Raw genomic sequence first — 144179 nt, forward strand, 5'->3', positions numbered from 1 at the left:
TAGCACTGGGATTGAAATATGTATCACACCACACCTATCTTTTATGTGTGTGCCAGAAATCGAACTTGGGTCCTCAGCTTGCATAACAACACTTTAGTGACTAAGTTATCTCCCTGGTCCAATGAAAATATTGTAAAGTTATGTCTAAACATTGTGGGCCATAGGGTAGTGCAGTACTCGGGATTGAAACCAGGGCCTTGAACATCTTAGTTATGTTCTACCAGCAAGACCATCCAAGCTCATGGGATGAAGTCCTTACATTTCTAAGCACTCTTGCTTAGTCTTGACATCTGGAACACAGAACTGTATAGGGTAGGTCTGTTAACTCATGGTGTTAAATGCAAACTTTAAATGGGTGCCCTACTGCCTGGTACAGTGTTATGAGCCTGTGACAGGAAGATCACTTGAACTCAGTAGTTTGAGGCCATCCCTGGAAATGTAGGAAGACCCAGTCTCAAAGTGAAGCATGCGGAAAGCTCACTCTGTTCTTCAAGAAGCAGGTCTTATTCTCTAGGCTTCACTGCCTTTCTTACTTTGAACCAGTTCAGAATGCAGGTCGAAACAGGGCCTAGTAATTTAAAAGAGAAGCAACTCATATGAAACCATTTTTATTTCCATTTCAATTCTAAAACTTGTTCCAGGGGCATGTTCCAGGGTTTATCACATAGAGGCTGTGACTGTTGCTTGTAGTGGCACTGCTGGCTTGCTCTGCACTCTGGCCCTTCCTGGGAGCTCTGTTTGACCAGCAGCAGAAGGAGCCGAGTCCAAGGTGTCTGCCAGATGGTCAGTGCAGGGCTCTGAAGGGAAAGGAAATGGTAAGAGGAGCCCAGACCTGAGGAAACAAAGGCTTTCTGAAGCAAAGTGTAATTATACCACCTACTGGGGAGTAAAAACTGCTAAAAGGGAGATGGAAAAATGATGATTTAACTTGAAGCCCAGAAAAGCCATCAAGTCTAATGTTTCAACTCCTTTCTCCTCTAAGGTCCACTGTTCATTTTTCCTCCTCCATCTCCAGGGCCCAATAGTGACTATGATGCATAGTAGCAAAGGAAGGTGACTTAGACAGAGCATGCGTAAGTTAGAGTTCAAGATGTTCTCTACATAAGAATTATAAACGCTTTTGAAAGTATACTGTTATGCTTTATTAAGAAAATACTGATTTTTTTAAAAATTGAATTTAGTCTGTTTTCAGTAAAAATAGGGCTATAGCTACCAAAATAAGCAACCCCACACTGGTTTCTATGTATAAGACTTAATAGATATTTAAAATAAAGCCATGAAAAGCACAACTAGTGTCTTGGCATTGGCTAAGTAGAGCTGTTATGTCCAGGACCCAGGAAGCTTGATTTCTCAAAATGAATTTGCATAAGTTATATTTCTTGTTTTGTTATAAAATAATATACATTAAATGTTGTTGACCTCTGACATAATCCTAAGAGATGTCATTTGTAATGATCACAGAAGAATAAACAGAGGTGCGGAGGCAGGTGGGGGAAGTAGGCAAAACCCAAAGTCCTTGATATCTGGCTCTAGTGTGGCAGATCCTTAAAGAGCTTCGGTATACCAGAATTATTAAAGGATTTAAACAGTGAATAAAACACCAAGAAACAAAACCCTACAACCAAATAGTAAGATCAACTATATTTCTAAATGGAATTAATATAGATTGCCTTGGTTCAAATATTTTGAAACAGTTAACAGTAAAAGTTTTGTATAGTTCTGGAGATCAAAAAGAGCAATCTAAGTAGGGAGGACTCTTAAAGACCACGATCCCAGACATGCTTAGTGTAAGTGACTGCACAGGGAAATGCATCGTCTTCAGTGCTATGCCAAGAACTTTCATTGACTTATTTTGGCAATGAGAATCGCACAACTTACCACTAATAACTCAACTTTAACAATATTTGCTCACTGCATTGGATTATGACTGTTTTCAAACACTAATTAATCATTTTAGATAAACTTTTAAAAAATGCATTTATGGCCTCAATGAGTATGACTGTTTATTACATTTTCCTTATAAAAGCTGAACTGTTTTATATACTCTTTATGGAAACAGTGCACCATCATAAATTAGAAGATGCAACTGCTTTAGGTATTTTACGGGGCCTGGGCTTGCCTGCCAGCTGTGCAGCTGTTTCAGGCTTCTCAGCGTAGCATATAAAACGCTGGATGCACACTCAAGTGTGTGTACTGGACTTGCCAAGCCAGACCAAATGCTGTGAATCAATAGTTAGCTGCACATGGATTTTTATTACAGCTGGGAAAGCCAATTCCATTTGTGACAGTTGTTTTCTGACTGTTGACAAACACTGCAGTGCTTGGATTCTACTGGGTCTGAACCAAATGGGACCTTTCTTTTCAGGATCTGGGGAGAGAGTAGTGTGCCATTATTTGGTTTGTGGATAAAAATCAGTTAAAACACAAGTCAAAAATGGGAGGATTTAAATTCCATTACTTACTTGTGTGGTTAGCATTGAGTTTGCGGTGTTAGGAGTAGAGTTAGAGTTTCTGAGGCAGCTCACCATGCGCCTTGTTTGTTGATAGAAATCCTTTTGGGGTTGTTTTGTTTGCCCTTGTTTTGGGGGGGACAGGATTACTTTGTAACTCTGGCTGTCCTAGACACACTCTGTAGACCAGGCTGGCCTCAAACTCAGAGATCTGCTTGCCTCTGCCTCTTGAGTGCTGAGATTAAAGGCGTGCACCACCATACCCTGCCCTAACCAGCGGAATCCTAAACAGTTGGCATTTTATTGTGCTCTGGGAGAGTAATAAGAAAATAACATTGTAGTTATGTGTAGATTCAGTTCATTCCTGTCCAGCTCCTGTGAGACTTAAGGCTCTACCTGGAGCTCATCAGCAACACCTAAGTTTCTGAGGTCGGATGCATCCTTAGAGGCAGGTAGCATGGCATGATTCATGCTTCATTTTATCTTTCCAGGTTTTCATTTCTATACATTTCATATGATCCTGTAGTTGTATATAACTATATGATTATATTACATAGAGTATCCACTACTATAAATATTATAATTTATAAATAAGCTTTGAGGGTAGATGTACAAATAACTTGTATGCTATAAATATACTACCCAAATAGTTTTAAATTTTTGCTCAATAAACATTCATTTCTTTCTCCTTTGACTTTTACCCCTTGGCAGAAAAGCAAAGATTTGAGTTAAGACCATGATTTGTGGCAGTGTGAATAAATTATAGCCAATTCCAGGAGTTTGACCTGTCTCATTTTGACAGCGTCTTCTATTTGATCCCTTAAGTTGCCATACATGTCTTATCATACAAGCTTATTAAAACATGCACAAACAAAAAACTGACTTGTTATTATGGTAGAAATAAGAAGTTGCTCATGCATTAAGATCTTGACACACAGGAAGTTTGAATGAATAAGTAGAAAAGGTTCCAAGCTATTAAAATGTCCTGCTTCCTGATTTATTCATTTATCGTACCTGTAATTCTGAAAGTGGGCGAAGGAGCTTTGTTTCCAGGGCCCGTGTGGCTTCCTGCAGAGGCATTAAAGCAAGGCTGGAATTATTCTTTCCTGCAGTGCAGCTGTCCGGCTGACAAGTCAGTCCTTGGCTGAGATCCTCTGAGTTTTTAGGCCTGTTTTATCTATTTTTATGAAGGCATTAATTTTTCATTGGTAAAAAAGCTGAGATTGAAGAAACATTGTTGTTCTGCCTTTTGAGATGGGTTCAGTGCTTCTGTACTTAGGACTGTATAACTATGACTCTTCATTCAGGTCATTATTCTCAGCTGAGGCTCTGTCCCAGGCTTCTTGGACGCGTAATTTCTAAGGTCCCTCTGCTTGCAAGGACAGAGACAATATGCTCTTGCGATACCGAGGTGATTTTGAACTATTGTGTGCTCTCTTCCTGAGTGTGCTTGTTTTCCATATGTAAGGTTTTGCTTTACAATGCTTTTGTAAAGCTGGGCAGTGGTGGTGTACACCTTTAATCCCAACACTTGGGAGGCAGAGGTAGGCGGATTTCTGAGTTCGAGGCCAGCCTGGTCTACAAAGTGAGTTCCAGGACAGCCAGGGCTACACAGAGAAATCTTGTCTGGAAAAACCGAAACAAAGCAAAACAAAACAAAACAACAAAAAGCTTTCGTAGAAATGTTAGTAGCATAATAGTGTCATGCTGTGTATTTATCAGGAGCGTGCTGGAAAGGACAGTATTCGCTGGATGTCTAAATAGCTTCCAACAAAACGAATCAGTACTGGAAATGGTGAAAGAGTGGATATTTTAACATTTCATCCAAATGTATAGATTATAAGGACTATTAGAATTCATTGTCCTTTGTAACTTAGTAGTAGTTGGGCAATCCATATATATGTGTGTGTGAACCTGAACATTTCAATCTCGGAATTCCTTTCCAAATGTGGAATCAGTTTTACACTTGCTTTGCAGAATGTCACTGGCTTACGGTCTTCACATCAATGGTGTACTTTTTGTTTTCTTTCAGGTATTTAAACCACGTCCGGGCTGCATCTCCACAGGATCTTGCTGGCGGCTATACTTCTTCTCTTGCTTGTCACAGAGCGCTCCAGGATGCGTTCAGTGGGCTCTTCTGGCAGCCCAGATAACCTGTATTTTCTCATGTATAAGATCTGGATCGTGGAGCCAAACCAAGGGGTTTGAAAGTATAGAGGTGTGTAAAGTCCCAGCCCAGCAGCTGCACAGCGCACCAGCTGCACAGCACACTACCACTGCTGCTGTGCTCAGGTGCTTGTTGCATCTGGACCAAGCTGAGAAATGTGTTGCAGATAGATTCATGGAAGAGGTTTATTTTTTACTTCTGTTCTTTAGACAGGGATGAAGAGCATTAAACCTCATCTGACAGAAAAGAAATAAATGATTTGCCTATGTATGGAGTTGACTACACATTTTTTTAAAAAATAAAGCCTGACTTTATGGTACATGTTTGTGGGTTTTTTTTTCTCCTCCTCCTCCTCCTCCTCCTCCTCCTCTTCCTCTTCCTCCTTCTAGTGTTTTTCTGGAACATATTTTCCAAATGCCTTTTTGATTATAACATTCAGTGTTATTATCCAAGCCTATATTTTCCCTATAAAAACTTCTGTTTTTCCCCTAATGTCTTATTAATAGTGGTACAGACAAGTGGATATGTTTCATCCTAGCAGCAGGCCGTGTCAAGAAAGCACAACTGTGATGTGGCCCTTGCTCAGCAGTAAGAGTCTGGGGGACTGTTTTGAGCCATGCAAAGTGAGGCAGACCTAATGTGGTTCCCAGCTGTGAGCTCCAGTCATGATAAACCAGAGCCAGGCATTCACCTGCTTTAATGTCAGAGTCAAAGACGTGAGCTAATAAAACTTAATGCATCAATGGCACCTTTCACTGCCAATGTGAGCTCATTTTATGATGAGATGTTGAGACTGGAAAAGGTACCATGTAAGTGAATTTCTCTGCATAAATTATAGACTGATGTAGTTTTCCACCAAAGCTTCAAGGGATTTTACTGTGCTTGTGGTTTTGTGTAGTTTGGGTGTGCGTTGGACAGAAGCATGAGCATCCCAGCCTGTGTGAGTCTGTTGCATGGGCCCCTGCGTATGGAACATAGGCTTTTCCAGGAAATTAAAGGATATTCTATCAAATTTCTGTCACAACAAATGCTAACTTTATGGACATAAGAGTTAAATGAATCAAGTCTTTGGTTATGTTAGTGTTAATAGTCATATGTAACAATACCATCTTTATTGGGTGGGGATCCATTTCGGTGCATCTTGTGGGACCAAACTTCCTTGCTAGAAGTCATACTTCTCATCTTTGATAAATGAGAAAACCAAGAAGTTGAATATGCCAAGATTATATATGTAAATTAGTAAAAAGCTAGAATTAGGTCAAGTTACTTCTTAATCTAAATCCACTATGGAGTGAGCATGTAGTATTTCTTATGTTAGGTTGTTGCTAATTGGTAGTTCACGCTTCTATATCCAATCTGTAAATCTGATGAAGAAGTGATGAAAATGAGCCCACAGCTAGGGCCTTACTGCACTCGTGGACAGAAATCAATATACCTATAATTCATGAACTAATTAATAAAATTCAAGCTTTGTTTTGCATCTGACTTAGAAATCTTTACCTACTCTGTTGGATTAAATGAAATGGAGAAAGAACATGTCGGTGAAAAATGGCCATATTCTAAACTAAATTCTGTACTTCTTTCTCACCCTCCCAGTGATGTCCTCCTAGAGACAGTGTGCAGGTCTTTCATCTACAAGTATCTCCTCTAGCACTAGTACAGAAATAGCCGTTGTATGGCTTTTGTGCCAGGCACCGGGCTTCATGCTTTTCCAATCCTTACAAACAATTCCATTCCTGTCTCCTGTGTTCTAGCAGATAGAGGTGTCCAGTAACCTGCCAGGAGCAGAGAGAGTTATTGTATTTTAAGTACAATAACTTAAAAGCCTTAGAGCTAGGCGTTAAACTCCAGTGCCAAGGCTCCACAGCCATGCTCCAGCGGCCATGCTACAGAGGTGACTTGGTAATCCCATTTCAAAAAGACCTCAAGGAAGTTTTACAGAGCAAGGGTCTAACCCTGTGGGATATAAATGATGTTCAGTGGATGATCTCATTGATACCCTAAGAGTTCTATAGTTTATTACATAGAAGATGACTTGCTTTAAGCAAATAATAATAGTCTGGAATACACATACATCACAAAATGCACGGGTGGTGGCCTTGGTTCATATGAGTCCGGAAGAGTCTCAGAATATAAACACTGTATATCAATGAGCTCACATTTTCTACTGGATTTATCAAAAATCCATGTTCTAGGAATCTTCAGTTAAGGTTAGGGTGGCCCTACACTTAAGTCATCAGTTCTGTACTCAAACTCTACATGAAAGAGGAGGGAGCCGTGCAGCATTTAGAAAGGCATGTAAGTATTCCCTTATAATCCTACTGTTTATGTATTAAAGGATGACTACATGGAGACAGTTCTTACAGCCTTATTTAGAGTGGATAACTACATCATTTGTGCCTCATAACCAGTATCAGTGCACATTATTTGGGTTGTTTCAGAACAACTTGTATATAAATGCTTTTAGATAGAAAAGCTGGGCTATAGCTCACCACATCCCTGGGCTTGTTGCTGTCCTCCCTGCATTTTCACTCACCACCTCCCTGTGCTTCTCACCACTACCACTGACTGCTTCACTAGTTTACATTTGCCTGCCAAGCCTCTGAAGCTGGCAGTCAGTGTTCTAGATCAGAGGTCACTTAGTAGATAGTTTAGGCCGTTCAGGCCAAGTGACAAACTTAAGAGCTTTATGCGATACTTATATCATGAGATTAAGCAACTTGCTGTAATTTTATTGATAAAAGTCAAGATGTAATAAGCACAATTTTTATGGTAATATCTTTAATTGGAATTCTGATTATTTAATAGTCAAATTCCACCAAATATTGGTCTCAGTCCATAAACATATGATATCAAATATGATGGTTAGTTTTCATTGTCATCAACTTGACAACCTAGAATCATATCACATAGGAAGAATGTCAGTCTGTCTGTTGAGTTGGCCTGTGGGCATGTCTGTGGGGGGAAGTCACCCTTGCTGACTAGGGGTCCTGAGCTAAGTGGCAATCAGGGTGAATGTGAGCAAGTATACATGTGCATTCATTTCTTTCTGCTCTGATACAGGATGTCAGCTAGCTACTTGGAGTTCTTGCCCTGACTTCTTCACAGTGATGGACTATGGTCTCAAAGTGTTAGCTGAAATAAACCCCTTTCTCCCTTAAGCTCCTCTCTGCCATAGCAATGGAAGTGAAACAAGAACATTACCCAAGCATATCCATAACTTGGAAGACACTTAAAAGTGTATTTTAATTCTTTGAGAGATTAATATAATACATTTTGATCATATTTACCTCATTATTCTTCCCAGACCCACTCCTCCCTCCACACCCCTCCCAAGTTTGTATCTTTTGTGATAACCCACCACATCCAGTTTGTGTTAGCCATATATTCCTGGGTGTGGTCCACTGGAGCATGGTTGACATATCAGGGGCTCATCCTTTAAGAGCTACCCCTCCCTTCGTCTTAGGATGTTTCCCAGCTTTATCTTGTACAAGCAGCCACACATGCCATGAGTTTATGAGTGCAGTGGTCCTGTCATTTTCAGAGCACTTTCAGAAACTCTAGTCCCTTCTGATCTCTGGCTCTTAAAAATCTTCTTGCTCCCTCTTCTGGGATGGTTCCTGAGCCTTGTAGGGGGTGGCAGTGGTGGTGATGATACTGATGTCATCTTTATGGTTGAGCAATGGGTGTGAGGTTCTGCCTTAGTCACCATCCATTACACAAAGAAACTTTTGTGCTGATATCTGAGAGCTGTAGGTATAGAGATGGGAATTTTGAGACGTTTGATGTCTGTTTAACAGAATAATAGGTTTACCCTTGATACCTGTGAGTTCCCTAACTGTGGTTCTTAGCCAGATATATAGTGCCAGACAGGCCTTTTCCTCCTGTGGAGCCGGCCTTACTTAACCTCAGTCAGAAAGTTGTTGGTTACGCCCATTAACATTCATGCCACCATCACCCTTTGAGCTTATCTTACCAACCTGCTCATTATTGTTCACTTCTCAGTAAAACTGTTGACACCTTTCCTGCACCGACAGCAGCCTACACCACATCATCTGGTGCTATGAAAGCTAGTCAGCAGGGAGGAAGCTAGATTTCTCCATGTCTTAGGACAAAATTAGGTGGTATTTCTAGCAATAGGGTCTTATCATTAAGTTCTGGTCAGCAGAGGCAAAAGTCTCTATTTTGGGGGGAGTCTATAGCACACTCTGATCAACAACTTGAGGGGAGGTGTCCCACACACCTGGTACTGTGATTTTATTTGGCAATCTTGGCTTCTGGGAGAAGTAGGAAGGCATTTTTGAGAGGATTATTTTCCTCATATTTGTCATTACAGAGCACATGAATTTTATAGGTTGAAGTGCCTTAACTTCACTAAATAGTGTGGTGAGGAAGCATTCCCTTGGCACTTTTTTGTAATTTAAATGCATTTTATATATCAAACATTAATGAGTATTTGGAGAATCAAATAATACTAAAATATTTTGTTCAACTTTTGTATTCATATCCCTTCATACCCTAAAAATATCGTTAATGAACATTTAATAGTATGCATAACTGAGGATCCTATATCTAATGTTGAATACTAAATTGTTTTCAAACATAATAAATATTCTTTGGGAATTAAGCATAAAATATTAAAAATGAATCACTAACAAATATATTCAAAAGCCCTTGTATGATACCACCTGACATACTGAGAAAGTACTTAAAACACATTATATATCTGTGTACATTGTCTAACTATAAGTTTACTTTAAAAAGATTATCAGTGTTTCTAGGAGAGAAATTATTTTATAAGTATATTTTTAAAATTTCAAAATAGTAAAAACTCTTTGGGGGCTGGAGAGATGGCTCAGCGGGTAAGAGCACCCGACTGCTCTTCCGAAGGTCCGGAGTTCAAATCCCAGCAACCACATGGTGGCTCACAACCATCTGTAACGAGATCTGGCGCCCTCTTCTGGAGTGTCTGAGGACAGCTACAGTGTACTTACATATAATCAATAAATAAATCTTTAAAAAAAAAAACTATTTGAAGTTAAACATTAAGAAAATGCTAATTTCAGGCACAGTGAGAAAAATGATCATTAATATTTCCATTATGTTTGTAGAACATGATTTTAATATATATGTTAGACCCATTTGGTTCATAACTTGTTAGTTTCAGTGTATCTCTGTTTAGTTTCTGTTTCCATGATCTGAGCATTGCTGAGAGTGGGGTCTTAAAATCTCCCACTATTATTGTGTGGGGTGTGATGTGTGCTTTAAGCTTTATTAAAGATTCTTTTATGAATGTGGGTGCCCTTGCATTTGGAGGATGAATGTTCAGAATTGACAGTTCATCTTGGTAGATTTTTTTCCCTTGTCCAGTATGAAGTGTCCTTCCTTATCCTTTTTGATAACTTTTGGTTGAAAGTTGATCTTATTCGATATTAGAATGGGTACTCCAGCTTGTTTTTTGGGATCATTTGCTTGGAAATTTTTTTTCCAATCTTTTACTCTGAGGTAGTAGTGTCTGTCTTTGTCGCTGAGGTGTGTTTCCTGTATGCAGCAAAATACTGGGTCCTGTTTACATCGCCAGTCTGTTATTCTCTGTCTTTATTGGGGAATTGAGTCCATTGATGTCGAGATATTAAGGAATAGTGATTGTTACTTCCTGTTATTTTTGTTGTTAGAGGTGGAATTATGTTTGTGTGGCTATCTTCTTTTGGGTTTGTTGAATGACTACTTCCTTGCTTTTTTGATTGCTTTTTTCTAGGTTGTAGTTTCCCTCCTTGTGTTGATGCTTTCCATCTATTATCCTTTGTAGGGCTGGATTTATGGAAAGATACTGTGTAAATTTGGTTGTCATGGAATATCTTGGTTCCTCTATCTATGGTAATTGAGAGTTTTGCTGGGTATAGTAGCCTGGGCTGGCATTTGTGTTCTCTTAGGGTTTCTATGACATCTGCCCAGGATCTTCTAACTTTCAGTCTCTGGTGAGAAGTCCGGTGTAATTCTGATAGGTCTGCCTTTGTTACTTGTTCTTTTCCCCTTACTGCTTTTAATATCCTTTGTTTGGTGCATTTGGTGTTTTGATGATTATGTGATGGAAAGAATTTCTTTTTTGGTCCAGTCTATTTGAAGTTCTGTAGGCGCCTTGTATGTTCATGGGTACCTCTTTCTTTAGGTTAGGGAAGTTTTCTTCTATAATGTTGTTGAAGATATTTACTGGTCCTTTAAGTTGGGAATCTTCACTCTCTTTTATACCTGTTATCCTTAGGTTTGGTCTTTTCATTATGTCCTGGATTTCCTGGATGTTTTGGGTTAGGAGCTTTCTGCATTTTGAATTTTCTTTGATTGTTGTATCAATGTTTTCTATGGTATCTTCTGCACCTGAGATTCTCTCTTCAATCTCTTGTATTCTGTTGATGATGCTTGCATCTATGACTCCTGATCTCTTTCCTAAGTTTTCTATCTCCAGGGTTATCTCCCTTTGTGATTTCTTTATTGTTTCTATTTCCAGTTTTAGATCTTGGATGGTTTTATTAATTTCCTTTGCCTGTTTGTGTTTTCCTGTAATTCTTTAAGGGATTTTTGTGTTTCCTCTTTAAGGGCTTCTAGCTGTTTACCTGTGTTCTGTATTTAAGGGAGTTATTTACGTCCGTCTTAAAGACCTCTATCATCATCATGAGCATCATGAGAATTGATCTAGGTCTGAATTTTGCTTTTCCAGTGTGGTGTATCCAGGACTTGCTATGGTGGGAGAATTGGATTCTGATGATGCCAAGTAACCTTGGTTTCTGTTGCTTATGTTCTCATGCTTGCCTCCTGCCATCTGATTACCTTTAGTGCTACCTGCCCTAGCTATATCTGACTGGAGCCTGTCCTTCTTGGGATCCTGGTTGTGTCAGAATTCCTCAGAATTCAGCTGTCTCTGGGATCCTGAGATCCTGGGTATGTCAGAGCTCCTGGGAGTCAAGCTGCCTCTGGAACCCCGAGATCCCAAGCTCCTGGGATCCTGGGCGTGTTAGAGCACCTGGGAGTTGAGTTTCTTCTGGGTGTTATAGGACTGGCTACAGAGGTCACACCTAAATAAGGTCTGCTCAGGGCACTGGCCCAGACAGGACAGAACCTGTCCCACTGGTCTGGTGGAGTTCCTGGGTACCTGGGTTCTATTGGTCCCAGTTACTTCCGGTGTTGGGGCAGATGTTATGTCCTCTTCACCTCTGATCCTGTGGTCCTGGGCATGTTGGAGTGCCTGGGAGTAGATCTTCCTCTGGGTGTTGTGGGACTGGCTGAGGAGTTCAAGGTCCAAAACGTTTTAATTTTTGATAGTGTGAAGTGTATAAATTAGGATATTTTGATTCAAATGTCAGTTGTATGACACTATGGCTGTGCTTTACATTAAAGGTGCCTTCACACTCTAGACCATTATGTCCAGACTTGGCCTGGAAGCTGTTCTTTTCTTATGCCTCATCTACATGATTTAATTGTGTATTATTTTTACAGAGAAGTTATATAATTACATTCTTCCACTGATAACTACAATGTAGTTAAATGCCTTCCTAGTTGATCAGAATAGAATTACTCTGTCTTCAACAACTATCTTTCCAAAGGATAGACACTATTAAAAGAACATTTATCTAATAAAAATAGAAATACCTTGAATTACAAAATCCTTACATAATTTTCTAACTTTATCAATTTGTTTGCTTATTTTGTGCAAGTGTATACATGAGTACTTTGGTGCATGCATGAGGTCTGAAGAAGACTTTCAGGATTTCTTCCTTTCCACATTGTTCCTAGGTAGGCTCAGGCCATCAGGCTTGGCAGCAAGTGCCTTCACCCACTGAGCCATCTGACTGGCCCATGCCAATTCTGTTTTAAAACTATGCTGAATAACAGCAGTGCACGCTGGAAATGCCAACAGCTGGGAGGCTGAAGCAGGAAGATAGAGTTCCAAGTCCTGGGTTACACAGATCCTGCCACAAAAAATAATAAAAAAGAAAGGAAAAATGGATGGAAACAAAAATCAGTCTATATACTATACAAGTTCATTTTATTTCAGTTTACTTTGGTAATGTTCCATTTATAAGAGCAAATCGTAAGTGTTTAATAACAAATATCTGAGTGGTAAAGTTTACCTCTTACACATTGTACTTCTTTATATAAAGTCTACTGGGGAGATGGAGAAAACATTTCAAACTAAGAATCTGATGCGATCTGTGGTTCTCCTGAGAAGGGGTCACCCATCTTCTGCCGTTTAAGAGGTGGCTCTTGGTCATTCTCTGTAACAAATTCAGAAAACCCACTTTAGAGCATTTTTAACAGTTGCATACACTTTTTTACAAAAGATTTTAAGATTTGTTTTTATTCTTTCAACTCAATAAATACTACTATGGATTTACTGTTTTAACAAAACAAGCCTTCTATTTGACTAAACCACATTCCTCGCTAAAAGTTTAAATATTCTAAACTAAGTGGCAAGGGGGTCACAAACAAAATGGCTGGAACTAGTTTAATTTCCCTACTTACAAATAAATGCACACTCCCAAGAACACACACACACACACACACCACAACTCACAAGCTATGTTAAGGGTAGTACACTCCACACTTCATTGTGAAGAACTCACGTAGACTGAGGCCTTGGTTCCTGTAGAGTGTAGCAGTGGGAATCTGGAAGGTGATGCACAGCATCTCCTTGTTAGGGGCCACATTCCTTACGAGATGAACTGAACTACTGGTCTCCAAGGAAACGCCCAGCACAGCTTCTGCCTGCTGACGAACATCCTTAGCAGGATTGCTATCTTTGGAGAAGCAGTAACAGTGCACTGTGGGGAGGAGCTCCGTGCTGCAAGGCTGCCCATCCAGAAGTGATCTGAAAACACTGAGAAACTCGATGGCCTTAGCTGGCAAGTTCATGACAATGTGGACAGAGGGTTTTGCTTCAGCTGACAGTCCTAGCCGAAGCGTTAACTCTTCTCTGACTGGCCCTTGGATGAAGTCTTTTCCATCCATGTTAAAGACTTTCACTTTCTGGTCAACTTTATTCAGTTTACAATTGTGCAACAGCCATTTATGGGACTCAGGATTGAGATCATTGGCAAACACTGTGCAGTTTTTCCTTGCTGCTGGAATGGCAAAGGGCCCAACCCCAGCAAAAACATCAAACAAGACATCTCCGGGGTTGAGAAGTTCAGTGATCCGGCCATGTTCAGTAGAGAGACGAGGATTCCAGTAGACTTTAGAGAAATCAAACTCATACGTATAGTTGTTTTCTCGAACCTAAAAAAGGTTTCATGTTTTTAGTTCTCGTACTGGATTTAAAGTCTGTCCACTGAAACTGGATAGGTTATGTACACATGAGAGCATACATGTATCATAGGAGCAAATAACTTCAATCAAAAACATTTTGATTAGAATCCTGGTGTTTATAACATTTCTGGGACCAGTAAGTATCTTGTATTTACCCTTTTTCATGAGAAAAGTCAGCTCTCCAAAGTAAAACAGTTGTTCACATTCTAAAGGGTCTTAAAACTGATTCCAATTCACATAAGGAATTTTGCAGAAAGGCCAACTGGCTTTATGTCACCATGTAGAGAAAGCAAACAACAGGAAAATCTGAACCCTTCCTACTATAGGACACTTCCACACATCAAGCAAGTGGCCTTCCACAGCATTCAGGTTGCAAAAGGGAGACATAATCGAAGAATCATTAGAATTTGAGATATTCTATGTTTTGAGACAATTACTAAAATCTTGCCCATTTCATGTCTATAAATTAGACATATCAAGTCCCTCATTTTATGAACAAAGAAACAAAGACCAGAAAGTTCCTAACTTACACAAATCTGATACCTCTTTCTTCTGTTTCCTGGGGCCTTAATTTCACTGAGGTACGCATCTTCCCTCTGACTGAAAATGATGCTCAGGTCAGTGCTGGAAACGTTTCTTAAGTTTCTGCCCCTGAAAATGCCCTAGGCATAGCCTGGCAGGTGAAGTGTTTTATGAACATTTCGCACACTGTTCCATGGCTTATTCTGTCACCTGTCCATGGGCAATTTATTTTAATACATAGCTAAAAACTTTTTAATGAAGGACTGTTCCAATATATCACGTTAGCAGAATTCAACCAAATCCTCTTACAGTCTCTGTGAGCATAAGTTGCTCAGAGTTGCACACTACATTGCAGCCATATTATGAATATGTACTGTCCTGATTCTAAGCATCAGTCCTGCTGTTCTCTTGGAATTGGTAAACAGGGCAGTACCTTGGTCAGCATATTCTCCTCTCCACACAGCACTTCCATTTGGAAATTTCGGTAGGTACTGTCAATGTTGCTGGTTTTATTTACTGCCGAGGTGATTCCTGGGTTTTTGTCAACCATAACTTGGCCTAAAAGGTGAAAATTCATGACTGTTTGTGAAACTGAAACTAAACAACTTAACATAAATGAATGACATTTTCTTTTGGTTTACAAATAAAACTGTACTCGGTATGTGTAATTCTACCCACAATTCTAAAATTAAAGTACATACAGAAAATATGGATATCTTCTTTATGGATGTGTTCTGCTTATCATATCTAAACTCAATTAAAACTTTTTGAAGCTATGAACTTGTTCCCCCAACTCCTCCCAGATGCACTTGACTTCCCTACCCACCCAACTTTGTGTCCCATATATTCATGGATGGGTTGCCTTTCACTTACTTCTAAGACATAAAAGTTAGTTTTAAATAAAATTTTAAAACATTAAAAGCATTTCTATAATTCCATAGGAAAGCCTTAGGGCTTTGGACTTGGTACGGCAGCTGAGCTATGTCCCCAGCCAGAAATGTTTCACTTTTAACCCTTATGCACCACCACCATTTTAGGAGAAACAATAGTTTTAAGTTAGGGTAGGCAGGTATTATATGAAAGCCCACATCTGACCCTGAGCTGAGTCCCCACTGTGCAGTATTAATGTCTTTTGTCAATGAAGAGAGAGGAAGCAGGAAGGGCATGATCAAGTCCAATCGATGCAAAATACTGAATGCTACATTTTAAAGCTGGGAATAATTCTCACATGTTTTGAAAATTACTGTATTAAAAAGAGTAACCTAAAGAATGCATGCATACCAAGTATTTATATAAAATGTGATTTTGGTTATCCTTCTATCCAAATAGTAAAGGCTGTGGGTTTCCCTGGAGCTACAATAGTAGGGTGTACATAGCAATTTCTAAAAGGCTAGGAGCACTTTAAAAAGTTTTAAAGTGTTTAACATAAAGAAGCAGCTTCATTAGCTAAATTACTAGCTAACTCACTAGCATTGTATATTTGACTCTGAAACACCAAATTTCAAAACCTCATACTGACCATTGTCCCAAAGGCCTAATGGCTTTTTGGACCAAAAGGATTTTGTTCAATATAACAAAGGGGTTGGGGTGTGTGTGTGTGTGTGAAGAGGCCCAAAAGTCTCTGCCAACACTGCGACTACAAAGAAGATATTCCAAAATGCTTTTCAAAAAGGAGGAACTTGCTTCTGATTTGGTTTCAAATAAAAACTAAACTACCCTGCTTCTTCTTCTTTTTACCCTGTTTCTTTAAGTTAGCATTTTTAAATAAAAAAAAAATTAAGCACTAAAACTAGAATGTCACTTTTTTTCTAGAGTATGAATCTGACTATAACCCACCTACCAATTAACTGCTTGAACGGCAGCTGGTGATCTCGGAGATTCAGGTGGGCAATATGCCCAACCCTGCTGAATCCAGAGGTCACATCTTGACCTTCAGGAAGCACAGCTTTCAAAATTTCTTCTGACTTAAAATTTTCATATGTTAGTTCCAAGTTGTAGTGGGATAGCTGTGGGCTGACATCAAGTTCTTTTAAAGCTCCAAGTTCTGCTTTGTCAAAGGAATCAGCAGTAAGCATCCTGTAGGGGTCCAACATGATCAGCCTACTGTCTTCATCCTGGGGGTCCTCCATCACTCGCTTTATGCCCGGGCGCTGCAGGGCTACTCTCCTGAGGGCTCGCATCAATCTGTTGACTACTTCTTTCCTCGCTTTAAGCACAGGGATGGACACTGTCTTCTTAAAAGCTGTTCTATCAAGTTCTCTCATTCCTCGAACATCAGAGGGTGGTGAAAATAAGTCACTATCTCTCACACTTGCTTCTATTTCTGGCATGGCTGAGAGTCCTTGTCTTTGACCCAACAAAAAAACGGAGGGTGCTTTCCTAAGTCTCGGTACCAGGGTAAACAACAATATTGATTCACTGGGGTGACACCACTCCACTTGCAAAAGTCTTCTTGAGAATCCAAATAGCTTCCATAAGATTCTGGGGAAAATAACAAAACACCAAACACCATCAAGCTACATGTGAATACATCCACAATGGCTTTTGAGGATGAAAATATAAATTATCTTTCAAGTCACCTGCCAAGTGCTGACAAAAGGTTTGGATGGCAAGGGAGGGCAGTCTCTCTTGCAGGTTAGAATGATCACTGTCCCTGGTAAATAATACATTTGCATCTTCAGTCTATTTGCCCCTATAACAAAAAAATTAGTGGTCTAGCAATCTCCCTATACCCAAAGAACTCCGCTCACAAATTTTAACAGAACACACATAAGAATAGGAAGTATGAAATTTGAGTTAAGGGTCATCTCTAAATGAAACAATCACTATATGTGATGCCACCAACGGCAATACTTACTAGGATATTCTTAGGGAATCTTATTTTATTTATTCTACGGGCTGTTGTAACAGAAGCTGTGTTATGAAGTTTGTAAGCTAAGGGGTAAGTTAATCACCCAAAGTTATGTGGCTGCTAAGTGGCTCGGCAAGGCTTAAACGTTCATTAAGGTCTTAAAATGTAGCTCACTGGTAGAAAGCTTGCCTAGCACGCATGAGGTCCTGGGGTCATCCCCAACATCACATAATATCAGGCATGGTGGTGCCTACCTGTAATCTCACCATGAGGAAATAGGAGGATTAAAAGTTCAAGGCCAGCCTGGGATGCATTTGAGACCAGACCTCAAAAAAAAAAAAACCAAAAGCTTGGTTGAGAATGAAAGCTGAAAGCTGGGGATACAGTTTAGCTAGAAGTGTACCTAGCAAGCACAAGCAAATGCATGGGCTTTCAGCACTACATAACCTGGGCTCGGTGGTGCGGGCACTCAGAAAGCAGATCAGAAGTTAAGGTCATCCTCCAGGCTGGTCTGGATACATGAGATTTGTCCCTTTCCACATGACCTTTGTATAATGTTAGGATGCCTATCAGAGTGTACTGCCATACGCCATGCCTATAACTAAAAGCTTCAGTATTTTCACAAGGCTTTACTGTGTTGTTTGAAGCATAAGACTAATGATTCATTTCATCTTTTAAAATACCAAGTAAATGGTAAAGGGTCCTGTTACAGAACCCTATACTATAAAACAATGAAGTGTAGGTCTACACTAGTACTTAGTGTAAGTACTTAGTGAACTAGTGCTGAGTGCTAGTTTACTCAAACTGCGTAAATGTAGGCGTCCCTTTTCCATCTGTAAAATGTGGTTAAAACTATGAAAAGATTTTTGTGGTACTGGGAACCTAATCCCGGGCACTTATCATGCTATCCAACCCTACCACTGGGTGCATCAGCCCTCACCATGCATTTGACCAGCCCCCTACCCAAGGGCTCCGGCCTCGGCTTAGCGGCCGGTGGACAAGGAGATGAATGACCTGGTGGCCTTTTTGCGCTCATTGGGCAAGAAAGAAGAGCACGAGTCCCGCCGCAGTACCGTCGGGTTTTCTGCATCACCCGGGACACTACTGCCCCCTCACCAGCTGCACCTTTCCAGGGCCAGCGTCATCCGAGGCCCGCTTCAGACCCGAACCCCTCACCTCATGCTCTGGTGCAGCTCGGAAATAGGGCGTCGGAGGCTGGTGACGTCATCACTGCTGGCCGCTAAGGCCCCATAGAATCCGACCCTGTGGACTCGCACCTCTCTTCCGGGCCCGCGATTTGCTACGAGAGCCCGGAAGGGCCAAGCCCGTAGCTCCGCCCCTGAAGCCGCACAGCCTGGGCGCTTGGGGTTAGGGGAAGCGGCTCCGTGATTTACTTAGCAGTCGGTCGCGGAGCACCATGCAGGCGTCCCGGCACAGCATCCAAGCCGAGCCAGGCTGGTACGTCTCTGCCCAGCAGCCAGAGGAGGCAGTGGCTGCAGACGAGTGGAGTCCGTTGCTAAGCAACGTAAGTGGGCTTTACTGGCTGTGCTGGGTTCCTGTGCGCTTTGGTATCCTTCAGGGCTTGCAAGAGGAGCCTTGGACTGGAGGGGACAGACCCTGGGGTGGGGCCCGAACCACTGACCCCAGGCGAGTTTGGAATGTGGCAGCAGCATGGAGCACTCAGTCAATAGTGAGAGTCTTGGAACACCGGTGGGATGAGCCTCGGTTTTGTGACTCACCATTAATTGCTTTGTGTCATTGTCGCCTCTGTCTCCTCTAGCCTTGTGAGGTCTTGCAAGAACATCACATGATGTTTCTTTTCTGGGGAAAGATGAGCTATAGGCACTTTAATACACAAGTCCCTGTAAGTGAAGATGAGGAGAGGTCTCTGGTAATGTGCACATAGCTCGTCCTTAACCTAAAGCCGGTGTAGTGGGCTGTGTGTGCCCGGGGGCCCCGGAGCCTCTTTGGTCTTGAATGTCCAGCATAGGAGGGCCTTGGGCATGCTAGAAAAACTCCCTAACGCAGAGCTGCTTTCCAGTCCTGCCACTCCACTTTTTATGAATCCCTGGACTGTAACAGCTGATGGTTTGGCTTATGTTGTCCCTGTAAGATATTCCTGATCATCCTTCTTGCTGGGAGGACTTAATTCATTAGGCATATAAACAAAAGGTTAGTTTACTGCGGTCCTAGTACTTGAGGAGGAAGAGTTAGGGACAGAAGTTCCATGCTGACATTGGGATTCTTCAGGAAGCACGTGACTGAGGCCTGTTCCTCCTCTGTCTCCACCCTATCTTGATCTCTTGAAGTCACAAGGCCATGGCTCCCACTGAAGCCAGTTGGGCCCTGCACGGGAGGAAGTAATTTTCCTGGAAGACTCCTTTCCTTGAGTTGCACCAATAGGTCAAAATGAAGGGAAAGGAACAAGTATTATGTCCAAATGTGCTTTTCCTTGGTGTAATAACTCCTATGACAGAAAGCAACTTGGGAAGGGAAGGGCTTATTTCATCTTACAGCTACAGTCCGTCTTGAAGGAAAGTCAGGGCAGGAATCTGGAGGCAGAAACTGAAATGGAAGACACGGAGGAAATATTGACTTGCCCCTACTGGCTTACTCAGTTTGCTCTCCTTCATCCCCAGGAAGGCCTGCCTGCTCAGTGATGCCCCCACCTAAAATAGGAAGTGTCTTTTCACATCAATCAGGAATATCCTCACCACCCCCAGGCTCGCCTACAGGCCAGTCTTTTGAGGACATTCTCCCAATTGAGATCCCCTCTTCTCCAAGGAGACTAGCCTGTGTTACATGGGTAAAAGGACTAGCCACATCCTGGTTAATTAGTGTTCACACGATTAGTTCAAACGGCTCAACATACTTTAACTTCCTTCTTCAGGCATTTAATGTGGGTAAATGGTGTGTTTCCAGGAACCTCACAGGCAGGGATCCTCCGGTGCTTCCTTTGGTCTCTCCGTCTTTAATGTGATGAACGCCATCATGGGAAGCGGCATCCTTGGTTTGGCTTATGTGATGGCTAACACAGGTATCCTTGGATTTAGGTGAGGCCTGTTTCCATATTTTATCATCACACGGTTCCATTTTGATAAGGAATTTTTATTCCAGAAGTTACCGGTCTACAATTTCTAGTTGGATTACTTCTGAGGTTTTAATGCTGTTTTGTTCCCCTTGGGCCTATCTAGTCTGTGCTTTGGAGGAATGCTACCTACAGTCATGCATTACTTGAGGGGGTGGGCATCCATGTAGGAACATCAAGAAGGGAACCCCGGGGCTCTAAGATAGTTCGGGCTTTAAAACAGCACCAGCAAAGCGGGGCTCTGGTGTAAGAATCAGAACCCGTGGGCTTATAGGGCACAAAAAAGAAAGAGAAGGCCACTGAACATTGTCCCTTTTGGGCAGGTTGTTGCTAGGGGAAGCTTTGGAGATAAGGTAAGTAAGTGGTTAGGATGTCATGTGATAGATAAGCAGCTTTCCTGGTCAGACATTACTGGGGTCCATAGGGCACAGGGGGTAAGGATCTGGAAAATAAGTTACTTTGCTTTAGGAATTGTTATTGTTTAACTAAAAGGGGGAAAGGGTACCAAATGGAGTAGCCATGGCAATGCTACTAATAGTGGCAATGCTGTTTCGTTCCTGGGTGATCCTTATAGAGTATACTTAAACAAACCTAGATGGTAAAACCTTCCACACATCTCTACAGTATTGCCTGTTGCTCGTAGGCTAAAAATCACCTAATACAGTGCAGTCCACGTGCTAGTCTAGTAAATGCCGCAGCAGTTGTAATATAATCGTATTTGTTTATCAACACATGCAGAAGATCCAGTGAAAGAAGAAACCTGTTCCCGGATTGGACGTGGTGCTGAGAGGAACTGGAGAAGTCGTTTTAAGGGCCTTGTGTTTCGTTTTTCAACTTTTTGATTCTTGTTATAATAGCCTAAAAAACAAATACACCATATACCATATAAAACTTTTCTTTCTATATGTCCTTATTTTATAAGCTTTTTAAATTTAATCTACTCTTATTCTCGTATTTTCCTTTTCTAACTTTTTCTTTAAAACTCAGACATAAGCACACTCACTACCCGAGAGCCAGGATCATTGCATCAGTTTACACACCTTGCTCATGGGGAGGTGTTTCGGGAGCAGGACCCAGCTGCAGCCTCCTTGCCTGTGACAACAAAGCCTTTTCTGAAGCCCCTGAAGGACTGACTGGTCCTGGTAGTTGGGAGGTAGGGACAGGAAGATCGGGGAATTCAGGGTCTTCCTCAGCCATATAAGTTCAAGTGAGACCCTGCTTCAAAAAACAAACAAACCAACAGCAACAACAATTAAAAAAAAAAGTGTACCCTAAAATCATGATTTTTTAAAAGAATATAGTATGGTAGTATAATAAATACAGGAACCAAGGATTGTATTACTTATTCTTAGTGGATATTCAGTACTACATGTAAAAGCACATGTTGCGCTTATGATTATATGGTTGGCAGTGCAGTAGTCTGCTTTCCCAGCTTCACCGTGAGCATGAATAATGTGTTCCCTATGACACGAGGACGGCCATGTTGTCTCTGAGACTTCATTGTTAACCCAGATATCATTGTGCAGTACAGGACTGATGTTGATTTTTATTAATCTAAAAATGTGGCTAATTTTAAAAAAAAAACACTTGATCTACAATTGATTTATAAATTTAAAAAGTCTCTTATTCAAGCTTATTTGTGTCAGGCTGGCCAATGTGAATCAAAACTTATCAGTCATGCAAGTTAAAAGCAACTTTTTTAGGTGCAAATAAAATATCCTTCTTCTGTCTTCGGCTGCTAAATAAGACTTCTTTAACGTCTGGAGCCCGGGCTTATTTTCAAGAGTTAGTCATGGGCCAGTGTCTTAGTACTGTTCTATTGCTGTGACTACACAGCATGACCACGGCAGCTTATAGAAGAAAGCACTTTAACTGGGGGCTTGCTTACAGTGTCAGAGGGTAAGCATTGTCATCATGCTGGTCAGTGTAGCTGGGGACTGTGGTAGGCTGCAGACAGGCAGGCATGGCACCAAGCAGTAGCTGAGAGCATACATTCCTGATCCACCTACAGGAGGCACTGAACAAGACATACCTCCAAACCTTTCCTGATCTGGTCACCGGCTGCTAATCAGGCCTTCAGTGAGCCTGGTGTGAGCCTGTGGGAGCTGTTTTCATGAATCACAGCCAGTATCGGGGCTGCTGTTGTTCACATAGCTTTGTAAGTTCGTTGCTTTACTGCCATCGGTGGTTTCCATGGCTGGTGTCCATCTCGCTGGCCTTAGACATGAAATCCTTCAGACCCAGATCTCTGAGCATCGAGCACCAAATCCTGGTGCCTGTTTAGTCAGTAGAAGCCAACTTAAAGTGCAAAGACTCACTTCACTTTCTTCTCTTTCTTCCAAATGTCTTAATAAGCAAAACCGCTTCTAAGTAGCCCACTCTGCTTTCGTTGGTGTTGTCACAGTGTAATTTTGTGAGGTCTCTGATGTTGGTTTTCTGAATGCTTGCTACTTACCAGTAAGTATTTAGTGCCTCACAGAAAGGATTTCTGTGCCTTTGCTATGGTGCACTGGGGACCTGGGTTTTGCTAGAAGCCTACCTTGCCAGGATCTTTCGGAGAATAAGCAGGAATTATTTATGCCATTTGTTTTCGCAGTGTGTACACGGGTTTTTAGATTGTATCCTTAGACATGTGTTAATTGCCTTGTTCGGGGCTGAGCTGGGAAGAAGTACATGCTCCATAGAGCCTGAAAATCGTCCGCTCAACAGTACAGGCAAAGCCATGGTTAAAGGGCCCACATCACTGGAAGGAGAGGGAGTTGGGGAAATGGGGCAAGAGGAAGTCATTAAGACTTAGAACAGGAAAATTAGTCACTAAAGGGAAATATTTAAATCACTGAGTGCTGAAATGCAGTCAGCAGACAGTGCAAAGTGAGGGATTTGTGTTTTAAGTAGTTTATTTCTTTCTGATTTCTCTTTTCATTTTAAAAGCATTTCATTTTGACTTAAGTACAACTCGGTAAATACAGAACAGTGATTTCTTTGATGTCTGCAGTTCTGATTCTCAGAGACAGTCCCTATGAGCATCTGACTGAAGAAATGACGGATCATGAAAAAGCAAGCTTGGGGGAAGCCTAACGGTGTTGTTTTATGTTTTAGTTTCCTGCTGCTGTTTGTTGCTCTCCTGGCTTCTTACTCAGTCCATCTCCTGCTTGCCATGTGCATCCACACCGGTGAGTAACACCATGCTGTCTCACTTGACCTAGCCTCGTGCATAAGAAATGAATGTCTCCCCTCTGATGTGTGAGAGTCAAGTGAAAGCATACGTATTTAGCAGGCACAAACAGGCCCCAGGCTTGGAACTCCAACACCACACACACCCCAAGTGTCTGGTTTCCAATGAGCATATATCATTAATGGTGTGGTGATTGGTTTTGTTTTCTTGTGCTAAGGACAAAAGCTGCCATTGTTTGTTTGTTGTTGGGTTTTGTTTTGTTTCCCCAAGACAGGGTTTCTGTTTGTAGTCCTAGCTGTAGAACTTGCTCAGTAGACCAGGCTGGCCTCAAGCTCAGACCCATCTGCCTCTGCCTCCTATGTGGTGAAATCAAAGGTGCGCCACCACCTCCCAGAGAAAGCTGGTGTTTTGATCACCTGCTCTCTCTTAGCTTTGAATTAAATTTGTGTTGCAGTCCAACACCAGCTTCACCTCTGCAAGGTGGAACTCTCTTTGTTCTCACTGTTTTTGTGGCTTTCAGAGGCAGCATTCATGCTCCAAATAGATTTTGTTGTTGTTGTTTGTTTGATTGTTGGGTTTTTTGAGACGGGGGTTTCTCTGTGTAGTCCTGGCTGTCCTGGAACTCACTTTGTAGACCAGGCTGGCCTCAAACTACCGCCTACTGCTACCTCCCAAGTGCTGGGATTAAAGGCATGCGCCACCACGGCCCAGCCAAATAGATTTTTTGAAGTGGGATTATTCTAGGGCCCAAACAAATGAGAACCATAAAGGTATTGTTTTGAGATTTTGAGACTCTTGAGAGCAGAGTTCTAAAACAACCATTCCACTTTATTTTCCTTGTCTGTGGGTCAGAAAAGCCTCTTTTGTTGTGTTTGATGGACAGATTTAGTAACAAATCACCTAGGTGATTCTTGATTCTTACACAAAACCAATTTAGGATCCAGAGCTTAGAGCTGCAGCTTCTACCAGTAGCTGGGTGGTGTTGACAGGCAGGCTGACCAATGCTTGCCTCTGCCTTCAGGGCAAATGTACAAACTGATTTAAACAAAACAAAACCCACAGAAGGCAGTGTAAGGTGGCTGTTTTCACAGCTCGTTACTGTGAACTCAGGAATAATAATACCTTTAGATAGCATTTGTAAGTCCTGCCAGGAATATCAGTCACACATGGAAAAGGTTCTTTAAATCAGGATACTTCCTCTAGCATTGTAATAGATTCTTTTGATCCATGCTGTTAAAAGATGAAAACTTGACTCAACTGTGCAGCAGTCAGTTTTAGTGTAATTATTTGGGACTAGTATTTAAATTGGTAGAATTTTAAAAGTAATATTAATTTTATCCTTCAGAGCATTTAACCTTAATATTCTGACACTGTTGTTAACTGTGGGACACATGAAGTGAGAACACCTGTTTCTCTTCCCTTTTCCTCTTTTCTTCTCTGTAGCTTGGTTGGGTCCTGAACTAACCTCTCCAAGGCTCTCCACTCACACTGCTGCCCTGTCTACACCGACTGCTCAGTCCCTGTAAGGTGCTCACTCAGTGGAGGTAGGCTATCTCGTGCGCTCCTGTGACACTGCAGAATGGTGTGTGGTTATCTCCCCCTCTGTTGGGTGACTACCGTAAAGGGGTATTATGTTCATGTTAGAAAAAAAGAGTTAAAATCTTTCTAAAAGATAATATTTTTGTTTTGTTTGGTTGGTTAGTTGGCTTTTGTCTAGAGTTAAAAGGTGAAGAGAAAACTTCATGTGTATAAAAGGAAAGGATCTTTTCACATGAAATTGTTTTACTTGAAATTATAAGCAGCATTGCATTTTGTCTGTGGGGACTTGGGAACGGAGGAGGCACGTCACGGTGCTACATGCCCCCAGCCTTACTTCATTGACTGTGCAATGGTTTTGACAACACTTTCCTCCTAGGACTGTTCTGAGAATGAAGCAAAACCATGAATATAAGATGTAAGAATGGGCTGAATGGTGAGCTCTTTGGGAAAGAATCTCAAAGAACTGCACAGTCTTACACAGGATGTAATCTCAGAAGTGCTGGCTGCTGGTCATTGTGTGAAAACACGGCTTATGCTCTGGGATTAGAACAATTGCCCTCCCTCCTCTGGCCTCCACATCACCATCAGCAGATGGGACCCAGTGTTCTGGGGCAGTGTACTGCTTCTGGCTCCTCCTCCCCACACTGCGCACTACGTCATGGCCATTGTGTGCCTTCCGAGCCACTGGTTTAATGGGAGTGCAGTGTTTATCTCACGTCAGTAACTTCAGGAATCTCGTTTATCTCCATTCCCCAGACTCTGACCCATGGGCTCACTGTCTATTCTATGGCCTCATCTTTTACTGTTTTCCAACTCCCCAAACCCCAGATCATGGTACATAGCACTGGGGCAGTAGATGAGCCCTTACATCCAGATCTGTAGGCAGCAGGAAGGAAGAAAGCTAGAAGGGGCCTGGTGTGGGCTTTGTCTCTTAGTGACATACCTTCTCCAACAAGACCACACCCTCTAATATTTTCCAAAGAATTTCATCAACTGGAAACCAAACATTCAAATAGTGACCCTATGGGGGCATTCTCATTCAAACTAGCATGGTACCTCTGGTTGGCCTAAAAAGAAACTTTCTTTCTTGTTTATTTATGAATTTTATGTATGTAGGTGCTTTGTTGTATGTATGTCTGCATACCACAAGAAGGCATTGGATCATAAGCTGTGATGTGTTTGCTTAGAATTGAACTCAGAACCTCTGGAAGAATAGCCAGTGTTCTTAAGTGCTGAGCCATCTCTCCAGACAAGCCTGGAACTTCCTATGTAGTCCAGACTGGCCTCATATTGACAGTTTCTCCTGCTTCTGCCTCCTAAGTATTGAGATTAAAGGCATGCCCTGACATGCCCTGCTCTCAGGCACTTTCTTATGTGCAGTGAAAACCCAAGCCTCTTTAAGAACAACATTTATTAAGTTGATTGTGTGCCCAGCAGTGTCATAAGAGATCCACATGTGTAACCTAACAACTGCATCAGCTAGGTTTTTGTCATCTGTGTTAGAGGCTAGCAAAAGGAAACAGTAAAAGATGAAGTGGATTCCTGCAGGCTGCATAGTCAGTTGGCTGGTTAGAACTAATCTTGCATGTCAAAGCATGTCGTACCAAGTGGTACATAGTCTGTGCCACTTCCCACCATGCAAACCTTGAAGCTTAATTCCAGGGGAAGTAAAGGGAGCTCTGCATTTGACTCTGGGTCATCCTTCTGGAGGTAGAGCTCAAGTGAGACTGCGCAGGCTGAGGAAGAGGCACATTAGCAGAAGGGTGGCATGGCCATCTCCTCTCACACGGATTGCAGGATGCTTTGTATAGAATTTGTTCTGCCCAAAATAAAATACCTCCAGCTACAAATGACTGGGGGGTGGGGGAGCTTTCGAGAAAGCCACGGCTTCTTCCTGTGACTAAGCCTGTTAGTCAGAAGTCGAGCTTCCATTTACCCTTTGAGTGCCTCACAGTTTGTCAACAGATAGCTCCGTGGTGCGAGACAGTTTAGAGAATGATCTGTGCTAAAACAACCACAAAAGAAATACAGAAACAACAGTGAGGTGCCTTCTTAAGTATACGCAAATGACAGATCTAAATCAGTGTCCCAGCAGATGCTAGGAAGGCTGGGACAAGAGGAACCGACTTCTCAGCCACCCTGGAAGGAGACCAGCAGGCCTTTGTGGTTGTTTATTCTTATAAAACCATACTTGTACCACAGGGTCTGGCAGGCTTACTCCTCTTGGCATCTATCCAAAGACTTAGGTCTACACAAAACTTACATATGCGATGTTTATAGCAGTTGTATTTATAAATTGCCAAATTTAGGGAGTGCCCAAGTACCCTTCAGTAGATGAATGCCCAAGCGAACAGTGACATTGAAACAACAGAAAATTATTTTGTACTAATAAGAAATGAAGCATCAGGCCCTGAAGCGGCATGGAGGACTCATAAAAGCAAATTATCAGGTGAAAGAAACCATATGCTGCAAGAGCCCTGCTTGCAGGTGTGCATACACAGAGTGAAGCCAGCCTCTGTGTGTGTGTGTGTGGGGGGGTAATGTCCGCCCTTTGTTGTGGCAGTATTCGCAATGGTGAAACATAGAAACACCCTGCGTGCCTTTCAGTTGAAGAATATAGGTAAAGAAGCACTGATCTCTGTGTATATTGAAATATTATCCTGCCTTTAAAAACGGGCTAAAAAGGGGGAGGCTTCCCAGTGACAGGAGCACAGAGGAGCCTGGCAGACATCATGACAACGATGAAGTGAGATAAGGCAGACAGGAAGAAAACCGTGTGTTCTCACATGTGGACACTAACAAAGGCAGTTAAGAAGCAGGATGAGACTGTTTGACAGGGATACTGGCCGGGGGTGGGGTGGGGGGAAGATGGGAAGTTCCTGATTGAGGGACACAGGATGCCGAGTCTGGAAATATGATGCACAGCATGTTGGTCGTGGTGAATATCAAGGTTATTGGAAATTTGCCAAGAGAATAAAGAGGGGCAGAAGTGGGGGGGGGGAAGGTTGAGTGGATATGATTATTTCCTTGAATATCATAGTTTCAATGTATATCAAAACATGTTGAACACTTTAGATATACATAATTAAGAGAAAGAAGAGACCAACCAGAGAAGATTGTGTATGATTTGGTCTCAGCTCTATGACCTTATAGGAAGGCAAAACCATGAAGAGTAAAGGAGTCAGCGGTTAGCAGGGGTTAGGAGGGAAGGATGATTGAAAAGGAGATGATTTAGGGCAGAGGGAAGGTGTCATGTGACAGCTCAGTGGTGGATATGCACTCATCAAGATCCGTAGACTGTCTGCCCAGTGCCAAAGGGGAACCTTCATAGCAACTGTGGATTGGTTTTGTATGATGTTGACAGGCCAGAGCTCCTTGATAATAACAGATGTACCATTGTATAGCTGGAAGGTATGTGGGGCAGACAGTGTATCACGGCCTTAAACTTTATTAATTTTGCTGAGACCCTACAAACAACCTAAAAATATAATCTGTTACAGAAAAGCAAATGGTGAGAGAAAATAATACAGGAACAACACGAAGAGTAAAAATGAATAATAAAAGCCCACAAGGCCTCATTCCTACATAAAGAACTATAGGCAAGTAAGGAATTCGGAGAAAGGGAGAAATAGTCTTCCCCAATGAAGAACACACCAATTGATTATCCAATACCAAATGGTCAGCCAGAAACATTCACTAAAGCATCATTATATAAATTGAGAAGATTGAATTTATGTATTTAAAAATATATATGTATATGCATATACCATATGAGTATGTAACAACAATAAATGGGGGAAGGGGCCATGAGTTTGAACAAGAAGGGGTAGATGAGAGGGAGGAAAGGAGGGTGTCTTAGTCAGGGTTTCTACTCCTGCACAAACATGACCAAGAAGCAAGTTGGAGAGGAAAGGGTTTATTCAGCTTACACTTCCATACTGTTGTTCATCACAAAGGAAGTCAGGACTGGAACTCAAGCAGGTCAGGAAGCAAGAGCTTATGCAGAGGCTGTGGAGGGATGTTCTTTACTGGCTTGCTTCCCCTGGCTTGCTCAGCCTGCTCTTTTATAGAACCAAGACTACCAGCCCAGAGATGGTCCCACCCACAAGGGGCCTTTCCCCCTTGATCACTAATTGAGAAAATGCCTTACAGTTGGATCTCATGGAGGCATTTCCTCAACTGAAGCTCCTTTCACTGTGATTACTCCAGCTGTGTCAAGTTGACACAAAACTAGCCAGTACAAAAGGGCTGGGGAAGTGATGTTGCTAACTACAATAGCAAGGAAAAAAAAAGTTCTTAAAAAGAAACAGCAAACAAGGGTCTCTTCTAATCTAGAATAAAAACATGCACTCTAATATGTGAAATAATAAATAATGCATCTGTATAATAACAAGAAAATAATATCGAAAGGAAAGGTATCCAGAAACCACAAGTGCCATAGAAGTTAGAGAAAACAAGAAAAAAGGGAAGAGGAGAGAAGAGAAGGAAGGAAAGAGAAAATAAAATTACTTTTGTAGTCGGACTGGAACACTTAATTTCCAGGGATTCTCACAGAAAGAATAAACAGCTTGAAAATGAGAGAAGAGATTACTACCATACCACCTTGAATGTGCCCAGTTTTCACCTGAAAATGAAAGAAAAAAATTAAAAAGTTAGAGCAGTCCAGGAGACCAGCATGCAAGTGAGAGACCGTGCACAGAAGGGGATAAATGGAAAAGCAGGGAATTATCAACAGAATAACATAGAAGAGCTGGTGTAACTTTAAGAAAACAAGCTTCCACAATAACATATTCCTTCTAGAAGATCATTGTAAAATAATTCACACCAATTGTATTGCAAATGATGGGAAAGCCAGTTTTAAAAGATGGTATCTTAAAAGTTTACACAGAAGAGACAAATAAACAGGAAGTGGCTGTTGGTTAGAAGTGCCTCTTATGAAAGCCTGGACCATAGCACCCTGGTGGCTCTAGCTGCCAGCCTGTCCAAAAAGACCAGGCTCCAGCTTCAGCAGAAAGTGCCTCCAAGGAAAGAGGCAGATGGCGCTAGGGGAGGATCCCCAGCGGCTTCATCTGCCTTCCACATGCAGTGTGTGCATCCATGGCGAAGTGTGTGCACCCACGGAGAGGTGTGAGCGCACGACATACACACACCTCATACACACAAACAAGGAAATAAAAATCAATACATAGTAGCAGTTTTTACAGGAGCTGTAAAGTGGACTGTATATCAGTCTTTTTGCAATTCTTAGAAAAGATGCTTGTAAACTAGAATTCCATACCCAGCCAAACTCATGGGAACATGGTTTCAGTAATGACATTTCATACATGCAATGTCTGAGAAACAGTCCCTCCAGTATACTTACGTAATAAGCAGTTTAAGAGTGAAGGATGCTCGCCAGAATTCAGGAGTAACAGAAATGAGGAATCGGGAGAGAAGGAAAGGAAACTCCCAGGACAGCAGATCCAAGCTCCCGTGCGCTTCTCACAGAAGCATAGCACTGCTGCCAGGCCATTCTGCTCTCAGCATCCTTTGCAGGGTGGCAGCTCTAATTTCCACTCTCTGACCTTGAGTAGAGAGAGGTAGGTAGGTACAGAAGGCTCAGGGATGGAATCAAGGCAGTCAGTGTACAGAGCCAGCACAGGAGTGACGTCCAAGTGGTAGTAAAGACGAAGGAGCTCTGGTTTGGGCCTTGTGGGCCACTGAGCAAGGCCATTAGTGGAACACAGAAGGCAGAGGTGACTCAAGATTAAAAGTTCAGTTTTGAATATATGGACTTTGAAGTACGTGTGGGTGGAATGGTCTGAGCTCTGAAGCATAGGATAGAGGTTCATTGCTTCGGTATTCTTTTATCTGTTAGAGTAAGGGAATAATCAGAGACAAGTGCATGAGCAGATGATTCATGCTGTAGTGTGCCTAACATGGGGACTAGGTGAGAAGTCTGGGGCAAGTGAGGAGGAAAGCGTGGGTACTGTTGGAGGGACGGGACTTAGGGAATATTCCTAGATCACTGGGCTGAAAAAGCTAGCAGACACAAAGCATATCCTGTGCATTATACACAATGTACCCAAAGTAACTTACCACTGCTGTTGAGTAAGGTATAAAGGAGAAAATTGGAGGGAAGATCCTGAAGAATATATAAGGATTTGCCCAGGGAATGAGAACCCACTGGGATGATTGAATAAGTCCAGGTAGAGAACAGAATCTACCACTTGCTCTGTCCAAAGAGAATTTTGGCTCTTTTAGAGTGCATGATATAGCCTGTAACTCCAATAAAGAGTTTTGAGTACATTTCTCTTCCTCTTCCTAAAGAAGGCTACTGGAGGTGCGTGTGCACACATATGTGCGGAGGCCAGAGGTCAACAGTGGGTGTGTTCTTCACTCTCCCTCTAGTTTTTAAGGCGGGGTCTCATGGAACCTGGAGCTCACCAGCTTCACAGCTGGCGGCTGAGCCCAGTGAACAAATTCTGAGAATCCACCTGTCCTGCCAACTGCTGGAACTGCAGGCACTAGACTATGGCAAGCTTTTGTGGGTGCTGGCAATCCAAACTCAGGTCTCACTGCTTGAGGGGCAGGCACTTTAGCTGAACCATCTCCCTAGCCCCAAGGTTATCATTCTCCATGATGGCTTGAAACTCTACTCATGATGAAAAAAAGATGTTTCTATAAGCTCTGGTTTCTTCTTCTTTTTTTAAAAAAAGTAATTTTTATTTATTTATTTATTTATTTATTTACTGTACATTGGTGTCTATGTGAGCGTGTCAGATCTCCTGGAACTGGAATTACAGATAGTTGTGAACTGCTGTGTAGGTGCTGGGAATTGAACCCAGGTCCTTTTTGAAGAGCAACCAGTGCTTTTAGCCTCTGAGCCATCTTCCCAGCCCCTTTTGTTTATTTTAAAGCAGAAGGCTTTTAATCAATGATTGGCAGCCCTCCCATGGAGCTCTGGCCTGGACTTTACTATATAGGTCGGGCTAACTTGCTACTTGAAGTGACCCTCCTGATTGGTGGGGTTTAAGAGTGTACTACCACACCCGAGTAACATCTTCTTTTTTTTTTTTTGGTTTTTTTTTTTTTTTTTTCGAGACAGGGTTTCTCTGTATAGCTCTGGCTGTCCTGGAACTCACTTTGTAGACCAGGCTGGCCTCGAACTCAGAAATCCACCTGCCTCTGCCTCCCAAGTGCTGGGATTAAAGGCATGCGCCACCACGCCCGGCTAGAGTAACATCTTCTTAACCAGGTATTTCCCAGCTGCTGCTTCCTGTCTGCTATGAAATTCCCTCCCTGACAGGCTGCATACTGCCCTTCCAAGGACAGCCACATTTCTGGAACCTGTGAGTGTCATGTCAAAAGAAGAGTCCCTTTACAGACGGGACTAAGGATGTTGAAATGGAGAATTGTCTTGGCAGACTCTAAATTTGGTTACATGTGTCATGAAAGGAAGATCACAGACAAGAGAGAAGTGCAGAATGGCCACACATAGATCACAGGCACTTGACCACAAATCCCGGAGCCACCAGAAGCTGAAAAAGGCTAGTAATAGATTCTCTCCAGAAGTGGGGACTCAAGTTGGCACCCAGATTATGACCCAGCGAATCTAATTTTGAACTTCTCTGTCCTAAACTGTGAAGCAATAATTTTCTGTTTTTTCAAGCCACCAAGTTTGTGATAATTGGTTACATCAGCCATAGTGAACTAAACCTTGCTTACAGTAAGAAAATGCCACAACATTCTGATAACAAAGAACATGCACCAGTGTGATTTTTCCTTTAGAAACAAGTTTTTGGTAAAGTTCCAAATGTAGTGTTGAGAGTGTTTCCTGCACTTGTATGGTAATTGACTTCCTGGGAGCTATGTTTATATCCAAACCACTAGCCATTGTTTTCATAGCGTCTACCATGTCCTTGCCCCAGCAGGACATCCAATGAAAGCTGGAGATAGCTTTGATAGAATTGAGTGGAAGCATTAGAACTGTGGAGAGATCACATTTCCCTGTTAACATTTAACATGCATGGCAAAAGTTCGGCCAGCCGCAGAGGCATGTGCCTATAATCCCACTCTCAGAAGGCTGAGTCAGGAGGATCAAGAGTTCAAAGTCAGCCTGCAGACTGAGATCCTGAATCAAAAGAACTGAATGACAAGCAGTCAAAACAACCTTTAAAATGTCCTTATGTAGACGATGAATCTCTATATGTTTAACATCAACATAGCATTTCCAAGAAAGCTGACACCTGGGGCTTCTTGGATTTCCTTCTGCCCAGCCTTGGTCTGGGTGTCCTGGGAGGGTTTTGAATCACTTTTAGGTCATAATGAATTCCATTTGGGATGTGAGAGACTCAGAACTAGAACTAAAACTAAAAGAGATGACACCAGGGTGTGTGTCATGCAAGTATGACTCTCTGCAGACACCTGCTGGTTAGGAAATGTAGTCAGGCACGGTGCTGTAGTAGCCTCTATTTCCTTTTAGAACTGTGAGCATAACTGTGTGCACTCAGGGTAAATAACCGAGTGAATCGGTTATTTGAGGCAGTTTCAGTGGATTAGTGTTTTTGTGTCTTGCTTTATATTACTGATTCTTGACTGGGTGTGATTTCTCCCCCAGAGCATCTGGCAGTGGCTACAGACATTTCTGGTTCTCATGCCCAGGGATGGGATGGATGGACATGGTGCTATTGGCCTCCAGTGTGTTAAGGCCAGGGATCCTGTTGAACATCCCACAGTACACAGACAGCTCTATCTGACAGAGAGCTACATGGTCATGAGCAGCCCTGGGCTAGATTGTGTGTACGATGTGTGTGTATGATCTGCTCATCATTTTACCTAATGCTAGGGTAGGAACTTTCTTTGCAGAAGCTAAGCTTTCTGCTGTTGGGTAGGGAAGAATGGCTGTGAGCTCCTGAAGCATTCCTTTTTATTGATGGTGAGTATGCATGTGTGTGCATGTTGAGTATGGATGTGTGTAGCATGGTACATGCATACAGGTCTGAGAACAACTTCATGGTTTTCTCCTCTCAGCTTTACATGGGTGCCAGGGAGGGAATACCCTGAACCTTCTCACTCTTCCTCATTGTTGTCTTAATCAGAAACGTACATGCTTGGGTCTGGAGGAAGGGCTCAGGAGTTAAGACCACTGGCTGCTCGTGTAGAGGATCTGGGTTCTATTCCCAGCACAACACACGGTGGGAATTTAGCTCAAGGGAATCTGATGCCCTATTTTGGTCTCTGCAGGCACCAGGCATGATCACAGTGCACTGACAGATGTGCAGGAAAAACATTCATACACATAAAATAAAGGTTTTGTTGTTGTTTTGAGACAGGATCTCTTTATGTAGCCCTGTCTGTCCTGGAACTCACTATATAGACTCCTCTAGCCTCTTAATTCACAGAAATCCATCTGTCTCTTCCTTTCAAGTGCTGTGATTAAAGATGTGCACCCCCATGCCTGGCCTGTAGACCCCAGTATATACTTATAAGTGTGAGGCCATGCAGTCTTATGAGATTCTTCTGTTGGCCTTTTCATGTTTAAATTATAATCTCCTATTTATTAAGGGCTTTTTTCTCCCACTCTTTTTTTTTTTGTTTTTTTTCGAGACAGGGTTTTTCTGTAAAGTCCTGGCTGTCCTGGAACTCACTTTGTAGACCAGGCTGGCCTCGAACTCAGAAATCCGCCTGCCTCTGCCTCCCGAGTGCTGGGATTAAAGGCGTGCGCCACCACGACCGGCTCTCCCACTCTTTATTGTAAGCAGTAAGGACTTAGCTCAGATGGACCAGATTTCCCCTTACCTCTCTTGACTTCCATTTCTACTCAGTAGATCATCACTGATCATTTCAGATATAACTGCAGAATATACAGAACCTTGGTTTAGTTTCCATTGGCTGGAAAGCTCTTTTCAGCTCCTGTCTCTCCTTCCCACAGAGCATGTTCTTCTCTTATGCCAGCGGTCCTCAACCCTCCTAATGCTGAGACCCTTTAATATAGTGTCTTAGTCAGGGTTTCTATTCCTGCACAAACATCATAACCAAGAAGCAAGTTGGGAGGTAAGGGTTTATTCGGCTTGCATTTCCACATTGCTGTTCATCACTTTAAAAAAAGTCAGGACTGGAACTCAAGCAGGTCAGGAAGTGGGAGCTGATGCAGAGGCCATGGAGAGGTGTTATTTACTGGCTTGCTTTCTCTGCCTTACTCAGCTTGCTCTCTTATAGAACCAGGACTACCAGCCCAGAGATGGTCCCACCCACAATGGGCCCTCCCCCCTTGATCACTAATTGAGAAAATGCCTTACGGCTGGATCTCATGGAGGCATTTCCCCAACTGAAGCTCCTTTCTCTGTGATAACTCCAGCTTGAGTCAAGTTGACACACAAAACCAGTCAGTATATACAGTTCCTCATGTCCTGGTGACTCCAACCATAAAATTATGTTCATTGCTACTTCATGACTGTAATTTTGATATTACTATGAACTGTGATGTAAATATTTTTGAAGATAAAAGTTTGTCAAAGGGGTCACAATCCACAGATTGAGAACTTCTGCCTTACACTGTCAAAGATAGCATTTGTTTTGTATTTTGTGATGATTCCTAAAGTATTCATATTATCTGTAGATTGAGTTTAATGGGCGAAAACCAGTGCGTCTGTTAATAGGCTGTGACTGTAAATATTCCTCACTGCACAGCTAACTAGTCCAGAACCTTCCTATGCATGCAGTATTTCAGCCTCTGTTGGCAACTGAAAGAATGCCTTAGTATCCTGTCATTCTGTTTTCTTCTAGTGCATGGAAAGATTGTTAGTCATATCATAACCAGTTGGCACAGTGACACTGAAGTGTATATTAAGAAAGATCAGAAGTAGTCTTAAAACTAGTGAATATCCAAGAACTTTATTGCCCTCTATACACTGTTAGGAAAAAAAAAAAGCAAGAAGAAAATGATGGAAAACAGAAGAAAGAAAAGAATTTCAGAATAATAAGAGTACTTTCCAAATGGCCAACTTTCTGAGAGTTGAACTATGTTTGGATAACTTGTGTCCCTCAATCCAGATCCAAAGATAATATTGCTTCTGCTGAAACTTGGGCTCATACCGTAACCAGAGTTTATTAATTGTCCTATTTCATTGAGGAAAAAATGCAAAGCAGACAGGCTCTGGAGTAACTAGCTGGACGTGTTCCACTGCCTCGTGGGAAGCAGCTTTCCAGGGATGACTGTGGAGGCCGGGAGCCGTGGCCCTGATGGCGTTAAGGATAAAGTCCCCGTGTACTGGAGAAGACTCACAGCCTCTCCATTCCTCCAAAAGACAGCACTGATTACTTTTAATATATATATAAAAAAATGATTTCTAAAAACACACTGCTAGTGATTGCTTCAGCTCATAGGAAGGTTTGCTCCAAGTGCTACTTGTAGAGGCCTGCATTAATTACATAGTTATGATGTCATTCCTATTCTATAGAACTATGCCACTCTCTCATTGGTTATCAACACTTAGTTTTGTGTCTCTGAAACATCTTCTTAATGTTTGTAATGCTGTAAAATGTATGAAGGAACCAAAAACAAACAAGCAAACAAACAAAAAAAAAATTCCTTTGCTTGTAAATCAAGCAGCAAATTACTTGGCACTAGAAAAATAAATAGAATTTCAGTTTAACTGCCAACTCGAAGTGGAACTAGAGGAAGTGGAACTATTTCAGTGTTGTTGGGTTTTTGTTGTGAAGCAGCTTAGGGGGTCTTGCTGTGTTGCTCACCTGCTTTCAAATTCTTATTCTCAAGTGATCCTCCTGCCTCAGCTTCACAAGTAACTGGCATTCCAGGCCTGTGCCAATACGTTTGACATTGCAGTTCTTAAAAACAAAGTTCCGCCTTTGCTGTACAAGTCATTATAACGTATTTGAGCTCCTTTCCTCAAAAATTCGGAAAGCCAAAGAAAAGTGATTAAAGACTTTCTCACTGTTTATGTGTCTACTTCATGGATTGTATTTGAATCCTGGTTTTCTTTTTCCCACTTAAAATAATATGGGCATTTTCTTGTTATTATAAATGGGCTTTCATGGTTGTATTAATCTACTAGTTATCAGTACCATGATTTACTTAAGCACCTTGTTGCACATTTCAGTTAGCCCTGGGTTTCCAGTGTAAATCACAGCATGATTAAATATCTAGTGAGGTCCCTGGTTTTATTCTTAACTCCTAGGACCAAATCTCCCAGGGTCAAATTTAAAGGGTGGCCGTCAGTCTTTCAGACTGCATCCTGACCATCACTCCAGTCTGTGACTCTCACCAGCATGTAGAAACAGACCAAGCCACAGAAGACAGCTTGGAAATTGCTTCCCAGTGCTCTTGGTTCACTGGCTAAGATGTGGAGAAAGCACTTGGCTGGCTGTGTCCGAATTTCATTTTCACAAAGCCTCAAAGCAAAGCCAGAAGCCATTATTCATATTCCTGATGTCTCAGGCAGGGGAAAGTGCTTCTAATTTTTGCAACATAAAAGAGGCCCTGATGACAGTGACAGAGCTGAGCATGACCCAGACCTGCTGACTGGAAAGCTAGATTTAGGGCTGGAGCACTGGACCCGCCCCCAGCTAAAAGCCTTTCCTCTTTCAGTTTGGGACTTTGTGATACTTAGAGATATTTTATGAGGCTGAAGAAATAGTAGAACCAGAGGGCAAGTTTGAGATTGCACAACTTCACAAGCTGCAGCTAAAACTGTCTTCATTAAGCGGTTATATTCGCTGTGTTTTCTGGCACAAGCAATCCGGTTGGATTTTAACTTTTAAAATTTAGAATTAATGTTTAGTGTTTAAATTTAATATTGAAATACCTGCTCCCTTTAGGATTTTTCAGTGTGGTTTTTTTTGTTTTGTTTTGTTTTGTTTGTTTGTTTTTGCTAATTGGTATTTGTTTTCCCTGTTTCCCAGATACACAAACAATTAATTGATACTTTCCACTGCTTAAATATAAAACAAGGCTGGCATGTAGAACATCTATGTAGTATGTAAAAGGCTTGAATCCAGTACCCTACACAAACATGAAGCAAACAGACATTTGCTTACATACTGACAAACAGATACAAAAGAGGTCATTTGAAAAGCAACGACACTGGAAAACTTCATTGCCTTAAGTCCTTAAAAGAAATGTTTTTCTTATTTATTTTCATTTTAAAACATGATCTGGTGTGATTTTTCTGTTGCCATATTAGATCTGTTCAGATTAACAAGCATATATGCTCCTTGACATGATATTATAAGGGAATTAATGAGCTATTTAACTGTTTTATTTATGGGAAGAGAAGAATTTTGGTTTCAAAAGAACTTGACCCTAGGGGAAAGACTGATTATATCCTAGGGAATATGAAAGTGAATTTTAGTAGAAGTCATCTTGAGGAAGAGCATTTGAAACAATGTACTTCAAATGCTTGCATCACGATAGAGGGTTAATATCCAATATATACGAAGAACTCAAGAAGGTAGACTCCAGAGAACCAGATAACCCTATTTAAAAAATAGGGTGCAAGCCGAGCATGGTGGCGCACGCCTTTAATCCCAGCACTCGGGAGGGAGAGACAGGCGGATTTCTGAGTTCGAGGCCAACCTGGTCTACAAAGTGAGTTCCAGGACAGCCGGGACTATACAGAGAAACCCTGTCTCGAAAAACCAAAAAAAAAAAAAAAAAAAAAAATAGGGTGCAGAGCTAAACAAAGAATTCTCAACTGAGGAATACCGAATGGCTGAGATGCACCTAAGAAAATGTTCAACATTCTTAGTCATCAGGGAATTGCAAATCAAAACAACCCTGAGATTCTACCTCATATCAGTCAGAATGGCTAAGATTAAAAACTCAGGTGACAGCAGATGCTGGCAAGGTGGGATTGCAAGCTGGTACAACCACTCTGAAAATCAGTTTGAGGTTCCTCAGAAAATCAGACATAGTACCTGAGGATCCTGCAATACCTCTCCTGGGCATGTACCCAGAAGATACTCCAACGTGTAATAAGGACACATGCCCCACTATGTTCATAGCAGCCTTATTTATAATAGCCAGAAGCTGGAAAGAACCCAGACATCTCTCAACAGAGGAATGGATACAGAAAATATGGTACATTTACACAATGGAGTACTATGCAGCTATTAAAAACAATGAATTTATGAAATTCTTAGGCAAATGGATGGATCTAGAGGATATCATCCTGAGTGAGGTAACACAATCACAAAAGAACACACATGATATGCACTCACTGATATGTGGATATTAGCCCAGAAACCTAGAATACCCAAGATACAATTCGCAAAACACATGAAACTCAAGAAGGAAGACCAAAGTGTGGATACTTCAATCCCTCTTAAAAAGGGGAACAAAATACCCATGGAAGCAGTTACAGAGACAAAGTATGGAGCCGAGACTTGAAGGAATGACCATCCAGAGACTGCCCCACCTGGGGATCCATTCCATATACAATCACCAAACCCAGACACTATTGTGGATGCCAACAAGCATTTGCTGACAGGAGCCTGATATAGCTGTCTCTTGAGAGGTTCTGCCAGTGCCTGACAAATACAGAAGTGGATGCTCACAGTCATCCATTGAACTGAGCACAGGGTCCCCAATGAAGGAACTGGAAAAAGTACCTAAGGATCTGAAGGGGTTTGTAGCCCCATAGGAGGAACATCAATATGAACTAACCAGTACCCCTAGAGTTCCCTGGGACTAAACCACCAACCAAAGAAAACACATGGTGGGACTCGTGGCTCTAGCTGCATATGTAGCAGAGGATGGCCTAGTTGGTCATCAGTGGGAGGAGAGGCCCTTGGTCCTGTGAAGGTTCTGTGCCCCAGCATAGGGGAATGCCAGGGCCAGGAAGCGGGAGTGGATGGGTTGGTGAGCAGGGGAAGAGGATAGGGGGTTTTCAGAGGGGAAACCAGGAAGGAGATAACATTTGAAATGTAAATAAAGAAAATATCTAATTAAAAAAAAAAAGAAGAAGAAGAAGAAGGAAAAAAATGCTCAGATCATCACAAGAATGCTGCAGTCATAAAAACTGGATCTTTACTGCCTTCATCTCCTCGGCCCTCCCTGTAATCTCATTTTGTCTTTCTAAGTTTGTCTCACTATATGCATCACTACAATTATCCTGTTTAATTCTATTTAATTCAGCTTAAGTTTACATAGATGGTAGTATTGCGTATTTGTGGAATGTTGATGAATTAATTGAACATGCAGTTTAAGCTCACAGCTGTATCTAATAAGATGTAAGTGTGGCCATCACTGAGAAAGACAGAAACCATGACCGGCATTGCTGATGAGTCACCATTACGTCTGACTAGACAGTGACTAAAGGGGGAAGGGCTCAGAGAATGGGCGTGTTTATCATTGGAAAACCAGGAATTTGTTTTTCAAGTAGTAAGGCATTTAGGTCAAGTAATTTTTATAAAGTGATTTAAAAAAAAAAAAAAAACGGACAACATAGAAATGTTTTTCTTAAGCAGTAATGGAAGTCTGGAGCCATGGTGCGTGGGTTCCTGTCAACCTGCCAGAAACAGGGGCTGTTAGCCCAGTTTTCTTAACGTTTAAGGGACCACACTTCAGGTTTGGTCTTTGGCCTCTCTACAGAAAAGAATTTCTGTTCAAACCAGTATGAACCAGAGTTGGAGTTTATTAAATGACATTTTTAATATAAACTTTGAGCACAAGTTTGAGAGAAAGAGGCTGCTATGAAACATGACACACCTGAGTGCGAGCGTGGGCTTCCCTAGGCCTGTGTGACCTTCATAACTGTATGACCTTCATACAGGCCTACCCAGATAAAGTATATCTTCAGTACTAAACTGTATATGTGTGCAATGTTTAACAATTCAAATGTAAATGCATTTTAAAAACTAGATATGTCACTCAAAAAAAGATTCCCAGTCCCTTGAACCTTGGTAATAGGTTGTAAAAAATACCCTTTTATTATTCAGTATCCCACTGTCTTCTTCCTGGTTCAGAGTTACTATATGGGATCCACCTATGATTTTTAAAATGTTTGTTTTTATGTATGTGAATATTCTTCATTCTAAACATACAAAAGGATTTTTTGTTGTTGTTCCCAAGTCTCAGTTGGAAAAAGCCCACATATGTCCAAAGAGATGCACTAAAACTGGCTTTAACTAGTCCGTGACTAACAGAAAGTATATATGGCTCTCCCAAGCCTAGTGTCTCCCAGCCTACTTCTCACTGTAAGTGCTATGGGCTTATGCACTTCCTGGACTAGAGAGCCTCGTGAACTGGGTAGAACACAAGGCTGTCTGGGCAGAGTGTAACGTGACTCTCTTACAAGCCTCCTCATTTTCCTCTGTATTTAATAACCACACTTCTTGAACACAATGAAATGAGAATGTAATTTAACACTCTTATGATGAGAAAAGAAAATATGTGCCCCACTCCCCAACTGTAGGTTGAAGGCACTGTTACTATTGTGAACACATTATCTTCAATCTAAGCTCTTGGAAAGGCAGATGTCCCTGAAATTGTGGCACACCTGTCATACCTCATGTCCGATATCTAGAAATTCTTGCTGGTGACAATTTCTGTTTGGATAGTGTATATCCAAGTACATGAGTCCTGTATATGCAAACAAGGTATTCTCAAGGAATCAGGCCACTGAATTCACGTAGGCTGAGAAGTCTGGACTTGCTAACATCTCCCTATTGTAGTAGACTCTGGCTTTAAAGTGCATGCACCTTTAAAGGTTTTCCCCAAAGTTAGTACCGCTGCTCTATCCATGATTGTAAGGTGGTTAGACCCTAGCCGCTAGATCTCAGTTACCACTGGACAGTTTTTCCTGCTTTTGGTATTTCAGAACATTTAAGAGAATCCCAGGTCTCCCCTAGATGGCCTACAAGATGAGAGCTACCAGATGCCTCTTAGTTGGTTACAGTATTAGTGTGCTGACATTGCTTTTCTTACCATAGTTAGAAACTTAGTAAGAATATAAAATAACCATTAATATGGACATTTAAGAAACAGAATCAGTATGTGAGATACACTAGAGAAGTATAATAAAATGAATCCTTAGGAAATTTAAAAACAAAAACAAAACCAAGCCGTGTGTGTCTGAGTGTTTCCCCTGCATGTGCCTCTGTGCCCTCAGAGGCCGGAAGAGGTCACCAGATCCCCTGAACCTGGAGTTACAGAGCTGTGAGCTACTGACCCATCACTATTTGTCAAAGACAAATTCTGCAAAAACACCTAAATCTTAGACACATGGGTGGCATTTAGAGTGGAAATTAACTTTTCAAAAAGAAAACTCTCAAAGGCTTTGCAGGAAGCAGCTAGGCCTTCCTCCTTCCTCTACCTTCATCCAGGAGGTCCAAGTGACCCCTAGTCCCCATTGGCTGAAGCTGGGAGTGGCACTGTGCCTAGCCTAAGAGAAGTAACCTTCCCAAATAGTTTGTGTAAAATAACAATTGTACTTTGTCGTGACAGCCGTGACGTCTTACGAAGATCTGGGACTCTTCGCTTTTGGATTACCTGGAAAGGTAATTTCAGTCTCCCCTCAGTGTGTCTAGAACCTAAGCGGCATTTCTCTTCTGCTTCACATTCAGAAAGACATATATATATATATATATATATATATATATATATATATATATATAAGAAGGACCTTAAGAGATTGAGAGGAAACGAAAGTAGGAAGAGACGGAACGATGGGAACTGGAAATATGGAGACATCTGCGGCCCTTCCGAAGCCCGCCTCTAAGCCAGTTCAGTTCTAAGTCTTGCTGCTCACCTGATGAACTGCAGAGTAGTAATGGGGGCCGCACAGTTTCCTTATTCGTTTTGGTCAGATCCTCTGAGTAAATCCATAAAAGGGAAGGAAACAATATAGAATTAAAATTATAGCATGCCCATTTTCAAAAGCAGTAATTAGGTAGTATTTTTAAAAGCTGAGCAGTGCTGAAAGATTCCCTAGCTGTCCCATTGTTTATATGTGAGAAAAGTAAGGCTTTTAAGACCTGTTACCAATTGTTACCCAATACTGGTTCTATATCTGAGGACCATAGATGCTACATATGCTGGTTCTCCTTGGATAGTAAATTGTATTTGGCACTGGTTTCCAATAGGTTTTCTAACTATAAAGTTGTCGGGAAACACTGTTCCTAGAGGCCACCATAGCTAAGCATTGCTGATAGGGAACACTGTCCCTAGAGACCACCATAGCTAGGCACTGCTGATAGTGTTACTATGCTTGTGTTCTTTTCCCTGTCTCAAGAGCCAGTTTTAAACCCATAGTTATTCTGGTTTTAAACAAGAATTTTTCTGATTGTAAATCTCTTAGTGCTTTCTGTTTGCATTGATTTTTAAGTTAACAAACAAGTCAGCCAGGCATGCACTTGATACTTTGACACCCATATGCATTGCAGAGTGGCCACATTGGAGCTAGTTAGCCTATGAGTTAGTTGTCTCCCACACTTGTTCTCCTGTTTGTAATCTAAATGGATTCCATCTTGTAAATGGCTAAACTGATTTCTGAGAAGTAAGTCTCAGAGGGAGTCACTTCTCCCCAGTGGGAAGGAAGTCCAGTTCTCTTTACTCCTGGGGTGTAGAGGGAGCACATGAGCCTTAGGTAACACCAGGGCTTTCATCTTCATAATCTAAATAGACAGCCTGCTACTCGAGGGGAAAGGCTTTAGTCAGGCGTCCCCAGGAACATTTTCTTCCCAGAGAACAGAATGTTTAACCTATCTCTGGTTCACTTTCTACGCTATGTGTAGGAAAGAACGAAGAAGAAGAAAATGTGCATAAGACAATGCCCCAGGTCAGGACCCGAGTTCAGATCCCCAGCACCCATGGAAAACCTGGACGTAGCCAAATATTCCTGTAACCCCAGTGCTAAGGGAGAGTGCAGAAACAGGTTCTCACCAAAAGCCAGCTCTAAGTCCAGTCAGAGACTGTCTCATGAAACCGGGTAATCACCTGCAGTATACTGCATAACCCGCACAGCATGTGTGCTTCATTAGCAAGCACATGGGTGCATGCGTATGCATACAACAGGGCACACAACAACTGCAGCTGTAACAGCAACAACAAAGACAAGAAGGGGAACACCCTGGTTGATTTAATGACCTGTAGGTGTGTGTCCTTGTGTCTCCGGTGGCACTCTGCCATTAGCTGGAAGTAGTAGTTCCCGCACCCCTGCATCTTGTCAGTGCAGCCTGAGAGTGTAAGCCGTGGAGTCTGTCTCCTGAACGTGAGCCTTCACCTCACTGTTTACATAGGTGTCCATTCTAAGTAGGCAGCTGCACTGGGCAGAGTGTACCCTGAGTGAGAACTTGTTAGATTCTGCTTGTACTTTGTCCCTATTCTATTATTGATCCGAAATTCCCATTTTCTTCCCTCTGGCTATGATGTGTGGTTGGATAATATCATTTTGAGAATCAAAGAAATCTTTTTTGAAAAATTTAAGGAATGTTTTTTTTAATTGTCTTTAAATTTGTGTGTATACTTTTCAGATGAGTTTAAATTGAGTAGTGCTATGCCATATACTGTAGTAAGCACAGAAAAATATAGATAGGCAGACAGTCATTCTGGCTTTCTAAACATTAAATACCTAATTTTAGCCAAGGAATGGAGAAGGGGTTAGTTCTAAGATGCTGTATTTGCAGTATATTCATAGAAAATAGAGGTATTTCCTGTGTGGCCAGTGGGTTTCATTTGCACTGCAAGCGATACACACAAAGTTAGAACTGTCTTCCCCACAAACAACTGGATTTCTAGGAACTCATTTAAGCTGAGGTGCAAGCTGTCTTGTAGAAAAATCAGAGTGGCCATGACCACTCTCTTAGGGTTACTGTCACTGTGATAGAACATCAGAAACAAAAGCAAACTGGGAGGAAAGGGTTTATTTGGCTTATACTTCCAGGAAACAGTCCATCACTGAAGGAAGTCAGGGCAGGAACTCAAACAGGACAGGAACCTGGAGACAGGAGTGATGCAGAGGCCATGGAAGGGTGTTACTTAGTGGTTTGCTCCTCGTGGCTTGCTCAGAATGCTTTCTTATAGAACCCAGAGCCACCAGCCCAGGGATGGCACCACTATAGGTGGGGTAGGCCCACCCACATCAGTCACTAATTAAGAAAATCCCCTGTAGGCCTGCTGTAGCACCGTGTTACAGAGGCATTTTCTGTTTCCCCAGTGACTCTGGCTTGTATCAAGTTGACATAAACCAGCTAGTACAATAGCATCTCTGGATAGCTTACCAGAGTTTTAGACCATTGCCTTCCTCTTCAGACTGCAGGGACTCTAGTTCTCACTAGTTTCCAGGATAGGCAGAGCTTGTCCCAGGAAGAATTCCCTGTAGAGGTGAACCTTACGTGTGACCTGTCCTCGGTCTGTGGAGGCCTGCATGATTCAAGGTAGCTAGTCAGCTCCAAATGTTTGCTGGTGGTCACAGCCCAGGTGTTGAGTGGTCAGGAGGCCCAAGAAAGTATAATATTTAAACACTTCCTCTCGGTTCTCCAGGAGCTCATCCAAGACCAGAGACAAGAGCCAACAACAGGCAGCTTAGTCATGGACATACTTTAACTCAGTATGTATTGTTAGCCCATTACAGACTTTTGTATTCTGTTTGTTTGTTTGTTTGTTTGTTTTTCAAGACAGGGTTTTTTTGTGTATAGCCCTAGTTTTCTTGGAATTAGCTTTGTAGACCAGACAGAGATCCACTTGCCTCTGCCTCCTGAGCACTGGGATTAAAGGTGAGCTACCCCTACCTGGCTCAACTTTTATACTCTTGAAATTGTGAAAATCACTTCCTGTTTTACTAAATACTAGATGATCTGGCAACATTGGATCCCCTTTCTCAAATGCCTGACTGAAGAGGAAGACTGAGTAGGAAGGAGAGGAGCCGGAGTCACTGTCCTCACCACACCTGCTGCTTTAGACTTAGTTTATTTCAGTCTTTAAGTTTGAAATATTTTGCTTCAATTTTCCTGCTCTGATCATTATATCCTAGCGTTTTCTGCTGTGGCTTGTTTAATCTTTGAGACTGGCATGTCCACAGGACAAGCTGTTGTCAGAAGACATACCAGTCCCTTTATGTACTATATATAGTGTTGGCACCACCCACTCCAATCTGTTTATGGAGATATTAAAGGGAGACTTTTTGAATATTCATTAATTTCATGTAGTACAGTGGGTCTCAATCTGTGGACCACAGCCTTTTTGGGAGTTAAACAACCCTTTCACAGGGACCACCTAAGACCATTGGAAAACACAGGTATGTGCATTACGATTCATAACAGTAGCAACATTATGGTATGAAATAACAATGAAAATAACATTATGATTGGGAGCCACCACAACATGAGGAACTGTATTAAAGGGTCTCAGCCTTAGGAAGGCTGAGAACCACTGAGGTAGGACAAACAGCTGATAAAATTAATTCTTTGCAATCTGTCTCTTTGGTCATGAGTTCTGCATCTATCTTTGTTGGATTTGATATTGGACTTTAATAGAAATCTTTCCTTTTCTACTGTTTTTCCTTTTATCTTCTGAATATATTTGTTCTCTTCTAGGTGGTGGTGGCAGGCACCATAATAATTCAGAATATTGGAGGTAAGCATTGGAAGTGTGTCATGTATACATACAGGTAATGGAAATCATTGTTTTCCTGGTTTCTGGCCTTCCTGCAGGTCTAGCTTGGACACTAAATCTCTGTAGACATAGCCATCTTCAGAAGTCTCTTTATTTGCCTCCTGCTCTTTCTTGGATCCTTTTTAGTGTGGGTGGTAAACATGCTAACGTCCAATCTAGCCAGGTCTTGATTATAGTCGCCCTGCATCTACAGTGCACTCATTAGCTTTCAGTGGCTGTGGTGGTGAGAGGGTGCAGTTTGGAAATGCTCCCAAAGTGAGAATCGACTATTTTTCTTCTGCATTCACCCTGTTAACCCACTCACAGGTGCCCTGTTATAGGGACTAGAGCCCAGTGGGCTGTGTGAACAGTCAGGTGTGCACAATGTCCCCTAGAAGCTAAGACATTAGAAATGACCAAGTGGCTTCAAATAAATCTAAGGACAAGAGACATTCTCAATTTTATCTTTCCTCTGGTCTGTACTAAAACTGATCCTACAAATGATCCTAATTATGAGAACTGTGTTAGAAATGAAAATTACTGCTAATTATAGACAGTTGGCCAAATGTATTAAACATTTAACTCCAAAGTACAGAAATCGCGTATACATGTTGTAAGAGATTTCATAGAGCTGAGCAGCGTCTTCACTTCTTTTTACCACTGGTGGAATGCTAAAGAAATACTGTCAGTGTGTGGAAAATCCACAGGGAAAGTGATGTGAACTTTGGGTCTTACACAAGATTGTGTGCTCACAAGTTTTAATAGTCTTATATAATTATATAATTGAACTTAAGATCTGAGCTATTTCACTGTAAGTATTGTTCAACTAAACTGTACCTTTAGTGTTTTAGTTGTGGGGAGGGAGCATCCGATCAATGAATTGTTATGGAATCCTGAATGTCCACATTTTAATGCTTTGAATTTTCATGAAACAGTGACTTCATACTTCACTCCAGAAACCAGGAAAACTAACCTCCGCCTTTGGGAATTTTTGTAGTACAATTGCTTTCAAGATTTCTTGTAGAATAATTTCTAGTTAGCAAATATGTATTGCTTAACGGCTTAGTTATAATTCTTCTGCAGGCCCTCATTAAGATTTTGTGCAGATTGGATTGAGCTATTGTTGAATAATTTATGTTGAAGATTTAGTTCGGGAATTTGAATCCAATCTCAGCGTGATGCCCATTGTCTGTTTCCTGTAGTTTTAACTGCAGTGACATCTGTTTCTCTAACCTGACTTATCTCTGAGGTCATCGGAAGTGGAAACTTAAGGGTTCTTTGGAAAGTCGGTTGGATGATGTTTTGCTGGGGCAAACACGTGAAGGAACATTTAGCTGAAGTGGACACAGGTGGAAAGGCTAAGGCAGACTCGTGAAGGAAGGTTTAGCTGAAGCAGACACAGGAGAGAGGCTGCTCTGCTAAAGAAAGGACACATGATGAAGGATTCTTTGCTAACAACACACATTTAGGTTGCATAGTTGAGTTATATTTGTCGGGACACCATAGAGAGAAATGCATCAAAAAACTTCTAGTGGTATGCTGCAGTTTCTTGCCATTTCAGCTTCTGCTTCCATTTCTGAAGACTCTGGCTGATTGGCAGAGTGATGTCAGCTGAGACAGGAGCATGAGCTGAGGCAAGACACGTGATGTTTGAAGGGTATAAACAGGACTCTACAGAGTGACAGAGATAGAGCTTGGCTTGCCTATACAGCTAGCTGTAGCTCAAATCTTTGCTGATCTTCGCTTTGCTGAGAGAGGCACAGCTGAGAACTTCTCCTGGTGTCCCTCTGGGTCCCTCCTGCTGACTCAAGCCAAGGCTAAGGCCTGGCTGTCTCTGCTAGGTCATGTCACCAATATTGCTGACCCTAGTCTACTGAATTGGACTGCTGGTGTATCCATGAAATGTTTGTAAGTGGATCGAGCTGCCCCTGTTAACCTGTGAATTGAACTGCTGATTTCCAGACAACACAGACAGGAGTTGCTCCAAAAAACTTTAAATAGCTCCACTTCCCCCATATCCTTTCTTTTCTACTACCTCTGGTGGGTGGTGGATTACAAGGGAGGTTAAAACATTTAAAAAGCCATCATTAAAAATAAGGTTTAAAAAAATCATCTCCACATGTACTCATCTTCTGTGCTGTCAGTTCTTCCAGCGGTTATGGCCCATTCATTCCTCTATGTACTTCCAGCACCCAACAGTGTCTGCAGCTTTGCTGGAATGAGAGGCGCTTAGATGATCAGTCCTCTAGATCTAAGCATTTCGAGTTAGAGAGATGGCTCAGTGGTTAAGAGCACTGACTGCTCTTTTAGAGGACCCAGGTTCAATTCCCAGCCCCCACATGGCAACTCAGATCTGTTTGCAACTCCAGTTCCAGAGGGATTTTATGTCCCCTTCTGGCCTCCCAAGTGCTACATGCACATGGTACACAGCCGTGCGCCCCAGCAGAACACCACCCCCCCCCCCAAAAAAAAGTGAAAATAAGAGGGGACTGGAGGGAGGATAGCTTAGTTGGTAAGGTGCTTGCTGGGCAAGCAAGGATCTGAGTGCAGGTTCCCAGCACTCAGGCAGCCCAGTGTGAGGATGGACCTAGCCCAGGGCAGGAGAAGCAGAGAAGGCTCTTGGGACTCTCTGGCCAGCTGACAGCTGAGTCAGTGGCAGCACTTTGAGTGGGGAGCCTGTCTCAGACATGTAAGTTAGAGAGCCCATGTCAACACGCGCACATGCATATACACATGTGCACACATACGTGTGCGCACAAACAACATGCCAGGTCCTTCGCTAGTGTCAAGGCTAAAAGTAAAAGATAAAGAAAAGAAACTAGACTAATCCAGTTTTTTGGAGAGCAAAATTGGTTCTGATACAAACAAGTCCACAGAGAGGCTAATTTAAGTTCCTTGTCTAGGATACTCTTGCTCGTTCGTTCTGTGTTGTGTAACAGAATACCATTGACTGGGTAATTTTTGTAATAAACAGTTATTAGCTCTTGGAGGCTCGGAGTCCAAAATGAAGGAAACCAAGTTGAGTGAGGGCTTTTTTACCAGATCAAATGTGGCGGGAGCCTTCAGGTGCTCACATAGAGCCCTGTTGTCAGACTTTGATTTTTGTTACAGTGGGGCTAAATCCATGTGTGAATGTGGAGTCTTCCCTCTCCCATCCTCGAGTGCCACCTCAAACACTTCTACCTTCTGGGACACTGTCAGACTTATTACACATAGCCCTGTCACTAAGCTGTGTGATTGAAGTGGAGATGACCCACCACCTTTTAAAAAGTGTTCTTTGTCCCTGAAAACATCCAGATGAAACTGTGTGGGCAGCCGTTTGAATGGGGTGGGGGTGGGGGTCTTGGATTCGGGGTTGCGCGAACCATCAGGTCTCTGCGTTCTTAGGGCTGGTGTTTGCTTGCTTGTTTTAGAACTAGAAAAGGGCAACTTAGATGCCACATTTTAAATGTCCCTTAAGTTCAGGAAAGCTAGGAATGCTTATTTTAGAGTGATGGATGCATTATTTTAGTCACATTACTTGAAAGCTGACCTTGAGAGCCTGTGAGGAATAAGTAAGTGATAGCAGATTTCCAGAGACTTTGTGCCCTCAGCCAATGTGCATAAATTATTCCTCCATTACAATAGAATTTGAAGCTTCCTCTTGTCAGTAGTGCACTGGGTCACATGTCAGATGCCTTGTGTTCTGTCACCTCCAGCCTTTGGTCAAGTAGGCACCTGCTTCAAGTATCTCTCCCTTTCCCTCTCCCTCTCCCTCTCCCTCTCCCCCCCTCCCCCTCCCCCTCCCTCTCCCTCTCCCTCTCCTCCCCCCCTTGTTCTCTTGGCTTTAGTTTTGCCTTTGTTATAAATTTTGGTGGGAAGTGCAGAGCTTGGAATCTGTTCCCATCTAGAAGTGTAGATTCTGATGTGGTTCTTGGGGAAGGTGCCATGGCGTGTCAGTTCTTTCAGGCATTAATGGGGCAGAGTCTATATTTTTAGTTAGGTGTCATGTCTTAAAGCTTCTTAACTCTTTCAGTCTCTCCCCCTCCCCTTTTTGTGTTACAGGGTTACTGTGCAGTCTAGGTTAGCCTCTGAGTCTTAGTCTTTCTGCCTTGGTGCCTGGGCACTGGAATTGCAGATGTGCACCACTGGGATTGCATGAGTGCACCACACCTAATATATTAGCTACTTTACCTAATACTGCAACCAAGTACCTGAGCAGGGGCTTTATCTCTGCTTACAGCTCCAGGGGACAAGATCATAGAGGGGAAGGTAGCGCTCCAGTACCCTAAGGCTGCTGACAGATTGCCCCACAGTCAGGAAGTGGAGAGCAGGGATAAGTGGTGCTCCCCCTTCTGTCCCACAGTTGTGGAGTGGCTCTTTCAGCCACAGTTAAACTTGTCTCCCAGCAGTTCTAGATCCTGTCAAGTTGACAAATGTTGTTAGCCATTACACCAGCTTCTCTCTCTTTTTCTTAAAAAAGAAATAGTTAAAGACTTTTCACACAATATATGTCATGCATATCTCCTGTGGCCCCAACTTCTGTTCTGTGCTATGTAATGTTTAAACATCTTCACCTCCTTGTTTTAATCCTAACACTAAAAGGAAAAACAAGAGCAAAATGATCATAAATTCATAAATTACATTTGACTACTTATTCTGTGGGTCTTTGGTGAAGGCCTGGTTTATTCCCTTACCATAGTCATAAACAAACAGGCACTCACGCTGACCACAGGCACCAGTGTGACTTACCAAAGTGACTGTGGTGGGGGCTTCCTTCCAATAACCCGTGATAATGCCGCTTATGACATTTAGGGCTCTTAAGGTTTCAGAGTTATTGGCCTTTAGAACATGGAGAGCCATACAGAAAATGATCTGATCTCTCAGCAGTGATTTAGAGCCTGAATGAGGCCGGACCACCTGTAGCCCTCCGTTTCCCCTGCCTCTGGCAGAGCTAGCATTTGCTGTGAGCAAGTTTCTGCTGGGCCAGAGGGAGAAAGGAGCCATCCTAGAGCGTTAATGTTGAATGTTGTTGCTGGCAAGAGAATGCGAGTGCTGGGTTTGAACTTACTGAAGTGCCTTCTAAGAGGACCGAGGAGTGTGGTGGGAAGGCCAGCTGTTCTCACAGCTCCTGCTGTTTCATTACTCACTCTTCCCACCATCTGAAAAATAGTCAGTTTCACATGAAATTAAATTTCTGTGGTCGACGATTCTGTAGGCGGCACTGTCACTGGAAATCAAACAGCAAACCTCCCCTCAGCCTAGTTAAGCCAAGGAAAGTCCTACTCACTCTTGGAAGTCCACGGTTAAAGCAGAGCCAGTTAATGTTCCTAATTCACACATCTTGCTCAACTCACAACATTTCCATGAGTGGCTCTGAGCAGCGGGCCAACTTCCTCTACTTCTATAATATGTCAGTCTTCATGGCTTAGCTCCTAGGGCCTCACAGAAGATTAACCACTGACTCGCCGCTGTACCTTGTCAGGAGAAACCTAGCCTCACGGGAACCTCCCGAAATGGCTAGGATGGCCCAAGTTTTCCAGTCTGGCACCGAATCCACAGACGTTAGCAGCCTTGATTAATGCCTCAGTTCGGGCTATGAGGTGTGGGAGAACCGCAGCTGCCTATGCACTAAGATAGCTCAGAGTCTGCATCTTACAGACAAGATCCAGCAAACAACCACAGTCCATGATGAAATGTTAGACAGCTTACATTGTGTTCTTCCTCTTCTTATGAGTGTGAAGGAGGAGCCCAGGGCAGTGATACAGGGACAGGACTGGCCTGTCCCTCAGGAGCTGGGCTTGGAAGTGCTGCTACACCACCATCTGCTGGTCAGGCACACTGCAGCTTTGTGGTTGGTTGTTTTGTTTTGTTTTGTTTTAAAGCCTGAACAGTATTATCTCCAAATTCTAGAAAATATTGCAAAAGTCTAGAAGTACAGGAAATTTGAGAGGAGTCCTTTTTCACAAGCATTTGCCTTGACAAAATTTAGTAGTAACATCATTTCAAAAGCAGTACATTAGCAGTTATTTCAGTTGATGTTTGATAACAAGATTTTAAAAATAGATGACTCTGTGTGTGTGTGTGTCGCTGAGGATTGCATGCAGGCTAAGCAGGCTTTTCCCCTAGCCCTCCTTTCCCTTCTGTTAGAGACAAGCAGGCCTTGAACTTCCTGATCCTCTGATATCAGCCCCGAGTCACTGGAATTCTAGGGCCTAGCCACTAGGCCTGCTTCTCTGGTGCTGCTTAGGTTTAGGGTCTTAACAAACTGTAAAATAAGGGCTCTTTTAGGACAGTGAAGTAACATTTTCCACCATGTGAATTTTTTTCCGGTTTTGCACAACTTAGGGAAATTACATTGTTTTATAGAGATTTTGAGGGGAAAAAAGATTCTTCTTAAGAAAGAGATTGATACAGTTTGAGTGGGGCTAAAATGTCCATGCATTTAGAAATCTAGTGGAAACACCAGGTTAATGAGCCATCTTGAATACAGTAGTTATTATCCATGACTAAAGACAGGTTTGCAATAACACTAAGTCTCTCCCATGGAAAGACAAACCATAGTGCCTCTGTTTGTTTAGGCCACTGACTAACCTCTGAGCGTTGCTGGGCTCCCCACCCCCAACCCCACGAGTGCTGAGAACCCAGTGCTATTTTTAAAATAGCTGAATGTCATCCCAGTTTCATGCATGTTCTCCTAAGTGCCTGACAACATGACTGATTGTCTTTTAGACAAATGATTGTTTAGGCCCAAACTCAGTCAAGTCTTTTCTTTCTTAAAGTTATGTGGTTAACTAATGACAAAGGGAGAAATATCTCAGGTTGCTTGGGGAGCGCTAGTTCCTGAAGCTTAGAGATACAGGGGAAGGGGATTGCTTTTTGTCTTTTCTTTCAGGTTTCAGCGATGTGTTCAATCTCTGATACATACAAATAGGAGACTTTCTCTTTGCAGCTCTGCCTCTACTGACATGCAACTAAATAATGACAGCAGATACTATGAAGTCCTGGCATGAAGCTCATGAATTTCGAGCCAATTACTCCAACAAATGGGCTACAGCCCCAAATGGACTCCATTAACAAAGCAGGATGTCTCCAGTGTGGTGTAAAACTTTGATCTTCATTAGAGAGATGGTTATTTTCTTTGAGCCCAGCTGATGAACTCAGCAGCCAAAAGCTGTTTGTTGCTTAAATGCTGATAAAAATAAATAAAGGCTTCATTCTAGAGAGGCCCTTTGACAGAGTTTTCTTATTGTTCTTGGCTTTGGCTGATGGCTTCCCCACCTGCCCAGGGCAAACTAGCATGTAATAGAACGAGCCCCTCAGGTCAGACCAACTGTTTGCACCAGCACCCACGTAGCAAATGTGTGCACAGGACTCCCAATCTCTGTGGGTGAAATCATGGCTTCCTGGCAGGTCAGTATGAAAAAGGTGTGCAAAGAACTTCCTATCACTTAGAATATAGCCAAGCATGGAAGAGCCTTGCTGTGCACAGTGTGAGCAGTGTTCTCATTCTCTAGCCTTGCTCCTCTGTGTCCCAACTCATGACTCCCATGACCTCAGGCAGTAGTGATACTTTTCTACCTGCTGTTGCCTGACCAGACGTCTGTTTCAGTGCTTTCCTGATGGATCCATCACTTTTCCATGTGATTTTCAATTCCTGTGTCTTGACTAGGTTGACCGCATTCTTCATTTTCTTTCCAGTGTAGTTTCATTCAAAACAAAGGGGCAAGAATAACCTATTCGGCTAATGTGGTGAAACTAACTGATTTGTAATGGCTGATAACTGTCGTCCAGGTGGATCTTAGACACGGATCTTGGCTTTGGTGTTAAGGAGGCCAGAGCTGTTTGCCTGTAACCGTGGTCCTTGTGGATGGCGCTGGTCAGCCATTAGTTTGGAGGAAGCATGTTGTATTAGTAGTCTGTACCATGGAGAGATTCCAGCAGAAATCATTTACAAATTTTTGCTTGTGGCCTGTCGCTCCAAGATGTCGTAAGCATTTCCTTATGCCATTAATAGAGGACATGGGACAAAAGACAAGGCAACCAGCTTTCCAACCTAGTGACCTCCTGGTTAAAAACAGTGGGTATATGAGCTTTTCCGCTGATTATGTTTTTCTAACCCTTTCTCGGCTTACTTTATTGACTGGGTCTTTTGATGTGTATTTAAGTGTGATTAGGTGTATTTCCAGTGTATCTAGTCATCTTCTGTCCTCAGGACGGTGTGCTATATGCTAAGGTGTCAGTGCTCACATCCTCTGTCCTCAGGACGGTGTGCTATATGCTAAGGTGTCAGTGCTCACATCCTCTGTCCTCAGGATTGTGTGCTATATGCTAAGGTGTCAGTGCTCACATCCTCTGTCCTCAGGACGGTGTGCTATATGCTAAGGTGTCAGTGCTCACATCCTCTGTCCTCAGGACGGTGTGCTATATGCTAAGGTGTCAGTGCTCACATCCTCTGTCCTCAGGACGGTGTGCTATATGCTAAGGTGTCAGTGCTCACATCCTCTGTCCTCAGGACGGTGTGCTATATGCTAAGGTGTCAGTGCTCACATCCTCTGTCCTCAGGACGGTGTGCTATATGCTAAGGTGTCAGTGCTCACATCCTCTGTCCTCAGGATTGTGTGCTATATGCTAAGGTGTCAGTGCTCACATCCTCTGTCCTCAGGACGGTGTGCTATATGCTAAGGTGTCAGTGCTCACATCCTCTGTCCTCAGGACGGTGTGCTATATGCTAAGGTGTTAGTGCTCACATGAGAATTTATTTGTGGTTAAGAAAAAGAAGCTTTAACAGTGAGATTTCTTTGTTTTCCTTGCTCAACCAGTGGGATTTTCCCCACGGTAGACTCTGTGGTTTTGTAGCTCTTAAAACACACCAGCATTCTCTAAGGGAGAAGCAGGGTTTTACATCTTTTATTATACCCGTGTATACTGAGAGGCCTTTTTTAAAAAACAGAAACATATGTTTAGTGAGTTCGTATTTCTTAAAATACACATGGCTCTTCAGACTGGAATCTATTGAAACAGGACTCCCATTTGAAAAGCAGGGTGAAGGCTTCAGCACAGAAGTGATCGAGTGATTAGCCAGAGGCTAATAGAATCCTGGGAAGAATGACAGATTGTATATGGGAAGAAATACAATCTTACGCTCATTGTAGCTTTTTTACAATTAAAGATCAAAAAAATAGAAAATTACTGGAAGCGATGGATGTCTGAAACTTTAGAGATGCAGATGGTGTTGGATGAGTCCCAGCTCATGATGCTCAGATGATAAAAGTGTTGGGTCGGAGGTCGTTGTGCGGGCCTTGTTCTGTTGCATCCGTTTTCTGAACGCACTTTTGTCTCCTTACCCCTCCTCCTCTCTCAAGATACATTTAAGGAGTTTCTAAGCCAATCTCAAAGCCTCTGCATCACATCATGTACATATAGTTAGTTCTCTGGAAAACAAACTACCGTGATGACTCTGAACCCTTGAACGAGGAGGTAAGCATCAGCCTTCCTCTGTCCCGTGCCCAGCTCGTGGTGTCTCTCCTGAGAAAGTATAACAAGCTAGAAGACATTTCTATATCCATAGACATTTCTTATAGCAGCCATAGCTAAGGGCTTGTACGCATGTCTCGGTGGCTCGTGGGGAAAAGCAGCCATGTTTCTTCTGGAGAAAAAGAGACAGTCATAAATTACAAGATACCGTGCATGTTTTCATTGCAAGTGATGTCACTTACCTGTTCTAAAATTAACTACCATAAGGACCTGCTATTTTACAAAAACAAAAACAAACAAACAAACAAACAAAAACAGTGTTGTCATGTAATTATTTCTTGTCCTGCAAGCTGACATGTGTCATTATTCTTCAGAGTTAAATTATCGCAGCATCATATCTGCAGGGCTCAGCTACTCTCCAACAGCTTGCCTGAAAAATGCACTGTTCTTAAACTGTGCATCCTCTCATCCAACTTCCTCCAGGCCTCCATTGTTCAGACTTGGCATTCACTGGTGTTCTTACTTTTTATAAGGCCAAAGAGAAAGTGGAATGTTTCCTGAAATATAAATAAGTAATAAAAGCAGTGTGCACATAGAATACACTCTTCATTCTTTAAGGGTGGTTTTTTTCATTCGCTCTTTAAAAAAAAATGTGTGTGTGTGTGTGTGTGTGTGTGTGTGTGTGAGAGAGAGAGAGAGAGAGAGAGAGAGAGAGAGAGAGAGAGAGAGAGAGATATCAATCTCTGGGGAAAAGATTGTTAAACTGAAGGTATGACTCCAGATCATCTGGGTTTCCAGAGAGCTGAGTAAGCTTCCCTTCTGTATTTGCCTAAATGAGTTCTATATTCCATGGCCATATTCATGATGGAAGCTTTACAGGTGTGTGTGTGTGTGTGTGTGTGTGTGTGTGTGTGTGTAGGACGGAAGAGGGGATCAGATTCCTGGAGCTGGAGCTACAGCTAGTTAAGAGCTGCCCAGCAGTTCTCGGAACCAACCACTGAGCATCTCTCCAGCACCAGAATGACCGTGTGTTTTAATAACCACGTAAGGAACAGTACCATTGTTAAATGATAGACAAGCCAGCTATTTCTCATACGCTACCAGATAAAATCCAGATACAGTGCTTCCTTTGGTTGCTAACACACACAGGGCATGGATATGAAGCTCTGGAGCCTCAGCAGGCTGTATGGAGCCGTGAATCACAGAACAACCTTATATAATCTAAAGTTCCTGTTTATTCTGCTTACATTTTATAATATGTAGCAGAGAGAGGAAGAGAACGAGGAACTTGGACTTCTGAGCGTGACCTTTCTTCCTAGTTAAAATTAAAAAACAAACAAACAAGTGATCAGTTACTAATTTTACTTGTTTTGTGGTTTTTTTTTTTTTTCCCTTGGTTTTTCAAGACAGGGTTTCTCTATGTAACCCTGGCTGTCCTGGAACTCACTTTGTAGACCAGGCTGGCCTCGAACTCAGCAATCCGCCTGCCTTTCCTCCCGAGTGCTGGGATTAAAGGCGTGCGCCACCACGCCTGGCTTTGTGTTTGTTATTAAATTAACTTTTTGTGCATAGGACAGAGGAGACAATGCAAAAGGGAGTTTTTGCAAAGCTTTATAAATGGCCTATTACAAAGTGCCGGTTCTAACAAAGGTTATATGATAAACTTGCCAATTCTTCTCTACAGAGCCATTTACCTTGCTTTCTGCTGTCTGTGTGTTTGGGATAGTTCATTGTAAGTTATCTTCTGTATGCTGCCCAAGAGCCAACAGACATATGTGTTCCTGAATAGATTACTCTTTTAATCTATTTGAATGGCTTAATTGTAATAGGAATTCTCTTTGTTCTTTTTGCAGCTATGTCATCTTATCTTTTAATTATTAAAACAGAGCTTCCTGCTGCTATTTCAGAATTTTTGCCTAGTGACCACAGTGGGTAAGAAAAAATGTTCCATTGTATCTGTCCATCCACCAGCCTGCCCATTCATAATCTATTTATTCATTCATTTGTCCATTGTGCTTTGACTAAAATCTAGTGGCCAGGGAGGGAGAGCAATATAGTGCTTAGCCTCAGGATGCTTACAGGGTTTGTGGAGTGGAGCAGTGATAGAGGAAACACTGTCCACATGTCTGCACACGTCTGCTGATGACCCACCGTATTGAGCACTGTGCTGCCAACTACAGCAGCCCCGGGCCTTGTGCTCCGTGAAGGTAAAGGCCAAGTCAAGTCTGAATTAGCTCTTAGAGCAAAGTAAAGAAGCCTCTTAGGGTATGAAGGTGGAGGAGATTAGGGGAAGCCTCAGGATCTCAACGTGAGAGTGACATGGAGTGATCTCTGCTGTCACCCTCTCAGCAAGGGATTGTGACAAAGAATATGATGGTTGCAGCCACTGTAGGAGGTTCATATTAGACAGCATAAAGAGCTATGGGTGAAGCCTTGTGTTACTTTGCCTTCCTTAATATTGTGACTAGAGCTGCACCACGCATACTGCCTTTCTCCTTTAAACAGACTCCTACACAGTATCTTCCTCGACTTAGCTCTTTTTATGGGTAAGGAACCCACATTCATTATACTTTTCTTTTTGATATCTAGAAGAAGACTTCCTTTTTTTTTCCTAGAAAAATAAGCTCGGGTTAAGCCTGTTAGTTGTCCAGTTTTCAAACCATAACAAAGGACGGCCCTGTTTCTAGACTGGAGTGTTTGGTTGGTTTTCCCCAGCAATCAAACTGATCTGGAGCGCAGGGACACTTCAGACTTGAGTTCTCAGCTTGGAGAAGTTGGCTGCCCTTGAAGAAGCAGACTAGTGCAGATGTGTGTGTAAGGAAAGTAGTTATTTTCTATCAAAACAGGAACTGTCACGATGGCATTAAAATGGGGATGGTAGCGTCCTCTATCCTCAGAAGGCATCCTTCACACGGCACTTTGTAGCTCATTAGGGTCCCACAACATGCTCCCCATTCCTGGACTTACGGTCAGCTCTACCTGGTTGTGATGAATATGTTCTATTAGATATCTGACTGCTCTAAGAAGTAGCTGTGTGAAATATACGTTTTTTGTATTTGCTGTAAAAATCTTGATGACCACGTTTGTTACTTGAATTCCAAGTTGAGAAGTGTGTGTGTGGCGCTGAGAACTCAAGGCAGTGTGAGGAAGAACAAAACAGTACGGAAATATAGTCCCACTCACTTCACACTGGCTAGCCGCCAGCATCCAACTCCTGACCAGCTAACCGGTCATGAGCCGTGCGTTTCTTTACCTGGTGCTTTGAAGGCACCAGTGAGGGCTGGGAGTGCGACTCTCACACAAGTGTTCCCCAGCATACCCAAGGTCCTGAGTTCAAGTCTCAGTACCAGAAAAAAAAAAAAAGAAAGAAAGAAACAAGCCTTTTGAAAAGGCTGGAGAAGCTCAGCAGTTAAGGGCACCAACTGCTCTTTTAGAGGACCTGGGTTCAATTCCCAGCACCCATGTGGCAGCTCGCAACTGTCTCTAGCTCCAGTTCCTGAGGGGATCCGATGCCCTCACACAGATAGACATCCATGCAGGCAAAAATAACCGTGCACATAAAATTAATTAACTAACTAATTAAGAGAAAAAGAGGTCATCAATGACCTTGTCTTTAATTAGTTGCTTCCTTAACAGAATTATTATAATGATCAGATAAGATAGCACGTGTGCACGTCTTCCAAGTGTGCAGCCCGGTGTCCGTGAGGAGAACAGGGAATCCCAGCGACAGAGATTGTATTAAAGGCAGACTTTCCTATCTTACTCAGTTTGCCAGGAAGCTCAGAGTCAACCGTGGAGAAACTGGTCATCCTAATGGTTGTCATATGTCACCGAGCTTGTTGCTTACCATTTGTCTTAGTTTTAAGTCCTGACTTCTATTAACATGTTTTAGGTAAACTTAGAAACACTTAAAGTGCTATGCAGTAGAACTGCTACTAGAACTGAGGGGTTATATCTGCTAAAACATTTTCACTCTAAATCAGTTGCCATGTCTACTGTTGTTTTCTCGTTGTTTCAAACAGTTGAAAACTCCTGTTTCACTCATACTAGTAAAACCTTTGTATAAATGTTCTCTTTCTGGCACGAGTGGGCTTTTAAAAACTTCATGCTTCAATTACTTGTCACCGATTTTCACCCACCATGTGTGAAAATTGCACACTTTTGATGACTCATATTGTTTTACATGTCCTGTATTCATTTATTTAGAGACTATATTAATTGGATACAGGGCATTAGTCTTTGAAGCCTAATCTTGTAAAGTCGGAGACAAATGTTGCAGTAATGAATATGGCTTGGGGGGCAGTTTATTTCTAGGTGAGTTGTGTGGAAGTATTTCTTCCCTGAGATTACATGATATTGATGTTTTATTTTGACATTTGGTTTACCATAAGTTTAGTTAAGATCTTTTATTTTCTGGGTTGTCTGTGGGTATGAATACCTTCATGAACTATGACCCTTTATAAAGATGCTATCAAATCACTTTGTGTTCATATATCCTAATTTCTAAAAGTTACTATTGGAAGTCTAAATCAGTAATACTTGTATCAAGCTCTTATGATACATCCATGTTTTTCCCAGAATAACTTGTATTTTTTAAATCTTTAGCTGTTAAAAGTCGGGAGCTCTCTGTTAACATTTAATGGTCTTGTCAGGGGACTATGATTGACACAATTAAGTTGTCTTGCATTTGAGTTACATAATTGATATGGGATGTGAGCACGGTCCTAATTGAGAACATACGATACTCTTGTTCCATTCTATTCAAGAATGAAATTAAAGCAACTTATAAATAAATCTGGTTTTCATTGAAAAATGGAAAAAACATCTGCGTGCCAAGCATGTGCAATACAGCTAAGGATTTATACTCTGTGTTTCATAGTTGGAGCATTTTTATCATATAGGATTAAATCCACAGATCAAACAAGTTTTCTAGGAAATATAAAACCTTTGACTCTAATTCTTTTGGCTCATAGAGAATGTATACTAGGTCACAGTAGGAAAACAGGAGTTTGGTTAGATAATTCTTTTTTTCTCTCTCTTAGAAAAAAAATTACGTGCAATAAATTATCCTAAAACCTTGGTTTGTAAAATAAATGTATTTAATATGTACTTTTTAAGACTGCTTATTGCTGATTTGTATTCTCTGGGTTTAGGCTTAATCTTATTTGTTCTTTGGACAATCTCCATTGGCAAATGCAGTGCAATTGTCTGGGGCCTGCAAGTGAAATGTGAACTCACTCCCCATATCTTACTATGTAGCCTTTATTGATAATGGATGAATGATAAAGAAATCATTGTCTTAACGATTGATTTTATTAACATCAATCAACAAGTATAAGAAAGGACTCACAATAACCAGTATCCAGGTCTAGACAAACTGTTTTAAAACAAAATCCTTTTCTTGTTAAGATTTTAAGTTTAGTCCTGAAGAGAAAGTGAAACATGAGCTTAAAATAGATGAAGGATCATCTGGAAAAACAAAAAACAAAAAAACAAAACAAAAAATGCCATGAACTCAGACTTGCAGCTGGGACTGCAAGTTTTCTCATTGCTGCTGTGGAGAACATGGTGACGATGCTGGACAGAGTGACCTCTGAGCCCCCTCCAGCCCAAGCATTCCCTAGCTCTGCAAGTTTGATGCCTCCACACCCTATAGTTAGGGCTGTGTCAGTCTCCTCTCTAACAGATATGCACGGACTGCATTTTCTGCACCCACATTCAGCCACAACTCAGGATATCAAAGTGTTCCTTTAATCCTGTGCAAGGGAAAAGCTGTGGTCCTATAGCTTAACACACACCCTTTACTACAACTCTACTTTCCTGGTAGTTCTCTCTCTCTCTCTCTCTCTCTCTCTCTCTCTCTCTCTCTCTCTCTCTCTCTCTCAAAAAGTCAAGTTGGTTTGTAACCATTTTTTCTTTTTTCTTTCCTTCCTTTCTTCTTTCTTTCTTTCTTTCTTTCTTTTTTTTTTTTTTTTTATTAGAACACTGATCGTGAGCGGCACCCTCTTAACAGATATTCAGTATACAATGCAGTGTTGTTATCCAGCAGGAACAGCAGTGCTAACAGATGGAATCTGCTCCCCTACTCCCTCGGGGCCATTTTCTACTGGCACTGCAACTGTCTGGGTCTGATACTGGGTCCCAGAAGGAAAGATGTTTCAGACAGAGCCCCGGGCTCGCTGCCAGTTTCAGAGTTTAGTTACCAGGTGTTTCTTGGGAAGGGCTATTGTGAAGTTCCTCTTTGGTTTTTTTATTCAAGAGTAACTAGAAGATGAACGTGCTGAGTGTCAGTTTGTGTTTATTCTATGGTTGCTTTCATAGTGCTTCCTGCATCCCAGCCACTGAGGGGCACGTACAGGTGCAGCTAGAAAGCACAGCATCAGCCCTGCAGAGCAGAAATGCATGTGCATCTGGCAGCACATTTGCAAAGGACAGGAGTTGGAGCAAAGGACTCTCGAGGAGGGTGTCACTACCCAGTAGTAGTGAGCAAAGGTCTATCAAAAGGGTGTCATCACAAGCCAGAGTGTAATGATCTGCACTGAACAGTGAAGGCCACGCGTGCTAGAAGCCAGCTCGTAAACCCAGGCAAGGGCAGTGGGACACTGGCTACCTGGTAAGAGTGTAAGAGGATAGTTTATCACAGGGTAGGGTTAAGTTGAAAGCATCTACCAAACACCATAGGAATCCCCATTGATCGTTGATGGTTCCCAGACCTGCTCTAGCCTGGGTTTTCTTTCTTTCATTTTTTTGTTTTCCCAGACAGGGTTTCTCTGTGTTAGTTCTGGCCATCCTGAAACTTACCCTGTAGACCAGGCTGTCCTCAAACTCAGGTATTCCCCTGCCTCTGCCTCCCAAGTAGTTGGATTAAAGGCCAACATCACGACCACCCAGCTGGGTTTTATTGTCTTACATTGTTACAATTGTGCTTATATTTAATATGTTTTGCTGATCTTCTTTGTTAATTACTATACTTTCATTGTGCTGGTTACATATTGCCATCCTTTTTCCAGAGAGTACTGATTGGACAATAACATAGTAATACATGTTGGACCAAGTATACCACATCCTTGATTATTTTACTAACTTAATTTCAGTAATCTCAGGATAGATATATTTAACTAGCAACTGTTATTAGATTTTTCTTCCTATAGATTTGCTAGTTCATGTACTTCTATCATGAATTGTTTGTCTTTCATGTGTGCGTGTATTAAGGTCTTGGGGAATTAACTTTAACTTTAAAATGTTTATATAGCTGTACTAAATTAAAATTATATATGTACCCATATATTACAACCATGTAGTAGTAGCCATTCTAGATATATCCTTCTGACTTCAAATATATATATTTATGTTATTAAAAATAATAAATATATTATATTATATATTTGGCATATACAATATGCTTTGTATTTCTTATATAAATATGTATTTATTATAACATATTAAATAATATTTTGTATATATTATACATATACATAAATATAGATGTATTATATATATCTTTTTATATACATTGCATAAACATAAAATATGTATTGTATAATAAGTAAATTAAATTTAAATATGTTATTATTAAATATATGTTGAGAGTGTTACTTTTTCCTCTCTACTGAAATTTGTCTTTCATTCATTTTGTGTATGAATGTGTGTGTACACAAGAGTGTGAATGTACACATGTTGTATGCACATGTGTGTGGAGAGAGAGGACAGCCTAGGGTGTTGCTTCTTAGGTGCTATTCAGCATTCAGCTCATTTTCTTTTTAAGACAGGGTCTTTCACTGTGTTCACACTTGGTAGTGAGGCTGATCTGGCCGGCAGGCCTGCCTCTAGATCCCCAGAGCATGCTGTGTCTGTGCCAAGTGCCCAGCTTTTTTTTTTTTTTTTTTTTTTTTTTTTTAAGGTGGGTTCTGTGGATGCGATTCCTCAAGCTTGCAATGCAGGCAATCTACTGACAGACCCAGCCCCATGTTCCTGCTCTGTTAGCAAACACATGAGCACGCTACTAACCAACCATTCTTACTCAGTGTTCTCAAAGCTGTTAGAGAAAAGGTTAGCACTTTGGAGAAATGTAGAGCGGTACGACGAGGGAAATGACTCCTTGCTTGGTTTATCACCCAGAAACAATGAAGTTCCTGTCCTATCTTAATAATATCTGTCTTTTTCTCCGAACAGTGTCAGACTACAAACACACTTCATATCCATTCTTTCGGAGTTGTGCTATTAAATAATTTGCTTGCATCCAGTTTTCATAATTTTCTCAAGTTTCCTTATTTTAAATGTTCTCAATAAATACCACTTTATAAAAGTCTCTGTTCCTATTGCTGATGTTTTTGTTGCTCATGGTATTTTATAAGTCTTATAGGGCAAAATTATTTGAAGGCTCTTAGCATCATTGCCAGTTGCTTTCCATGTAAGAATTAGTGTGGTTTTAGCTTTCAGCCATGTTTGGCATACCTCAGTACTCCTCACAATAGGAGTTACCTCATTTTTTAAGTATTTGTTATTTTGGTAATTGAAAAAATGGCATCTCATTGGGCACTTTTGTATGTTTGTTTTGGTTTAGGTGTTGTTTGGAGACAAGGTCTCACTATGTAGTCCAGACCAGCCTCACACTGTTGATCTTGCCTTTGTGCTGAGCTATAGACTTATAACAATACTATTTTAATACACTCCCTAAGTTCATACCTGTTATTAATAGTGTAAGGGTTTCCTAACAACATTTAACAAAAAAGTGGGGTTTTCTTTTTAATGGATGATCCCTCCCTCTTTCCCTTTTTTCTTCTCCCTCTCTCCCTTTTCTTTTTTTTTTAAGCTCTCTCTCCCTTTTCTTTCCCTTTCTCTTTCTCTCCCCACTTCCTCCCCCCCGCCCCCTCCCGCCTTCTCTGTATGTGTGTTAGAACAGACATGAATGAGTCCTGTGTCCTATGCCTAACAGTGTTTTTCCGACAGGTCTTGGTATCTTGATGGACAGATGCTGCTGATCATCATCTGTGTAGGCATCGTGTTTCCTCTCTCACTGCTTCCCAAGATAGGTGAGTCTACAGAGTGAGGGGCTAAAACCTCACACCACCATGTATTTAAAATAGTGCTGTGAGTCCTTTTAAATTTGGCCCATTTTTTGGTTGCTCCATCCTCAGCCCTGCCTAGCTAACTAAATGTGTATGACTTGGCTTACGGCAGCATTCTGTCTGCCCCGCTAAAATGAAGTCCTTACAGCAGACCATTGAGGAGCAAGGCTTCCCATGCATTGCACTGCTCATGGTAAGCCAGTTCCTGTTCTGCTGTGCAGAGCTACATAATGATCTGTGACAGACGGGCCCTAGGCCCAGATACCAAGCTGCAGTAGAAAACATGCCCAAGATGCATGGCTCTGTTTGTAAGTCGGGATCACTTGCCTTATAAATTGCTTTTTATTTTATTGGTATTTTACAGGCTTTCTTGGCTACACAAGCAGTCTATCATTTTTCTTTATGGTGTTCTTTGCTCTTGTGGTAAGTTTAAAATATAAAGCATTGCTCATTTCATCTCAAAACGCAACTGTGTTAGTGACTGACGTTTCTAGCAGCTTTGCACTCAGAACCATAGCCGACTTCATATCATTAGCAGCACTGTTTTTTTTTTTAACATAAAAGTAATTTCAGTCACAGGATTATTCATTTTGTCTATTTTAAAGAAGCTTAAAACAAATTTAGTATCTTGTAGTTGGTCAGAGAAGGACATACAGAACTTGCTAGGACTCTAGGTAGAATAGAGACAGCTGTAGCAGCACTCTGTGGAGCAGTGGGCTCTGCTCTGTCAATCAGCTAACAGAGCGTCCTGATACCTTATTTCACTGATGAAATTATAGTTTTATAGTTTGAGACTTGGTTGGAAAGCTCTAAGGAGAACTGGGATATGAACGCAATCCTATCCACCCTGCTTATTCAGTGTAAAATGTTCCCATAAAGATAATATTGGAAATTAATATTTTTCTTCATATGCAGAAAATATATTTTAATTATCAGATTTTTATTATATATCAGATGGCAGTTTTACTTCTTTTATATTTATAAAATAATTTAATATAGGCTTTTTAATTCTTCTAAGACAGATCCTTGCATATAAGATTTTAATAAACTTTTTCCTTTGCACTGTATTTTATTCCATATTAAGTATATAAATGTCAAACCTTACATAGAATAAAATATTTTTAATTTTCCAGGAATATGTATATCCCAAGTAACCTTTTTCTGAGCACACAACTTGCAGCCACCTACTACTACGTTTATGTGCACACAGAGTCACACACACACACAGCCATACAGACATGCAACCACTTACCCACTCTGTATGAAGACATCAGGCATATTTGCATCACATCCGTCTTTGGTTAAATCATCTTCTGAGACACAGAATAAAGCAACTTAAAATAAGTGCAAGTAGCCCTGATTTCACTCTTCATAAACATTTATATTGTAAGGAATTTGTTAAGGCTGAAATATTTAACAGCGCTTGGTCATTTTTTAATTTATCTACATTAAAATTATCCCTCTACCCACCCCAATTGTCATTCAAGTAATGACAAGTTAGCATATAATTTTTAGGTTCTATACTATAAAGAGAAACAGTAGGTATTTTCATCACAAGGTAGTAGATGAAAAGCATCCATGTGGTTAGATATACATAGAATGTATGAGTCTTAATTGCCTGTAGATAACATACTGAATTTTGCCCTGGCGCTTAATCGACAAGGCAAGCATTTCATAGGTAGAAGTAATTCCGTTTTCACAGTCAATAGCTTAACACAGGTGGAGTGCATTGATGCAATATGTCTATTGCAGTGTTTTGTTTCTGCTGCAGCAGATACTCTTTAATTCAATGCAGGTTTCTGCTGCAGGGGTCACATGGAAATAATTCTCCCATATTAATCCTGATGCTCCACAAATCATCTACTTGAATTTCTACCTGTGAGAAGAGTTGAAATTTAGACTCTAGCAAGACCATGAAGTTTATACTTTTTTAATGCTGTTTTTTATTGCCATGTTTATTAGAGATTCTATTTCTATTTTTGTTTTTGTCTTTTTTTTGTTTTCTGAGACAGGGTTTTACTGTGTAACCCTGGCTGCCCATGAGCTTACTGTGTAGACCAGACAGGCCTGGAATTCACAGAAATGTATCTGCCCATGCCTCTGTCCCCTTAGGGCTGGCATTCAAGCTGTTTTCTACCATGCCCAGCTAACTGACTCTTTAAAAAACACATACCAGTTTTTAAAACGTGAGACTCCGGCAATTCTCTCCCGTCCTGTGGTTGGGTCCTAGCCCATTCCTTACCTGTCTCAGCATCTCTGCCCATTGTTTACTTTGAGACTGTGTATGCATAAGTCTATTATATTTATATTATAGTTTTATAGAATCGATCCAGAAAACGTTGTCTTAATTGTTCTCATGAAGCATTGCAGACCAGAGTGTCTCTACTAGCTGTTCTTCCAGGTCCTGATTGTCATTAAAAATTTAGCATAAATTTTCCTTTGAGAGTATCTACATTTAAACATGTTTCAATTTGCCAGTGGCTCAAAGTGACAGTAAGAGATGCCTTCATCCCGTATTTTTCTAACCTACCTTCTTGTCACTGGCATTGAGAGAGTTGGGGTGAGTTGCTGAGATCTCTATAAAGGAACATGGGAGGAAGTAAGCTGGGAGCTGCCCTGCAGAAGTGGAAGGGCCTTTTGTGCAAGGGCATTAAGTATTTTTAGTGCCTACGGTGATTTCTCTCCTTCTCTCTCCATCCCCCAGAGTGCCTTTCTTACCCAGTCTGTCTTTAGCGCCAAGCAAGGACTCCCTGTGACTCTCCTCTCTCTTGTGCTTGGGTCTCTGCCCACTCCTCACCTGTCTGCATCTCTCTCCACCCCAATCCACCATGCAGGTTTGAAGTTGGGATGACCCACAGGAATTAGCTGTAATAATGGAATTTATGTTAGTGTAAAACTAAGTTGCCAATAATTTTTTCCTAATCAATGAACTAGGCTATATTGTATCTTGAAGGATTTTGACTTGGCATTCAAGGCCTGGTACTCAGGAGTCTCAGGAAGCCAGGAGGCTCTGTTGCTGTCAGAGGCTGCTCCCTGCCACCCCACTCCACCCACCCAATAAGAGGGAAACAGGAGACATTGAATTTGCAGTGGCATCAGTAGGGCTGAACCCTGCTTTTCCAGCTACCTTCATCCTCACCCTACACTCCATCTCTCTTTTAAGACAAAACAAAACCTAAATAAAACCAAACCAAACAAACAAAAAAACCAACTTTTCAGGAAAAGAAAAGATAATGAGATTCTTGGTTCTTGTTTTGTTCTTGTCTCTTGATAAATTGATGGTTGGAGTTGGTTTTATTTTGAAAACTTACCTGGAAATGCCCAGTTTGTCCCCTAGACACCCCACCCCCTTTGAGGTTAGATTTTAAATTAAAAGTGACTCTTGGGTTCTCTCATTAACTTAATCCTAAAAGGGTGTGTTTTCTTTAGATTTATCACTGTATAAAATTTTGATTGAATTTGTTAAAATCCCAAACTAGGTAAGTTCCAAATAGGAATAGTATTTACTTACTGGTCTCCGCAAAGACAAATGCTTCCTTTCTTCTCTCTGCCCCTTTGTATGCTGGGATTTAGCCTGGAGCAAACATTTGCAGAGTAATTATGTGCCTGCAACAGGGCTACAATGGCAGTGTTGACACAGCCACAACTGGGGCTGCAGGAACAGGACGGCCACAGTTAAGAGAGTCAAATCCTGAAGCATGCCCATTGATGGTTCTGGGAAACAGCATCCCTCTGGATTGCTTTATTTCTGCCAGCTGGAGTTCCCTAGCTCTGCACCCGAGTTCTGGCCAGCTTTCTCCACACTCACCAATAGCACAAATGTGAAAAACTGAAGAGGTGAAAGTATGTGTTCATCAGGAATGCCAGCAAACACACTGAGAATTAAAGTCTCCCCCCACTTCTGCCTCTCTTCTGCTCTGTCTGCCACTGATGCTAATAGATAATCTTTGCAGTTATTATTGAAAGCGTGCTTCCTCTTTGAGTTGCACTTTAAAAACAGAACCAGTGTACTGTTGGAGTTTTGAAAATTGACACAAGAGTCTTTAATGAGCAGGATTCCCCACTGATCAGATGTAAAGCACTCCTGTCATGCTGGGCCCTCCCCTCCGCCCAGTGACCATGTTAAAGGGTGACCCCATTCTAGCTGGGAAAATCGGAGCATCAAGGAAACTTCTGTTTGGCTTTATTGAAAGCATCAACTTGTGATGAATTTTACTACAGATCATCTAAGTGCTGGTTGCATTTACTTTTACAGGTAGTAATTAAAAAATGGGCCGTTCCTTGTCCTGTGACCTTAAATTGCATCAATGAAGTCTTTCAGGTAATAATTTTTAGCTGTTTTTATTTTTAATTTTTCAACTAAAAAAAAAGAAATTGAAGGTAAATGAGTATTTTACTGATTGGTGAAAGGTAACAGTTACGTAACACTTTAGACCTTTTCTTTGAAGTAATTTGATTTGAAATTCTAGTAGTAATAAATTCATCATATTTGTTGATGTATTCTGACTTTTAATACCTATTGGTTTTTCTTTTCCCCTCAATACTCTTAAACAGATTTCAAACGCAACAGATGACTGTAAACCAAAGCTCTTTCATTTCTCCAAAGAGGTGTGTAAGTTATTAACAGATACTTTTGGTTGATTTTTCACATTTCAAGTTTTAAGAGATTTGTGTTACAGGGTCTCTTAGGTCTTTGTACCTGTAACTAATTAATTTTCATGAAAGTGCTAAGTATAGGATTGCCTACCAGAAGAATAATATTATTTAACACAGGGTGGCCCATTATGAAACAGCCACCTTTTTCTTTTCTTTCTTTTGGCATGCTTTTAAATGGAGCCTGTTTTAAATGGGCCTTTGCCTAAAAGAACAGATTTACCAAATGTCTGGTCTGGCCAGTAAGGTCCTCTGTGGATATGGCTTTCCTGTTGCGCTCTGGACTTGTAAAGCTAAATCGCCAATTACATCAAAAACTCCTCCCTGGTGAGTAGGACTTTGGTCTCTAGCTAAACAGCCTCATCAATGGGCCAGCATTTGAGTACTGCCAGTATACCTTCTGAGCAGAACTCCAGGGGAATTTATGATGTTCACAGCAGAGACCAGAAACCCAAGTCGCATGCCCACTCTTAAGAGAGCTGTAGGATCTAGAAAGTGCCTGGAAGAATCCCTGAACACAAGCAGGCAAACAGGGGCTCCCTGCTTTGCTCTCATGGAAAAGGCGGAGCCTTCCTGTTTCTGGGAGTCTCTTCCTCTCGACTTTGTTTTTCTACTGAAATGTTGTTTTGTAGGTCCCAGACGCCAGACTCTCCTCTCCTCGCTGCACAGCTTTGTTAGTATAGAATGTTAATGTGGTTTGTTCTCTGTACAAAACTTTCCCTTTTATCTCCAGTTTATACTAAGAAATGTCTTCCCAAGCCTTGCGAGGGAGGTCACCACATCTTTCACACGGCGAAGACCTCCATGGGCCTTAAAGATCAGGGCAGGGTAGTTGACAGGCCAGGAAACTGAGCAGTTTATGATTCAGAGAACGTATCTTAAGCTCTCATTCCCCTAATACAGCTTCAAGAAACACAGCGTCCTAGGCACTGTATTCCAAAGTAGGCCTGCCTTCATCTGGAGCTTCTTTTGGTGAAGAGCCCAACACTAGCTCAGGAGAAATATTTTTAGACCAGAAAAGAGAAAATAAATCATTACCATCCATTTGTTAAAGACAGTTCTTTAATTTAGAGGGTAATAGCGTTTGGCTTGCTAGTTTTCTCTGGCTCTTGTTAAGTATTCTAATAATAATTTTTAAAGAAACCTTAGGCTTATATATTACATGAGATCCTAAGGAGTTTTTCGGGTCTAGAATTAATGATCTTTGTGCTCATTAAGAAAGATCTTGGTCATGGATTCTGGCAGTACAAAGATGTGGCTTCTATTTGGAGTACTTACTTGCATCGAGTAAGTAAAGGCAGATTTGAAAGCATTAGCACTATTGCTGCTTGGTTAATGAGATGTATTAAATCGTGCATACCTTAAGAACAACTGGAATTATAATAAAAATTATTTTAAATGTAGCTCTTTATATATTACCTAAATTAGTTTTATCTTATCCAAATAATGTAGAAAGTGGTCATTGTAATAAAGCAACCTGATTTGAGAGGCCAGCCAGAAAATGTGGTTAGAATCGGCAAGCCACCTATAAGCTATAGTAGTTGCTGGTGACTGCAGATCCTCTTCTCTCCTCTCTCTCTCTCTCTCTCTCTCTCTCTCTCTCTCTTTTTCTCTTTCTGTCTGTCGTATGAAGAGATCATTTACAAAAGATGGCACAGATTTGACTAAGTTGTTTTTTAAAAAGAGCTTTATTGTTGTGCTGGCAATGGCTCAGCTGTATGAGTGTCTGCGGCAAGCCTGACTCCTTAGTCACCCTCTGACCTCTGCAAGGGCTAACTAAATAACAATGTAATTAAAACAAGAAGAACTGAGGTTATTATCAAATACAAATGATGTAACAGATAATAGTGTTTTGTTCTAATTTTTTTTTCAGAGCGTTTACGCCATACCAACCATGGCTTTTTCCTTTCTCTGCCATACCTCAGTATTGCCCATATACTGTGAGCTTCAAAGGTACTGTGGAACGCTGTGGCCTTCAGATCCAGTCACATTCTCACTTATGAACCCTTCCCCATTGCCCTGAATTCCAAGTGTTAGCTTACCAAAAAAAAAAAAAAAAACAAAAAACAAAAAACAAAAAAAACCAGACAAACAAGGTAATTGTTTTAGTCGGGGTTTTATTACTGTGAAGAGACTCCATGACCACAGCAACTCTTTTTTTTTTTAAAGATTTATTTATTTATTATGTAAGTACACTGTAGCTGTCTTCAGACACTCCAGAAAAGGGTGTCAGATCTTGTTACGGATGGTTGTGAGCCACCATGTGGTTGCTGGGATTTGAACTCAGGAACTTCGGAAGAGCAGTCAGTGCTCTTAACCACTGAGCCATCTCACCAGCCCCCCACAGCAACTTTTTTTTTGGTTTTTTCGAGACAGGGTTTCTCTGTGTAGCCCTGGCTGTCCTGGAACTCACTCTGTTGACCAGTCTGACCTAGAACTCAGAAACCCGCCTGCCTCTGCCTCCCGAGTGCTAGGATTAAAGGTGTGTGCCACCACGCCCGGCAACAGCAACTCTTATAAAGGAAAACATTTAGTTGGGGCTGGCTTATGGTTTAGAGGTTCAGTCCATTGTCATCATGGTGGGCAGGCAGGCAGACATGGTGCTGGAGGAGCCAAGAGTTCTACATCTGAATCCATAAGCATCAGGAGGAGACTGTGTACCTCAAAGCCCACCCCACCCCCCAGTGACACACTTCCTCCAATAAGGCCACACCCACTTCAACAAGGCCACACCTCCTAGTAGTGCCACTCCCTCTAAGTCAAGCATTCAAACACATGAGTCTATGGAGCTGATCCCTATTCATAGCACCACAGCAACCAAGAGCTAAGTCTGTCCTCACTGGGAAGGTTGCCAGTGACACCATCTCTGTCTGTGAGTGTCCACCTGTGAATTCCAGTGTGTAGTCATCTATGAACTCATGACGGGCCCTGACTGGCCTTGCAATGCTCATTTCTTCAGATATGATTCATATCACTGGCTTTGTCAACCTTCACTGGGTATTTGTTTGTTTGTTGTTTCAGCCCTTCAAAGAAAAGGATGCAGAATGTGACCAACACAGCGATTGCGTTGAGCTTTCTGGTTTACTTTGTGTCTGCACTCTTTGGCTACCTCACTTTTTATGGTGAATATATTTTTAATTTTAATTATGCAACGAAAGAAGGACAGATGCCCTCACCCCACCTGTGGCTTTGCTTTCTGCCACTTGCTTGTAAGGCCATCTATCCAGGCCATTTTAGCACTGTGGCAAATCTGACAAATCACCCTTAAGGCCTGTGCTCAGGCACATTGGTGCCTTTCTCTTCAGATGCCTGAAAGACACTCGTAAAAGTATAAGTATATATTTTGGAGACGTTTCCTGCAAAGTTTGTGGAGGTTTTTCCTTTTTCATTAAGAATATCGAAAACAAAAACAAAATGTAGAACAAGAAAGAAAAGATAAGCAAAACTCACAAACAATCACAGCACAGCACAGCACCCAGCCCTCAGCTCACCCAGTGTTGCACACACTCATCAGTTCACAGTGACTGCGAGGACTTGGCTGTTTTCTTAGGGGACGTGTATCTGCCGGTGGGTGACCTGCTTGAGGGCTCTGTGCACCTTTCCGGTTTTAGACATCTGTGGTCACCAGCGTTGACCTTGAGTGACACTTCCCTTCCCATTTCCCAGCGTCAGACAGGGTTTTCTTCTACCACTGCACGTCCTAGGCCCAGTGGGAAGAGAATTGGTTTTGAAATCCAATAAACCTGGGTCACGTAACTAATGTCATACCCTAACTAGTAACTAATGTCATACCCTAACTAGTAACTAATGTCATACCCTAACTAGTAACTAATGTCATACCCTAACTAGCTCTGGGACCTAAAGGGGAGCCCACGCCTTGAATTATCCTCACTTCTAATCTGTAATGTGAGCATAACTGAATAAGGTTGTAGAGAGACAGAAGTGAGGTCTACATACAGTCCTGCTGCAGTATTTGGCACATAATAGTCCTTTCCAAGTGAGAGCTGTCCATAGCTGTCCATTACCACCATCCTCACCATTGTAACTGGCTCCGTTTTAGGTATCCTATGTCAGCACTGTGCTTCTAGTTATTCTTAGCTGCGTGTTAGATGTGCACACGGATGCATGCTTGCGCATGTATAGGTGGAGGTTAGAGGACAACCCCAGGTGTCATTCTTCAAGAGCCTTCCACCTTGTTTTTGTGAGGCCGAGTTTCACACTTGGCCTGGAATTGACAAGTAGGCTGGACTGGCTGTCAGCAAGTTGTGGCGACACTACTTGCCTTTGCCTCCCAGCCCTGGGGTTCTGAGACATCCATCACACCCAGGTTTCTTTAAAGCTTGGTTCTGAGGATTGAACAAAGATCCTCATAGCTGCAAGGCTACCCAGCCCCTCTTCCTATGACAGCTTCTTGGTGCATGCTCTGTCGTATGGTGGCTTCTGTGTATGTGCTATTCGTGTGCTGTTTTCAGTGTGGGACACATCTGCAGTTGTTCTCTGTGTTTCCTCCTCCTTGTCTGTTATTTCAGTAGTGACAAAGGGCATTCCTATCATCGAAGTGTGAGCTTGCATTTAGTCAGGGTGCTACAGGGTGACAGTGGTGGAGTTCTGTGTATATCCTCCTGGAAAATGTGCTTCCCACACTGAGCACAGGCCTGCTGCCCAGAGCAGTGAACGTGAGGCAGATTGTCTGCCTTTCCTCCTCATCAAAATGGCAAAATCTCTAAACATACATGTTGTACTTTGTTGTATTTTGGTTGTTAGATTTACTAGTTTAGAGACGTGAGCTTAGTCAAAGCTTTCTTTAGCAAGATCCTAAAACTGGACTTCTTGGCTTTTAAAAAGATATATTGTGCCACATGGCTGCATATATTTTTAATTGCAATTATCACCCATTATAAGCACTGCTGATTATCACTGAGATTCTTAGGACTAAAAGAGTTTCACATGTATGAATCTTGATGAGTTTAGAATATTGGTGTCATGCGGTGAGTTTTAGATTTCAGAGTATTTCACACTTTCAGTTTTCAGATCAGTGCTACTCATCCTGTGTTCATTTTGGAAATCTTTAATGTCTAATAAATACAGAGTCCTTCCCCTCCTTGTAGGTCAATAGAACAACCTGGAAGAAGTCTCCAGTTCCCACTAATACCCAGGATGATTACAAAATAGTCATGTGAATCCCATGAGATACTGGGTGCTTCCGAACTCTAGATAGCCTGACAAGAACCTCCTAAGGTGCAACAGAGACAGAAAAGGGACTCAGCCAGTGAGCTGACAGCTAAGCAAGAGTCGAGTGTCTTGCTAAGATTGCTTCCGTCTTCATAACTCAGATGAGCCTGTTTAGATTGACTAATGAGGCCACCACCTTCAGATTAGAGGTGGAGCTGAAGCCTGGATTCTCTTTCTTTCTCCATATCTACAAATCTCCAAAGTCTTCAACACTTGGCTGCCTTTGATAAACATAAAACCCAGGCCGCGTTCCTTTGTTTTGGGTTCTAATTAAAGTGAACTTTAGTAAACTATGGCTTACCCAAGCCCCTGTCATGTGTTTAGCCACTATCCATACAGATGAAATGTTTTTTAGACAGGGATTTGCCATGCTATCAAGTAAAGCTGTCAGGGTGCCTCTAACTTAACCCCTTTCCCTTAGCCCGTGAGCTTCCAGATGCCATGCACTGAAGGAATTCCCAGCGGATAGGATCACATCATGAGTAGGCGGCTGACAGGTTCTAGCACCCTTCCAAAGGCAGAAGGCACTTGGATGGGTGATAGTTTCTTACTTGCAGTACTTCTTTGTCCCCATTGTTAATCACAATGAAGAAATGCCTTCTGCTGTGGCTTTTAGACAGTGTAGTCCCAGCTCTCCTAGCTGCTCGTGTCAGCAGGAAATGGTCAGTCTGGTAGGCCTCGCCTAAAGTTCAATCGTACAATTCATCTTTTTAGGTTAGCAGTTTGATCCTAGATCAGTAAAATGTCCTGTCCTGGAATCAAAAGACAGCTTTCTAAATGCACGCCAGTATTCTTTCTGCTACCTTATGGAAATCTTCCTTGGATACAGGAATGCTAAACAGGCAGACACGTGATGCCACTGGTCCAAAGCGGGGGTGGGGGGGTGGGGTGTGGAATCGGTCCTTTTGGAAATCTATGATGCTTTCTCTGAGTCCAAATAAGTGTGTTATAATCTGTTCCTTAGGTAAGAATGCAGAGTGGCTAGCTCAGAAGATTTTCACCCTGGGAAAAAAAGGATTTCTAGTAATGTAGTTATTAATACTTCTGGAACTGGTTGGAATCTTTATCTAGACTCTTAAAGCTTAGTTGGTATTGTTATTATGACTTCTGTCATAATTATGACATACCATATTAGTTATGGCTTTTGTCAGACTGAAGGGATCTCTAAATATCAACCCACATTAATTCTATTGGTTCTAATCACAGATGTTAAAGAGGGAAAGTGTTCCTCGGGTGAGCCACGCCAGTGCCCAAACATTGGGTAAGCAGGCCATTTTAATGTCTGCGAGGTTGTTAAGCAAGAAGTGTTAATAGCTCATTTTATGACTCAGAAAATGGAAATAAAGTAGTTTGCCATATTTCTCCAAAGACTCACAAGTATCTCAGATTTGGAAATAGGATCCAGATTTCTTGGCTCTTCCCAGTTCTCCTACCTAGCCCTGGTCTTGATTCTCTAATTTTTGTCTAACACTCTAGACAGTTCCATTCTCTCCTGTGCCTGTGGTTGCTAGCCTGGTTCACCATCCTCTTCTGTGCCTGTGGTTGCTAGCCTGGTTCAGAGCCTCTGTTACTTTAGTGATTATGGCTCTGATTTTTTGGATTTGTGTTTCTGATATTTTTTGTCCACTCTGTGCTTGTGTGTAGTTCAGATCATAATACACTCCTCTTTCTATCTTAGTTACATTCCTCACAGTTGGAGGTTCCAGTCTCTAGCCTGGAGGCACAGTGGCCAGAGCTAGTCAGAAGAATGAAGAGTAATGAAGTCCTGTCCTGCATACTTTCTTCTCTTCTATACAGCCTGGCATCCCAATCTGTGGGATTTAAAACCTCTGTCCTATTTTAAGTCTAAACTGATCTTTGTCTAGAGGTCCTGAGGTGTGGTTGAACACCGTCATTCTTCCTAGGCGACCTGGGTGAGGGGAACAGTGCGGATGGAAGGAAGCTACCAGGTAGAGAGCCTGGTTGGCCTCTCAGTCCTGTCTCTGAATGGACCTGATTTACTAAACAAGCTATTTTCTTGACCCTTCATTCTTTGTTTTACGCAAGATGGAAATAGACAAAGCTGATACTGTACACAAAACACTCTGCAGAAGTGTGTAAGCAATCCCTCGAGTATAGTCCTGCACAGAACATCGTGGAATCTGAGAAACACTGGTGTTGAGGGGTCACTTTATCACAAGTGTGGGGTGCTCTGCCCACCCCACACAGTGTGCTCTTAGGCAGACTGCCTGGCACTCTTGAGCCTTCATATCTCATATTGCTATGGTGACCAAATTCACCAGTGCACATGTAAGCACTTTATAGGCACAAGTGTGTAAACCCTTTCATTAACAGTATAGACAAGTTCTAACGAGTTTGCTTTGGTTTGTGTTTTGTGTTTCATTTTATTTTGTTTTTGTGATTAGGCCTCACTGGCCTGGAACATTGATAAGTAGGCCAGGCTAGCCTCAAACTCACCTGCCTCCTGCCTCCTCTGCCTCTCTGCCTCTCTGCCTCTCTGCCTCTCTGCCTCTCTGCTTCTGCTCCTCATTGCTGTGATTACAGCCATGTACCACCACACCTGGTTAAAGAGATATTATTAATTGTTTTAGTCATAATTTTGGAGATCCTGTGTGTACTGATTAAAAACTTCTTAAAAGAATACAAAAGCATTTACACGGGCTGGCAAGATGTCCCAGAAGGTAAAAAGCCCTTGCCACTAAGCTCAGTGAACAAAGTTTGGTCCCAGAACCAGGTCCCACATGTTTCCTCTGAGCTCCACATATGTGCAATGGCTCAGGCATCCCCAAATAAGGAAGTCAATTCTGTAATACATGTCAGAAAGTAGCATACATCTCAAGAATATGCTTAGTATCTTTGTATTTCCTAGTACAGAGAGAAAAAGGCCAGAAACTAATTTCAGAATGGTATCCAAGCCTAGTATAAACCAATAATGCAACAGAAAATAACTTTGGTATTATTGGCATAGTGGTACAAAGTTTATTATTTGACCCTGATTGCTGCTGCTGTTGTTGTTTTAATTTATTTACAGACAAAGTGGAGTCAGAATTGCTACAAGGTTATAGTAAATACTTGCCACATGATGTTATTGTCATGGCTGTGAAGTTATGCATACTATTCGCTGTGCTTCTGACAGTCCCTCTAATCCACTTCCCTGTAAGTATGCCTAAAGGTTTTGTTGCTTAGTGTCGTAGCTCCCTAATATGGCAACACTAATGCTTTGCAGACCAGAACCTCTGAATCACATCTAGCCTTGTGTATCTTATTCATTTGTCAAGTAATTGATCCAAGACCTCATACTAGCATATGGTCCCATGAAAGCACAGAAATAACAGTGAGCCTCGACGCTAATCTGTGCTCTCTGCGGTTCCGTTTAGATTTACCTCTCCCTCAGTTTTGTTTCCAATTTAGAAACTATAGTTCTAAAGTTTTAGGGTTGCGGGGGGGCGATGTCTTCCTATATTCTGTTTTCAAAAGAATGCGCACACAGAAGAGAAAGTCGATTCAGCAAAAATAAGCTCCTCTTGGTCTACAGCTTCTTCCCATAGGGGAAGCTGGTTCACTCTTAGGCTTTGTACTCGCTCTGAGATTTAAGAGGCAGAGCAGATTCCCATTCTGCATCCAGTTGCTGCACAGAAGAATCTTAAGAATTTCCGTGAAAATGAAAACAAGAGCTTTGGGTAAAAAGGCTTCTGCCTGGGTGTCTTGAACACATATGAGTTCTTACAGACCGGGACCTGCAGGAATCCTTGCCTCCCTGTGAGACCGCAGGGTCAGGGGTCCTGCAGGGCTGGAGAAACGTGTGGGCTGTGGCTGCCAATGGTCTGCCCTGGCAGTGGAAGACGTGGGGAATGCTTTTGCATTCCACACCATGGAACAGATAACGAAACAAAACAGAAAATGGTGTTTCTCTTCCATGCCATGTTTTGTTTTTTTCTGCTTGAAAGTTTCTGTTGAATTTAATGAAAGTTGTTCTTTGTGATTTCGTAACGCAGTGTTATAGCTTGTAATTCTTTAAATTATATTTTCTGGAAAAATTGCCTGTGAAACTTTGGGTGGAATTTAAGAAAAATAATTTTTATGACACTCACTCAGAAAGGTTTATGAGAATAAAAACACCGCATAGTGACAGTTTATGCTGTGTCCGGGGAATACAAATGATTTGGGGTAAAAATATTATGGTTACTGTACATGTGCTCCTCTAAGCAAGCACTGTGCCCTCCATCCTTCACCCTTCGCCTGACCTCCTTCCCCTGCGCTTAGGCCAGGAAAGCTTTAATGATGATCCTGTTCTCCAATTACCCATTTTCCTGGATTCGACATTCCCTGACCACAGCAGCGCTCAACACCATCATCGTGGTGCTCGCCATCTATGTCCCTGACATTAGAAATGTATTTGGTGTGGTTGGTAAGTTTCCCACTTTAAAAAGCCCATGTAGTAAAGGGGACGGGGACGTCTCATCAGTGGAAGAGCGTCTCCCAGCACGGGTGGGCTCCTCAGGTTTGGTCTCCAGCCCCACAAAAGCCAGAGGGGTAATAAAGTCATCACTCTCTCAGCTGAGCTCACACGGCCTGTTTCTTCCTCTCGACCCTCGCAGGCGCCAGCACATCGACATGCTTGATTTTTGTGTTCCCAGGGTTATTTTATCTTAAACTCAGCCGAGAGGATTTCCTCTCCTGGAAAAAGCTTGGGGTAGGTTGTTTTCAACTGTTTAAGACTTCTATTTTAAGGAATAGTGTGTTTATTACTATATCTAAGAAGACAGAATATCTTAATTTACAAAGTTCATTTTAGAGTCTAGCATGATGGCTCATGCTTGTAATCCCAGCTCTTAGGGGACTGAGGCAGGAGGATTTCTGAGTGTTCAAGGCTAGCCTGAGCTACAGCATGAGACCCTGTGTACTGACACTGAATGAAAGTCTTCTGTGGAGAGGGTGGAGGCTCACACTCAGCATCTCTTCTGTCTCCACAGGCTTTGTTCCTGCTCCTCACAGGTGCTGTGGTTGGAAGCTTCAGTTTAGTGCTCATCATTTTTGACTGGGTCAACAAATGAAAAAAATGTTTTTATTATGAAGACTAACTTACCTCTATAAACAAGAAGGGATTATTGTGGAAGGTGCCATATATGAAAATTACACTCAGGAAAACTCTTAATAGGGAAGCTGGACAGAGCAGCAATAGGAATTTAGCCGTTTTAATTTTAACCAAAAATTAGAAATACTCAAAATACTTGAAATGTTCTTAAATGTGCAGAGTCACTCTTTTGTTTGGAAGTTTCATTTTCTGTGTTTTGTTCTGTGTCTGAGGCAGGACCTAGCTGTGTAGACCAAGCTGGCCTTGAACTCACAGCAGTCTGCAATTGGGATTTGGTTCTAAGACAAAGGTCTTAATTTGGTTCCCAAAGCCTGGCTTCCAGGCCTGAGGGTCCCTGTCCCCAGCTGGCTTCAATTAATAATTTAAAAAAAAAAGTTGCCAATGGCTGGACAGAAAAATGGAGGTGGGGCTTTTAGATTGTATGGGCAAGGGACAGAGAGAGGGAGAGGAGAATTGCCATGATTGAGGGGGAAAGGGATCAGATTTAAGAACTGCAGGAGAAAATTATCCAGCAATGTAGGTTGAAAGGGAAAGCAGCCCTGGGGGTTGGGGGTGGGGTGGGTGGGGCTGCTGCCCAATAAGTAACTGGGCAGCACTCGGGAGGCAGAGGCAGGCGGATTTCTGAGTTCGAGGCCATCCTGGTCTACAAAGTGAGTTCCAGGACAGCCAGGGCTACACAGAGAAACCCTGTCTTGAAACACACACACACACAAAAATAAAACAAAAAAAAACCCCATAGATTTAGAAGGTGTTAAGCCAGGAACACCAGAGGGAAATGTATGCTAGCCTTGGAGAGGACTAGAAGTGCCCAGCCATTGAGCTAGTTAAGGCATATCAAAATCAGCTGGAATGTAGACTCATTGGAGAATCCAGAGAGCTCCTGGGCGGGCGCAGCTTGAGTGGGACCTGCCAGGAGCCAAAGCAGGTTAACCAATCACCGCTACAGACTGCCTGCTGCTGCTCCTGCCAGGTGCTGGGGTTAGGAACTCTGCCACCATCCTGGCACATGCCTGGCATCTGTGACTTAAAAAAAAAAAAGTAGCCTTTATTTTTTTTAGAGTAGTTGTACATTTCCATACGTACTGAGCAAATGAACTGAAAGATTCTATGTGACTTCTTACTCCAGCTCTGTAGCTTTCCTGCTATGGATGAATGCCTTGTGTGGGTGTAGCACGGGTTACACCCAGGGATGATAAAGTCCATGGTTGGCATTAAAGTTTCCCTTGGCTACCACTGATTTTCCTACCAGAACGTCATGATTGGGATCAGGTAGGACTGAGTGTCATTTCCAGTCCTGAGTGATACCCCGTTATATGGATGCATCATGTTTGTTGATCCACTCACCTCATGGAAGACCTTCCTACTACTTCCTGGTTTTGCCAGCCATCAATAAAAGCACTAAAAATGTTTGTGTGCAGGTTTTTTTACCTGGTCATGTTTTCAATTGGGGGAGGGGGGTAAATGCCAAGGAGCATATGCTACAATGTGAAGGTATATTTAGTTTTATAAGAAACTGCCAAACTGTGTTCCAAAGCAGTGGTAACGTCTTACATCATCACCAGCAATGAGTGAGCGTCCTGTGCTCACATCCTCACTGGCATTTGGGGTTATTACTGTAGGGTGGTGCGTTCTCACCAATTTAATGGGCTGTAGTGGCATCTCTGTTTTGAGATTCCCTAATGGCATGATATGGACATTGCACATACTTCTGTGACCTCTGCATATTTTCTTAGATAAGTGTCTAATTCTTGCCCATTTTTAAGTTGGGTTGTTTGCTCATTGTTGAGTTTTATATCTTTGTGTGTGTGTTGGATGCTTATCTTTTATGAGATAAGTATCTGTAAAGATTTTCTCTCAGTCTAGGCCTTGTCTTTCCATTTTTCTAACAAGCTTTCGCAGAGCAATTTTTTTTTACTGTTAAATATAATGAATCAAGGACTAGAAAGATGGCTCAGTGGGTAAGAGTACTCATTGCTCTTCCAGAGAACTCAAGTTCAATTCCCAGCACCCACATGGCACTTGACAACCAACTGTAACTCTAGTCCCAAGGATCCAACACCATCTTCTGACCTCTGCAGGCACAAAGCCCACACATGGTACATAGACATACATGCAGTCAAAATACTCATGCACATAAGAAAAAATTAGAATATATATATATATATACCCACTATATATATATATATAGCAGGAATCAGGGTCCCAAACAGTGAGGGGTTAAGACTGAGGACCAAGACTGAGGAATAAAGAAGACAGAGGTAACGCAGACAAGCAGTGACTGGGACCAGAAAGTCTTACATGGGCTGATGGCTTATGCCAAGCTAGCTTATTAAGAAGTTCATCATCATGCGTGTTATTTGCTGCAGGGGTAGGGAAGCAGGGTTAGCAGAAGCCAAGACAGATAAGTTGGCAAAGAGAACATGGCATACCTCAGGCACAGCTGCCTACGGACTGATGACCAACCACAGCTTGGGGAAGAGCAGAGTCCCAGGAACTGTAACCTTGACTCCTGAGACGTCACCTTCAGCCCAGGACAGGCCTTGCTGGGTCCACTCTAGACAAGGACACAGAGCTAAAGTTCCCTTTGTCCTTTCAGGAGGGCCTTTAAGAAAGTCTTGGGTTGGTCTGGCTCCCCACAACATGTAAAGAATCAGTGTATTACATTTATACACAAAATGGATTCTTAGTGTGGGTTAATGTTAGTGTCATGGGGAAACTGAGACTTCCCCAGTGGGTATTGCCCCACCTCCCAGGTTTACCTGAGATTTGCCTGTGGCTTTTGTGCGGTTAAAAGTTCTCCAGGCCTCAGATTGTCATTATTATATGTGATATTATTCTTGGAAAAGAGACAGATATCGATGGTCTTTCTCATTCGGTGTTTAGAAATGTGTAGAAATTGTAAAACACTGCATTTTGCCCATTGCCATGATGCCCAGTTGGAAACTTGAATCTCGGGCTTTCTGCCATGAGAGTTCTATGTAAAGGGCCCCCATGTTTGGCAGCCTGCCAGAGCCAGGGTGCCTCAGTCAAAGGCCCTGCCGCAGCTGACCTGTAAAGCAGGGAGTCTCATGTAAAGTAAGAATTTGCATGTATAGAAATACACGCTTTTGCAGGTGTCCTCTTGCCTTCCACTTAGGAAAGAGGCTAAAAATTGGGTAACAATGCTTCTCTTTGGAAAAGATCAAAGAGAACATTGACAACTTGTGGGTAATGGGGAGAGGCCAGGATTTGGGCTGGGATGGGGAGAGGTGGGCTGGGTTTGGATCTTAATGAACTCTTAACCCCCATGCTTCTACTTTGAACTCTAGGAAAATGAATTGATACACCCATGCTTTAAGGACTGTGTGGGGAGGGTTAAGTAGCCTTTGATAGATAGATGCAGACAAACTCTTTCTTTTTCACTCTTTCTTACTACTGTCTGTCCCTTTGCTTGGATAGGCTCCCAAGGGTCTTGGCTTTTTCACCTTCTGTCCTGCATGGCTTTACCTTCTGAGTCCCTTTAGCCTTCACCCCCGAGGAGCTGGCCCTGGAAGCAGAGGTCAGTGCTCTTCCACAGTTCCACGCCAGCTGTGTGCTCCTCCTGCTTACACCATTCTGAAGCTGGCCACATAGCGTGCAAACCTGGCCTCTCTCAGCAGCTTCAGGTGAGAGTTCGTCGATTAACGAGCTCCTTGTCCCCTCTTTTTTTTTTTTTTCTGTTTATGAAATAATGCTCATAGGTGTTCAGCTGCTTAAATAAATCTTAACTCTAGTAATACCAAAATAGCCCTAAATCTACAACAGATGCAGGGATGCCCCCGGGGGCAAATGTTAAGTGTGGCGACAGCTGGGCATCAATTAATACTGTGTCACCTGTTCCTAAGACAGTGCCCTGGGAGGTTTGGCAAGAGACAAATATCCTTTGTAACACTGCACAGAATTGAGTTACTACCACGTTGGTGGAGGTGGCCCACTTTCCTTTAACCTTCTGTCCTGCCGGGTTGCTTGCTTGAGTCACATTTTCTGTGAGTTTGGAGGAAGCCGATGAGAAGGCTGGCAAGAACCGTGACCCCTTCATAACCTTGTCCAAGTACCCCCAACATTATTTTCTGGGAAATATGGGCCTTCTCCTTATGGGCTTAATGGTCATAATTTATTAGGTAATAACTATTTAAAATAAAACTAAGAAACGCACAAAACACACTTTTCTAACATTTGGAGAGTTATTTGCTAAATTAAAAGACAAAATGCCAAGACCGTAAATTACTTTCATATGTTCAGGGTGAATGTTTAAGTTGTACTTTTTTTTTTTCCTTAACAGAATGTTTACTCATGAGCTTAGCATTTAAATGGTTAAAACAAGCCTTTGAAGTTAACACTCCATTAAGATGAATGGGGGTAATTCACACCTCTGCGGGGCTGTATTATTTCAGTCTGGCTGTGGAGAAAACAGGACAGCAGTGGGCTGATTTACTGTCCTTTAAACACCCAACTGCTGGAAAGCTTTGTTCTGGTGGTGGTGGTGGTGGTGGTGGTGGTGATGGTAGTTAGTGGTGGTTGTGGTGGTGGTGGTGGAGTTGGTGGTGGTGGTGGAGGTGGTGGAGGTAGTGGTGGTGGTGGTGGAGGTGGTGGTGGAGGTGGTGGTGGTGGTGGTGGTGGTGGTGGTGGTGGTGGTGGTGGAGGAGGTGGTGGTGGAGGTGGTGGTGGTGGTGGTGGTGGTGGTGGAGGTGGTGGAGGTGGTGGTGGAGGTGGTGGTGGTTGTGGTGGTGGTGGAGGTGGTGGTGGTGGTAGTGGAGGTGGTGGTGGAGGTGGTGGTGGAGGTGGTGGAAGCGGTGGTGGTGGAGGTGGTGGAAGGAGGTGGTGGAGGAGGTGGTGGTGGTGGAGGAGGTGGTGGAGGTGGAGGTTTCTTTTGTCTGTTTTCCTTTTTCACCTGGAAACAGGATGTTAAAGTCATCACTGTATTTAGGTACAGAACTGGAGTCTTGAACAGTGGTAGATTGTCTACTCAAGTGTGCCCCTTGGTGATTCTGCCTGTGACAGTTGATGGCTGTGGCCAGATCAACTCAAAGCTTTCTGGCTTTGTTCAGTTCCACACTCTCATGTATGCTCATGTAAAGTGTAGCTTTCCCAGAGCAAGGCAGGGATGATCATTTTCAGGTCAATCGACATATGCCTTTAGTAAGGTAAGAATTAATTGGCTTTCTGCTACTCTTAAAAACGTTACTTTTACAAAGTTTTATGTTCTTGTTTGCCTCTATATAAAGATCTACCTTAAAAGCCAGCTTTAATCCCAATAGGTGGAACGCTCCAAATTCGAGGCCAGTCTAAAAAATCAACTAACAACTGTCTTACGGCCTTCAGGATGACTCAGCATAAAGTCCCTTGCTAGGCAAGCATCAGTCCAGCTCCATGACATTGTCCTCGGACCTCCACTCCCAACCCCTACCCTGTGTGTGTGCGCGCTCCTGTGTGTGTCTCATGTGGGTGTGGGTGTGTGTGTGTCTCTCTCTCTGTATGACCGGGGGTGGGGGGGAGTAGTAAAATTAAGTTTTTTTAAGACACTTTCCTGTATTCCTGCGTAGTGAGGCTAACAGAATGAGCAAGGAAGGGTGGATTCCTTTCTCAAGGTATCTTTTGTAACAGCGCTCATCTGTGTTGGAAGTGTATAACCCACTCATTGGAAGTGCTAAAGCCATTTAACCTTTGAAAGGATTCATTTCTGAGCCTAGGAATAAAATGTTCTTAACACACATAAAGTGGCTAACGTTGTGTGAAAGTTAATGAATTTGAAAGACCTCTTTTGAAGGTGGGCAGGTTTCCCTCCCTTTCTCTGCTCTGCGTGTTTGTGGGATCAGGTTACTGGGTACCCCGAGTGGAGCTGGGTGTGGAGCTTCCTCCTCTGCTGTCTGCAGTGCTGGCGTTGCCAGTAGGCTGTGGGGAGATGGAAGGGAGACTGGAAGAACAAAAGGACCCACCCGAGCTGCACTGTCTCTACCCTGAGAACAGCATTCTGCAGTTGGAATGCCCCCATGCTAAACAGACATACTCTGACGTCATAATATCTGACCTCAGGACATCTCCAAACCTTTTATGGTACTGAGAAGTTTGTTTTTCTAATTTAAATGAACGATTTTGTCACTCTTCTGCCTGTACTCTGGCAGTCTTTCCACTGTGGGGTGGAGAAATTGGAAAAGGGACTGGGTGGAGAATGAGTAGATCTGCAGGCAGGGTTTCTTTATGGAGAGACAGTTCCTTTTCTCACCTCTCTCTTGGTGAGCTGTTGTCCAGGCTCACCTTACTGCCAGTCAAGAAGAGCAAGAGGAAGAGCAGGAGGACTCAGCTTGGCTCTCCGCCAAGTGGGCAGGTGGGCGTGAGAGCTCCCTTCCCCTGTGGGACCAAGTAAATGGGGAGAAAGGTGGGAGGGGTGGGAGCAGATGGCTGAAAAGACAAGAAACATGGGATGCTATTTAAAAGAAAAGTTAGTGGCCTGTAGAAAATATCTCTCACTTGTTTGAATGTATATATGTCTATCTAATGCCATTAGTGGACTTAAGTGCAGAAGCAAAGGGCTAGGTATGTAGTTACCTAATACAATAATAAAATAATACAATACATACAATACAAAACCCAGGGATTGCCCTAGTCCCAAAAACATAAAGCTAGGAGCTAGCTGTCCATCTTGCCTGAGAAGAGTTCAGATATAACTTGGACTTCTCTGACAACCTTTCAGATAGACTGAATGATTGAAACTACTTAAAGAGGTGTGTGTGTGTGTGTGTGTGTGTGTGTGTGTGTGTGCCTGTGCCTGTGTATAAGCAGAGTCCAGAAAAGTGTCACCTCTATCGCTCTCTACCTTTGAGGCAGGTCTGCCACACCCAGCTTGTTTCGTGAGTGCTGGGTTTCAAACTCAGATCCTCCGAATTAGCCAGCATTCACATGGTTCTTAACCATCTTTCCAGGCCCAGTGAGAGGTTCTGGGTCAGGCTTGCCTGGAACTCACTATGTAGCTCAGGATGCCCTCAAATTCCTGGTTCTCCTGCATCAGACTCCTGAGCTACCACACCATGCATGCCTGGCTCTCGCTGAAGATTTATATTACTTGAAAACCAGTTTTCTCTCAACCAGGAGAAATACACTTGATTTCTTCAGGTTGTGTGGTAGTTGGGAGAGCTTGAGTCAGCTGTTAAATCTCTGAATATGGACACTTTTCTTACTACTGTTCCGCAGATCATCTGGCTCCCAGCCAAGGGCCTCTTCTGTGTCAGCCACTTAGGCAACAGAAGACACAGTCTGTTCTTGCTGCTCAGCTCTTCTCCCCCAGAAACGCCCATTTTTATTGTAATAGCATTCTGAGTTTCAGTAGCTTTACACCTTTGGAGCATTGAGCATGTGGCTAACAAAAACTACAGGCTTTTTACAGGTGAATTACTATAGACTTGAGACCCTATGTTTAAACTGTGGATTAAAAAAAATCTTTTAAAGATTTATTTAGTATTACACATAAGTACACTGTAGCTGACTTCCACCACACCAAAACAGTGAGGCAGATCTCATTATGGGTGGTTGTGAGCTGCCATATAGTTGCTGGGATTTGAACTCAAGACCTTCGTAAGAGCAGTCAGCGCTCTTACCCACTGAGCTATCTCGCCAGCCCTAAAATATTTATGAAAGAATATACATGCTGCTAGAGATAATGTTAAGTGTCCCCCCAAAGGCTGGTTTATTAAATGTTCGGTCCCTAGTTTGCCACCATTTGGAGGCAGCAGGAGCTTTCAGAGGTAGGACACATGAAAGGTCCTCTGGTCATCAGACACATGCCATTGAACCTTGGAACCATACCCCTCCATATCTTCATTTTCTGAATGCTATAAAGAGATCCATCCCCTCCCCAATGTTCATCATGTACTCCACTGTCAGCCTCTTAAAGCAAGGAGACCAAATGGCCATGGGCAGAAAGCTTCAAAACTGGGCCAGAACAAACTTCTACTGTTTTTAAGTTGACTGTCTTGAGTAATTCCTCTATGTATGTGTGCGCGTGTGTGTGTGTGTGTGTGTGTGTGAAGAAAGATTAAATATGACCCTATTACATCACATACTGTCCGCTAACCCTCCCAGTAATTGACACTTGTTTAAAATCATGACTCTAGTGCATCAGCCATTGTTCCTGCTTTTTGTTTTTTTGGTTTTTTTTGACATCCTTCCATTTTTTTTTTTTCATCTCATTCACAGAAGAAAAAAAGCCAAGTGAGAAAGCTAGTGTTCCACATTGTTATCTCCTTCTCCCAGTCTGTGTTAATATCCCTGGAGAGCACCCACCCTTTGGTTTCTCAGCCCCAAGTCTCATTAGGAACAAGCTTCATGCATTTGTCTGTTTTCTGTATCTCCGGTAGCTCCATGACCACCTTAAACTCGCCACCTGGGAATCTGTTTCCCTGTGCAGCTAATCTCTGCTCACAGCCCACTGTTCTCACCCAGCTTCCTAGCCTGCCATCTCACTCTCACCGCTGCTGCCTGCAATCCAGGCTTCCCATCTTAGGAGAAAATCTGCACTGTGGTCAGCAAGGCTCACATGTACAGTGTCATAGTATAAGCACGTGGTGTGGCACATACCTAGAGCTTTCTTTCTCATCTGACATGACTAAAATTGTATACCACGGAGCAGTTCATATTTCCTCAGCCTTGGGCTACCCCCCACTGTCCCCTCCTGGAGTGGATTGTGTAGGGACAGTGTATAAACCATTATGTCTAGAGGAGACTTGTAATGTCTGCCCTTCGGAGCCTGATTTGTTTGGCTTAGCATATTCCCCAGTTTCGCCCAGGCACACACAAGAGTGTCTCTTTCTCTCAAATCTGACTGCCATTCCTATTTGTACACATCAGGATTTCTTCATTCATTGACCAGTGGACATTTAGGCTATTTCCACCTCTTGGCTACTACAGACAGTGCAGTGATGGGCCTAAGAATACAAACAGCCCTTCGTGGCGCTGTTTGCAATTATTTGGGTAAATATTAAATATGGACATATGAAATCATGGGGTTGTTCTACTTTTAGTCTTGGAGTTGGTCTCTAGCTGTAGTACCACCTTACACTCTCCCAACACTGGCTCTGCTCTCTCCCCATTCCATCGACAGAGTTTGCAGCAGCCATCTTTCCGGGCTGGGATGCGATGTCTCAGTGAAGTCTTGTTTTACCTTTGGGAGATGACTCGTGCTGTCCGGTATCCTTAGCAACTTGTATGTCTTCTTTGGAGAAACTCACAGCCTAGTCTTTTCGTTTTGTTTTGATTTGATTTTAAATCCAATTATTTGGGGCTACAATTCCTTATACAAGTAGGATATTGACCGCTCATCAGGTTTATAGCTTGTAAGTACTGCCTTTCCGTCTGTGGCTGTCTCCACGCTCTGTTCATTGTTTCCATCTATTGTTTTGGGAACCGAAGCCAGGGTCTCCTGTGTGTTAGATCGGTTCTCTAGAGCATTACCTGCTCCCGGTGATTAGTTCTTATAATTGGTCCTCAGTAAATAGACACGAGCCCTTCCCTCGTGGCACATTTAGAAGGTTCTCCTGTGGCTTTTATGAATGGTGTGAGAATTGCCCCTTTTGCCTCTCTGCTGTTCCCGGGAGGTAAGGCGTGATTGCAATTAAGATGCTGTAGCAGCCTTCTTTGCTCATTTACAATGAACAGAATTGAGTTGCTCACAGCCCTAGCGGCCAGAAAGGGCAATATCCAGGTATTGTCAGAGCGGGTGTCTCAGAGGGGCTGCCTGGTCTCCTGTCCAGCCTAGGATGCTACACTGTGCAGTGGGGAGAGGCTGTTCTGAATACAAAAAAGTTCAAGAGCCACAGGGAAAAACGCAGTCCCCTCTCTATCAACGAGGGTGGAGCCTTCAAGACCCCATCACTTCCTAAAGGCCCTGCCTTCGAAAATCATTCCCCAGAGGCCGGCATTTCAGAAAGAGCAGTGGACAAACAGGAACCACCAGGAGGAAGACATTATTACTGCTCTTCTCTGATTCTGGATTATCAGCAATGTGGAGGCAAACAAATCCTTGGTATTATCATGTTTGTTTAGTTTGAATCTCCGTCATAAAGGTTTACAGCTGGTACCAAACACACTCAGTACCCTCTGCATCCTGTGACTCAGGAGGTCATGTTTTTTGGGTTTTGTTTGTTTGTTTGTTTGTTTGTTTTGGGTTTTTTTGGCTGTTTACTGTAAATTAAAGGAGAAAAGTTACTCCATGACTATATCCTACCTTTTCATTGCGAAAATTTTCAGACATGAATATATATTGAACTAATCTGCCCACATACACATCATTGAAATTCAGCATGTGTTCAGATCTGACTTGTTACCCATATCCAAATAAAATTTATTTTTATAAGATTCTTACTTTATCATGTTTTTGTATGTCTCAGTGTATACCTCTGTACGGGTGTCCTTGAAAGCCAGAATAGCCTGGAGCCGATGTTACAGGCAGTTGTAAGCTGTCTGGTGTGGGTACTGAAAACCTCGGAAAGTACAGTAAGCACTCTTAGCAGCTAAGCCATCTCTCCAGCCCCATAAATTAAATTTCTATGTAAATATATGTGCAGGATGATTTCCAAGAACGTGTCTGACAGCCCACCGAGCAGTAAATTTAAAACTCTATTTCATTAATTTCACCATCTATTGTTGTACCATCTATTGTAATACTATAATATAGATACTGTGTCACACCAAGACAGTGTAAGCAGTAGGAAACATGCTCACACAGTGAAGGGGGCTGGGAAGGCCAAGATCAGGGAGTAACCCACCTGGTGTCTGTTGAGAAGGCTGAACACGGCTCTGGACGGCCTCTTGCATGTTGTGTCTCCCCATGGTAAAATGAGCAACTTCTCTTTTCTCAAGAAGCCCTTGGTCCCATCCTAGGGGTTCCATGTCTTAACCTTAATTACACCCCAAAGACTGCATCTCTGAATACCATCAAAGGGAGATGGGGATTTAGGTACGAGTTTGGAGGTGTGTGGAGGACAGTCCAGGCCAAATCTCCATCTGCCGTTAGTGTCCCACGGTGCTGTTCTCCCTTTCTCCCTAAAGAGAGCAGCTATGTGGTTGCATCTTTTTCAACATCTCCCAAAGACCATCCCCAGGGAAAGTAGTGAGGGCAAGCAGCTAGCCCCAGAGCTTCTCTCAGCCAGGAAAGGGGTTAAGATGCCTTGGGAAAGTATCCTGATCCGCCATTGGAAGATGAATGTGAGATCATTTGTGGTCTTACAACGAGTTGACTAAGTCCCGGTGTAAATGGTTGACTTTGTATTATGTATATTTTGCCTCAAAAAAAAAAAAAAAAGAGTTCCTGTGAGGATGGGTTGGGAAGAGAAGGGAGGGAGATTGGCCACTGACTGCATAACAGTGAAGAAAAACAAAGACAGGGCAGCGACTGGGGTGGAGGACAGACTATGGGGTGGTAGAAGAACAGAATTATCTTCTACTCTGTTTAACTTACCTGCCTCCACTCTCCAAAGCCAGGAAAGTTGGGAATGTGTAAAGAGAGAATTTTGTAAGCAAACCCACATGGACACAGCAGCCTGCTGGCCTAATGGTCTAGAAACCATGTGATGTTGAGATCCAATGCTAGAGATAACCAGTAAACAAACAATCGAGGGGCCTACCTGCTTCCTCCCAGAGTCCCGAGTGGCACTGAGGAGGTCCTGTGACTTCTCATGACAGGTGTGTGATTGAACCAACCCGCCTGACTCAAAGTGTAGGGATCTAACACACGACAAAATGGTGAGACTTCATTGATACGAGAGGGCCTTCTTTATTAGTTCTCAGTTGTAGAGAAATATGTCCTGTTAGAAAAACACCAGCCTTTACAGGGGGACCCTGGGGTCAGGACAGTGCTCTGCCTCCTAACCTCTCCCTTCAGTAGCAGCCCACCTGGTAGTTCTGAGCCTCAGCTTCCGTGCCTTGACTTATAGCAGCTTGAAATTTGTGTGTGTGCGGGGTGGGGGATCAGAATGTACAATGTGGCTTCTAGTGATAAACGGTGACAATGGACATCAAAGCGAATGGGGCCCCTGAGAGTGACTGTCTCAAAGGAAAAGGATGGGGCTCTAGTTTTCTTGTTAGCCAGTTCTATTAGCCTATTAACCTATTAGCCAGTTCCTCACTCCATTCAAACCTGAGAAACTTTGGCAACCTCAATAACAGAAGGTCATCAGTCTCATTTAAACCTATGGTAGTAGTATGTTGTGTGTCTGTTTTGGGGCCAGTACTATGCCAAGTGCATATAACATCAGGTAACTAGAGGGAAGAATTGTACCCCCCCCCTTTAATAGATTAGAAATGAAAGTTTATACAGATTGTAAATGATCGATTTCTCCAAAGTCAAACATCCCAAACATAATCAAATTGAACTGCTATGTTCTTAACTTTATCATGCTAATTAATTAATTATATCCACCTGGAGTCATTTTATTATTTCTCATTAAAAATGTTGTGAGCATAGGTGATGGCACAGTCCACACTGTGTTGAAAGCCTGCTCTGTCACAGCTCCAATTAATACTCCAGCCTGCCATGTCCTCTGAAGCAAGGTGTATTCCCAAAGCATTAGTAAAGGAGAGACATGGGGCATGCAGGCTCCTACGTAGAACAGGAAAGTTCCAACATTTGCCAGACTTTGAGAGAAGTGGAGACCTTTGAAAAACAATGTTAGAAGTCCGTTTCTCCGGTGGCACAGGTAGACATAACTTGCCTAAACATAAATAAATAAATAAAAGAAAATTTTATATTTATTTTACCTGTTTGTGTGTATGTATGTACACCACATGCATGCCTGGTACCCACCAGAGTCAGAAGAGGGCACTGGATCCTCCGAAATGTGAGTTACAGGTGTTTGCCAGCTACCAGGTGGGTGCTGAAAACCAAAACTTATCATCTCACCAGCCCAAATAGAATTATTAAAGGACATATATAGATACTCACAATCTAATTCAGTGTTTTCTATGCTTGGAATTTCTTTTGTCTCTTTAGAACCTTCAAAACATATTTGGGACTTTTGCAATGCTGCCCGCCTTTCTTTTTGCAGCTTGATTGAGGACATTTAAAAAGCTGCTACCTGTCCTTTTCATTCAATTAAGCAAACAAACAAACAAGAAGGTCACTGTGAAGGAAGGGATTCAGCAGGTCTGGTCTGGATCTCTGGACAACGATGCATGCTACAACATCTGATTTTTTTCCTCAAGGGCCAGTGAAAGCCTTATAGATCAACATTTGAAAACTACCAGTTTAAGCCGGGCGGTGGTGGCGCACGCATTTAATCCCAGCACTTGGGAGGCAGAGGCAGGCGGATTTCTGAGTTCCAGCCCAGCCTGGTCTACAGAGTGAGTTCCAGGACAGCCAGGGCTACACAGAGAAACCCTGTCTCGAAAAAACCAAAAAAAAAAAAAGAAAGAAAAAAGAAAAAGAAAACTACCAGTTTAAATAACTAGCGTCTATAATTTAAAAAATCAGTTATGAGAGGCAGGCAGATTTCTGAGTTCGAGGCCAGTCTGGTCTACAAAGTGAGTTCCAGGACAGCCAGGGCTACACAGAGAAACCCTGTCTCGAAAAAAAAAAAAAAATCAGTTATGATTTCCTCATGTCTCATACTCATTGACCTTAATTATATTTAGAAGAAAATGTTTAAAACAAATCTTGACTATAGAAATTATTTAGTTGACTTTTTCTCCAATAATTCATAAGCTTTGTAAAGGAAAATATTTAATCCTTGGTTTATAAATGTCCAGAATTTTGCCAATATTTCAAATAAATTTGAGGGTTACTGACAGAGCATTTTTACTTTAAAACCTCATCAGCTTATCAAATGCATCTCCAATCAATCAGGGGTGATTACACTAGGGTGATTTGACATTTCATAGAGAAGCAAAATTCTTAAAGCCTCTCCCCCTCTGTCTAAAAGATTTATCATCCATTTGCATTTAGAGAAATTATCTGTTTTCAGTCATCCAGAATAATTCTCAGCTTATTAACCAGCCAGACTAAATGGTTGGGCACATTTGTGCATCATAATATCAGTGGAAAAGAAAGCCTTTCTGATTTTGTTTTCAATCAAATCCCCCAAATGATGTCTAATGACTCCCAGACGCAGTTACTAGACATTCTACAGTGTCACTTCCAGAAGGAGAAATAAAACTCGCTAACAACATTTTTAGCCATTTTCTTGAAACCTAGAACTGTGCTCTGCCCGACCTTTATGAAGGTTTAGGAGTGGATGAACGCCACTATCACCGAGGCACATGACTAAGTATATGTTGCTAAGTCTAAAAGGGCTTGTTTTTTAGTTGGTTATAATTCAATGAAGGCAACCTGTATGAAATACTAGGATAGTATTCCTAAAGGACAGAGTTTGTCTGTTGCATGGCCCATGTAAACACTAGGTCCCTCATGGGTGCTTGCTGGAAAAAAAAAACCTATATATATATATATATATATATATATATATATATGTACATATATATATATATGAGGGACCTAGTATATATATATATAGGGACCTAGTATATATATGTGTGTGTGTGTGTGTGTGTGTGAGAAAAACGTTAAAAGCTCCATTGGGAAGGTCCACAGGGGTCTGAGCTCCCGGCCTCCTGGGGGAGGAATGAAGATCTGGCAGAAGTAACAGCTGGTATAAAATTGAAAGATAATTGGAAGGGAACTGAGAGGAAGAGGAAGGGCTTTTGCTTGCAGAGTGAATATTACCAAAAGCAAAGGAAACTACAAGGTATAGTTTAAAGTGAGAAAAATGTGTCTAGCAGCGAAGATGTGTACAGCAGGAGAAGGCACGCAGGAGGGAGGGAGCCAGGTGTTGGAGACTTCTGGAAGCCAGACTTAACTTGAACTTCAAGCAGGAGACAGCTTTCGTCGAAGGCTGTAGAACAATACCTGATTTTACAAAAACAGAAGGGGAAGTCACCTCTGCATTGAACACCACTGTCATCTTCCAAAGGAAGCACTATTAACCTTCAAGGGCTGGTCATGTCAAAACCTGTACTTCATTTTTTCTCAGGTCTTAAGGCTGGTGGATGTGAGGACCTTGTCTGGAGTTTGAGGTGATCTAGCTCTGTCTGAGGTCCTATTACAAAGGGGGTTCCCGTGAACTCTGCCTCCACACTCATCCAGTTGCCTTTGTGTTTCTCTTTATAACTCTTACTGTCCATCAAACCCCGCACTCGCCTCCTCTGGAAGAATTTCTAAGCCTTACGTAGCTTGCTCCTTCCCTTTGAAAACCTAACTCTGATGTGTTGAATAGACAGTTCATTTCTTTATAGAAAATAACATGACCTTCAGGAAGGATTCTACCCCTGCCCTTTCTTTCTGTCTCCATTAAAGACCTGCTACCCACCTTCACTTCAACCCTCTCCCAAACCAGAGACTTCACAGGGCAGCACAGTGCCCTCGGGAGAGTCATCCTTCTAAGGGAGAAAGGAGTCTTTGAAGCTGGAATTCAAACAGGAAACATAGGCTGCAGACCGCCATCTTTCTTTGGCCCCACTTTTCATCAGGGTATGTAGAGCTTCTCCCAAGTCCCCACTAAGAAAGAATTACTCTGTATCCGGGTTTCTCTCCTTCCTGTTTCTGGCTTCTGTGGGTTTATTAGTGAATCAGAACTCAAGCTGTTACTAGTCTGGGGTCGGGCATTATGAACAGGAAACACTTTAAAAAAAAAAAAAAAAACAAAGCCTGCAAAAACTATTTTACATTTTTCTGGCTTGCTTTTTAAGAACTATTTCTCCCCAGTACGTTTTTACTCCTCTCTCCTACCCATGACTAACAGTGGTTGGGACATTGCAACCATTTTGCACACCTAATTCAATTCCTCCAGATGTTAGTGTTCCAGAGCCTTTGAGACACATGATGTGTTGTGGGGAGAGGCCCCATCAAGGGAGTCTGTGGTGCCAGGTAAACAAAGGCACCTTTATCTCCAGGTCCCAACCTGGTAAGAATCACAGCGTCGGGGGACTCAAAGCTGACTCTTGTTTGAAAGCAAATTGGGTCTTCCAAAAATACATCCGGGCTGTACATACCTGTGAGTGACAGCCTTCTAGGCCCTTGACTAACTGCTGTGTCGGGCTGTGCTTTGGCAAGCCAAGTCCTGCCCTCGGGATGCAAATGGAACCAGAGCTCTGAAGCAGGCCTGGGAAGCAAGTCCAGTGGTTTGATTTGCATGGGAAGCTTTAGCCTCTGAGTGAAGGCAGCCAAATTCCCTGGGCTCCCCGGCCCTCCGGAAATGCGCCTTACAGGGGCTGGGGGCCCTGGGCCCGACCGCGTGGGTGTGATTTGAATGTTCATCGCCACAGCTGCCGCGCTCAGCCCTGGTCATTGCCATTGGTCCCGCTCCATTTTACTGCCTCGGAATCCTCTTGTGCATGTTCGTGGTTAATACAGCAGCCAGGAGACGCCAGACAGCTCTCAGCACCTGGTTCAAATTTAAGGCTCATTTACACATGATGTCACACACGCATTGTCAGCGCGAGGGAGGTCAGGATGGTTCATTTTGGGAAGGTTTGCATTGTTGAGTCTCTGCAGCACTCACTGCTATTAATGCCTAAACCATCTGACTTGGCTGTCGGGTTTCTGGCATGAGGTAATCCCAGGCACTAGATTTATATGCTGAATGGGAAGCCAGCAAGGGTGGCTAATCATGCTGGTTTGCAGATCTGCACCTCTGGAGCCTTGGGATGGAATTAGAAGGCCACATGGCATGTAGCAAATCACAGGGGTTTCAGAGAGGAGGGGAAATCGCCAGACCTGGAGGCAGGCCTCGGAGGGGCTGCTACCTAAGCCAGGATGCCTGATGAAAGGATAGAAACCAAAGTACTTGGAACAGGGTCTAGACCAGCCAGTCTTGTGTTTGTGGTCATTATGAAACCTATCTCTCTCCTCATTTCCTATAGAAATCCCAAACCATCTTCTCAGGCCCATTCAAGTCTCATGTTCCATGGAGCCCTCCCTGACCACCTAGCTTATGGTAATTTCTCTTCCGAACGGCCAAAATGCTTCTGTCAATAAAATAAGCAGAGCAACCATTACCGAGTACTTACTGTCTGTTATCAGTTCCCTGCCCTCTCACAACATCTAACACAGAAAGCTTATCCTCTGCCTTCTTTAAGGCCATAGAACAGATTCAGGGAGTTCAAAGGGAGTGTCCAATGTCAGCGCTGACAGGACTCAGGAAGAAGACTGACTGACCCCCAAGACTGGGTTCTGGACCACCCGGTAGGCTGTGTGATTCCAAATCTTCAGTGGTACATGCTAACAAGGCAGGCTGAGTCCCTGGGATATGGCACAAAGGCGTTTACAATGATGCTGCTTGATACTTCCTGTCAGAGTCACCGTCCCCTGGGTCCTTGTCCCCTCTGCTAGCTAGTAAGCATTTAAATAGCAGTGCAGTCTCCTCAGGGTGTGCTCAGGTGGGAGAATGGAGACCAGCCCCCTTCACTGTCACCAAAGCTAGTTTCCTATGCAAGACACTGAAGTGTTTGCAATATATGGATAGCCACCCTGTCATTTATTACTGTACTATGTCATGTGGTAGCTCTGAGAACACCTTGAAAAGGTATCTGATGGGAGCCCCTGAGAGAGCGGTACCTCTCGGAAAGGGTAAGCCAGAACCAGTCAGTGGGAAGGAGTCTGGTAGACACTCCAATCAGAGAGGGCAGCGTGGACCTCAAGGGGAAACTGCCTGCACCTAGGTACAGTTGTGGACATAGTAAGCTGAAAGTGCCCTGAAGAAGGGGGTGGAGCCCAGGTCATACCACAGTTTCCCTGCATTCCTTTTGAGTAGTCTTGAAGACTATCCTGACTCCCACCTTTGGAAGACCCTGCTGAAGTCTGTCAGATGTCTCCTGAGGATCAAGCTGCAATCTATGTGTTCTCTCACCTTAGAACATAGCCACAAACCCTTGAAAAGCAGGTGATTACACGCCCTTCTCACGGAGCACAATTCACCTTGGCAGAGTTGAGTGTTCTGTTTGGGAACCCTGCTGCAAACTTAGCTCTATCCCAAGCTCCCCACCTTCTTCCTCATGCTCTCAGCCCAGGAGACTCATCTAGGTAGACTATGTCTGTGGGCTCCTTCACCCCTGGCTCTCCATTGGCTTTTGTTTGTTTGGGTTTTTTTGGTTTTTTGAGACAGGGTTTTTCTGTATAGCCCTGGCTGTCCTGGAACTCACTTTGTAGACCAGGCTGGCCTTGAACTCAGCCTCTGCCAACCGAGTGCTGGGATTAAAGGCATGTGTCACCACGCCAGGCTTAAAATTTTTGTTGTTGTTGGTGGTGGTGGTTTTGTTTTGCTTTTTTTTGTTTGTTTGTTTTGTTTGTTTGTTTGAAAAGAGTTTTGATACGTAGCTTGAAATCATGGAAATCCTCCTGCCTCAAGCTTCTGGATCCTGAGATAATAGGTGCTCACCCTTACTCCTTACTCATATTTGTATGTTGAAACGAACCGGCACACCTGAGAACACAGCATATTTAGATAGGACCTGTAGAGAGGTCATTAAATTAAAACAAGAGCCTGTGGCAAGTCCTAACTTAGAGTGACTGTTGTCCTTATGAGGGGAAGAAGCGGAAGGTCGTCACAGACGAAAGACCTATGAGGACATGATGAGGAGATGGTGGCTCTCTGCGGACCAGGAGAAACAAAGCCTTCTAACACTTTGAATTGAAGTAATCCCTGGGAAGTGTCTGGGTTTTGTTTTTGTTTTTTAAAAGCTATTTGCTCTGTAGTATTTGGCTACATCAGTATTATCAAATCAATGCATTATTCTACATCCTTTGATGATTCTGCTAAATCTTGCTTAGTCCTTTTTATAAGGTCTTTCGTTAAACTTTCCTACGGGATGCTGTGTTCCCCAGCTTCCCGTCATTGTGACAAAATACCGGAGCTTTTAATTCAATTCAAGGTTTCACTATAATTCAAGGTTTCAGTCAATGGTTGGTTGGTTCCACTGCTTTGGAGAAGCAAACCATCATGGGAGGGAGGCTACAGTGAAGAAAAGTTCTTCTCTCAGAAGCCAACACTCAAAGAGGAAAGGGGGATGGCTGGGCCACTGGCTCCTGGCCCCAACCCTCAGAAGCAATTCTGAAGAAGTGGCAATCTGCCTGTTGGGAAATGTTTCCTCAGATGCTGCAAGCTCTGTTTCCCCCATGTCCTGTCTCCTGTGAACATGGCAGGAATCACTGAGACCAGACTTCTGGGAAGGCATAGTTCATCAAACAGAATATGGCATTCTTCTTGTGAGCACCTGTCTCTGCCTCCTAAATGACCCAATGTCTCTCAATAGCACCGCAGGCTGCCAACCACTTAACACATGGGACTCGAGGCATCTGGATTCAGAGGAAAGCAGATGTTGTCTGTTTCTTGTTGGGACCCTGTGTGCCTCCTGTCTGCTTAGACTCCACGAGGAGGGCTTGGTGGCAAAGGAAAGAAAGCCCATGAGAGGAGGCAGCTCCTTCTAAGGTATTCTCCCCAAGTTCTTAGGAATCAAGGGAATCTCATAGTAATTTCCTACAAGACTCAGTTTTTCTACCTGGAATGCATATGTAAGGCAAAAGCTGTGCCTTTGGGTGAGGTTTTAAGGTATGTGCTGGATGCAAATGTGTTTATGTGACCCAACAAGGAAACAGTGTTGTTCTGTTGTACAGCATCTGTAGCCTGTTCCACTGATAACTATGTACAAAGCCCTGGAACCTTTGAGGGTGAGCAAATAATGTCTCTACTGTGAAAGAGGACCATGAGTGTCACTTAGGAGAGCCTCTGCTGTGTGCTCAGCATCCCTGGCCCCAAATATCCTTACAAATGCCAGATTTTCATCCTCTCTACAAAAACAATCAGCTTTCACTCCACATCAGTCTCAGACTGCCCACACACTCAGTAGGGATGGGAGTGGAGCCAAACGAGTCAGGAGGGCCGAGCAGTGCCAATACTGGCAGTGCTGATACTTGCAGTGCCGATACTGGCAGTGCCGGAGGAGTAGATGGTTCCTTTGGCTTCTGTGCTGTGCTTCCAGTGAGTGCTGCTTCTCATCCGTGTTATCTTCACCTCTGTAAGCTGAAACACAGCTCCTTACAACTGCGAAGAGAAAGCCTTGGCATTAAACATGGGGATGCTTCTAGAAGGTCCCAGCCACCCAGGTTACAACTATGAGGGGACATACAAGTATTGAGAACTATAGGATAGCCCAAGTAGCATTGTCTGTTGTCTGCTGGACTGTTGTCTGCTGGTCCTTCCTTGAGAGGGCCAGGGGACCAGAACTTACTCTTCAGTCAGACCTCTGAATCACCACTTAGTAGAGCTGCCCCCTGAAAGGACAACGACTCCAGGGGCATATGGACCCTTCCTTGTTAGCAGGCTAACAAGATGGATATTCTCCATCCATCTTAAGCTACTAAGGCAGTCTTATAGGTGAAGAAAAGCATATTGAGAAATGAAACGACCCTCAAGTGAACAGAACAAAAGAAATCTCAGGAAATGAAGGTCTAAAAAGAACATGGCTTTCTCTTAAAGATACAGACAACAAAACTCAAGATAAACTTCAAACACACTGCTTTCTTGATCCATCAGAGTGTTGCGATCACAGGGTAGCCAAGCCTTGAAACCTTTTAATCGGGGCTTCTGGAGAAGCAAAGACAGGTGTGGAAAAGCAGAAGCAACTATGGAGAAGCACAGACCCCTGCTTTCTTGGAAATAGGTGTGGCCAGGAGAATAAGGAAAAAAATAATAGCAGGAAGTCAGTGTGGGTGGTGAGAGAGGCTGGCCCCTAAAGGCCATCTCTATAGAACTCTAGAAGGCACTCATAGGGAGACAGGCAAAGGTTGCATCTGTAGTTCAGTAGCAGACTGACTGATCACCCAGCATGCAGGAGGCTCAGCCCCCAGCACTGGGAGGAAAGAAAGACTGGCAGAGCTTCTTCATCCACATGGCAGGCCAGGAAGAAACCACTGCAGAGGGATGTGCGCGCCACCCAGACCCCTGTCCCCATCTCACTTCCAGAACCGGTTCCATCTAAAGAAGAAAGAATAAACCACTTATCATGTTGGACTATAGAAGAGACCTACAGAGGAAAGGGGACCAGGAAGGACACAGCAGGAGCAGACATGCAGACAGAATCTATTAACTCATTGCCAGTCAACACTCTACTACACGGAAGTTACACAATTCCTCCAAGCAAGAGACGGAGGAGGCAAGGCAGAAATAAGAATCTACATAAAGATAAGGAGATAGGAAATGTATCAGCTATTCCTGAAGATAACTAGCTGTCGAGAGGAAGAGGAGAAATGTGGTATTATGTGCATAGGACTTGTGAAGTAGAAGAGGTCACGTGATAGTACAAAGTTGTGAGAGAAGAAAGAATCACAGTATCTTTACAAGTGAGGATATAATCAAGTGAGGGATGGGGTTGCCATCCCACAGTCACAACTATGACTCATAATTGTTCCTGTCTGAAAGAATTACAGAGATGGAAATGGAGAGGAGCCTGAGGAAAAGAAGGTCCAGCGACAGACCCAAAGTGGGATCTAGCTCAAGGGGAGATCCCAAGGCCTGACACTATTACTGAGGCTATGGAGCACTCACAAAAAGGAACCTAACATGACTGCCCTCCGAAAGACCCAACAAGAAGCTGAAAGAGTCAGATGCAGATATTTGCACCCAACCAATGGACAGAAGCAGCTGACCCCTGTTGTTGAATTAGGGAAGGCTGAAAGAAGCTGAAGAGAAGGGCGATCCTGTAGGAGGACCAGCAGTCTCAATTAATCTGGGCCCCTGGACCACCAAGCAGACAGTATACACCAGCTGACATGAGGCCCCCCAACACACATACAGTAGAGGGACTGCTGGATCTGTTTTCATTCAGAAATGATGCACCTAACCCTCAAGAGACTGGAGGTCCCAGGGAATTTAGAGGTCAGGAGGGGTTGGGGGGTGGGGACATCCACAAGGAGACAGAGGGGTGGGGAGGAGGTATGGGATGTGGAACAGTCAGAGGGTGGATGGGGGGTGGTGGAATAAAATATGGAGTGTAAAAAAATAAAAAATAAATAAATAAATAAAAAACAAGTGAGGATATATATAACATATAATGTAAAGTTAGGTTCTGACCAACGAAAGGCATATATTCTAATATGCCAGGGAAACCACACAAAAGAGCTTAGATACAAATCACATAGTGGTGATGAAAGTTAATCAGAAGAGATGCTTAGCCCAAGAGAAAGCAGGAATGTAGATGGATCAGCAGCAATCGTTATCATGATGCTTGGTTTGAGGTGTGAGGTTTAAACCCAGGGCCTCATTCTAAACAAGCTCTATACTACTGAGCTGCATCCCAGCTAGACATAATAGACTTTAACTGAAACATATTAGTAGGCACATTAAATGTGAATACTTTAAACACATTTGTTGGAGTGTACAAATAAAGCAATATTACTCTTATGTACTGTCTAGAAGAAACCGACTTTCAATATAAAGGTATAGATTGGCTTTTTAAAAATGAAGATATTCCAGGAAAATGTAAGCCCAATGTAAGCTGGGGTGTCTACATTCATATCAGACAGAGTAGATTTCATAATAAGAAATGTTATGGGGGAAAGACACAGAATTCAGAGACGGAAGTTATATAAGATGTTATAACTCCCTGGTGGTATGCACCTAGCAACGATTCAAAATTCAATGGCACACTACCGTTATCATTGGGGAAATATTCCTCTCTATAGGAGAGATAGCATAGGCAGATAGAAAATCAACAATGCAAACCCCCAACCCCCCTACTTAATCGACACTGTTTATAACTCTATGCAGCAATAGCAGATTATGTATTCTTTGCAAATGTGCTTGTAGCATTCCTCAAGACGGAACATATCTATTAGACTACAGTGAAATTTAAGTCAAAATTGTTAATGGAAAAGATTCCTAGAAACCCTCTAATTTTTCAGTATTCAGCAGCATGTTTTCAAATAACCCAGGAATCTAGAAAAATGTAAAAATACATCATCTAAGCTTCGTCTAATGGGGGAGGGGAATAGTAAGAAAGAACAAACTAAATTCAATACAAGGGAAATAAGAGTGGAAACCAATAAAATTGAAAACAGGAAAAAGAAAAAAAAAAACCAACAGAGAAAGGTTAGTGACAGGAAAACCTGGTTCTCTGAGAAGCCCAATAAAATGGGTAAGTGTCACAGACAGGAGGAAAGTGTCCTGACTTTGCCTGCAGACCAAGAGTTGTATCTTTGACTGAACCGTGGCTGCAGTCTGTGCTTGGCCTTAATGTCACCCAATCCGACTGCAGGGGCCTCCAGTGGCCTCCCCAGAGTTAAGGGGAGAAAAGTTGGGAGCCCTTTGGCACCGTTTCTTCTGCAATGACGTCCTTCTGGCCTGAACTGTGGGCAGCAGTCAGTTTTGGCCTTGCCCTAGTCAGTGGGTGGAGACCAAAATAGAGAAGAGCTCTCAGGGAGTGTGTGTGTGTGTGTGTGTGTGTGTGTGTGTGTGTGTGTGTGTGTGTGTAGGGGATGTAGTGGGGGGGGGGGAAATGTGTGTTTGTGGGGGGGTGTGGTTCGCTCTTGTGTTTGACCTCCCAGGTGTGCCTTCTGTCCTCCCATATTAGCCACTTTGAGCTTTGAGTAATTTGTTAATCTTTTTTTATTCAGTTCCATTTAATTTTCGTTAGTTCTCTAGACTCTCTCCTATTCTTACTCAACTCTAAGTCCTTCTTTATACTCTGTCTCCTTTGGCTTTCTTTCCTTAGGTTCCAGGATTTGGGATTCCCTGGGATATTAGCTTTCTGGTGAATTCAAGAAACTATACAGTTATGGAGCTTGCTGTTGTCAGAATGGGAAAGTCACAGCTTACTGCACACCAGGCAGGAGTGGGACTCGCCCATCCTCATATCTAATCAAGCCTGCGCCTGACTCTGAGCTTTGCTTTTTAAATGTGTCTTGGCTATCCTTACATATCCAGTACCTTAAAAGCACTTTTTTTTTAGGTTCTCTGTGTTCCAAACCCAAATCAAACAAAGCAAGCAAACAAACAAGCAAAACAACCTTTTAGATTGAAATGGTGTTAGAGCATGGAGACTCACTTGGGTCTCAGATGTTGAAACGCCACCCCCAAGATCTGAATGTAGCAGCTGGGGCAGCGGGTGTGCTTAGAAGCACCTTGAAGGTCGCCCTGCTTCCAAGTCCTACACACTTTGCTCTGGTGCTTTGAAATTCATTTGAGTGAAGGCAGCCATTTGTAGAATATAAGTGGATGAAATTGTGTGAGAGGCAGGATAGACGCTCATTGCTCTTCTGGAGGATCCAAGTTCAGTCCCCAGCACCTGTGCCAGGCAGCTCACACCACCTGTAACGCCAGCTCCAGTGAATCGAATGCCCTCTCCTGGCCTCAAGCATCTGTACAAACATAGCACACACACACACACACGCGCGGACACACACTCACACGGACACACACATAAGTAAAAACTAAATCTTCTAAATGTATGCTGCCTGAGCTTAGCTCACTGGCATGATACTTCCCTTGCCTGCACGGGTCTCTCTGCTCAGCCCTTGGCACTGTGAAATGAGTGTACATCAATAACTAAGATGTATGCCATTTGCATTGGAAATATGAGCATACAACCCTCACTCCGCTGACAGATGAAAGTCATAGAACTTGATGGCTTTGTGTTAAAGTAGAGACGGAGATGGGAAGCACAGAGGTGGCTCTGGCATCACTGGCACAGAATTGAGAGCAGTGGGTAGTAGAGAATGAAGACCCTGAACCTCTCTCTGGTAGAGACTTGCTTGAACCTTCCACCCAGAGGAAAGCCTGGCTAGTCCCAAACTAGCTTCTTGGAGCTCAGCGTCATCAGGTGGGATTCTGAGTGTTCCTGGGCATTGCTCCTGCGGCTCTGCATCGGATAGAAGAGCCACCCACAAGTTCGGAAAGGAGTTCCCAAGAGCAGAAAGGAAACAACGAAGAGTAAAATAAAAAGGAAAGCACAAACAGCAGCATGGAAGAACTTGGTGTTTCCCACGGACAGATGTAGAAGGAGAAAGGGTTGCAATTCTATAAAGTCTGATAGTCCTTAGATGACCCGGGACATTTTGCAGGCCAGAGACTTAGGAAGCACAAACACCCACTTGCAGACCTAGGTTTTGATTTTTTTTGCAGCATTTTTTAATGGTGAATTAATATTTAATTTTTAACCAGCTCCGGCACCTCATTAAGGAGGGGCCTGCTCTTTGCCAAACTCTTCCCAGGAAACCTGCTGGCTTGAATGGAGGTGTCAGCAAACATTTCCCAGTGTGTTCTAGTGGGGAAATATTTATTTTGTAACACTCCTCCCTAGCCTAAAATACAATTATGTGACATATTTTATACGGCCAAGGGGATCTGGGCCGAGACTGTGTATCCTCACTGCACCCTAACACTGAGAAGCATGTTACAGGCAGGTTTTTCCTTTGGAGTGGTCTGGGTGATGCATCTGGAAGAGTGGTGCTTCATGGGAAATTCTCTTTTGCCCTGATAAAAATAAAGTCATTTGGAAACGCATCAGAGTGTGTTTGGTTTGGGAGCTTGAATGCTAGAGAATCTTTGAAGGAAGCAAACAGGCATGAGAAATAGCCCCTTGTTCCTGAACGCTCACTTCCTACTGGCCTCCAAAAGCACCGAGGCTCCACTCCAGTGGTTGCCACAACTCTCTACAGCTAGTTTTCTAAAACAAGAAAGGTTTTTCCATATGATCACACACACACACACACATATATATATGTGTGTGTGTGTGTGTGTGTATAGATAGATAGATAGATAGATAGATAGATATTTTAAACTTTTTGTAGGAAAACAGAGCAAGATAGAAAGGACCCTTCAACAGAATAGTTAGATTTAAGGCCATATCTCAAGCACTTTACCTGTAACTGATGGTCCCAATACTACTGCCCAGGATCTGTGGACAGACACCACAAACACTCAGCAACCATGGGGAAACCGGCTGCACCACCAGGCGTGTCAGCAACATTAATACAAATCACATGTTCTGTGGGGTAAAATGTGATTGTCTGCTAAGGAAAGGCTCTGTCAGGAGAAGCAGGAGGAAATAAACAGGAAGAGCCACCAGCCTTCCGGCCATCTCCTTCCATGTATTTAGAACATGTTTCTGGGAACACCTCCTAGCCTTGGTGCATGGTCTCATTGTCCCCATCTCAAGGGAGAGAGAGAGAGAGAGAGAGAGAGAGAGAGAGAGAGAGAGAGAGAGAGAGAGAGAGAGAGAGAGAAGAGAAGAGGAGAGGAGAGGAAGAGAAGAGAAAAAGAGAAGAAGAGAAGAAGAGAAGAAGAGAAGAAAAAGAAGAGAAGAAGAAGAAGAGAAGAAGAAGAAGAAGAGAAGAAGAAGAAGAAGAAGAAGAAGAAGAAGAAGAAGAAGAGAAGAAGAGGAAGAGGAAGAGGAGGAGGAAGAAGAAGAAGAAGAGGAGGAGGAGGAGGAAGAGGAAGAGGAAGAAGAGGAAGAAGAGGAAGAGGAAGAGGAAGAGGAAGAGGAAGAAGAGAGGACGCTTAGGAGCAGGGGGGCATTTCTGTTGTTCCTCTATCTGGAATTCGTAGCAAGTTGGAAACACTGGAGAGAGGTGCATGTGTATAAATTAAGGCAGAACCAGGATTAATATTACTAAAAGAGGTCGACCAGAAAGCCTGCTAACTAGTGTCCCACTGTTAGACTGGGTATCAATTTAAGAAGACCTTTTTATTGGAAGACAGTTGTATTTATATAATAATGATGCCATAAAACATCTTTCGAAGAAGTTGGATAATTTATGCATACGAACAAAAATCCAGTTCTGACACATGAACTCAACAGGAAATATAGAAATGGACATTTAAGTAAGAGTTTCTGTATCAATTTATGATCCATTCAGCATGACCTGTCATCTGAGCCGTGACTGGTGGAGGCCACAATGTCGGCATTTTTCAGTGAGGAAGCTACTTCCTGCCTCCCACATCCTGGTTTGCTTTAATAATTTATTATGATGCCTTCATTCACCCATCCATATCCCTAAGCCAGTTTTTAGCTGCCAGTCTCCCTTGTGAAAGGAGTGCAGATTTCTGCCTTATATCTTGCAGGGTCTAAAGCATCGTCTTTGCTTTCTCTCACTAAGTTTGTCCAACGCTCCAAGGTAGAAAAGAGAAGAAGTCCTGCCACTCTGAAACCTGAAGCAGACTTTCTGTTTATCTCTCTTACATCATTCAAAAACTTTATAACTATAGTTTTGTTTCAGTTTATCATTCATCTATCCAGGAAACAAATAGCCATTTTTTTCTTGGCTATACAGAAGCCATTCGATTTTTCGTGGATTATTATTATTATTATTAATTTTCTCTGGCCTTTCTCCAGCTCCATTTTGCTTTCCCAGCAAAGGCATTAAAAAAAATGAAGTTGTTTTGGAAAATAACCTCACATGAATTACTATTTTTCTGCTTCATCAATCTCTAGTTTGCCATATGAGCAACTGTTGGTAAAGCCAACATTGAGTCGTGAGTAAATAAATCCATTTCAAATAGAAGTGTTGACAGAGACTTGGTGTACTAATTTGCTAACCCTTCTGGGATCTGTGCACACATATAAGTAATTTAGTGCACACCCACACAACTGTGGAGCATCCGAGGCGGTGACGATTACACGCCCACCCATAGCAGCCATGAAGTGATCAACAAGTCGTAAAGTAGACGTGCACTAACCCAGATTTATAGACGATCCTTACTGAGGATGGAGCATGTGGGTCAATGTCAAAGAATCCGAAGAGTTGCCAGGCATGTAAGCAAACTCCACATCCCTGGATCGGTGACATCTGAGCTAGACAGGTCAAGCTGTTGTCTTTCTTGTAAACTCAGTACATCAGCTGCACAGGGTATGACGTCAGTGGGTCTGGGCTCTGGCTCTGGAAGTAGGGAGCCCCGGCCATTTGAGAGACTTTGGCTTCTGAAGGGACTAACATGACCACATCCCTGTTCCCCCCCCCCCCCCCCGTGCATGTAGTGAGCTCACACGTGTGTATTATAATGCAAATGCTCTGCATTTTAGCTTTCAAGTGTTCTTGGTCAGAAGAAAATGGTGTATTTACAAACACCCACTGAGCAGTGCCACAGTGGAAATCAGGCTGAATGAGACTCTGAAGGCAGAAGGACTGGACATGCGTAGGGCCAACGGAGACAGGCATTAGAAAGAACTTTCATGTGAGCCTCAACAAGGGGAAGGCGGGGAAACAACCCTGAGCACACCCATTCTTGTCTTGTTTTGAGGCAATTTCCTCTAGTTTGGGGCTTTAGAGAGATAGAGGACTCTGATAGGAGATGACTGATAATATTTTTTTTGTGTGTTTGAAGGCTGCTAAATCACCCGTAATAAATGTTCCTTCCCGACCGTAATCTGCCAAGTTCCTCTCCTCTTCCTTGGGGCACATGCATCCATCTGGTTTTGCTCTTCGGTGAAGAGGGAGATAGGAGGAGCTGGGGCGAGATAGCCAAGCAAATGCATTTTCCCTGGACCCTGTCCCAGGTTAGGGTCCCTCTGGAAGATTCAGGACAGCTCATCCTACTGCACCCTACCCTGGACTCAACATCAGAGTCCGCACTGCAAAACGGAGCTTTCTGAGAAGATCATTTAGGGGTGTGTATGTGTGTGTGTGCGCGCGCGCGCGCGCACGTGTGTCTGTGTTGACACAGGTCTTACCATGTATTATTGGCTAGTCTTGTACTCCTTGCCATCCTCCTGCCTCTGCTCAGGGATTGTAAGCCAAAACCCTCACACCCTGCTGAGAAAGGCATGTTAATACAAAAGGTTTTCAGGCCAGTAAAATTTCCAAGAATTTTTTTGGGAAAAAAAAACCAGCATTAAGTCAAAATTCAAGTTTGACGACAGTCCAAGCCTCGTCAAAATGCTTTTATTTTGTTAGGTGAGAACATTAAAAAGAAAATTCCTGTCTAATGACACCAGTTCTCCCTAAATGAAAGCACATTTTGGGGCTGGAGGTGTGGCCCGGTTGGTAGAATGCTTGTCTAAAGTGCAGAAAGCTCTGGGTTTTGTCCTCAGTACCCCAAAGTCAGGAGACAGTAGGAAGGTCAAGAGTTCACTTTCTGCTACAAAGCAAGTTCAAGGACAGCTTTGACTACATGAGACCCCATGTCGAAAGAGGTACGGGCAGGGGAGAAAGCACATTTTAACTACAAAGTAATAATGGAAGGGTAGACTTCCAGAATGAATGGTCGTCCTTGAAATGGAGGAAATGGTTTCGGAAAAGCTTCCTACCTTTATCTTGCTGGTACCGGGTGATGGCAATTTGATAAGTACCACATTAACTCAGAGGGATGCCAAGCTAAGGGCTGCAAGCTGAGCTCCTGCAGAGACCCAGAGAGAACTGATGCTGGAGGGACAAGTAAATGCCCTGCCTTGGTTTGCAAATACTTCTACCTTGCTTAGACTCTGGTAGCTTGGCTCTCTGAGCCCCCAGCCCTTGACTACTCAGTTGGCCTCTGCATGGGCTGCTCAAGACATCAGGGCAGCCGTTGACCTAAACGAACTGGCTGGTATTTGCAGCCGTATTGTATCGCCTCGGTTTTCATACATCAAGACAAACAGCTTCTTTTAGGGATTGGAAATGTTGGTCAGTTGGTTGAGCACAAGGCCCTGGGTTCTACCCAGCACTGTATAACTAGGATATGCCAGTGAGTGCCTGTAATCTTAGCACTTGGGAAGCAGAGGCAAGAGGATCAAGAAGTTCAAGGTTATATTGTTTTAAAAAAAAAAAAAATCAGGTGCTATGCCAGCCTGCCTTCAGCAACTCAGCGACAGCGGCTTGCTTTGTCCCCTGCCACCACCAGGTGCTGCACCTTTCCACTGTTGCTATTTTATTTTTATTTTTATTTTTTTGCAGTTTTTCCTATGCAACACTAGAACCCTTTAAAAGCACTCTTTCTTGTCCCCTCCCCCCCAATCTCATTCTCTCTGTCTCCTGGTCCTTCTGTCTGTCTGTCTGTGTCCCTCTCTCATGTCCCCATTCCAAGATGGTCTTTCACCACCCCCAAATAAACATCTTATGTGAGACCTTTTGCGTGTTATGATCTCTGCTGCATACCTTAGCCAGCCCCAGCCAGGTGCCTTCCACTGATAAATCCTAACACATATATAGCTACAGAGTGAGTTAGCAGCCACCCTGGGCTACATACAACCCTGTATCACATGCAGGGGGAGATGGGTTAAAACCCCATATCAGGTAAGGACAATGTGTTTAAAACATTAAACTCTCAGCACACGCTTCACCAGAGGAAGCCCCTCTTTGCCACGGAAGACACCAAGTGTCAGCACATTTTGATTAATCACAGCAGCCATCTCAGCCCACTCTGGAAAGGGTCAAAGTGCCAGGTTAGGGGATGAAATATGCAAAGCCCGAGTTTCTATTTTTGGTCACGCTTTACAGCGTGCTTCTAGAAAAAGCTGCCACAGCACAGCAGGCTGCTGATGGACCCAGGTTCTCTCTTCTTGTACTGTGATGCATGCAGAAAGGCCACTCTGCTGGTGCCTGGGGTCTCCAGTGGCAGTGGAAAATGGGTTCCAGGCAGGCCTGAGACCCCTCATGGCTTTCCGGATTCTGTCCAGATTCTCTCTCACATACAGACTCTGAAGAGCTTCAAACCAAGTGAGTTGGAATCACCAATTAGGGAAACATTTGGCTGGGTCAAGACCTGCAGAGGAGAAAGCCTTTGTCTTCAACTCTGTTTCCATTGTGTTCTGCCTACCTGCGGCTGGGTTGTTTTGTAAAAGTGTGTATTACAGGAGGAAATAGTATTTTCTTCTTAAAACAAACAAACAAACAAACAAAAACCAAACCAAAAACAAACAAACAAAAAAATACAGTGTTCTCTTTTGGCATCATATTGGGACAAGGACAGGTGTCATCCAGTGGTAACAAGAAACTAGGCCATTCATGGCTTCTCATTGGCTTTCAAAAGCCCAGCCCAGAGCCCTCCCATGGTCCTCATCTGTAAGGCTCACACTGTCCACTGGAGTTGTTATTTCATTCAACTGAAAAGTTCTCTGTGCACACACACACACACACACACACACACGCACACGCCAACCTGTGATGCTTCGTATGTTTATCTGGCGAAGCTCATCACAACTGTCAGGTGGTTAGCCTTGGCAGCCGGGTTAGCACTGAGAAAGTGGGCCCTTCCTGTGAGCACCTCAAGTGTGGTTTACGGACTTGAAAGAAGGACCATTGACGGCCGGTTGTGTGTGTGTGTGTGTGTGACAGTTGCCACTTTTCATCCAGTTTAACTCAAAGCACAAAGATATAAAAGCAATTTGCTGTTGTTTTGGAAGCTTTCCTCTCAGGACAGTTTAACATTTTGTAAGCACTTGGTGCTAGTGGACAGATGGGCGTGCTGATGCCAATCAGGTGACTTCAAAGCCCTGAGTGTCCAATCCCAGAACCCTTGCTGATGGGGAAATGAAGCTCTGAGACTCTGACGTGGTGTGTGGCACCAGCCCCCCTATACCTCAAACCCCCCACTTAGCACCTGCCAATCTCCTGTCCTCTCTGAAAGAGTCTGTTTTTCTCCCTGCTGGCTCCCCCCTACTTCGGGGGTTTCCTCCACGCTGTCAGTCTAAGTCTTTCTGCTGCTAGAAGTGTTTTCTCAGGCCCAGAATCACTGGGAGTGGAAAAACCAGTCAGCCCCAGCTCCAGCCACAAACCCGCCCTTGCCCAACAGCCTGGGGCCTTCCTTTTAGCAGGACTACTAGGACTGAAGCACTGTCAACTTGGGTCCTGATCTTAATCTGTTGGACATAATGCCCCTCCATGGTGGTGTCCCTCGCCAGGGCAGACACTCCTGTGATCCCAAGAGGTTCCCGGAGCCTAGCCCATGTGTCTCATGCCTAGCCTGAATCAGGACACTGAGTCCACAGGCCAAGGTTCCTTGCATGTTCAACTGTGGCAGCGACAGTGCACGCATCAGATGGTGCGGGTTTCAAGTCTGTATAATGAGAATGAGCTTAACTGCTTTCCCATATGGCTTTTCGGGACCTTCTCCACTTCCCTTCCCCATGAAATGTAGGGTGAGTCATGGCTGGAGAATCTTGCTTCTCCCCCACTGCCCCTGTGTCTCCAGCAGCAGAGAGGATGGCTTCCTAGGGCTTCTCTTCCTGGCAGTAAACCTCATCCTTCCCAGGACTCCAATAACTGGTCCAGGGAGAACATCAGGGGTTCTCCTTTAAACCCTGCTCCCACCAGGAGGGAGGACCAGTGTCTGCTACAAACCCAGAGTCCTAGGGTAGGGGGGCAAGGCCAGAGAACAATGGAGGCAAGTGGATGGAGAGAGCTGTCCTCTGCGTCCTCTGGCCCTGGACAGACAGACGCCTCTCTTCTAAACTCATGCCTGTGTAGTCTGAGGTCCTGTAGTGAGCTATTGATAAGGAAGGCAGAGACTTAGTCCCTAAGTTACTCTGCCAGGGCTGCTGTAACTAACACACTTGTGGCCCAGCGATGGAAATTCACAGTTTTAGAGGCTGGTAGGCAAGATGCAGGTTCAGGCTAGTGGGACCAAGGAGGGATAGATCTGTCTCTGGTTTCTCTCCTTGGCTAGCAGAGGGCCACCTCGTCCCCAGGTCTTCATGTGGTTTTCCCTCCATACATGGCAGAGTCTAACATTTCTCCTTTTATGAAAACCTCAGAACATTGGGTTAGAGCCCATCTCACTGACCTCATTTAACTTATCTCTCTGTAGACTCGTCTCCAAATAGTCACATCCTGAGACACAGGAAGTTAGGACTCTAGCATGTGTGTTGCTGAGGGTGGGAGCAGAATTACATAGCAGTCTCCTATCGTGAAAGCCCATTCGAAGATGCTCTGTGGCCTGGAAGGGCTATGTTAGGCAATGTTCTCCCCCCCCCCCCATCCCTTCTTCTGTGCCTTCCATTCTCCCCTTCTCTCTTGTCTCTTTTCTCTTTTTCTCTCCCTGTTTTCTTCTCTCTGTCACTTTCCCTTCCTCTTTACCTTCATCCCTTGGGATGAAGTGAGTTCTATTGTAGATACTCCTGATCTTGCTCTGCCTTCTTAGATAACACTACCACTGTAACTCAGCACACATCATGGATTGGTTAAGCTGACTGGAAGCACAGGAGAGCAGGGTAAGTGACTGTCCTGTTCTTCCTACCTCCCCAGCACCTGGCAGACACTTGGAAGTCTCTTGTCTCACTGTGTTGGGTTCAAAGTCTCTCATGCTTCACCTTTCTCTCTCTGTGACTCTCGCTCTTTGCTAGATGTATAAACCGACTACTTAACCTCTCTGCGGTATGGTTAGGGGGAAGGCTTTTATTTCAGATCTGAGGCATCTGGAAGAGTTCAGAGCCGAGAGAGAGAAAGTAGTAGATTAAACAGGGCCAACAGACTAGAGCTGACCATAAGAGAGAGAGAGAGAGAGAGAGAGAGAGAGACCAAAATAGCAGGGTTATAAGGAGAGATGAGTTTCTGGGAGAGGGACACCCCTGAGCTGGAGAAGTTTAAGGTAGGGGCGGGGCTGAGAAGAGCCAGGACCTTAGCCTGGACTCTGAAATAAGTAACAGGTTCTTGTAGTACTGAGGGAGCCTGGAGGCCAGCATGAGCTTCGATATGCTAATAAGTACCACGGACAGCCAAGTATCCCTTCTTCCTGTGATAAGGGAGCTATCCTCCTTTGGTAGAGGGGAACCAGTTTTACAAGTTCCTGAGGAATGCTGGCTTGTCTCTAACCACCGGAATAAGGGGAAATGGGGTTTCCTTTGAACCCGACTCTAGGTAGTTCCAAGGAACCTCGGTCCCTTTTGCCCGCTTTTGGGAGAGTCACATGCCATGTACAGTATTTCACTGCAATCACTGGCACTAGAGAAGTGAAGCACTTTCTTTTCTTACTCTAGGCTATGTTTATGGCAGAGAGCCTTATCAAACAGGACCAGTTAGCAGAGAAAAGCATATGCATCTATTTAGTGTAGATGTAATGTGTGTTTTGTGGCAATCAGAGGGCCAAGGAATTCATACCACACAACAGACCTTGAGAGAGATTTATTGGGGGACAGGAGTATACAAAAGACTGCCTCTGAGTGTGCGGGTACGTGTGTGCGCGAGTGTGTGTGCATGTGCGTGTGCATATGCGTGTGTCTGTGTGTGACTGTGTGTGTGACTATGTGTGTGTGACTGTGTGTGTGTCTGTGTGTGTCTGTGTGTCTGTGTGTCTGTGTGTCTGTGAGGGTGGGGGACATGGAAGGCTTTATAAAGGGTATGGCCTAAGCTTTAGAAAGGGTATGTGGCATTCACATAGGGAAAATCTGTGGCCTGGGGTGATAGTGGAAGTGCATTGCATTTGGCAGCTGGTGATGACGTAGCCCTGGCACTGAGTCTCTGAAGGCGGGATGGGAGATGGAGGCTGTGCATTTGGTTCTGGCGTATGAGTGGTTCTCACATTACCAACATAACGGACCATGGGTGCCTTCAGACATGAAGACCCAAGGAAACAGAGAACCTATCAAGGATTTTTTTATTCAATGTTCTCCTTTAAAAACCTTCTCTCCATGGCTTCTGTCAGAGAGCCAGAGTACAGTTCTAGCACCCACATGGGGTAGCTCCTGACCACCTGGTAACTCCACCTCCAAGGGATCTGACACCCTCTTCTGGAGTGTGAGAGCACCTCTATGTGTGTGTACAGACAGACAGACAGGCAGACAGACAGGCAGGCAGGCAGACACACACACATAAAGAGAAGTAAATCTTGAAGCTCATTCACATTTTTACTTAAGTGAGCATATGGTAGGAAGGAATGTGTTACAAGTTTGATGCTCCGTTTATTTTATACTTGAACATTGACAGCTGCTTAGAAAGTCACAAGTGTTCAAACAGATCCACAACTGTTAAAATAAATGTTCTAATCAAAACACATTATAGGAGATTCTCAAAGAATTAATAAAAATACTATATTAAAACATCAATGTTAAGCCGGGCGTGGTGGCGCACGCCTTTAATCCCAGCACTCGGGAGGCAGAGGCAGGCGGATTTCCGAGTTCGAGGCCAGCCTGGTCTACAAAGTGAGTTCCAGGACAGGCCAGGGCTATACAGAGAAACCCTGTCTCGAAAAACCAAAAACAAACAAACAAACAAACAAACAAACAAAACCAACAACAACAAAAACATTAATGTTGAAGTAATAGTTGAAGTTCTCGACCGAACCATTATGGGCTACCTATCTTGAGCAGATCCTGAAGGGACATGTCTCCCTGACTTAGCCAGGTAGTCTTTGCTGTTACATCAAATGGTGCTCGTGGCTGCAGGTACTATCCTTACAGGCATAGCAGTAATAACACTGGTTATCTCAGTTATCTCACAGGAAGGGACCATTGCGGTCATGAGGTTGGAGGGCTGATTGTGGGAGGTGTAGGGAGTGGGGGACAATGGTGAATGTCTTTCTACCCCTCTGCTTTATGTTCCATAGCCTTTGTCCCATCTCTGGCAGGGAGACAGCAGCCATAGCAGGCACAACATGGAGATACGACATTTAAAGACGAAAGAGGTCCTGCCATTCTCCCTTCTCCTGAAAGTCCTATCAGACTTAATCCTGTTAGCCAGAATGGAACCAAATCCCCACTCTCCAATTCAAAAGGGAGATGAAGTGGCCATGAGGGTCCATAGCATAGAAAGCACGTGAGAATGACAGTCATTCTGTCCGCCATACATCAAGGTTTAGCCTGTGGGCAAGTACCGCTCCTGGTCCATTCAGCAGCTAGCCTAAGCCAACAACAGATAGTGTCCACCAGAGGCTCAGTACGGCAAGTGTCATGACAGACAGATACATTTGTCATATCCCTTAGGTGACCATTGCTGTGATCCTCCAGCAATGCCTTGCCTCTGACTGAACCATCAGCCTCTTGAAGATGCTGTCTCCTCTCTGCATTCCAAACACTGTGGCTCCCAGGAGACCTAAGCAAGCGGGGGCCAGCACCCACCCACCTTGGCCTCTGAATCTGGGATGAGAGACTCTGCCAGCATCTGCTTTTGATGGTGCTGGGCCAGACCCGCAGGACTCATTTTCTCTGTCTCCTGCTAAATTCCCTGGCCGTTCCTCAGCTGTCGGGCTGCCAAGCTCCCAGTGTCTCCTGGCTCCATCCACAGCAGGAAAGGGGCCTGACAATCACTCTTCCAGAGTCCGGGGATTTTTCAATATGTATTTGTACAGATCCTACCCACACTTCTCTGAAACCCCAGGCTGTGTTCAGCCCTGATTCACTAAGCACATACTACAAGCCCAGCTCTGTTCTCAGCACTGAGGGGAACAAGGCACAGGGAGAGGAGTGTGCAACTACTGCTCACTCCTGTGGCCATCTTTGTTGTTGTTGTTTTTCAACCATAGCAACAGTCACACACTCAGTGGCCAAGGGTCACTGTGGTCCAGACCTAAGCACTATTTGTGTTCAGAAAGAAGTGAGATAGATGTGGTGTATATGGGTTATTCTTTTTTTTTTTTTAAGATGTATTTATTGTTATATGTAAGTACACTGTAGCTGTCTTCAGACACACCAGAAGAGGGTGTCAGATCTCATTACAGATGGTTGTGAGCTACCATGTGGTTGCTGGGATTTGAACTCAGGACATTTGGAAGAGTAGTCGGTGCTCTTAACAACTGAGCCATCTTGCCAGCCCTGTATATGGGTTATTTTGTCTGCCCTGTACTCACCCCAGTTTCCATGGTCTTTGCTGGGAGGTTGCAGGACTGGGGGCCATGAAGGAGGAGGCAGAACAGAAGAAAAGTGAGGCGGGGCTTCTGCGATGGTTACTTTCCTATTGCTGTGATAAAACACCATGACCAAGGTAACTTTGAGAAGGAAGGGTTTTATTGAGCTTACCGTTGCAGATGGGTAAGAGTCCATCTCCATCACGGTGAAGTGTAGCAACAGGTAGGACTGGTGACTGAGCCTGGAAGCTGCGAGCTGAGGGCTACCATCTTGAACCACAAACAGGGAACAGAGAAAGTGAACTTGAAATGTCTTTTGAAACCTCAAAGCCTGCCCCCAGTGACACTTCTTCCAACAAGACCACACCTCATAGGTCTATCCCAAACAACCAACAACTGAGAACCAAGTATTCAAATACCTGGATCATGGGGGATATCTTGTTTAAACAATCGCATGTCTTTCCCCTACTTCTCCATGATTTTGGTGTTGGCCTGTTCCTCTAAAGCTCCTGTAGGAGACAGGTGGTCACAGCTTCTTGCTTGATCCCCTGCCCTCCTCACTCCTCTGGCAACAATATCTCTCTGTATTCATTAGTGGTCCTGTGAGTGTGTTGGGACACTGACTGTAAACTGTGACCAGGAAATAGTTCCCAAAGGGACAAAGGCAGAAATGGCTTCCTGAGGTGTTGTAGTTGAAAAATCTGAGGAGAGGAAAGGCTTTCAATGAGAAGCACATCCCCAGCTGAGAAGCCAAGAAGAGATGGAGTGGGTATGGTAGCATTGTCTGGAAGAGAGATAGAGGGTTGGAGCCCAAGATGAAGGCTTCTTGGGGGAGAAGGAGTCTTTAACCTGAAGCTTGTGGGGCTTATACTTCAGGTGATGCAGAGCCACTAGAACATGCTTGCTAACTAGGGAAGGTTATTTTCTTTACTGTTAATAACTTTGATTTTGTTTCTACTTCTCCTTGTTGATGATGTTATCATTAACTCATAATTGTTAGATACTGTTACGGGTTGAATGATGGCCATCTCCTAGTTCATATGTTGAAGGCTCCAATACCTCAGACTGTGACGTTATTTGGAGACAGGATATTACTCGAGGCAATTAGGTTAAATGAAGTGTTTTAAATGGCTCTTCTCCAGTATGATTGGGTGTTCTTATACTCATGAGGGTCTGAGTTCTGACCCCCAGCACCTGTGTAGGAGACTGGGTGTTTTAGTGCACATCTGTAATCCCGTGCTGGGGTGGGGGCAGCACAGGAAATGAAAGACTGTCTCCAAAATAGGGTGGGTCAGTGGTGGAAGACACCTAGCCCTGACCGCCAACCTTGGCACACACTTGGGCAGGCTCACCAGGGTACACACACACACACACACACACACACACATATATATATATATATATATATATATATATATATATATATAGAGAGAGAGAGAGAGAGAGAGAGAGAGAGAGAGAGAGGAGGGGGGAAACAATATGAGTAGAAGGTTACCTCTACAGATTGACAGAGGCTCTCTACAGATTGACAGAAGGACCCTTCTGCAGACGTCTTGATCATGTCCTTCCAGCCTCCACTCTATGTGACAATTCCTTTCTGTGATTTAAGCCACTCTGTGTCACTTTGCTAGGCGAAGAGAACTAACCTATTAACCAAGTAACAGTGCTGTTGTGGCTTAGATTTCCAAATGTCCCCTGTGGGCTCAAGTGTCTGAACGCTTACTCCCCAGACAATGGTGCTGTTTTGGGAAGAGGCGGGGCCTGAGTGGTACTGCTAGATAACTGGGATGGCCATTTGAGGATTACAGGCTAGTTCTGTTTCCTGCCCCCTTTGCTGTGGTTCTCTGGCTTCCTGATCCTTTGGACAGAGCTGCCCCGGTGGTGTGCATGCCTTACAGGTCCCCACTGGAAAGGCCCTCTGAACCATAGGTCAAAATTAATCCTTCCTCCTGTAAACTGCTTCTCTCAGATATGTGAGCCAGCAATGTGAACAGAAACCAGAAAGTGAGCTGCTAAGGCCCTTGTTCAGAGCAATTCCACCATCAAGGTAGAGCCTCTGGTCTCCATCTCAGCACACTTCATCTCTTGCCATAACACTTAACTCTCAGACACTTCCGTTTTAAGACATGTTCCTTTATTGAGCACATTTTCAGGCAGCAGAAAGTCAAAACAGACAAAAATCCTTGCCATCGTAGAGATGACAGGTCACATTTCCAATCTGTTTCCTATTTATCTCCATCAAAAAAGTTCTTCCCCTGGTTCAGGGGTGATGTCCGCCTCACCCCCTTCAGTAGTTGGGAAAGCTGGCCCTGAAGTCACAAGAACAGGAGAGCTTTCCCTGATCCCCACCCCCTCCACCCCCTCCCACACACTGACTGTAGCACTGGGGAAAGCATGCTTGCACCTCACCTGAGCAACACAAGTGAAGCTAGTTCTGATGATGAAGGTGCAGGGGAGCCAGCCCCTAAGGTGTAAGAGCAGGAGAGCCTGTCCAGCCCCTTGCTGGCTGGAACACTCACGCCTTGACTGAGTACTGAAGAGGTCACTTCAGAACCTTTGGAAAATTCCACCAGACCCCTCCCCTCCTGGAAGAGAAATATCATAGGCACCTCTCCCCTCCAGAACAGTGAGTGGCTTAATTACATTCCTCAGACCACTGGGGGGTGGGGGGCAAAGCAAGGAAACATATTCTGCAGGCTGGACCAACAGTTGGCCACCTACAGACAAGGGAAGTCCTTGCTACCTCATTCTCTAAAGGCCAATACGTTTAAAAGTCACACTGTTCTGCCAGTCACATTGGGCCTAATGGCTGCTGCTCTGAAAACTGTATAAAAAAACTCACTGTGGGCTGCACATGTTCTTTCTCCTTTGTGTGCAGGGCGACCCAGGCATGCTGGAACAATAAAGTTCCTCTTGCTTTGCACTGATCCCCAACTCCGAGTTGTTCACTCAGGGGGTCTCCAGTAAGTTAAGGCTCACCAGAGTCTTACAGCAGCACAGTGAAGCTGGCTCTCAAGGCATGGGTGCAGGGGAATCCTGCCTGAGGGCATAAGGGTGGAAGAGCTGACCCTGCCTCCTGCCAGTGGTGGTACTGGGTAACCTAGCTGGAGTAGTGCCAGAGAGCTTGCTCTGGTGGTACAGATAACGGAGAGCTGGCAGGCTGACCAACTCAGCTGCCTCAGACCCAGATCCCGGTCTTTGAGTTGGCCCGTCCCTAAGTCTACATCTTCTGTGAACTGTTGGGGTGCATGAAAGGTTGGGGTGCGTGAAAGGGCCTGTCCTGCCGATCCAAAACTGCAGGATCTTCATGACACAAGGTAACAACGTGATCCAGGAGGCTTCCCAGTGAGGATGCAATATTGATGGGGTCACACCATCATATCTGGCATTTTATTTTGATTCTGGAGCTCAGATTCCGGTCTTCATGTTTATGTGACAAGCACTTTACCAACTGAGCTATCTCCCAATCCTCCTACCCCAACCGTTTGAAGCAGCCTCATCAGAAAGCTCTGGCTAGCCTGAAATTTGCTCTATAGACCAGGCTAAAGCTTTATTTATTTATTTATTTAATGTTTAGGACTACACTGTAGCTGTAGTCCTAGACACACCAGAAGAGAGCATCAGATCCCATTACAGATGGTTGTGAGCCACCATGCTGGGAATTGAACTCTGGACCTCTGGAAGAACAGTCAGTGCTCTTAACTGCTGAGTCATCTCTCCAGCCCTAGCCTAGAATTTTTGTGATCCTCCTACCTCTGCACTCAGCATACTGGGATTGTGGATCTGGCATCTCTCTCTCTCTCTCTCTCTCTCTCTCCCATCTCCCCTCAATCCTCCCATCTCTCTGTATTGTGGATTAAATGCAACTATCCCATCAGACATACCAAATATTCCATCACTAGGCACTATTCTCAGCACAACCCCACCTTTACTCTTCATTTCGAGAAAGAATCTTGCTGAGTTGTCCAGGCTGGCCTTGAACTTGAGACACTCTTGCCTCAGCTTCAAGAGTATCTAGAATTACCACAAACACCTCTCCTTCTTACTTGACTGGGCCTCATGCCTTGTTTAAAATTTGTTTTTTGGTGGGGTTTTTTTTTTTTTTGTTGTTGTTGTTTTGGTTTTTTTGAGACACTTGCTATGTAGGGCTGCTAGGTTTAAACTCGCAATCCTCCTCTCTCTTCTCCCAAGGGCACCATCATATCCAGCACAGCCTGGCCATCTTGACAATGAAACTGCACATCTGCAGTTATCCCCAACTCGGCAGAGATGGACTTTTCTAGTCCATATCGATCAGAGGTGAAGAAAGCTGCTCATAAAATTAGTAGTAACACCAGCCTCTGACCACCACCTCTGAGAGCTTGTGGGTGCTGGTGTGAATAGTAATAACACATCTGTCTGTCCATCCGTCCATCTCCCTTTCCTCCCTGCCACACATACACACATAAGACCCTGAAAACCAGACTGTCAGTCTATATTCAGGGATCAAACAGAAACCCTTGGGAAGCTCTATGCTGGCTCCAAGTGTGGTTGGTTGGTTGGTTGGTTGATTGATTGTTTTTTTTTTTTGGTTGTTTTTTTTGTTTGTTTTAGAGACAGGAGTTCTCTGTGTAGCCCTCGCTGTCCTGGAACTCACTCTGTAGACCAGGCTGGCCTTGAACTCAAGAGATTCACCTACCTCTGCCTCCCAAGTGCTGAGGTTAAAGACCTGGGCCACCACTGCCTGGCTTTAGGTCTTTCTTATCCCGTGCCCTACAAGACTACACCGGGATAGCAGAAATCTACTTCACAGCAAAGTTATTAAAATTAGTAAGTCATTTTTACACTAATTAAAAAAAATAAGCTATAGTCAATCTTAGATGGCCTCATAATAACTTTTATTCCAATTTGCTTTCATGGATGGGAGAGACAGTGCTGGAAAGCAGCCAGGAGATTGAGACTACACAGGTGAGGGAGGGTTGGTCAGCGCCCATGTGCTACCCACACAGACATCAGCCTGTGCATTGAGGCAAAGGCTGAGACCCAAATCTTTCTCTCAGGTTGTTAAGAGAGGGCTCCTGGAAGATCCATTAACACAAGGCTTTGGAAAGCAGCTTGGAAAATCTGATGTGTTGTCAGTTTCCTCTGTAGAGAAACTTACAAACATCTTCACAATGGCTCCTCCAGCTTCTTGCCTTAAGTGCTAGCCCGATATCTGAGATTTTAATGCAGACCCAGGGTGGGATGGCTGAGGGTTCTGGGAGAATATCCAGGGAAGAGGGGCAGCCTGGGGATAGGAACCATGTTAGCAGCAAGGTTCTCATTTTGCTTATTGTGTATGTTAGCAAGCATCAACTGAGCTACATCCACAGAACCATTTAGTGTGTGTGTGTGTTGTGTTGTGTTAGAATCACTCCTTGTGTCTGGATAGACCACACCAGGCCAACGCAGTTCCACATGGCAGAGGTTTATTGTGGGGGGACAGGTACAAAGATGGGGTGATGGAAACAAAGGGGAAAAGAGAAGAAAAAGGGGTGAAGGTCAGGGAGGGCCTGCCTTTATTTAGGTTACCACTGTCAGATAAGGGTGGAAAGTGGACTTTGGGAATGTATGTGATTGCCATGGCAACTGATGCACAGCCTCAGTGATGTCACTGGGTTCAGGGGTGATCTGCAAAGCTGGTTCCTGATACCAACAGTGTGTGTGTGTGTGTGTTCTTATACTGGTGTTGCTGTGTGTGTGCACAAAGCCCTACCTATTCTTCCCATGGCAACTGATCCCTAAGTTGGGCTCCAACCAGCATAAGTTGCAGGAGCCATTCTAGTAAGTGAATGGTATGGAAGACTTGGAGGCTTCTTGTCTGGTGGGGCTATGACCTTTCCTTGGGAAAGTAAAAGAGCCCAGGACACTTTGCAGGAATGGAATCTGCCCTGGGGACCAGAAAGCAGGCTCTGTCCTTTGATGGTTTAGAATGTTCACTGTAGCATTCAAAACTCCACACCAAAGCTCGGTCCACTTTCCAGGATATCTGTACCCTGATGCTCTCTCACCAGCCTCGGTGCAGGGTCTGCCTCCTCCCTCCACACAGCAGGAGTTCTCAGGGGGAAAACTTGGGGATCCCTCTGCCCAGTTTCCAGCTGTGCGAGCTCCCCTCCAGCCCTGCAGGACTCCAGTTTGCATCCTCCTGCCAGGTAGCCCAGAGAGTTCACTGTCTCTCTTTTTATTTGTGTCTCCTGCTGCCTGTCCTGTGAGAGGTCTAATGAATGCCCGGGGCTCCCCAGGGGTTGGAGAGGGCAGAGCTGAAGGATGACCTAAAGTGGGAGAGGAAGGCAGATTTGTAAATAAACAAGGGCAGAGTTGGGAGACCCAGGGCAACTGCGGCTTCTGCTGAGGGGAGCTCCTGAGGCCTCTCTGAAGCAGCCGGGGGAGTCAGTTATTGTTTTTGGATTTCACTGAGATGAACTCCAGATGATTTTCCAAGGGCTGATTTCACAGCACATTTGCTCCATCTGAGCGATCACTCTCTGCAACAGTTGGATTTCCATTCGGCATTTACCTCGTGTGCCCGGGAACCAGGACTGTCTGCCTCCTCGGGTTCAAATCCTTCTGTTTTCTTTGGGGCTTGGCCAGACCCTTTCCCTCAGCCCTGGTTTCATCTAGCCATTTCTATTTGTGTACAGGCAAGACTAGACCAGGTTCACAGAGGCTTCCAGAGGTAGTGACTATGCCACTCCTTGTGGGGACAGCAGGGACACCGAACTCTCTCAGAGAGACAGATATTCAGCTAACTACAAGGGAGCATGACAAAAGCCACAGTGTACCCACTTTGAGAAACACTGCTTTATTGTTTTTGTTATAGCAAAGGAGAAACCCAGAGGTGTGGGGGGGAGTGGAGAATCATGAGAAATAGAGACAGGGTGCTCTGAGAATGCTACCAAGCTGATTTGGAGACAAAGAATACTAGAACTTGCATTGTGAAGCGGTGCCATTGTTGAAAGAGTAATATGGCTCCTGTGGTGTTTATTGTATATATTTCCTACAGTCCATACATCTTGCAGTGCTTTGAACGAGAATGCCCCCCCCCCACCCCCTCGTATGCTCATATGTTTGAAAGCTTAGTCATCAGGAAGTGGAACTACTTGGGAGGATTTAGGGGGCGTGGCCTTGTTGGAGGAAGTGTGTCACTGAGGGTGGGCTTTGAGGTTTCAGAAAGCCCATTCCCAGCTCAGAGTCTCTCTGCTCCAGTTGTTTGAGGATCCAGATGTAAAAGTCTCAGTTTCTCCTCCAGCACCATATCTGCCTGCAAGTGCTGTACTTCCTACCATGATGGAAATGGACTAAACCTCTAAGCCTCAAATGCTTTGTTTTATAAGAGCTGCCTTGGTCATGGTGTCTCTTCACAGCAACAGAACAGTGATCAAGAAACATCTGTAGGACAAAACTAACTGGATGTTGCCTTAAAAGCTTTTTTTAAATTTTATTTTATTTTATTTTAACTCAGGGAATGAAGCTTGTGCCTGGCTTTCCTGCAAGTCACATTTAAACTCCAATCTGCATGTTTACCACCCCCACCAACAGCACTAGTCTTCTCAGAAATGGACCAGGCATGCCCTTAGTCAGCATTGTTCTCAAGTGTTTCAACTCCAGGAAGTGTGTTCATCACCAGGGCTGCTCCACTCCTCAGCTGAGCCCCATCACTGCTCACACAGCATGCCCCTCCCCCAGGCAGCCCCCCACCCCCCACTGCTTTGCCCTCTCTCTTACTCCTCTTTCCATGCTCACAGAGCTGAGTGACCTCTAACTCTGGTTTCTTAGTGGCTTGTCACCCATTGGCACAGGGAGAGGGAGGGGTATAGAGGAGGAATGTCATTTCCTAACTGGCTGAGCACACTATTTTATGGTGGCTGATGGCAGCCCCATTCCTGCTGTGTCCTCCCCGTGTACCCGCCATCTACCCATGGCACCCCCTTTCACTTCTCCAGTGATACTTAGCACTGAGGTTACCCAAGTTGGTCATCCTCCTTTGACAAAGACAGATCTAGACTCTGGAACCAGGCCTGTTTCTGCCGCATCCTAACCTGTGCATCCCCAAAAGTGCTTTTTAACTTCTCTGAGCCTTAACGTCCCAGCTGTGAAAAGATAGAGGGCTAGCACTTGACTCTTAAACTGCATATGAAAAAGAAAGCAATCACCACTACTACAACAAAACCAAGCAAACAAAATCCCAAGTGTTACATCATTCCTGACATTTCAGCAAAGCAGGCAGGGAGGGTCCTCCTCCAAGCAGGCTGGTTGGCTTGTTGGATTTGGAGTTAATAAAGATAGAAGGAACTTCTCTAAAACTTTTCTTCTTGGAGTCTTAGGGTTTCATCAAAACAATAAAATAAAGTAAAAATAAAAAAAAATACAAACGGGATTCTGGGAAGAAAAGAGAAGAAAGTTGAAGCCTGCTGAGCCATTGGGATGGAGCATGAATATCCTTCTACTTGATATAACTGTATCCCTGGACCCCCGAGGCTTGTTGGGAGCTATTAAGACAACACTATTGTCCTGATCTCTGAATTGGGCCTCTCCCCCCGAGAAGAAAAGGGGGTCAAAAGCGGGCCACTGACGCACCACTTCGAGAACGACCACAGATTGTTCCAGCCCTAAGTCAGCACCAGATGTCCTGACCTCAAGATGTACCCTGATACCACCAAGTTCCTGCTTCCCAGTGTAGTCGCCAAAAGAAAAATTTCCACTGCCCCACCCTTCCTGCTGAGAAGTACTTCCTCTCCCTCCCCCTTTGCCCCATCCCTCCTGCTGAGGTGCATTTCCGCTGCCCCATTCCTCCTGCTGAGAAGTACTTCCCCTTTTGCTTGTGCATTTAAACCTTGAGCCTTGCTAATACAGCGAGACCTTGATGCTACTCAGACTGCTTCCGTGTATGTCTGTGTGTCGTTCATTGCACAAGGTTCTCGTCTCTCTCTACCCCCCATTTGGTTCTTAGGAGAAGGTCCCCTTGAGACCCTCGAATAACTGGACCTGCTGGACGGGTCAGAGGCTCAGTGTTCATTTATTCAAAGGCTGAGTGGTTGGCTCCTGGGGTGGTGCCCTTGGCTGTAGTGGGAGGTTCTCTGAGCACCGGCCTTCAGACCTGCTCTTTCCTGATGCCATCCTTTGTCTTCAGTGCTCTGCCTAGGCCTCCATGGTGACTCACCTTGGTCTTCCTTCAACGTTCCTCAATCTCTTCTTGACTGTGCTCAAACCTCACTGCAGACTCCCAAGGAGACATTATAGGTGTCTGAGGACAAGGCTGGGTGATCCACATCCCTGTCGTCCTTGTTCAGGCCCCGCAGTGGCTTAAGATCCTTGGGTGAAAGAAAGTACCCAAAGATTGGAAAAAGATTATGGATTGGAATAGAGTTTTCTACAGCTGTGAGCTCCGCTGTGTTCTAGTGTTACTCCCAAGCAGGAAGAACACAGTTCCAAAATAGAATCCTAGTCTGTTGTCTCTCAGGAAGAAATAACTGCTTTAATTTTAGTTTGACATATAATTATTATACATTATATGGGGATATATATATGTACATATATATATATATTGAGTAATGACCAAATCATTATAGTAAGTGTATTTATCATGCCAAATAATTCTCATTTCTTTGTAGTAAGGACATCCAAAACCATCTCGTCTAGTTGTTTTGAAAGTACAATAAATTAATGTTAATTATAACATTAATATTCAATACTGTGCTACTGAACCCTGGACTCCTTCCTCCTATTTGTCTACAACTGTGTATTCACTAAGCAAAAAAGGGAACACACTGTTGGGTTATGGTCCAAAGCCAGGGGAGGAGCCAAGAAGGGGTTATGAAACAAAAAATGTTCTTACATGTAAACAGTACCCATCCTTTTTTAAAATATTGTTTTTAGCTAACATATGAGGAAATGAGCATTTCTTCGTACGGCATTTTCATAACACCCTGTCTTTATTTCTGTGGTTCTTGCCCCCTCCCTTTCCCCTCCCCCTTGAACTCTTCTGCACCCAATCATTCCTGCGTCACCCTCATGGCTGATGGAGTCCACAGCCCTCTTCCCCTCACTTTACACTTCTTCTCCTGGACCCTTTCTAGTTTCACAGCCTATGCCCACACTCACAGATATGCACATACATAAAAACCTAGACTCTGCAGTATGAGAGAGAACATGTGGTATTTGTCTTGCTGAGCCTGGATTATTGAACAGTGTCTGACTTCATAAAGTTTCATTACTAGACACTACTTAAGGTAAGGGAGCAGAAACCCAAGAACCCATTGCTATTAAACTTTTGAAAGCATTATTTTATATTTTGAAATAGAATGCAATATAAATATATTAAATTGTTATAGAATATATGCATAAAACAGGAGATTATTACATAGTAAAACTATTACACTATAAAATTGTGTATATATATGTTTATAATTTTTAATATTTTTAACAAAAATAGAATTATATCACTTTACCCTCTCCCTTTCCTCCCTCCTTTCCAGTCTCTCCCATACCCCCACTCTCATGTAGATAGTCTCTTTAATTATTATATGCATATATGTGTGTATGTGTGTATATATATATATATATATATATATATATATACCATGCACAGATATGTAAATACCACCGGCTGAGTCTGATTATGTTGTTTGTGTGTATATAGTTTCAGGGCTGGTCATTCTGCAGTGGACAATCAGCGGTGGGCTCATCCCTGGGAGAGGCTAATGTCCCTTTTCTGGGCAGTTATCATTAGTTGCCTGTAGTTCTTTGCCTATGGATGGGGCCTCTTCTACAGCAATGATCATTGATATTGCTGTTGTCCTGGTGTGGTTTATACAGCCATTTCTAGGATAGAACATTTTACCCAACACTTTCTGGTATTCTGGCTATTACAACCTTTCCATCTCCTCTGCAGTATTGTTCCTGAGTCATAGACGCAGGAGCTGTGATATGGGTGTATCTGTTGGGTCTGGGCTCCCCCTACCCATCGATCTCTGTCTGTGTTATGTCCATTAGCTATAAAGAGAAGCTTTTTGGATAAGAGGTGGCAGCTACACCAATCTGTGGGTATGGGGATAGGATTTAGAACGTAGGAAGGGATCTGCTGGCCTAGTGGGGGTAGTAGATTCTTTTCTAAAGTCCATGACGTCACTAGCCCATGGAAGCTGACTAGAGTTCCAGTAACAGACACAACTTCACTCCTGTAGAGTGGGCCTGAAGTCCAATTAGATAGCTGTTGGCTACCGTGGACACAGGAGTGCCACTTATCGCACCTTTAAAGATACTTTGCGGGGGCAGGTGAGATGGCTCAGCAGATAAGAGCACTGACTGCTCTTCCAGAGGTCCTGAGTTCAAATCCCAGCAACCACATGGTGGCTCACAACCACCCATAATGGAATCTGACGCCCTCTTCTGGTGCGTCTGAAGACAGCTACAGTGTACTTATTTATAATAATAAATAAACAAAAAAATCTTTAAAGATACTTTGCCCTGCTAGTCACATGTGTTGTATAGGTGTTGTGCCTTCCTAAGACAGTTTCATTGCTTCTCCTCCTTGGGTATATTCATAGTACATTCCAGTACCTGAAAGATTGACAATAGAAAATACTCTTTCAGGTCAGATCCAGTTCAAATCATCCTCTTGTGTCCTAAATGTGTAGTGTCTTTGGCAATAGGAACACCCCCCCGCCCAACCCCCGAGAAGTAACTAAGGGCTCCATTGATAATCTCCACCGTCCTAGGAGTCATTTGGACTACCTTGACCAACCATTAGAAAGGAGATTTCTTGTGCTAGGTACTGGGGTTTTTGTTAGTGTATGTTTCTTGTGGGGAGCACTGATAGTCCAAGTGGCTTAATTTCAAGGTGTGTGTGTACATTACATGTATTCTGTATAATTAATTTTAGATAAATTAAATATAAAATAATGTGACCCCTTAAGGCTTTATCAAATAATTTTGGTGTTGTTTGTCCTTCTTCCTTCCCCTGTGTATGCCAACCTCCTTCCTTCCCCCCTCCCTCCTCTTCAAGCATAAATAAATTGACCACAGTAAAAAAAAAAAAAAAAAAAAAAAAAAAAAAGTTTGAGAAAACCATCAGAAAGAGATCTGCAAATAATCTCTCTCAGATCCCTGTCTTTTATCCTGAAAAAACGCTGAGGACTGGTGCCTAGGTAGAAAGCCTTTTCAGTAGTAGGAGCAAAGCCGCAAGGGAGAGATTATAAACACAGGTTGTCCCCTCACAGCAGTAGTCTTACCTCTTGTTGCCAGGGAACAGTTTGTTGTTCGTGGGCCTGTGACCAGCAGTGAGATCTGGGCTGCTGACCAGGCTGGAATGTCTCTGAGCTCCCGGGAGTGTCATGTCATCTCAGTGTGTTGGTGAGCGGGCAGGGGCCCAGGGACCCAGAGCTGACCCAGTTATGTGAAGACTCAGTGTTTGTGGTGGGAGCTGAGCACCAACCCAGAGGCCAAGAGTGTCCTCTACACACCACATGGAATGACATGGTTTATACTCAGTGGTTTTCCCTCCCAATGTTACAAAAGGTAGTTTTATAACTAGGGTTTTTACAGAAGAGTTGGGAAAAAAAGTCTCTTGGAAGTGGAATCTCGTGTATCCCAAACTGATCTCAGACCTGCTTTGTAGCTAAGATTGGCCTTGAACTTCTGATCCTCTGTCTTCTATTTCCTCAGTGCTGGGATTATGGGCATGTACCAACATGCCTGGTTTATGCAGTGCAGGACACTCAAACCCAGGACTTGTGCATGGTAGGCAAGCACTCTCCCATCTGATTCATATCTCTAGTCAAGAGTTGGAAATTTCCTCTTTTAAAATAGGATGTTTTAAACGTTTGTATTTATTTTATTTTATGTATATTAAAAATGATTTTTTTTACCTGGATGTATGTATGTGCACCATGTACATGCCTGATGCTGGAGGTCAGAAGAGGGTGCTGGATCCCTTGAGGGTGGAGTCTCAGATGGCTATGAGACACGTGGGTACAGGGAATGGAACTCTGGTCTGTAAGAGCAGCATGCCAGCGAGTGAGTCATCTTTCCAGTACACAGATACTTGGTGTGTGTCTGTCTGTCTGTCGGTCTGTCTGTCTGTCTGTCTGTGTGCACATGTCAGGGCACATACATACAAGTCAGGCTCCCATTTGTGGAAGTCAGTTCTCTCCTTTCACCATGTGGCTTCCAGGGATTGAACTCAGGCTGTCAGGCCTAGTGACTGTTCTAGTGACGTGGCTGCTTTTAAGTCATCTTGACAGAAGCTAGAGTCCTCAGAGAGGAGGGAGCCTCAGTTGAGAAAACGCCTCCCTAAGACTGGGCTTTGGGCAAGCCTGTTGAGTTTGTTCTTAGTTATTGTTGTGGGAGGGCTCAGCCCACTGTGGGTGGGGTCACCCCTGAGCTGGTGGTCCTGGGTTCTATAAGAAAGCAGACTGAGCAGGCCACGTGTACAGGCCAGTCAGCAGCACCCCTCCACGGCCTCTGCATCAGCTCCTGCCTTCAGGTTCCTACACTGAGTGCCTGCCCTGATCCCCTTCCATGATTAACAATGACGTGGAAGCATAAACCAAATAAGCATTCTCCTCTCCACTTTGCTTTTGGCCGTGGTGTTTTATCACAGCAATAGTAACCCAAACTAGGACAGTGGCAAATGCCTTCACCAGCTGAGCCATTCATTTCACTGGCCCAGAAATTTTCAAACTATATAAAAAGGAGAGCAGTTACCCCCCCTAAATCTCACTACCCGGGCATAGCACTGTTAAAGTCCCAGCACTGTTATTCATCCTGTGTGTAAGATCATGGACACCCAGACATGCATACATGTCTCAGAGAGAATTTTCCAGCTTCTGTTTTTCTTGAAGAGGCTTATCCCTATTTAGTGCTTCCAGGGAAGTTCAAAGCCTCCCCTCCCCACATTTTTCTACCACCTCCAGAGACGCTTGGATTCTCTGAGGTGTCTCCTACCTTCCAAGCACTTATTTTATGCTTCCCACCTGTGTGTGCGTGCACATGTGTGCATGTGCTAGAGTATGCATGTGTGCGTGAGTGCCTGTGCATGCATGTGTGTGTGTGTGTGTGTGTGCTCAAGAGTGTGCAAGTGCAATTGTGCGTGCTTCTGTGTGTAATTTTTCATGGGGATTCAGTACTCAAACTCAGATTCTCATGCTTACATGGTATGGTGGCTATTCCTACTTTAATTGATTTTGGTTTTTCAAGGCAGGGGTTCTCTGTGTAGCCCTGAGTTTCATGGAACTCTCTCTGTAGGCAAGGTTGGCCTCAAATTCAGAGATTCATCTAATAATGGCTATTCTTGGTTGTCAATTTGACTACATCTAGAATTAACTAGTACCCAAGTGTCTGGATACACCTATGAGGAATTTCTTTGTCTTAATTAAATCATATGAAGTGGGAAGACCCCTTTTTAATTCAGGTCTTTTTAGGTCAGGAGATACACCTTTAATCTAGATCTTTTGAGGTGGAAAAACCCACCTTATCTTGGTCATACCTTCTGCTCAAAGTCTAAATAAAGGGAAGTGGAAGAAGGCAAGCTCTCCCTTTGCCTGCTTGTTCTTGCTGAAAAGCCCATTCCCTCACTGCATTCGAGCCTACTTCTTTGGGATTCTGGAGTATACTGAAGACCATGAAGCCAGATGGTTGGACCTTGTATTGGTAAACAGCCATTGTTGGACTAGCTGGACCATAGCCTGCAAGCCATTTCCTCCCCCCTTTTCTCTCTCTGTAGATGCATTCAGTAAGTTCTGTTGCTCTCCATAGCCCTGACTAATACACATGGCAAAACACTTTACCAACTTAATCATTTCTCCAGCCCTCGAGCACCAATGCCCATGACTAACTTTGTTATGTAGTTATGCACTTCATAATCTTATAGGTCTCTCTCTGGATCTCCACTTAGGTAAACCAGTTGCTGATTTGGTGGACTTTATTGAAAACTTTAGGTAGGCATGCAGCTGAGGTTTGTTTCCCAGCAGTGGTAACACCTTCAGTGACAACACGTAGTTTTTTTATACCCATAGCTGGCCGGCCCCATGGAGGGTCTGTGCGCCTTTTCCTTGGAGAGGACTCAGACACACACTCCCAAACTGCCTGCTCTCCTCCTCCTCCTCCCCTCCATCATGACTTAGATCATCTCCTCTTGCTCTGCACACCTGTTTATAGCCTTCCCCTCAAGCAAGTGGCTTGTGAACAAACTTGTCTAAACAAGGACCTTTTTCTTTGTAGTAATAAAAGCCTTTAGATCATATGCTATATATAGTTGTTACCCTGCCTGTCAAATCGGGCATTACGATGTTAGCACTTTCTTGTATCATTAGATGTTTAACAGCACAGGATTTCACTAAGTAGGTGCAGCGGAGTGTAGTCTGCTATTCCACTATTGTAGACAGCCTCGGCTTTGGAGAAACTTAGAAAGCAGAACTTACTAGCCCAAGGGTGTACCTCTCTCCTTCTTTTCTTTCTTTCTTGACAGGGCCTCAGAGAGCCCAGGCTAGCCCAGAGATCCTCTTGATTCCCAAATGCTGAGGTTACACACACGAGCCATCCAGCCTCCAAAGGTATGTTTTTTAGAGTTCCGTATTAACTGCCAGGTGTTCTTCCTTCAGGAAACTTGTCTCAGTTTGCATGCTGCCCAGATGTGTGTGTCAGAGACTTTCCATGGTTTGCTAGTGTGGCAGGGATGTGACAATGTCAGAGAAGCCAGGTGTCTGGTCAGAGTGACAGAACCTTGGGCTAAGTAAGCGACAAGGGAGCTCTTGGCCTTCTTAGCCTCCAGGGCCCCAGGGTAGTTGATAAACACTCCAGTTTATCTCTGGGCCTGGGCCTCCTGCCACCACCTGCTCACTGGCTCAAGGGACCAATAAATCCTGCCTCTGAACTCCTGCCCTTAAGAAGGTAGCCTAGAACCACCCTCTGTACCTGCAGGTGCCTCAGTGGGGCCACCCTCACAACTGACCCCTCTCGTCCACTATTCTCCAACAGATGAGTGGCTGCCAGCAACTTGGCTTTCCCCTGCTAGCTCAGGAGGACCCTGGTTTCTGGCCCACCTAATTCTGTGTTTTAAATTCCACCTTGGGATGTAGAGAGGTTGAAGGCCACCTGTTTCCCTGTCCCCCTACAGCATCATATAGGAGGCAACTTTTACCTCCTCAAGACCCTAGGATCCACATGTCCCATCTTCTCTGAGATGAAAGTGCTTCAGGGCCCCCGAGCCTTCTCTCATCATTCCCTGTGCTGGAGCTCTGGTGAGCAAAGCATACGTATGCACAGACAGCCGTCCAGACTATTTTTACACAGACTAAAAATACACCCTTACCTCAGAGGTTATGCCGAAGGAGTTTGTTGAGGGTATCAAATGGACCTCTGCAAATATAAACTGCACTTGTATCCCACAGGATCCGCACCTAGAGTGGACAATGGTAGCCTAGGAAGGAGACCCCCAGGGTTTGGTGGTGCCTGGCCTGATTATCCATGTCCTCTAGACTCTGGACAACTCTAGAGAAGATTCTAGAGGCTTACTTCCAGCATTAAGCCTGGCCCACAGGAAGCACCTACAAAGATTGACAACTGTCACAAACAGAGAAGCAATGGTTTGTTTGCTTGCTTTTTGCTTTGTTTTTTTTGGAAGGGGGGAGCTGCATCTGTGCAGGTCACTGAGGTCAGGTATCTAGAGGATATGATCCCACACCCTGGTTAGGTGTAACCCAGGCCACATGCACTCTGCTTCCTCCTTCCGACCTAAAGTCCTTCCACTACGTCCTTGGCCTCATTCCCTTTTGAGACATCTGTCTCCCCTGTGTAAGCCTCTGGGACAGGTTGCACAAGGGAAGAAGATCAAATGTGGCTCTGTTCCAGGTCAGGCCCTTTGGATTTAACTTTGAGGCAGAAGCTCAGCTGCCATGACTTCCCACCACTCATTTCCACAGCGACACCCCCAAGCAAAGGTATCCCGGCACGTCCTTGGCCACCGGCTTCTTGGGGGTGATAAAAATAGCTGAGGCCCCGTAGCTGCTGAACGATGTAGTCTGGAAGGGGATGATTGATTCTCACAGCTGAGTCTCGGGGTCAGCAAGCCTTGTGCAAGCAGAGATGGCAGGGTGAGCCATGGGGGTTCTGCTATAGATAGAGCTGTTGACAGGTGACCCTGGGCTGCTCCCACCCGAGAAGAACACGACATAAGCTCATTAGAAGGAACTGTGAAGGCTCTTGGAACGGGTGTGAAGATCCCTTTTCCCTCAGGTCATCTTTGACATTTTTGGTCATATGCATTCATCCCCCTCCTTCATGCTGGGACAAGACCCAAAGCAAGGAAAGAGTGTTCATTTCCAGGGAAGGCAATGGGGTGCAGGCTCCCCCCTAAAACAATGGTAAGGAGCTGTCAGGACTTATGAAACACCACAGGGACACCAATGTCAGGAAGCTCACAGTTGATTGGAGTTAATATTTGATCTCTGGGACTGAAGGAGAGCTCACGCTTGCCTTGTCAGGGGTCTGGTCTTGCTAAACCACTGAGCCTACTACCGTCTGCGTCATGGACATCTAAGGTTAACCACACACAAGGAACGCCATGGAAGTCCTCGCAAGGTAACAAGGTGGCTTTTAAGCCAGCGCCATATCACCAAGCTGTTGGGCTGTGAAGTTGCACAGCTGGGCTAGATCTGGACAACTGAGAGATAGGGCCATATGCGTTTACTTTACAGTGCATATTTCCTAGGCAATCTATCCCCTGGGGTTCTGTAAAGTCATAATAAAATCTCAGAGAAAGAGAAAGAAGTGGCCGGAGGAGGGAGAAATTAAGAAGCAAACAAGAAAGGATATGTTTTCAGATGAGATTATAAAGGGGATGATGAATTGATGAGGTGGCCAGACACAGAGAAGATATCCAGATGGCTGCGGCACCCCCTGGAGAAGGCATTGCGTTATGATAGAGACAGGGGGAGGGAGACAGGAAAACCTACTGGCTTTTATAAAGGACACCAGAGAAAAAGTACGGGAAATCAGGGTTAGGAAGGTGGAGGGGACCTCACCTTTGTCTTTGGGAGCCTCATAGATGTAGACACTGAATGCCTACACTCCTCCCCCACTCCATTCGCTTCTCTGAGCTACAGTTTGGGACCTCTGCCCTAGCAGCTAGCTTCTCTTTTCTCCTACCAACTCCAACCCTGAATCACTTCTAGACACCATCAATGCCTTGGTAACTGAATCCAATTTCCCTGATTGTAAAGAGCCCACCGCAAGTACGCCAGTTCCCAGTCTGGTAAAATTTAGTGTCAATCAGAGCTGGATAACGAAGATGGTGACGGTCACAGAGACTGAGTCAGAGCAAGCAGCACAAAGCAGGGTGGGGATGATTCTGTAATTAGTCTAGAAAGAAGACTATCTCAGATCTCTTAAGAAGGTAACCCTGCACGTTGTCTCCAGGTCTGGCTCTGATATTATGAGACAAGTGAAGACCTTTTTAATCCAGGCACCTACTGTGTCCCACACCACACGTGACCTTGCACATGTGCAGAGAAAACCCCAGCTGCATATCCAAACTCCATCTGCACACTCCACCAAGCAAACAGCATGTGGCCTCTGCCCAGGGCTGGCCTGTATAACAACACTGTGAACTGCCCTTTGCAGGACATAAAAGGCTTCCTCCTTCACTCCCAGGGTAACACTGAGACTGGTTGGTTCTACTTCTCCAGCCCCGTCGCTCAGTCAGCATTGCATACCTGATGAAGGCAACAGCTCTCTGCCTACAGAATCATCATTCTCTTCTCTTCTAGTCCCCATCCTGCCAGCCCAGCAACCTTCCCTGGAGTAAACTTGCCGTTGCCACCCTGTGCCCTACCTACAACCCTTCAGGGGCTGTCTATGCCAATGGTCAATTCAAAGCTCTGGAGCCCAGCACCCCTAGCCCAAGCCCTGCCGTATGGGTTCATCTGTCCCAGCCTAGAATACTTGAACCTTAACAAATACCCTTACAGCTGGTGTGACTTACACTCCCAGCCCCATTGCCTGTTTGTCAACAGAACTCCAACTTTCAGGGCCCTTCCCCTCGCCTACGAGCTTGATAAATGCTCTTTCCCTCCTTAGTGGATCACTTCCTGATCTCCACGCCTCTTCACCTCCAGGAGAGACTAGTCGCTGTATGCACAGGCTGAACTGATGTCTACACCACAGCAATTAAAAGACTTTGTACCATTTATTTGCTTCCAAGCTTGTTTGGTTTTCTGCAGCTATAAGCTCTCTGAAGCCAGGGCTGTACTGTCCTTCCTGGCTCCCGGTGCCTAATGCAGAAACCGGAATTGAACTGAAATAGAAAAAGATGCCCGTGAGTGATGCTTGTTGCCGCAGATCACATTCTGTTCACGGCATAGAGTACATAACTTGTTTTAACTGGGCAGTATTGTGTATAGGGCAACCATTTGTAAATTGTTGTAAGAAGACTATGGCAAACTTAAGGCTTGTGTCCAAGACTCGGATGAGGTCATAAAAGGTGCTTGGTCCTGCAGAGTACTACCTTGGCATCTCTAGCACCTGGAAAGGCACTGGGAGCCCCAAGCAGTTCCAGGCCTTCAGACTTTGTGTCCCAGGTGCCAGGGTTACCTCAGGATGAAGGTCAAGGCAGTTTCTCTGGCTGCTTGGATCTCTACGCTCTTCCTCCCCTTTGGAAAGGGAAGGGAAAGGGGGGGGGGGTGGGCCTGAAATCTGCTCAGCAAGTTGAGCACCAACTACACATCTCATCCATCCACCTGGGATCCATTGAACGGCCTGTCGCTGCAGATGCAAATGAGCAAACCAAGACCTGCGCCTGAAGGCTTCACACTGGGCTTTGGAAGGGAGGAAGCAAACCAACGAGAAGGAGGCAAGCGCCTCTCTACCAAGAGATTTAAAAATCAAATGACCTGCTGGGGATGGAGTTCATGCCGGAGTGCTCATGCACAAGGCTTCTTGGTTTAGTCCCAGTACAACAGAACACACACACACACACACACACACACACACACACACACACACATACAAACATACATACATAATACATACAATACTGTATATATATCAACATATCACACACATACAATATTACACACATATGCATACATACATAAAATATTCTGAGCCTGGACTACTGTGTACCTCCTTCCAGTAATCTATTTTCCACGGTGTTCTGAGGCTGTCTGTCTTTCAGTCAAAGGTGGGATTTGTGCCTCCTGCCTAGTGATTTCTCGGAGCACATGACACCCTCTGCCTGGACCAGGTTCCTTTCATCTACTAATTTCCCCTGAACTTACTGTGTTCCCACTTACACTGGCTTTTCCACTTTAGTCCTTGGTGTTTGCCTCCAGCTTCCTGCTCATCGCCTTCAAACTATGTACTGGGCCCATGCATCTTCTCACATTCACTAAGGCAGGAAAGGGAGACATCTTGTGTTCTTCTGGACTGGCAGTACCTGACTCGGGGGCTTAATCATCACTTGTTAATCAGGCAGAGAAGAGAGCTCTGTGGTAGGTTGAATGAGACCAGCCTCCATAGATGTATGTTTAAAAACCTGGTCTCCAGCTGCTGGCTGTTTAGGGACAAGGGGATAGGGTAGCCTTACTGGAGGAAGTATGTCGGTGGGGATGGGCTTTGAAGTTTCTAAAGCCTCACACCATTTGGAGTTAACCCTATCTCCCTCTCAGGGATGGTGATGTGAGTTCTCACCAGTTCTAGCTGCCACATCTTTGGTCCTATGGACTCTAACCCTCTGAAGCCAGAAGCCCAAATAAGCCCTTTCTTTTAAAAGCACCTTGATCATGGTATTTTGTCACAGCCATAGGGCAGTAACAAGGCTTCTGTGGGTTCTCCGGTGTTTAAAACAAGCTAGGTCTCAGGGAACACTTTGCAGGAGTAAGGTCACTTGAGTTTGGCAGATTTGGAGGGTGGGGGCATTGCATAGTAAAGGTTTGCTACAAGGATAGTCCAGAGCAGGTGCATGGTCCGGGAGTGAGTTCACGGCGGCCAAGGGTGTGAAAGGTGAAACACGTGAAAGGTGGTCAAGGGACACCGGCTACCCCTTTTCTGAGTGCACTTCCCCTTCCGTGACAGATGGGAATACAGCAGCGTTGACACATTTACTCCTTGGGTATGCCCACTTAGGCTAAACAAATTTAGCACAAGCTGAACAATTGGAACTCAGAGCTGATCCTAAGGGATTTAACAAGAGCTGCAAGGGCATTCAGATGACCCTGGATGATTCTAAAACCTGGAGGAAAAAAAAATCCCCCAGCAAGCCCAAGCTGTCTGATCATGCGACTCATCTCCTGACTGACTGCTCACAAAGACCTGGCCAAGGACATTCCAGCTGTGCCAGGCCACTGGGCAGAGATCCCAGAGAGAGCAATCTATCACTGTTCGTCACCCCCTCACACCTCAGGGAGCGTGGGCCTGTGGCCACAAGCTGGCAGACAACAGCCCCTAGCCCTTGCGACAGTGTGTGTCCCCACTGCCAGAAAAGCAACCAAGGTTTTAGCACTGCACCATTGGGTAGAGCTGACGCTGGCCGAGCTCTGGAGACTCTCGATACTCAGGTTCACCATTGCGTGGCTCCATCGGGGTCACCAACAGAAGAGATGTCTCCCTCCCAGAAACTCATGAAGCCAGAGTGACAAGGTCGTTTTTATCCTTCTCCTGCTCCTCTGCCCGCCCCTTCATAGAACATATGGGACCCTTAGTGCTGTGTGCCCCCTGGCTTGAGATGACAAAGGTGAGGAGGCTCCACTTACCCTCTCCCCCTGCACCTGTTGTCAGTGATGATGGCTTTTGACTGTGGCATCTTCAGCAATTTCTGTATAGCCTGCACCATAGGCTAGGCATAGGATTCTCACCTGGATCTTGTTCTCCTGCTAGAACAGGACTAGGTCATAGCAATAAAGTCAAGCCTTTCTCATCTGACCCACCATCTACTCTTCTTCCTTCTTTCCTCCTTCCCTCCCTCCCTCCCTCCCTTCCTTCCTTTCTTCTTTTCTTTCTTCCTTTCTTCCTTCATTTCTTCTTTCCTTCCCATAAATCTTACCTTGATGTCTTGGCAAGAGACTCCAGGAGGTTGGAGTTTCTCTCCACAGGAGTAGATCAATCACAAACCACCAAGACCCTGAACCCATTGCTTTCTGAATCAGGAATTCAAAAGAGAAACAAGCCAATGCTCTTGTGCCCCCATGTTGTCCTTGTGCAACATCAGGGCAATGATGTCCTCTGGCATGAGAATGGCAGGGACACAGCCAAGATGGAGCAGGGGAGAGAGGCTGGGAAGTGCCACACAATCTAGCTAGCTGCAGTAGCCAACATTCCTTGGCAAGGACACTCTCACTCAAAGCCCTGGGAAGCACTGGGACATTTATCAGGTGTAGTCTAGCATCTATAGAAAGCACACCGGAAAACACCATGACATCCCCCTTGTAAGTTCAGTCCCCCTCCCATCTCGCCATATGCTGGTGACAAGGAGGAAGAGTGGGCAGTGTCACACACCCACCACGCTGCCCAGAGGGCAATGATGTAAGCCACAATGCTTAGGTTTCAGCTCCAAATGTGGCAGCCAGCAGCAGGAGGTGCTGGCAAACCCCTGGCTGCCAGGCATGCTTCTCAAAGCGTCCAGGCTGCTGCACGTGGTTACTATTGCCCTTGACTCTGCAGCCCCCAGAGCCTTAGGCTAGGTGGCTGGGGACTTTTGAGGGTTAGAGATGGGTCTGCAGTGTTTGTGGGAGCAGTCTCTGCTGTCCCTTCCAAGGGACGGAATGTTGTAAGGAGTCTATGTCACCACTTTTGAGCATCTATGCCCTGAAGCACTAGACTAAGTCCTTTACATGATTCATTGACACCTCTCAAAAACCCGTTAGGAATATACTGTTATTGGACTTCTGAGGATGAAAGTCCCAAGCTGTAGGCAGGCTGTGTCATGACTGGTACAGCTGAGAACTAGCTACGATTCCAAAATTCTTGTGCTTAGGAAGTAAATGATACTCCAGCCTCCACAGATTCAGAGCACTAGCAGAGTAATCAAAATACTGAACAGGCAGAGTGTGACGGCTCACACCCTTTAATCCCATCCCTCAACAGTCAACCGAGGAAGACTGCTGTGAGCTCAAGGACAACCTGGGCTGCATGAAGAGACCTCTCAAAACAAACAAACAAACAAACAAACAAACAAACAAACAGCATTCTAAACATAGGTTAGATGTAGGTTGTTTGAATAAAGCAAGGAGCATTCTAGAATATAAGTGAGTACAAGGTAGAAAAACCACAATAATACATGTTTCAATGCAGCAGGAAGGCTCACTAGGTCTGGTCACTTGTCATGATGAGAAAGGCACCTACCTGGCCACAGCTATCAGTTCTTGAGCTAAAGCCTGTGGAGTCACAGGTTGACCAGGCTGTAAGTCACTTTTTGATGTCTGTCCGGTTGGGGACATTCTGCTGTGGCATTGAGAGATGAAGTATTGGACTAGAAAGATGGCTGACTTGGGCAAAGGTGCTTGAGGCTAAGCCCGACCACCAGAGTTTGAACCCTGGGATCCCCTTGGTGGAAGGAAAAAACCTGACTCATGAAAGTTCTCCTCTGACCTCCACATATGCACCATGGCGTTTGTGCACATGTACACACACACACACACACTCATACACACACACACACACACACACACACGTAAATCAAAGAAGTAAAACATTAAAAACAATAGACAGTGTTTCTCATGACATTAGATTTTTCAAGCAACTGGAACACATTAGGTGACGGCTTGGCAACCTTTTGCCAGAAAGGGCTGGCTGGAAACCAAGAGAAGTTTGCTGGTCACGTGAACTCTGCTGTAGCTTCTCTACTCTGTCATTATGTGTGAGGACAGCCACAGATGCTATGCAAATAAACACATGTGGCTGTGTTCCGATAAAACATTATTTATGGACACTGCAGTTTGAATTTCACATTACTTTAATATGACAAAATAGTATTCTTTGGGGGTTTTTATAACCATTTTAAAATAGGTTTGTTTTTTTTTTTTTAAAAAGCACTCTTAGCTCATGGGTTACAGTTGCCAACCTCTGGGCTAGGCTGCTGAGTGGACTATTTCCTCATGTTCTGTCAATGTACTCAGACCACTTGCATCAGGTTACTGTAGCTGTTAAGGCACAGGTGTATTGTTTCTGCCCCAAATGTACTGAGCCTGACATCCAGAGGGAGAAGCAGGAAGAGCCTTTTCTCTCATTATAACGGACACCAAGGAGAGAGAGAGAACCACATCAACCAGAAGAAACTAGGAACTTTCTTAAAGGTCAAACCTACCTGGCAGGTGTTCGTTTCTGTACTTTAAATTTATTATTTTTTATTTTGTTCCACGCGTAGACGTGTTTTACCTGCATGTGAATCTATCGGCCAGTGGGTATCAAATCCTTAAGTGGAGTTTTAGACAGCTGTGAGCTGCCATGTGGGTGCTGGGAATTGAAGCCAGGACCTCTGCAAGAGCACCAGTTCTCTTATCACTGAGTCACCTTCTGAGTATATTTGTTTGTTGTTTTGGGACGGTATTCTCACGGAGCCTAGGCTGGTCTGAAACTTGGCATGTGGCTGAGGATGCTCCTTAGCTTCTGATTCTCTTGCCTCTACCTTTCAAGTGCTGGGATTACAGGCATGTACCACCATGCCCAGTTTCTGCAGTGCTAAGGTCAAACTTAGGACTCAGTGCGTGCTAAACAAGCACTCCACCAACTGAGCTACAACCCCAGCCCCGGATTGTTTTAGGATGTCTTAAAACCACTGCAATTATCGAATGTGAAAGAGATAATAGAAAGAAAATGAAGGGGGAGGAGGAGGAGGAGGAGGAGGAAGAGGAGGAGGAGGAGGAGAAGGAAGGAGAAGAAGAAGAAGAAGAAGAAGAAGAAGAAGAAGAAGAAGAAGAAGAAGAAGAAGAAGAAGAAGAAGAAGAAGAAGAAGAAGCAGCAGCAGCCAGGTGTGGTGGCAGACAATCTTTAATCCCAGGACTAGGGAGGCAGATGGATTTCTGAGTTTGAGGTTAGCCTTGTCTACAGAGCAAGTTCTAGGACAGCCAGGGTTACACAGAAAACCTTGTCTCAAAACAACAACAACAACAAGAACAAGAACCCGCTGCATAGGCTCTTTCTAGCATTGCATTGGATGTCCAGTGAGCAGCACACAAGCTTCATGTGCACACAGCTATTTGCAAATTCTGGATCCACCAACATCCTCCTCCTAGCTTAGAGAACCACATTTTGACTGAGGTTCCAGCCCTAAGGAAGATGATCTTGTCACAGTGATATGCTGGCAAATGTTTAGCACCTGACTCTTAAGGGCTGCCAATTCCTGTGGTGTAAACCATCCCACCGATGCCATTGCAAACCACCACCACCAGGTCACCAAAGTCAGGGCTGGAAAGAGATGAACACTATCAGTTTTCACAGGCCGGCATGCTCTGGCTCTAGTTAGATACCGCCCTGTCGGGATCAGGGATATACAACCATCATGACCCCAACTTACTGCCAGGGTCTGGTGTGAGAGCAGACAATGTTTGGGACCAGGCTTGGGACACTTTAGCTAAAACTTGGTTTCTCATTAAGGGAACGAATGGCTTCTCTCCTGCTGCCCCTCCACTAGGTTACTGCTGGGAGGCAGCTGCCCTAGAACGCCTGAGCACACCAGGGGGCACAGAGCACAGCTAGGTCAGCTGTTCCTGCAGCAGGTCTGTAACCCTGCTCTTGGAACTTCTGCTTAGCCACGGTTACAAAGTTTCTGCATTGTTCCTGCTGGCCGAATCAGGGTTTCTGTTGCCTTCAGCAGAAAGTCTTCATCAGCTGTGCCTTCCTAATTGATCATTCAGATGCTAAGAACAAGAACATGGGCAAGCTGGTACTTTATCATCTCACATTAGCAGATGGAGAGCAAGTCCAGAGGTTCTTATGGTTCCTATGGGCCAGCTGCTCACAACTCATTAGTCCACCTGACGTGTCCCCTGAAACCTACCTTCCCTGAGAAACATTATCCGATTTGTACCTCACCTATCTTGTTCCGGTGGGGCTGGGGCATTATCAGGACTGCCGAACAGCGTGTGTGGCTGAAGTTTAAGTGAATTTCATCAGCGTGATTAAATACTTATTACATGAGTCAAACATACGGGCTTCATTAAGCCAGTGAACTCCCAGGAACCTCCTTCTGTGTTTATACAGCCCATCTGGATTCTCAGATTACGTTAAAGAAATGGGATAAATGGCGTTCGATATGACAGCCAGGTCATCTTTCAGCATTATACTCTCAGAGGGAGCCCATCTTCCATCGCTAACTCTGGTCTCCACACAATTGGGTACAGAGGGTTTTCCATCTGCTTCTGGCCTCCGTGAAAGCCTGACATGATGATGAAATTGAGACTTTATGTGTAACGTGCCAGGACACGGCAGGCATACTTTTCTCATTGAAGCATGGAGCGTTGTTTAAAATCATTTGCAAGCACAAACCTCAAGCCTTTTACAGGAAGGCACACCTTGAAAGCAAAATAAAGGACCTACGGGTCTTAAAGAACTCACCGAGCCTCTGCTAGTCATTGTTGGATGCTCTTTATCAAATTAAAGGCCTGCCGAGAAGGGAGACCTGGGAAGCACTGCGGCGCATCAAGGGCTGAAGTAGACTTTAATTGGCTGTTTAAATGAACGAACGCTCCCTGAAGTATGACAGGCACACATGGCAGGGTGTACACCAATCACACACACACACACACACACACACACACACACACACACACACACATACACGCACACATAGAGACAAACAGACACACATAGAGACAGACAGACAGACACATACACACAGAGGGGTGGTGGTGGAAATCATCCCAGATACTGTGTAAGTCAGAGGAATTGCAGGTTTTGGAAAGCTGACATCCCCTAATGGAACTACAAGCTTCTCTGGGACAGAGCCCAGGCAGGACATGTTACTGACAGTCCATGATCTGTAGATGCCACAATTATTATTTCAGAGACTAAGAGATAACAGTAACACAGAAGCCAGCTACCTGAATGCTGCCAGACTCACATTGTCTGTCATCCCATTGAAGTCCCTAACCCCCTTACTCTTTCTTGGATCGGGCTGAGATTTTACTTTGTCTCATGTGTGTATTAATCTGTTAACATATAAAATGAGGACATAAACACCTATCCAATAGGAGTAAGAGATTTTCTCGAAGCTCCTATGTTTCCTGATACACAGTGACAGTTTT

At 43.8% G+C, this 144179-nt stretch overlaps 3 protein-coding genes across 7 annotated transcripts in view; 2 read left to right on the forward strand and 1 right to left on the reverse strand.

Moving 5' to 3' along the window:
* Mnat1 (MNAT1 component of CDK activating kinase) overlaps positions 1-4930 on the forward strand; it is a 145031-nt gene extending 140101 nt beyond the window's left edge. Inside the window, exon 8 of the mRNA XM_085830458.1 lies at positions 4483-4930. Within this exon, the coding sequence (XP_085686584.1) occupies positions 4483-4603 (121 nt within the window). The 3' untranslated portion in view covers positions 4604-4930. The remainder of the gene's footprint in view (positions 1-4482) is intronic.
* Positions 4931-12641: 7711 nt separating this feature from the next.
* Positions 12642-18563, reverse strand: Trmt5 (tRNA methyltransferase 5). 5 transcript variants are annotated; one of them, XM_021179331.3, is made up of 5 exons: positions 18467-18563; positions 16280-16920; positions 14873-14997; positions 13236-13887; positions 12642-12887 (listed from the first exon to the last, which is right to left on the reverse strand). In XM_021179331.3, the coding sequence occupies exons 1-5, from the start codon at positions 18469-18471 to the stop codon at positions 12805-12807; spliced, it is 1506 nt and encodes a 501-aa protein (XP_021034990.1). In that variant the 5' UTR covers positions 18472-18563; the 3' UTR covers positions 12642-12804. The 5 variants fall into 5 exon arrangements, with proteins under 5 accessions (XP_021034990.1, XP_029340294.1, XP_029340291.1 ...); XM_029484434.2 differs by having other exon boundaries at positions 18305-18494; XM_029484431.2 differs by lacking the exon at positions 18467-18563 and adding an exon at positions 18416-18436.
* Positions 18564-18590: 27 nt separating this feature from the next.
* Positions 18591-80721, forward strand: Slc38a6 (solute carrier family 38 member 6). The gene is made up of 16 exons (XM_021179271.3): positions 18591-18815; positions 20213-20343; positions 23478-23551; positions 42539-42591; positions 46627-46666; positions 57994-58072; positions 65090-65172; positions 65573-65631; positions 69464-69529; positions 69763-69816; positions 71735-71814; positions 72883-72983; positions 78125-78249; positions 79357-79501; positions 79692-79786; positions 80067-80721. The coding sequence occupies exons 1-16, from the start codon at positions 18708-18710 to the stop codon at positions 80145-80147; spliced, it is 1374 nt and encodes a 457-aa protein (XP_021034930.1). The 5' UTR covers positions 18591-18707; the 3' UTR covers positions 80148-80721.
* Positions 80722-144179: the final 63458 nt, after the last annotated feature.

This window comes from Mus caroli, unplaced genomic scaffold (genome assembly GCF_978045245.1).
Source record: "Mus caroli unplaced genomic scaffold, Mus_caroli_1 scaffold_14, whole genome shotgun sequence".
NCBI lineage: Eukaryota > Metazoa > Chordata > Mammalia > Rodentia > Muridae > Mus > Mus caroli.

Coding starts and splice junctions, on each gene's coding strand:
- Trmt5 (XM_029484431.2), bottom strand. CDS start 18,435: ATGACGCTGGCCCTGGAAAG. Junction 13,888..14,872: donor AGGAGAATATGCTGACCAAG/GTACTGCCCTGT, acceptor AACCTTTTTTAG/GTTCGAGAAAACAACTATAC. Junction 12,888..13,235: donor GAACCAAGGCCTCAGTCTAC/GTGAGTTCTTCA, acceptor AATTTGTTACAG/AGAATGACCAAGAGCCACCT.
- Slc38a6 (XM_021179271.3), top strand. CDS start 18,708: ATGCAGGCGTCCCGGCACAGCATCCAAGCCGAGCCAGGCTGGTACGTC. Junction 46,667..57,993: donor AATAATTCAGAATATTGGAG/GTAAGCATTGGA, acceptor TTCTTTTTGCAG/CTATGTCATCTTATCTTTTA. Junction 79,502..79,691: donor AAATGTATTTGGTGTGGTTG/GTAAGTTTCCCA, acceptor CGACCCTCGCAG/GCGCCAGCACATCGACATGC.